The 143183-nt window shown below is 40.3% G+C and overlaps 9 protein-coding genes across 16 annotated transcripts; 5 read left to right on the top strand and 4 right to left on the bottom strand.

Moving 5' to 3' along the window:
* Positions 1-10447: 10447 nt before the first annotated feature.
* Positions 10448-38756, bottom strand: LOC119730205 (macoilin-like). Its single transcript, XM_038202994.1, has 11 exons — positions 38545-38756; positions 35851-35992; positions 28684-28810; positions 24146-24278; positions 23061-23254; positions 21438-21948; positions 21020-21178; positions 20134-20316; positions 19209-19332; positions 16994-17168; positions 10448-15819 (listed from the first exon to the last, which is right to left on the bottom strand). The coding sequence occupies exons 1-11, from the start codon at positions 38622-38624 to the stop codon at positions 15455-15457; spliced, it is 2193 nt and encodes a 730-aa protein (XP_038058922.1). The 5' UTR covers positions 38625-38756; the 3' UTR covers positions 10448-15454.
* Positions 38757-39817: 1061 nt separating this feature from the next.
* Positions 39818-46593, top strand: LOC119730741 (polycomb protein EED-like). The gene is made up of 10 exons (XM_038203763.1): positions 39818-39970; positions 40486-40818; positions 41416-41541; positions 41679-41760; positions 42234-42325; positions 42768-42901; positions 43200-43305; positions 43871-44029; positions 45103-45176; positions 46110-46593. Exons 1-10 carry the CDS (start codon positions 39872-39874, stop codon positions 46234-46236), a joined length of 1332 nt encoding a protein of 443 aa, XP_038059691.1. The 5' UTR covers positions 39818-39871; the 3' UTR covers positions 46237-46593.
* Positions 46594-50033: 3440 nt separating this feature from the next.
* On the bottom strand, positions 50034-55325 carry LOC119730464 (eukaryotic translation initiation factor 1A, Y-chromosomal-like). Its single transcript, XM_038203380.1, has 5 exons — positions 55115-55325; positions 54392-54475; positions 53787-53890; positions 52569-52775; positions 50034-51444 (listed from the first exon to the last, which is right to left on the bottom strand). The coding sequence occupies exons 1-5, from the start codon at positions 55128-55130 to the stop codon at positions 51439-51441; spliced, it is 417 nt and encodes a 138-aa protein (XP_038059308.1). The 5' UTR covers positions 55131-55325; the 3' UTR covers positions 50034-51438.
* A 3995-nt stretch (positions 55326-59320) lies between these two features.
* On the top strand, positions 59321-62667 carry LOC119730949 (monocarboxylate transporter 13-like). Its single transcript, XM_038204018.1, has 4 exons — positions 59321-59951; positions 60232-60372; positions 60807-61652; positions 62332-62667. The coding sequence occupies exons 1-4, from the start codon at positions 59693-59695 to the stop codon at positions 62529-62531; spliced, it is 1446 nt and encodes a 481-aa protein (XP_038059946.1). The 5' UTR covers positions 59321-59692; the 3' UTR covers positions 62532-62667.
* Positions 62668-70067: 7400 nt separating this feature from the next.
* Positions 70068-77305, top strand: LOC119730209 (protein AMN1 homolog). The gene is made up of 6 exons (XM_038202999.1): positions 70068-70210; positions 70966-71098; positions 74353-74497; positions 75155-75372; positions 76407-76575; positions 77227-77305. The coding sequence occupies exons 1-6, from the start codon at positions 70164-70166 to the stop codon at positions 77301-77303; spliced, it is 789 nt and encodes a 262-aa protein (XP_038058927.1). The 5' UTR covers positions 70068-70163; the 3' UTR covers positions 77304-77305.
* A 1157-nt stretch (positions 77306-78462) lies between these two features.
* On the bottom strand, positions 78463-101477 carry LOC119730208 (PIH1 domain-containing protein 1-like). The gene is made up of 7 exons (XM_038202998.1): positions 101351-101477; positions 98710-98847; positions 97754-97868; positions 96873-97016; positions 95980-96254; positions 82229-82372; positions 78463-79972 (listed from the first exon to the last, which is right to left on the bottom strand). The coding sequence occupies exons 1-7, from the start codon at positions 101456-101458 to the stop codon at positions 79931-79933; spliced, it is 966 nt and encodes a 321-aa protein (XP_038058926.1). The 5' UTR covers positions 101459-101477; the 3' UTR covers positions 78463-79930.
* On the top strand, positions 84962-95893 carry LOC119730207. Of its 3 annotated transcripts, none has more exons than XM_038202997.1 (7): positions 84962-85307; positions 85653-85760; positions 89830-90745; positions 91134-92417; positions 93040-93301; positions 94039-94224; positions 95425-95893. In XM_038202997.1, the coding sequence occupies exons 3-7, from the start codon at positions 89834-89836 to the stop codon at positions 95577-95579; spliced, it is 2799 nt and encodes a 932-aa protein (XP_038058925.1). In that variant the 5' UTR covers positions 84962-85307; positions 85653-85760; positions 89830-89833; the 3' UTR covers positions 95580-95893. The 3 variants fall into 3 exon arrangements, with proteins under 3 accessions (XP_038058925.1, XP_038058924.1, XP_038058923.1); XM_038202996.1 differs by having other exon boundaries at positions 84962-85502; XM_038202995.1 differs by having other exon boundaries at positions 84962-85760.
* Positions 101478-102313: 836 nt separating the features above from the next.
* LOC119730809 (protein rolling stone-like) lies at positions 102314-106567 on the top strand. The gene is made up of 3 exons (XM_038203840.1): positions 102314-103097; positions 104953-105181; positions 105843-106567. Exons 1-3 carry the CDS (start codon positions 102981-102983, stop codon positions 106532-106534), a joined length of 1038 nt encoding a protein of 345 aa, XP_038059768.1. The 5' UTR covers positions 102314-102980; the 3' UTR covers positions 106535-106567.
* A 1945-nt stretch (positions 106568-108512) lies between these two features.
* Positions 108513-135070, bottom strand: LOC119730198 (adhesion G-protein coupled receptor G2-like). Of its 6 annotated transcripts, XM_038202983.1 has the most exons (28): positions 134943-135070; positions 128168-128445; positions 127793-127864; positions 127144-127221; positions 126382-126462; positions 125659-125730; positions 125027-125193; positions 124765-124844; positions 124063-124252; positions 123560-123598; positions 122981-123205; positions 120495-120812; positions 118913-119123; positions 118477-118574; positions 117624-117861; positions 116811-116973; positions 116232-116405; positions 114940-115215; positions 114395-114440; positions 113780-113892; positions 112986-113110; positions 112637-112663; positions 111709-111989; positions 111121-111190; positions 110113-110501; positions 109348-109446; positions 109169-109195; positions 108513-108591 (listed from the first exon to the last, which is right to left on the bottom strand). In XM_038202983.1, the coding sequence occupies exons 1-27, from the start codon at positions 134991-134993 to the stop codon at positions 109179-109181; spliced, it is 3978 nt and encodes a 1325-aa protein (XP_038058911.1). In that variant the 5' UTR covers positions 134994-135070; the 3' UTR covers positions 108513-108591; positions 109169-109178. The 6 variants fall into 6 exon arrangements, with proteins under 6 accessions (XP_038058911.1, XP_038058912.1, XP_038058913.1 ...); XM_038202984.1 differs by lacking the exons at positions 109169-109195; positions 134943-135070 and adding an exon at positions 134272-134689 and having other exon boundaries at positions 108523-108591; positions 128168-128447; XM_038202985.1 differs by lacking the exons at positions 109169-109195; positions 134943-135070 and adding an exon at positions 134272-134689 and having other exon boundaries at positions 108523-108591; positions 128168-128444.
* Between the last annotated feature and the right edge of the window lie 8113 nt (positions 135071-143183).

Below are 143183 nucleotides of genomic sequence, written 5' to 3'. Positions count from 1 at the left end.
GAATATTAAATCATGCTCCCAAAGCATCCTTAAGCATTTCTGAGTAATTTGGAGAAAATTCATTTTTTGGCCAAAATCGGAAAAAAAGTAAGGCTAACCCCTTACATTTTTTTCAATTTTGGCCAAAAAATGAAATTTCTTGAAACTTGCTAGGAAGATACCTCAGGGTCCCTAGAACACGTTTCCACTCCTACATTGGACAGATAGGCCTTTAAAAAGGAAATATTACGTCCACAATTTGAGGTAAAATAGGTCAAATATATGAAATTTTACCCAATAATGTCACAATTTTGGCCAAAATTTAGCAAATTTTGCCGGTCTGAATATTAAATCATGCTCCCAAAGCATCCTTAAGCATTTCTGAGTAATTTGGAGAAAATTCATTTTTTGACCGAAATCGAAAAAAAAGTAAGGCTAACCCCTTACATTTTTTTCAATTTTGGCCAAAAAATGAAATTTCTTGAAACTTGCTAGGAAGATACCTAAGGGTCCCTAGAACACGTTTCCACTCCTACATCGGACAGATAGGCCTTTAAAAAGGAAATATTACGTCCACAATTTGAGGTAAAATAGGTCAAATACATGTATATTACATTTTACCCAATAATGTCACAATTTTGGCCAAAATTTAGCAAATTTTGCCGGTCTGAATATTAAATCATGCTCCCAAAGCATCCTTAAGCATTGCTGAGTAATTTGGAGAAAATTCATTTTTTGGCCAAAATCGAAAAAAAAGTAAGGCTAACCCCTTACATTTTTTTTCGATTTTGGCCAAAAAATGAAATTTCTTGAAACTTGCTAGGAAGATACCTAAGGGTCCCTAGAACACGTTTCCACTCCTACATCGGACAGATAGGCCTTTAAAAAGGAAATATTACGTCCACAATTTGAGGTAAAATAGGTCAAATACATGTATATGACATTTTACCCAATAATGTCACAATTTTGGCCAAAATTTAGCAAATTTTGCCGGTCTGAATATTAAATCATGCTCCCAAAGCATCCTTAAGCATTTCTGAGTAATTTGGAGAAAATTCATTTTTTGGCCAAAATCGGAAAAAAAGTAAGGCTAACCCCTTACATTTTTTTCAATTTTGGCCAAAAAATGAAATTTCTTGAAACTTGCTAGGAAGACACCTCAGGGTCCCTAGAACACGTTTCCACTCCTACATTGGACAGATAGGCCTTTAAAAAGGAAATATTACGTCCACAATTTGAGGTAAAATAGGTCAAATATATGAAATTTTACACAATAATGTCATAATTTTGGCCAAAATTTAGCAAATTTTGCCGGTCTGAATATTAAATCATGCTCCCAAAGCATCCTTAAGCTTTTCTGAGTAATTTGGAGAAAATTCATTTTTTGGCCAATATCGGAAAAAAAGTAAGGCTAACCCCTTACATTTTTTTCAATTTTGGCCAAAAAATGAAATTTCTTGAAACTTGCTAGGAAGATACCTCAGGGTCCTTAGAACACGTTTCCACTCCTACATTGGACAGATAGGCCTTTAAAAAGGAAATATTACGTCCACAATTTGAGGTAAAATAGGTCAAATATATGAAATTTTACCCAATAATGTCACAATTTTGGCCATAATTTAGCGAATTTTGCCGGTCTGAATATTAAATCATGCTCCCAAAGCATCCTTAAGCATTGCTGAGTAATTTGGAGAAAATTCATTTTTTGGCCGAAATCGAAAAAAAAAGTAAGGCTAACCCCTTACATTTTTTTTCGATTTTGGCCAAAAAATGAAATTTCTTGAAACTTGCTAGGAAGATACCTAAGGGTCCCTAGAACACGTTTCCACTCCTACATCGGACAGATAGGCCTTTAAAAAGGAAATATTACGTCCACAATTTGAGGTAAAATAGGTCAAATACATGTATATGACATTTTACCCAATAATGTCACAATTTTGGCCAAAATTTAGCGAATTTTGCCGGTCTGAATATTAAATCATGCTCCCAAAGCATCCTCAAGCATTTCTGAGTAATTTTGAGAAAATTCATTTTTTGGCCAAAATCGGAAAAAAAGTAAGGCTAACCCCTTACATTTTTTTCAATTTTGGCCAAAAAATGAAATTTCTTGAAACTTGCTAGGAAGACACCTCAGGGTCCCTAGAACACGTTTCCACTCCTACATTGGACAGATAGGCCTTTAAAAAGGAAATATTACGTCCACAATTTGAGGTAAAATAGGTCAAATATATGAAATTTTACACAATAATGTCATAATTTTGGCCAAAATTTAGCAAATTTTGCCGGTCTGAATATTAAATCATGCTCCCAAAGCATCCTTAAGCATTTCTGAGTAATTTGGAGAAAATTCATTTTTTGGCCAATATCGGAAAAAAAGTAAGGCTAACCCCTTACATTTTTTTCAATTTTGGCCAAAAAATGAAATTTCTTGAAACTTGCTAGGAAGATACCTCAGGGTCCTTAGAACACGTTTCCACTCCTACATTGGACAGATAGGCCTTTAAAAAGGAAATATTACGTCCACAATTTGAGGTAAAATAGGTCAAATATATGAAATTTTACCCAATAATGTCACAATTTTGGCCAAAATTTAGCAAATTTTGCCGGTCTGAATATTCAATCATGCTCCCAAAGCATCCTTAAGCATTTCTGAGTAATTTGGAGAAAATTCATTTTTTGGCCAAAATCGAAAAAAAAGTAAGGCTAACCCCTTACATTTTTTTCAATTTTGGCCAAAAAATGAAATTTCTTGAAACTTGCTAGGAAGATACCTAAGGGTCCCTAGAACACGTTTCCACTCCTACATCGGACAGATAGGCCTTTAAAAAGGAAATATTACGTCCACAATTTGAGGTAAAATAGGTCAAATACATGTATATGACATTTTACCCAATAATGTCACAATTTTGGCCAAAATTTAGCAAATTTTGCCGGTCTGAATATTAAATCATGCTCCCAAAGCATCCTTAAGCATTTCTGAGTAATTTGGAGAAAATTCATTTTTTGGCCAAAATCGGAAAAAAAGTAAGGCTAACCCCTTACATTTTTTTCAATTTTGGCCAAAAAATGAAATTTCTTGAAACTTGCTAGGAAGATACCTCAGGGTCCCTAGAACACGTTTCCACTCCTACATTGGACAGATAGGCCTTTAAAAAGGAAATATTACGTCCACAATTTGAGGTAAAATAGGTCAAATATATGAAATTTTACCCAATAATGTCACAATTTTGGCCAAAATTTAGCAAATTTTGCCGGTCTGAATATTAAATCATGCTCCCAAAGCATCCTTAAGCATTTCTGAGTAATTTGGAGAAAATTCATTTTTTGACCGAAATCGAAAAAAAAGTAAGGCTAACCCCTTACATTTTTTTCAATTTTGGCCAAAAAATGAAATTTCTTGAAACTTGCTAGGAAGATACCTAAGGGTCCCTAGAACACGTTTCCACTCCTACATCGGACAGATAGGCCTTTAAAAAGGAAATATTACGTCCACAATTTGAGGTAAAATAGGTCAAATACATGTATATTACATTTTACCCAATAATGTCACAATTTTGGCCAAAATTTAGCAAATTTTGCCGGTCTGAATATTAAATCATGCTCCCAAAGCATCCTTAAGCATTGCTGAGTAATTTGGAGAAAATTCATTTTTTGGCCAAAATCGAAAAAAAAGTAAGGCTAACCCCTTACATTTTTTTTCGATTTTGGCCAAAAAATGAAATTTCTTGAAACTTGCTAGGAAGATACCTAAGGGTCCCTAGAACACGTTTCCACTCCTACATCGGACAGATAGGCCTTTAAAAAGGAAATATTACGTCCACAATTTGAGGTAAAATAGGTCAAATACATGTATATGACATTTTACCCAATAATGTCACAATTTTGGCCAAAATTTAGCAAATTTTGCCGGTCTGAATATTAAATCATGCTCCCAAAGCATCCTTAAGCATTTCTGAGTAATTTGGAGAAAATTCATTTTTTGGCCAAAATCGGAAAAAAAGTAAGGCTAACCCCTTACATTTTTTTCAATTTTGGCCAAAAAATGAAATTTCTTGAAACTTGCTAGGAAGACACCTCAGGGTCCCTAGAACACGTTTCCACTCCTACATTGGACAGATAGGCCTTTAAAAAGGAAATATTACGTCCACAATTTGAGGTAAAATAGGTCAAATATATGAAATTTTACACAATAATGTCATAATTTTGGCCAAAATTTAGCAAATTTTGCCGGTCTGAATATTAAATCATGCTCCCAAAGCATCCTTAAGCTTTTCTGAGTAATTTGGAGAAAATTCATTTTTTGGCCAATATCGGAAAAAAAGTAAGGCTAACCCCTTACATTTTTTTCAATTTTGGCCAAAAAAATGAAATTTCTTGAAACTTGCTAGGAAGATACCTCAGGGTCCTTAGAACACGTTTCCACTCCTACATTGGACAGATAGGCCTTTAAAAAGGAAATATTACGTCCACAATTTGAGGTAAAATAGGTCAAATATATGAAATTTTACCCAATAATGTCACAATTTTGGCCATAATTTAGCGAATTTTGCCGGTCTGAATATTAAATCATGCTCCCAAAGCATCCTTAAGCATTGCTGAGTAATTTGGAGAAAATTCATTTTTTGGCCGAAATCGAAAAAAAAGTAAGGCTAACCCCTTACATTTTTTTTCGATTTTGGCCAAAAAATGAAATTTCTTGAAACTTGCTAGGAAGATACCTAAGGGTCCCTAGAACACGTTTCCACTCCTACATCGGACAGATAGGCCTTTAAAAAGGAAATATTACGTCCACAATTTGAGGTAAAATAGGTCAAATACATGTATATGACATTTTACCCAATAATGTCACAATTTTGGCCAAAATTTAGCGAATTTTGCCGGTCTGAATATTAAATCATGCTCCCAAAGCATCCTCAAGCATTTCTGAGTAATTTTGAGAAAATTCATTTTTTGGCCAAAATCGGAAAAAAAGTAAGGCTAACCCCTTACATTTTTTTCAATTTTGGCCAAAAAATGAAATTTCTTGAAACTTGCTAGGAAGACACCTCAGGGTCCCTAGAACACGTTTCCACTCCTACATTGGACAGATAGGCCTTTAAAAAGGAAATATTACGTCCACAATTTGAGGTAAAATAGGTCAAATATATGAAATTTTACACAATAATGTCATAATTTTGGCCAAAATTTAGCAAATTTTGCCGGTCTGAATATTAAATCATGCTCCCAAAGCATCCTTAAGCTTTTCTGAGTAATTTGGAGAAAATTCATTTTTTGGCCAATATCGGAAAAAAAGTAAGGCTAACCCCTTACATTTTTTTCAATTTTGGCCAAAAAATGAAATTTCTTGAAACTTGCTAGGAAGATACCTCAGGGTCCTTAGAACACGTTTCCACTCCTACATTGGACAGATAGGCCTTTAAAAAGGAAATATTACGTCCACAATTTGAGGTAAAATAGGTCAAATATATGAAATTTTACCCAATAATGTCACAATTTTGGCCATAATTTAGCGAATTTTGCCGGTCTGAATATTAAATCATGCTCCCAAAGCATCCTTAAGCATTGCTGAGTAATTTGGAGAAAATTCATTTTTTGGCCGAAATCGAAAAAAAAGTAAGGCTAACCCCTTACATTTTTTTTCGATTTTGGCCAAAAAATGAAATTTCTTGAAACTTGCTAGGAAGATACCTAAGGGTCCCTAGAACACGTTTCCACTCCTACATCGGACAGATAGGCCTTTAAAAAGGAAATATTACGTCCACAATTTGAGGTAAAATAGGTCAAATACATGTATATGACATTTTACCCAATAATGTCACAATTTTGGCCAAAATTTAGCGAATTTTGCCGGTCTGAATATTAAATCATGCTCCCAAAGCATCCTTAAGCATTTCTGAGTAATTTGGAGAAAATTCATTTTTTGGCCAAAATCGGAAAAAAAGTAAGGCTAACCCCTTACATTTTTTTCAATTTTGGCCAAAAAATGAAATTTCTTGAAACTTGCTAGGAAGATACCTCAGGGTCCCTAGAACACGTTTCCACTCCTACATTGGACAGATAGGCCTTTAAAAAGGAAATATTACGTCCACAATTTGAGGTAAAATAGGTCAAATATATGAAATTTTACACAATAATGTCATAATTTTGGCCAAAATTTAGCAAATTTTGCCGGTCTGAATATTAAATCATGCTCCCAAAGCATCCTTAAGCATTTCTGAGTAATTTGGAGAAAATTCATTTTTTGGCCAATATCGGAAAAAAAGTAAGGCTAACCCCTTACATTTTTTTCAATTTTGGCCAAAAAATGAAATTTCTTGAAACTTGCTAGGAAGATACCTCAGGGTCCTTAGAACACGTTTCCACTCCTACATTGGACAGATAGGCCTTTAAAAAGGAAATATTACGTCCACAATTTGAGGTAAAATAGGTCAAATATATGAAATTTTACCCAATAATGTCACAATTTTGGCCAAAATTTAGCAAATTTTGCCGGTCTGAATATTAAATCATGCTCCCAAAGCATCCTTAAGCATTTCTGAGTAATTTGGAGAAAATTCATTTTTTGGCCAAAATCGGAAAAAAAGTAAGGCTAACCCCTTACATTTTTTTTCAATTTTGGCCAAAAAATGAAATTTCTTGAAACTTGCTAGGAAGATACCTAAGGGTCCCTAGAACACGTTTCCACTCCTACATCGGACAGATAGGCCTTTAAAAAGGAAATATTACGTCCACAATTTGAGGTAAAATAGGTCAAATACATGTATATGACATTTTACCCAATAATGTCACAATTTTGGCCAAAATTTAGCGAATTTTGCCGGTCTGAATATTAAATCATGCTCCCAAAGCATCCTTAAGCATTTCTGAGTAATTAGGAGAAAATTCATTTTTTGGCCAAAATCGGAAAAAAAGTAAGGCTAACCCCTTACATTTTTTTCAATTTTGGCCAAAAAATGAAATTTCTTGAAACTTGCTAGGAAGATACCTCAGGCTCCCTAGAACACGTTTCCACTCCTACATTGGACAGATAGGCCTTTAAAAAGGAAATATTACGTCCACAATTTGAGGTAAAATAGGTCAAATATATGAAATTTTACCCAATAATGTCACAATTTTGGCCAAAATTTAGCAAATTTTGCCGGTCTGAATATTAAATCATGCTCTTAAAGCATCCTTAAGCATTTCTGAGTAATTTGGAGAAAATTCATTTTTTGGCCAATATCGGAAAAAAAGTAAGGCTAACCCCTTACATTTTTTTCAATTTTGGCCAAAAAATGAAATTTCTTGAAACTTGCTAGGAAGATACCTCAGGGTCCTTAGAACACGTTTCCACTCCTACATTGGACAGATAGGCCTTTAAAAAGGAAATATTACGTCCACAATTTGAGGTAAAATAGGTCAAATATATGAAATTTTACCCAATAATGTCACAATTTTGGCCAAAATTTAGCAAATTTTGCCGGTCTGAATATTAAATCATGCTCCCAAAGCATCCTTAAGCATTTCTGAGTAATTTGGAGAAAATTCATTTTTTGGCCAAAATCGGAAAAAAAGTAAGGCTAACCCCTTACATTTTTTTCAATTTTGGCCAAAAAATGAAATTTCTTGAAACTTGCTAGGAAGATACCTAAGGGTCCCTAGAACACGTTTCCACTCCTACATTGGACAGATAGGCCTTTAAAAAGGAAATATTACGTCCACAATTTGAGGTAAAATAGGTCAAATATATGAAATTTTACACAATAATGTCATAATTTTGGCCAAAATTTAGCAAATTTTGCCGGTCTGAATATTAAATCATGCTCCCAAAGCATCCTTAAGCATTGCTGAGTAATGTGGAGAAAATTCATTTTTTGGCCGAAATCGAAAAAAAAGTAAGGCTAACCCCTTACATTTTTTTTCAATTTTGGCCAAAAAATGAAATTTCTTGAAACTTGCTAGGAAGATACCTAAGGGTCCCTAGAACACGTTTCCACTCCTACATCGGACAGATAGGCCTTTAAAAAGGAAATATTACGTCCACAATTTGAGGTAAAATAGGTCAAATACATGTATATGACATTTTACCCAATAATGTCACAATTTTGGCCAAAATTTAGCGAATTTTGCCGGTCTGAATATTAAATCATGCTCCCAAAGCATCCTTAAGCATTTCTGAGTAATTAGGAGAAAATTCATTTTTTGGCCAAAATCGGAAAAAAAGTAAGGCTAACCCCTTACATTTTTTTCAATTTTGGCCAAAAAATGAAATTTCTTGAAACTTGCTAGGAAGATACCTCAGGCTCCCTAGAACACGTTTCCACTCCTACATTGGACAGATAGGCCTTTAAAAAGGAAATATTACGTCCACAATTTGAGGTAAAATAGGTCAAATATATGAAATTTTACCCAATAATGTCACAATTTTGGCCAAAATTTAGCAAATTTTGCCGGTCTGAATATTAAATCATGCTCTTAAAGCATCCTTAATCATTTCTGAGTAATTTGGAGAAAATTCATTTTTTGGCCAAAATCGAAAAAAAAGTAAGGCTAACCCCTTACATTTTTTTCAATTTTGGCCAAAAAATGAAATTTCTTGAAACTTGCTAGGAAGATACCTCAGGGTCCCTAGAACACGTTTCCACTCCTACATCGGACAGATAGGCCTTTAAAAAGGAAATATTACGTCCACAATTTGAGGTAAAATAGGTCAAATACATGTATATGACATTTTACCCAATAATGTCACAATTTTGGCCAAAATTTAGCAAATTTTGCCGGTCTGAATATTAAATCATGCTCCCAAAGCATCCTTAAGCATTTCTGAGTAATTTGGAGAAAATTCATTTTTTGGCCAATATCGGAAAAAAAGTAAGGGGAACCCCTTACATTTTTTTCAATTTTGGCCAAAAAATGAAATTTCTTGAAACTTGCTAGGAAGATACCTCAGGGTCCCTAGAACACGTTTCCACTCCTACATCGGACAGATAGTCCTTTAAAAAGGAAATATTACGTCCACAATTTGAGGTAAAATAGGTCAAATACATGTATATTACATTTTACCCAATAATGTGACAATTTTGGCCAAAATTTAGCGAATTTTGCCGGTCTGAATATTAAATCATGCTCCCAAAGCATCCTTAAGCATTTCTGAGTAATTTGGAGAAAATTCATTTTTTTGGCCAAAATCGGAAAAAAAGTAAGGCGAACCCCTTACATTTTTTTCAATTTTGGCCAAAAAATGAAATTTCTTGAAACTTGCTAGGAAGATACCTCAGGGTCCTTAGAACACGTTTCCACTCCTACATTGGACAGATAGGCCTTTAAAAAGGAAATATTACGTCCACAATTTGAGGTAAAATAGGTCAAATATATGAAATTTTACCCAATAATGTCACAATTTTGGCCAAAATTTAGCAAATTTTGCCGGTCTGAATATTAAATCATGCTCCCAAAGCATCCTTAAGCATTTCTGAGTAATTTGGAGAAAATTCATTTTTTGGCCGAAATCGAAAAAAAAGTAAGGCTAACCCCTTACATTTTTTTCAATTTTGGCCAAAAAATGAAATTTCTTGAAACTTGCTAGGAAGATACCTCAGGGTCCCTAGAACACGTTTCCACTCCTACATCGGACAGATAGGCCTTTAAAAAGGAAATATTACGTCCACAATTTGAGGTAAATTAGGTCAAATACATGTATATGACATTTTACCCAATAATGTCACAATTTTGGCCAAAATTTAGCAAATTTTGCCGGTCTGAATATTAAATCATGCTCCCAAAGCATCCTTAAGCATTTCTGAGTAATTTGGAGAAAATTCATTTTTTGGCCAAAATCGGAAAAAAAGTAAGGCTAACCCCTTACATTTTTTTCAATTTTGGCCAAAAAATGAAATTTCTTGAAACTTGCTAGGAAGATACCTAAGGGTCCTTAGAACACGTTTCCACTCCTACATTGGACAGATAGGCCTTTAAAAAGGAAATATTACGTCCACAATTTGAGGTAAAATAGGTCAAATATATGAAATTTTACCCAATTATGTCACAATTTTGGCCAAAATTTAGCAAATTTTGCCGGTCTGAATATTAAATCATGCTCCCAAAGCATCCTTAAGCATTCCTGAGTAATTTGGAGAAAATTCATTTTTTGGCCAAAATCGAAAAAAAAGTAAGGCTAACCCCTTACATTTTTTTCAATTTTGGCCAAAAAATGAAATTTCTTGAAACTTGCTGGGAAGATGCCTCAGGGTCCCTAGAACACATAACCACTCCTTCATTGGACTGATGTGCCATTCAACGGAAACATTTCATCAAAAATTTAAGGCAAAATGTGTTAGAAATATTTATTGCTTGCGCAATAATTTCAAAAGTTATTGGTAAGGCTGGATAGCAGATCAATTTCAAAAATATTGCTTGAGGTGTTCAATGAAGATGTCTGAATAGGGTCCTTTTAAATGGAAAATATAAAGGAACGACACCCACAACTTCATTTTTGTTTTTTTTGCAACACACAATTTTTTAATGTTAACTTTTTGCCACCATTTGGCAAAGACAAGCCTTGCTATTAACCAATACACAATCCACGTACAATGCGAAGGCAGAAGAGCAGAACACGATCACATGAGCCAGCTAACCACCACAAAATACTGCTTACCAATTTGATAAGCAAATAGGCGGGAACCAGTGAAAAGCAATAGCGTGACTGGAATTGGATAGATGGTAACCAGGCACAATACTGCTTTAATAGTGTAGAAAGGCCGGGAACCAGTGAGAAGCAATACTATGGCATGGTAATTTAAAGATGGAAACCAGGCACAATACTGCTTAGCAAGTCAACTCGCTTAGCAGAAACTTAGCCCGGAACCAGTGAGAAGAATACTATTGCATGGTATTCTAACGGTTACCAGGCACAATACTGCTTAGGAAGTAAACTGGCTTAGCAGAAACTTAGCCGGGAACCTGTGAGAAGTAATAATATGGCTTGGCATTTTAATGGTTACCAGGCAAAACACTGCTCAGTAAGTTAACTCACTTAGCAAAAATAATACTGGGAACCAGTAAGCTATACTTTCACATGGTATTTTACAGATGGTTACCAGCTAAAACTTGTGGGGTTAGCGGCTCCATGAAATTGGGTTCCTGCACACAGGGCTTAGCATCAAAAAGCGAAATACAATGACTCGTACGAAGGCAAAAAATGGTCAGGGGACAAAGAAAAAGTTGATGTCCAATGAAAGAGCACCAGAGGTCAAAGGTAACAATGGTATTTGCATAAAGGTCAGAGGTGAACTTTGATGGATGACCAGCAAGTACATTAGTGTAATGAAAGCGGCCCGACCGGTTTCATAAACGTGCTTAGCACATAATCACATTCTGGCTAAGCAAAAATGAGGTAGCAGCAAACCTAGCAAGGGAGGTATTTTGCTTGCAAGTTTGTTTTCAGGCTTCTTTTCAGCTGAGGTATCTGTTCACAATTCACGAAACTAAATTGCAATTACCAAAATATCTAGCATTTACTTTCTTCAATTTTCCTCTTGTAAAAGTCAAAAGTTTTGTTCTATAAAATTCTTCCTTGTCCTGTTATTTGAGAACCTTTTTAAATATTCCTCGTAGGTCAATATAAGCTGATTATGAACATAACTACACCTTTTCTTCCACCATTATAACTTCTGATCTTTATGCAAAGATGCTGACATGTTTAACCAATGAGAGCAGCTGGGTAAACTAACAATATATTGATCAATTAGGCCCCGCCCACTTATGCATATGCAAGTCACTAATCACGGCTGTGATTGGTTCAAAACAATTAATGGGCGGGGCTTACTGGATTGGCTCACATAATTAAACCAATGAGAGCAGTTGGGTAGACGTACAATATATTGATCCATAATTAGGCCCCGCCCACTTATGCATATGCGAGTACACTAATCACGGTTGTGATTGGTTCAAAACAATGAATGGGATGGGCTTACTGGATCAATATTTTGTTACAGACATTTGACACTTCAAAGTCAGAACAATATAAAGTAACAAGAAAAATTAATTAAAATCAAACCAAAATATTCAAATGACAGAAATGACTTGAAATCAAATATTTAATTCATGAAAAAAAAAGAAAAAAAATTCAAGCTTTGAGTTTTTCTGTGTCTTTTGTTGCTCACCAGAATTATTATGCAATAGGATGACATTGCTTAATCCAAAGTTAAATTGGAATATTTGCAATCGAATTGGCGCCAGTGATTCTTTTGCAAAGTACCAGGAAGGTTTTGTTTCAGTTTCTGTAGTTTCAAAAGTTTAGAAATTGTTTGAAATTTTTGCTGTTTCCTTTTTCACCTTTTGTAGTTGAAATCAACCAAAACCTCTCAATTTTATATGGGGACAAATACTACTTACTTTCACAAAGGGAAACATCTTTTTTCCCAATAATGCTTGAAAAATAGTCTGTTTTTGTATCAATTTCAACTTTTCAAGTCAAATTTGTAACATATATAAACAACTTTGTTGACATTTTCACAAATTATTCTGAACAAAATACAGGGACAATCAATCACAGTTTTTGAACAAACCTTTTCAAAACAAAATAGTATTCGTAATTTGGTAAATATATCTTTTTGTGTTTTGTCGGAATAGGGTTTCTTCATGCTCTTGTAAAGAAAATAAATTCATTTAAAAAATAAATAATTGCTGCAGTTTGACTATTTATTAAAAACTTGTATTGAAACAAATTTTCATCCACTTCTTGGCAGACCAAAGAACTTTGAAATACAATCAGTGAAAAGGAAAATTAATAGCAGACCAGAAAAATTGTTTTTTTTTCTGATAGTTTGGCGTTTCTCTTCTTCCAAATGTGAGGAAGAAAGCCTTCAATTTCACAGTCCAGACAGCTGAAACGGTTTTCAAAATACAGACTTTACATTTTTGAACTGAAAAAGTTCAAAAGTCTTTAAGGCCAGAAAAGGTGCCAAAACCAAAAGAAGTGTGTGACCTGTCTGTGAATCCTGGAAGACCCATCAGTGTCTTTGTGTGTCAATTACAAACATCAACATGGAACATGAATAGTACACATATTTTTTCAACAATGAATTCAACTAAAATAGTTTGAAGCACCCTTGTTTCGGAAACAAGAAGGAACCTTTTTCTTGGTAAGTGAATAAAAATACTGGTCAAAAACGATAAACTTTCCTTTTTTTTTAATCTCGAATCCTGAGCTAATTCTTCTAGAATTGTTTCGTTGTAAGCTGGCAAATATTAGTTGCTTTCAAGGTTATTTCAAGTCACATTTTGCCTCTGTGTTTCTTGAAGTTTTATTTACCCAATTTTTTTTTCCAGAAAGATTTACGTTCTTAACTGAAGTGGGACTTTGAAAAGTGACCGAAAAGGTTTTGAGAATTCAGTTTTAACTTCTGATCAACTCGAGAACAGTTAGAAAACTTAAAGAGAAAATTTGAAAAACAGGACATCGCAATACGGTCTTGTTGCCTGGAACAGATTTGCCTTGCATTTCGTCGTGTATTCTGAAACCTTGTTAACTCCGCTTCTACTAAAGCACATTTAACAACGACAAAGTTTTTTTTCAAGAAAAAACAAAAAAACAACAGTTAAGCAATGTAATGGCAAAAATAGCAATACTTTGTTTTTCATCGAAAACACCCCACGCATGCGTGCTGTTGGGTCGAGTTTAAGACAAAGCACATGGTAATATATATACGATAGCCGTTGATGAAATAGACATCAATCAGGCCGTGTATATAGGTTAGTTTTCTGTAGAGAGCCCATCTTAATACAGTACTACGTTACTCGACAATTAAAGAGATAGAGACTGAGAGGGGGAGAGAGCAGGGTACCGGCTAAAATGAACGGTAAACGACACATCTGGCTATTGGTTTGAAGAGATCTTTAGTTTGCATTTGGATATAGGTGGTTCATTTTTTGCACGAGTATAAGAGTGGGTACTGAACGGCTAGCGACCTAGCGAAACAGGAGTTGGGTTGGCGCAGCGGTTCTTTCCGCGCCCTCAACCATTGTGTCCCAGGTTCAATTCCTGGTAGGGCCAACATGTGGATTGGCTTTTTGGTCTAGGGCTTTCCTCCAACCTCCAAAACAAAAAATGTTCTCCATCATCTTATCCTATGGTTTCTTAAGTCGCCCTTTTAGTTGCCCTTAGGTAGACCTTGCGATAACCCAGAACGTTCGGTGCCTGACTTTTCAGGATCAAGCTGCGCCTGAGCCACGACCGTCGGGAACAATCTAGTCACCGATTTTTTTTTGTAACCCGAGTGTACCTGCGACGATATACAGATGTTCGACATCAGTCGGCGCTAAAAAAAATCAACAGTCGCAAGAGTAGAAAATTTCAACTTCTGTGACGGGTTCTCAGACAGGCGGGAATCAATTGAATCATGCAGCCAATCAGCGTAAGGCAAAAAAACGGCTGAATGAACAGGTGTGGCCGAGGAATGTCGTTTGATTGTAATCAACATGCTTTAACAGCTACTGTTAAAGAAGTCACATGAATGTCGATGCCGTGGAATCGTCGTGTCAGCATGTTTGCGATTATTTTGTGTCGAGATGCCACTTGTTCCACGAGAATTACATGATTTCTCAGCTTTGTGACCGGAGCATAACTTTTCTGCCTGATGCCGACGGTTGGGTCATGGCGCAAGTAAATCGCAGGTTGACCTGTGGGCAGCTTTAAGGGTTCGGAGCTACAGTGCCTGTTCACTTTTGAGGAATCCTTGGTTTCATTGCCAGAAAGAATTTAAGTAAATGCAAACGTTCATCTACAAAGATGAAGAAAACCAACAACCAGAGGTGTATCTTCCTCCATTGTGCTGCTGGGCAGTGTTCCCCACTGACAGATAATAGCATGACTACTTCCAACAAAACCAGTCTTATAAAGACATTTGTTAAGTTTTCAATTTTGGTCAACACTTCATAATAATTGTCCTCTGCGTTTTCTTGATTCATTTAAACTTGTCATATGAAAAAAGTCCCCATGCACTCCGAAATGATCAGTGGTTTTAGTTCATGCATTATTTTTAAGTTAGCATGACTGTAAGTAACGCCGTGAAGTTTGCCAGAAGTGTGGTGTTTTTGTTTCATTTTAAAAAATGGGTCGCATCGTAGAATTCCTTGGATATGTTTGTGTTGTAGTGCCATTTCCAAACCCGGCTCCAGCCTCAAAACTAGTGTTTTCAGGTCCGTAGAGCCAATACTAAACCTGAAGCCAGGTTTTAGAAATAGTGTAGCTGTTCGGTAATCAATCTTTGTTAAATGAAAACAGACAGTCCCCTAAAGACCAGAAAAACATGTTTCCTACGATACTTCGCTGCACCATGCATTTGAAACTTCTGAGAGAGAACTGCTAAAACTTTTGCCTAGAAGCAGCACTGCCCAGCAACTCATCAGTAACCTTACAACTCAACGACAACCTGTTCTAAATGCACCTGTTTATACTATGCTAATTCCTACTCTCTCCGCTAGATCGTTAAACCCTCTAGTTGCTCTTGGGCCTGTACACAGCCGCGTTGGGATCCAGGACCGACTTCCCGTTCCCAAGGCTCGGCACGGGGCTGACCGAGGGCGAGGGGGACTGGGAGGAGGAGGAGCCCTGGGGCGCGGAGACTGGGGTCGAGGAGGCCGAGGCCACGCCCGGGGGCGGCCCCATGCCCTGGGAGACCGGCACACCCATGGGGAGGATGGGGCCGGTCTCCTCGGAGCTGACAAAGTTGACGGAGTAGCGCGGAGTGCCGGAGATCGGGGAGCCCGAGCCGGAGTAGTTGCTCTGCGGCATGACGGCCATGTGCTCAGCGATCTTGGTCTTGAGGTCGTGGATCTCGCGCTCTTTCTTCATCAGCTCGGCTGAAAGAAAAACAAAGGATAGCAACAGAAAGATTAATATAAAAATTTTGAAAAACAAACTATTGGCCGTTTCAGAATGGCATCCCAGAGTTACAACCAACCAAATGTGATGTTATTTTCAGAATATTCTCAATTTTCCCAACGGAAATGCACGAACAGTAAACTGCCCTTATTTAACGCTTTTGAGACCCTACTGGACAGGATACACAGCGTGCGCGTACTGATCCCTGCGCATATGGCACAAAGTATACACACGACTTGTTTTATTTTGAATGTGCACAAACGTGAGCACCAGGCGTCGTCGGCAATATGTTTCAATGTCCTGCCCAGTGGTCTCCCCCAACTCTCCCTTTGTAACCGTTGAGGGGGTACCTGTGAACGGAGTCTATAGTAACATATTGAATTTAATAAGGCTGCGCTAGAAACTCTATCAAGTCAGAAAAAAACATGAAATGCATTTCCTGATGAATATTGATGATAAATTCGGGCTGGAAAAAGGATTTCAGTTGTATTGGTCTTGGACTGAGATTGCAAGGCATTGAGACTTAAAAGTCCAAGATAAGGTCAAAACCAAGACCAGCTAAACCAGGTCTCCGGATGGTCTCCAGACCAAGACCTGAGAACAGGCCCAGTGTCTCAGCACTCAGGCTTGTCTTCAGTTCAGGACATGGGGACTTCGAGACACTGAGACTTATAGGTCCTAGACGAGATCAAAACCTAGACCAGCTAAACCAGGTCTCCAAATGGTCTCTAGACCAGGACATGAGAACAGGTCCAGCTTGAGGCGAGTCTTAGTGCTCAGGCTAGTCTTCAGTTCAGGACATGGGGACTTCGAGACACTGTGACTTACAGGTCCTAGACGAGATCAAAACCTAGACCAGCTAAACCAGGTCTCCAGATGGTCTCGAGACCAGGACATGAGAACAGGTCCAGCTTGAGGCGAGTCTTAGTGCTCAGGCTAGTCTTCAGTTCAGGACAGTGGGACTTTGAGACACTGAGACTTATAGGTCCTAGACGATATCAAAACCTAGATCAGCTAAACCAGGTCTCCAGATGGTCTCCAGACCAAGACATGAGAACAGGTCTAGATTGAGGCGTGTCTCAACGCTCAGGCTAGTCTCCAGTTCAGGAAAGCGGGACGCTTAACCAATCACAAGAATAATCATATACTCACTCTGCATGATCTCCATCTGCCTGCGGGCGTCGCCCAGCGCCGAGAACAGGTCCAGCTTGAGACGTGTCTCCGCGCTCAGGCTGGTCTCCAGCTTGGCTGTCCGGTCCTGCATGGCCATCAGGGCTGACATCAACAGGTCCGTCTTGTTCTGGCTCTCCTGACGCTCGTGCATCAGCTGCAGAGAGTCAAGAAAAGTTGAGATGCGTGACTTGGAATTCTCCTTCGTTTTAAGAAGATATTTGGCTTTTCCTGAGGCTTCTTGAAAAATCCTGTCTTGTTGCTGATTCCAGAGGGCCAGCATAGTGTCTCTTTGTACCTATCTCACTGACTGACTGACTGACTCAGCGACTGTCACTTGTGAGCCGGGCAGTGCTATCATATAGGATTACCCCGTAATGCCAATGAATGGGCTAAATCCCAGATGCACGAAAAAAGACTTCCAGTGAATATCCATTCTGAATCAATTCGGGCGATTCACAATGCAGTGCGCCACCAAGAGTTTGCCACGAAGAGTTCATTTTTCCCAGTGCATTGTGGGAGATGGTCGACAAATTCACAGCGCGGGACATTTGAAATTGTTAGTTTCCGGCCAGAAAGTTCGTAAGCGTATGATTCGAGTATCTGTTTGCTTGTTTCGTTTTATCAATATGGAGTTATTTTGTAAGGCAGCAGAATGCTATGCCCAATCTATAACAAATTAGCTCAAGTTTTCTACTGACACTCGTTCAAATGGGCCATGTTTTGTCGACCGTAAACTTGAAAAATGAACTCTCCGTGGCAAACTCTTGGTGGCGCACTGCATTGTGAATCGCCCGAATTAAATAGAATTGAGTGCACTCTGGGACCAGCTTTACTAGGCTTGCCTAGTCTTGTTTTTGGTCTCGTGGCACTTGCGCAGTAGCTGCTACAATAAGAAAGAGATGTTTAACTCTTGACTCTTTCAAAGAATTTCATTTAGTTTTTTTGAGACATCCAGAACAGCTTTTGTTTTTGTGACAATTTTTTTTCTTCAATTTTTTCTTTTTCTTGTTCTATCCGAAATCCCGTACTCAGTTTTTCTTATAACAATAATAATAGTAATGTGGCACTTTATAGTGTGTTATACCAAACGTCTCATAGTGCAATTATTACCCCTGTTTATCAGGCCATGAGACCAGTTTTTTTTTCTGCAGCAGCTCAAGATCAGCGCAATCTGGTCTCTGCCTTTGCAGTTACCCATTTATACTCCTGGGTGGAGAGAGGCAATTGTAGTAGAGTGTCTTGCCTAAGAACACAAGCACCATGTTTGCCATCAGGGTTCAAAACCGAAGTACCAAGGCACAAGTCAAACACGGTAAACCATTGGACTACAGCACTCCCTGTTATCAGGTTCTGATCCCTTTTTCTCAAGAACAGCTTTTATCTTCATATGTACAACTCAACTCCTCAACTTTTGGCTATCCCTTGATGTAGCTGTAACAATAGGTAATGAAAGAGGTACTTTTAGTTTTGCTGGAGACATCCAGAACAGGCTTTGTGTTTGTACTGATTTTTGTTTCTTCAGTCTTTCAAAGAATTACTTTTAGTTTTTCTGGAGACATCCAGAACAGGCTTTGTGTTTGTACTGATTTTTGTTTCTTCAGTCTTTCAAAGAATTACTTTTAGTTTTTCTGGAGACATCCAGAACAGGCTTTGTGTTTGTACTGATTTTTGTTTCTTCAGTCTTTCAAAGAATTACTTTTAGTTTTTCTGGAGACATCCAGAACAGGCTTTGTGTTTGTACTGATTTTTGTTTCTTCAGTCTTTCAAAGAATTACTTTTAGTTTTGCTGGAGACATCCAGAACAGGCTTTGTGTTTGTACTGATTTTTGTTTCTTCAGTCTTTCAAAGAATTACTTTTAGTTTTTTCTGGAGGCATCCAGAACAGGCTTTGTGTTTGTACTGATTTTTGTTTCTTCAGTCTTTCAAAGAATTACTTTTAGTTTTTCTGGAGACATCCAGAACAGGCTTTGTGTTTGTACTGATTTTTGTTTCTTCAGTCTTTCAAAGAATTACTTTTAGTTTTGCTGGAGACATCCAGAACAGGCTTTGTGTTTGTACTGATTTTTGTTTCTTCAGTCTTTCAAAGAATTACTTTTAGTTTTTTCTGGAGGCATCCAGAACAGGCTTTGTGTTTGTACTGATTTTTGTTTCTTCAGTTTTTCTCTTTTTGTTTTTCCAGACATTCTCAGCATACCTCCGTTTTCTTCTCCATCTCTCTGAGGTGGTCGTCCTTGTCTCTGGATTCCTTGCGCAGACGGAGGATCTCCGAGTCCTGGTCTAGCATCCTCATCCGACAGGAATCACCGCACTCACCGTATCTAAGAGAAATTTAATTGAATAAACACAGTCAAGAAAGGAAACTTAAATATTGTGACTTGTAGCATATTTCACAAATTGTTACATAGATGAATAAAATCAAGTTATATATATTCTTGTATCCCCCACTTAAAGAAAGAGCCAGTCACTATTATTATTACTGACATCCGGCTGACTTGATCCACAACAAACACATTTCATGACACTGCCTTTATTGCTCATATTTCGTTGAATATTCTTTGCGTACCGAAGTAAATTTTGCGCCGCACGAAGCTGCCACTGTGGTTGTCAACAACAGGGCGCGTATACCCTGTTGCATGCCGAGTTATTCAGAAAATACGCTGGCATACAGTGAGATAAAGTGGAAAATCAAAAGGTCAAAGGAATGTTTAACCAAAGAATTATCTCTCAGAGTGCTGTGGCCTAGTGAAGTGCTGTGGCCTCGTGGTTAAGGCAATGGATTCATGGTCTGCGGGTGAAGCTGCAGGTTGTGGGTTCGAGTCCAGCCTAGGGTCATGGTGCGCGTGCCCTTGGGCAAGGCACTTTGTCACTCATTGCTTCTCTCCACCCAGAAGTAAATGGGTGCCTGTGAGGGTAGAGATGATGACTGTGATTGAATTAGCTTCCTTGTGCCTAACAGGCTGCATCGAGCTGTATACTCCCCAGGGAGCTGAGATGGTATTTGGAAGGTTTCATGGGCCCAATGACCAGGGTAATAATGATGTAGCGCCTTGAGCACCAGTCCTGGTGGATACGTGCGCTTCATAAATACCCACTATTATAATTATTTGGGGAGTACCTACCGGCCAACGGTAGCCATAGCAGCTGCTCGGGCTGCGGCTGCCTCCTTGGCTTTACGGTTCTTGCGTTCCTCTCGCATCTGAGTCTCCAAGGAGGTCCGCTGGTCCCGCTCAGCCTTGAGCTGCTGCTCCAGGCGAGAGATGTTCTGCTTGTCCTGCTGCTTCTGGGTGACGAGGTTGTGTAACCTGTAGGAAAGAGTAAAAAAGACCAAACATCGTTACGATAGACTTGTTGAAAAATCGTGGGCCATATTTTTTTTAGAGTTGTTTAAACTCCAGCTGAATCTTAACCCTAACCCTGCCAGACGCAACACAGTGCATCAGGTGGAAAAGTCTGGTGCACTTTGATGCATTCAGCTACCAACACCGATGCATAAACGGCCACTTCTGAGACAATGAGAGCTAATCTGATTGGACAATGCCACAGTTGTATCCTGCTGCGTTCGGTGACTACAGACTCTGAGGCAGTTTGGTCTTGAGACTTTTGACCTGATGGATCTTGCTACACTGGGCAGGCTTGTAACTTAGACAAGTGTTGCATGTTGCTGCGTTTGGCAGGGTTTCTAGCCAAAATACCCGGAACAGTTAGGGTTCAGCCATTATTTTAAACTTGGTTCTACTCTTAGTTTCAGCTTCAACTCTAGAATCGGTTCAGAAACCACATTGAAAAAACCTCGAACTCTGGCAAAAAGCTTGAGGATTGTTTTTTTTCCCAATTTCCCTGAGGTTTCCCGACTGGAAAAATGGAAATTGATTTTCAAGGGTTCCCTGATTTCCTTTAGTGGCTGGGAATGCCGACTGGAGCGTTCCTAATGGCAGTGGGTGTTCTGAAGGGAATACGAATACCGCATTGAGAGTGTTGGATCATAAGTGTTCTTTGCAAGCATACTTAGTCTGGAGAGACTCATAGTCCTTCTTCATCTGCTCCAGCTCCGCCTTGTCGTGCTGGTCGTCAGACAGCAGGTTGTTGACCTGCGTCTTGAGATCAGCTTGGACTTGACGGCTGGCCTGAAGGTCCGCTTTCAGTCTCTTGATGTCGGACTCCAACCTGAGAAAGAAATGGGAAAAACTAAGCATGTTAGGCTAACAAATTCCAGTTAAGCAGCGCTATGAAATTGGGTTCTAGTCCTAAGTTTTGCTTATCCGTATCTGTCAATAGATGGGAGCAAAACTTGCAACAGGCGTTCAACAGGCATGCAACTCAGAGGTACAGGGACAAAAGCAAGCAGATTTGACTGAGATTTCACAGCTATCGAATCACCCTTTGGCTAAACCACTTGACGACGCATGCATAACCGATCCATTACCTCAGCACTTTTTCGTCTTTAGCAGGAGGCGTGGGCACGGCTCCGTTGGCGATATCCGCGTTCAGGTTCGTGTCTTTCTCCTTCTCCTTATTGTCCAGCTTGGAAGCTAGCGGCTTGGGCTTCTTACTACCGGAAGTGGAACCGCTGTTGTCCTTCCCAGGCTGGTTCTTGCCCCGCTGGCCCGAGCTAACGCTACTTTGTTGCTGCTGTTTCAAGTTCTTGGCCTGCACCTGCTCGTTGGCAAGATTCTCCTTGGACCCGTCATAATCGTTCACGCTGCGCGGCGGCAGCTTAGTTTCTATCAACTCTGGGTCCGCAGGGTTTTTCGCTGTCGTTCCCCCGACGCCGGCGTTGTTGCTGGCCTGCTGTTTGCGCTGCGACGCCGGCGGCTCCCTGGACTTTTCGCTACTGCCGTCCGATGACGAACCCTTGTTTCCTTGGATGACGGGTGAACCTTTTCGGGAGACCACTCCGTTGGACGTTGGCTCCTCTGCTTTTGAAGCTATCGCTCCTGAAATGAGAAAACGTCACCGAAGTCAAAGAGGCCGATACACACAGATTCAGGCTGTTTTATGCCACTGGCATGGTGAAAGGCCACTTAAGTGTAAATAAAAGAGGGTTTGAATGCCCTTTTTATGAAAGTTACTTGATAAAACTTGGTTCTCACAACAACACAGTATACAAATTGCCTGGTATTTTTAACTTGTAGAAAATGTCTAAAAACTTTTGCAAAATGCATCCACATCAAAACAAATGCAAGTTTTGAGGCCTGACTGAAATTTAGTTGGGAGAAACCAAATTAGTAGTTTGATCAGAATTCACGTTGGCAAAGCAGCGGTTGAATATCTGAAATATCGTAGCATGTCAAATTTTATGCGACCCCGCGCAGCAGCCAATCGGAGCAGTCGTTACAGACTGTGACATCATTTCAAACAGAAATGTGGACTAAGCTGTGGAATGGTCAATTTGGATGCCATGATTTTGGAATACAACAACAGATCACGGAAGACCCGATATAGAAGACACCTGCTCAATGGTCAGAATCTCGAGGTCAAGACGCAGTCTTGTTTTGCATAATTAATCGCCGAATCTGCTAGCATATCTTAGACCCTTGCTGTGCAAGAAGATATTCCACAGACTACCAAAGTAGTGAACCTAGAAACCATCCCGAAAATGTTGTACCCTAATCCCCATCAGGTATTCTTGAGGTACACTGCTAAATACAACAATATCCAACACAACTGAAGTGAGAACCATGCTAAATGCAACAAAACTGCAACAGTGGATTCCGTTGCATTGTGCAGTGAACCCAGTGCATACCAGCCTTGGCACCAAGCAGTTACCCTGCTCAATGCAACCAAATGCAACAGTGGATTCTGTTGTATCGCCTTGGCACTATGTGCCGTTAATCAATGCAACAGTGTGCAACAACTTTTTACCATTGTTGCTTTCTGTTGCATTTAGCATGGTTAGGGTTACCATCTAAATTTGTATTCTTACGCTTTGTTTTTTTGCCTGCCACTACCTCGAGCCGATCTAGCTAAACAGACAAATGAATGTATATGCCCCACAATCAGGGGTTATAATCGCACAATGCTCTGTAACTTGGCAGGACAGCCCTACCTTTTTGTTTTTCTGCCGTCAGCGAGGCGTTGTGCAGCTGATGGTGTTGCTGCTGCTCCGGCGGCAACGCCTGCTGCAGCAGCTGTATGTAAAAATCGTTCTCTTTCTGCACTTCCTTCTGCTTCCGCAGTCGCATGCGGTAGCCCACGTAACTTTTAAAACCGAAACCAAGCGTGACTACTGGGTAACCAATGCTGTGGAGAAAAACCAAAAGTAGTATCAAGAGATTTTGAAAACACTCTTTGAAATACATTGATTACTTAACCCAGTTTGACTTTTCATTCGTTTTCTACTTTTTTATTTGATATTACAATTGTTTTTATATTTCTATTTAAAAGTGGACAGGGGATGGGACAGTGAAAGTGGGGGAAGAGGGTGGGTGTGGTAGAAGGGGTGAGGATTGGGGTGTGGCAGAAGGGGTGAGGGTTAGGGCGTGGGCGAGGTGTGGAGGGTGCTAGGGTGAGGGTGGGTGAGGGTGGGGGTGGGATGAGGGTGGGGGAGGGGGTAGGTTGAGGGTGGGGGAAGGGTGGGGTGAGGGTGGGGAGGGACGAGGTGAAGGTGGGGGAGGGGTGAGGTGAGGGTGGGGGAGGGGTGGGGTGCGAGTGAAGTGAGAGTGGGGGAGTGGGAGGGGGAGTGGGAGAGAGAGTGACCACAAATTCGTATCCTTGTGGAGACTCACACACAATAGGGAACAAAACATTGTAAAGGTCTCCACAGGGCAATTTCTATAGATGAATAGGTCTCCACAAGGTTTTCACGAAATAGATATATGGGTTTTACTCAAAAACTAGGAATTTCCAAGGTGGGTTGATTTGTCGCAAATGGAAGAGTTTTAGAAAAGGGATATTAAGTCCAAATTTCAGCCAAGGAAACTAATTCTGGTTAAAATAAGAGCATTTTGAAACTTCACTTTCAAAATTGAACACTTTACTACAAGAGAACAAAGGAATGTCTCCACAAGGATACAAATTTGAGAGTGGGTGGGGGTGAGGGGGGGGGGGTGAGGGGAGTCGGGGAGGGATAGGATGAGGAAGTGGGGGTGTTGGGTGCCAGTAGGGTGGGGGTGGGTGGGTTACTGTTTGTACCAATGTGCTGCAAATGGTCGACAGAGGTCAAGATGGAAAGGTATGGCTGATCTAAGTTCCCGCAATCGCACCGACGCCTCGATGTAAACAAACAGCAGCCATAGCGACACTGTAGGCAGACATATGCCTCGATCTGTAACAAGAAAACAAGAAACACTCTTGAAGTTTTGTGCATAATTAAAAAGGCATGTCTTCTTCTTATGAGGATTCTGCAAAGTTGGAGGATTTGGGAAGATTACTGTTAATGACCTCCAACCCCAAATTTACTTGATCCTACGCACACAAATTTTTGTAATTTTATTAACTGGGCCACAAGCAATCGATCTAGCCTATTTGTGACAGTTCAATTTTGCCTCTAAATAGGAGCAGATCTCCCAAAATATGCTTAAGTGTCTACATTCAACATTGATGCACCACACAACACTAGCCTTTTTTGAGATACTGTACAGCAGACACAACAGCAGGGTGCTACTTGGCGATTAGGTTTACATTTACATGTACCTGTACATGTGAACTGTTTTGTACATGTATGTACCCAAATAAAATAGTGTGCTACTATTGTGTCAACCACATCTCAAAAAGGCTAATGCAGTCTTGTGCAAAGCTTCTGACCAAACTTTAGGCAACAAAAGGCCTTTACATACTAGACAAATCTCGGGGTTGACATGGGGTTGACGCAGGGTTGAAAACATGCATCGTTTCACACTTGAAGAATTTCAATCCTGCGTCAACCCTGCGTCAACCCCGAGATTGATTTCGACCCAGGCTGAACTCAATCCTGCTCCAGACCAGGGTTGAGATTTTCAACCCGAGTTGAAACTCTCGCCAAAGTTCAAAACAGTAGTAACCTAGCGAAATAAGCTTGGTTGGCACGAAACAATTGTGATATGACGTGGGGTTGAACGCAGGGTTGAAAAATAAAAAACTCAACCCGGGGTGGCACTGGGTTCGCCCAGGGTTGAGTTTAACCCGGGTTGAGAGGCTCTAGTGTGAAAAGGGCTAAACACCCTAGCACTAGAAAAACTCATGTTGTGCTTAACAAAATTTCTCACTGGAAATACTTGTACATGTATGTACCTTTATGCGGAGTTTGTTTCTAAAACTGGGTTTGGAAAATACATGCAGTTGGTGCCAAAAATTAGTACTTTGTAAACTAGTCACTTTTTATTAATTGTTTGAAAGGCAAAACACCCCATGGAAAAGTATTTACTGATCAATGTTAACTATTAAAAAAAATCTCCTTTTGTTTGATCAGTCAACAATTCGGGCGATTCACAATGCAGTGCGCCACCAAGAGTTTGCCACGGAGAGTTCGTTTTTCAAGGTCACGGTCGACAAAACATGGCCCATTTGAACGAGTGTCAGTAGAAAACTGGGGCAAAGCGTTCTGCCACCTTACAAAAAACTCCATATTGATATAACGAAAAAAAAAGGGCAAACAGATACTCGAATCTTACGCTTACCAACTTTCTGGCCGGAAAAACTAATAATTTCAAATGTCCCGCGCTGCGAATTTGTCGACCATCTCCCACAATGCACTGCGAAAAATGAATTCTTAGTGGCCAACTCTTGGTGGCGCACTGCATTGTGAATCGCCCGAATTCAATCCTGTTCCCCTGCCATGCCTTTACACAGGCTAGTCACCAACAGTCAGATCATATTTCCTAGTAGGCACTGTGACAGTCAAATTCCATCAGCAGACAAAAGCAGGTGACTGGTAGGCACAGCTGGCTTATCAATCTCCTGCAGTCAAAGCATAGCTGTATCTTGCTTCATAGCAATCACAGCCAGTCAATCCTGCTTTATAAAGGCAGGGAGCACTCAACTGATCAAAAAAGTCACTTGATTTAGTTTGACTGCTGGGCTGGCCTTGTTGAAATTGCTAGCCAGAGATAGGTGACAAGGAATTACGGGCTTCTTTTTTTCACGAGACAAATATTTCCGTACTTGTACATACATGTACCAAAGCCCATGGCACTACTGATCTTGTCAAATATATTTTGTCAGATACAATAAACATGCATGGTACATCAAGGCACCGGCGGCGCGGATAAATATCAACTCGAATCCACTCATACATTTTGTCACTTAATGGCAGGATATAGGTTACAGCGACTCGCCATTATAAAGACATGTTATACAGATAGTCAGCCACCGGTAATGTTTATCGCACCGTTCTAAGCCCCGCACTTGTTGAGGGACGCGGTAAAACCCTCCAGTGTCCTTAACGATGCAACTGCAGATACCCCCGGAGATCTCTGTTAATCAGATACAGCCGGGGAAGGATACGAGGTTGCCATGGTAACCGTGCAATTCATCTCAAGGAGACGGACGGAGTAATGAGGCTTTTTTTTTTATTACTTCTTTTAAGAAAAATCAATGGGTTCTTGTGATTTGGTTGTGTGGGATGAGGTTATGCATGGCATTACACGTACACCGATGCCGTGTGAATGAGTTTTAATCATCAATTGCACAAGACAGGAATGTTGAAGTATTTAACATATAGAGACTGCATTTTTTTCAATGAAACGATACTGAATATGTTTTGAAACGTCATCTACATGTACATTTTAAAGGAGTGGTATACCGGTCGGTACATTGTACATACATAAGTATGTGTTTCTTTCACAATGATAACCTGTATGTATGTGCAAGAAGGGCATGTGCACATAGAAGAATAGAACAATGCCATTTTACTAAATCGAATACATCCATGTATATACGGTAGTATGTACGTCTGTATGCACAGGTGAACATGTACGTTGTACAATTGAAAGGGCCAATGCAATGTAATTCATTTTAACGTAATCCCTGAATATGCACCTGTGTCCCATTTGAAACCTTATTTTCAATTTTCGTTTTGCCATTTTCAAGGGTATTTTGGTGCTGTTTTGGATTTTACGCTAAAGCAAATTTCCATAATCATGAGCAAAAGTGTGATGTCATTTTAGGCAGAAACCTCAATGTTACAGCTATTTCAGCACTAAACCACACAAATGGATTACATAAAAATTTAACTTACTGGTACATGTTTTTAAAAAAAAAAATTGCAACAGGCATCGATAAAATGCTTTCAATAAAGTGCAAATCAAAACAAAAGTTGTGACGTAAACAAGCCCTTTACAGGAACATCTGGGACGAAAACAATCATAATTTGTGGTTTGAAAAGGAGAACAATGAACTGTATTTCACATGTGTACGTGTACGTGTGTACACTTTCCATGTTAGAATACAGACGGATATTTAAACGTCGACAGATATTAACTTCAAAACCCATATTTTTTTTTCAAAGCCTTTCTAGTATTACTGGCCTTGGAAAATACAAGTGTTTGATATGCTTTATATTTTTTTCTACCGAAAGTCAGTGGTTCATGACAGGTCTCCATACTCCATTGAACAAATACACTTGCATAATCATAAAGAAAATCCAGAGTATTATTTGTGTTCTTGATATTATTTGTGCATGTGTAAAAAAAATATGCTATTTCCTGGTTTGAGCTGTACATGTACATGCACACGGAACTGTACTCGAAATTTCCACAGATCTGTAGGTTATAGTTGTTGGTCGCACTTCTGAGTTCTTTTCATGTGAAACGAATGTGTTTTACATGTACATGCTGTGATCGTGCAAAGCTAAACAACAATATTCTGAGATTTGGACATATTCACCAACTGTAACTCCCTTGCCATTTTTAGCCAGGATGTGCAAAATGGAACCTTAATCCTGCAAAATCCTCCAACTGCCTCAAAGGACCACATTCAAGAAATAACGCAGGATTTTGCAGGATTGAGGCTGCATGCAATTTTTACATGGAGGCAGTTGGTAGAATTTTGCAGGACTGCAGTTGCATCCTAGTAAAAATGCCTAGGGAGTAAAGGATGATCAAGGCATAATTTATGCTTGGCTAAGCATAAACATTGTGTTCTTGAATATTCAAACCGGCAAAAAGCTTTTGAATATTCAGTTGCTGATCCGCATATTCGGTACTTTCAGAACAGCCCTATTGTATGTATTTTGTGCCATACATGCGCAAACCAGTACGTGCATGAGTTGTGTCCCTCTCGATGGTCCTGTCGAAAGGGGTCAGTAAGTTCCATCAACCATTTGTGGACTGAGTAACTCCCTATGCCTTTTTGCTAGGATGTAGCCTCAATCCTGCAAAATCCTCCAACTGGCCTCACGGAAAAATAGCATATAGCCTCAATCCTGCAAATTCCTCCGTTGTTTTTTGAATATGGTCCATGGAGGGGTGACCACTGCCTGAATTCTGCAAATCCTGTGGCAGTGACTGTCAATATGTTGAGGCTTGGCCAGTGACATCCTGGAGCAGTACGGAGGATTTCAAGAATAATCCAGGCTTATATTTATGCATGGCTGAGCAAAAACAACACAAGCTTCAGCCCAAGACTTTGACAAAGTGCATCCTACGAAATCAGTAACGCACTTTTGCCATGTAACCTCAATCCTCCAAATTCCTCCACTTTGGCAAAGAGGATTTTGAAGGATTCAGGGCGGTTAGGGTTAATTTGTTACGTACCGGTGTGCCAGACGAACTGCACCCAGACGTAGGTACTGGCGGCGAAGAAGAGCCAGTGTACCGGGATGAACAGGAGGCAGATCATGTCGGAGGTGAAGGCGATGAAAATGAAGACCACGGAGAACGCCTACAAGATAAACAGGGAAATAACGCGGTGAATTCAAACATCACATGAGACCCTATCAGTGTGCATTTACTGGTAGTACAGAAACCACGTGCCCTATTGACGTAAAACATGGGTACCCTGGTATCTGACAAAGAAACTCTAGAGGGTTCCTTAGGACTACCCTGCTAAATCCAACAAAGTCCATGTTACTTCTTGCTCAATCCAACAGAATCCAACTGTGCCTAATTTTTAGTTGTCTGCTGGATCCAACAGAGTCCAACTTGGCATTATTTATCAGTACCTATTAATCCGACTCTGAATATGTACATGTACATTTGTACAAGGGGTTTACTGCTTAATCCAACAGGCTCAAACAGGTTTATGATATAGTTGGATCCTGTTGGATTCAGCAGGTTAGGGTTAGATCCAAAATTCAAATCCCGGAAGTTGTCTCAGAGGTTTTTATACACGTGTACATGTAGCTTTTGCGAGCATCATCTGTCGCGAGTTAAAATGCACATAAACATGATAAATGTGAAATCTGTTTTGGTTCTCCATGCAGCCTGGTTTTCATTTTGAAAATTCCCTACAAACGACATTCAAAACCTTCCTTTTTCATTGTCTGAGAAGATACTCAGTATTTATCAAGTTGGTTATGAGTATCCGATCCCATAAACTGGAACCGGTTCCTGACATCAGTGGTCGGGTACTTGGGTATCCGGTTGCGATACACGGCCCTAGACCCGATCCGATACCATGAGTCACAAGTTGTCACATTTGAGTAAAAGGCAATAATGGAATTCATTGAAAAAAAGTCCGCATTTTAAAGCTATAGTCCATCATTTGCAGCCATCCGAAAAAGTAACTGGCGTATTATTGTTGAAAAACATACTTGGTTGAAAGATAGTAAGGGGACTAAACTCCCTGTTAAATTATTCTTTCTGGCAAGCTATCATTTTGAAGTAATCAACGAAAGAAGGCCTTTCCAACGGTGCGTCTTAAGACGCACCGTAGGAAAATTTAAATTAGTAGTTCGTTTTGTTATTCGGCGCAGCGCGCGCAAGCATTGGCACGACGCACAGGCACGCGCGGTTGCTATAATTCGTCGGATCAGTGCATGACATCGCGTATAGCTGCAATTCAAAACATGAGTCAGCAACTTTTGATTTGAAATTGAGATCCTAGAATGCTGTTTTTCTCGGAATATACAGCTGAAGCTGAGCTGAAACTTCATCAGGTTAGTTGTTCAGTATCCTTCATTAGATTTTGAATACTTTTGTTCAAACGAACAAAATGCAAATTACAAATGATGGACTATATCTTTAATGAATGCGTTATATTTGGAAGCCAAACTGAGTGAGATATAAAAATATAGAGCAAATAACCGGTATGCTCTTCCTAAATGCATGTGAAAAACTGCAAGTGAAGAATTGTGCTTAAGATTCGTTTCGTGGGATGCTGTCACATTTAACTCAATATGTGCAAATTGGTTCAATATGTGCTGTGAGCGCATTCAAAATTAGCAATTGAAATTTGACACCATGCATGTGCCAGCTCAAGATTGACCGTGCTACATGTACATGTACAGCAAATGTAGCTAATTTCATCAGCACAAATTTATGCATAGTGTCTGATTTCATCTGCTGAAAAATCCTCCATTCACATGAAAACCGACAACAAAGACAGTTTTCCCTCCCCATGTAGCACCATATGGAAAATATAAACTGTTATAGTTGTAAAAAAAAAAACGTCTAAAGATTTTTAAAAAAAAAGTCCACTACATGTATACATGTAGGTGAATACAGATTGAAATGCTGGGCTGATTTAAAGGTAGAGTATATAATTAATGTCATTTGTGAATCTTTTTTCGTTTGAAGCAACAAAAGTGCTCAAAATCTAAAGCAGGGTGCTTTTAGCACCCTGAAGAAGTTTCAGCTCAGTGAATGTTTTTAATCCGAGAAAACAATATTCTAGGATCTTGATTTCAATTTTGATCTCGATTTCAAAGTTGCCGAGTCGTGTTTTGAATAGCACATGAAATCAGCATCCGGGACACGTTCTCGTGCAGCACTGAATCGTCGAATTATAGCAACTGCGGGCACGTGCATCGTGTCAATGCTGGCGCGCACCCATTCACAGCTTCACCGAATTAAACACGAACTACATGTACTAGACGGAAACTTCCAAAAATTGCATCTTTAGACACATCTTTGGAAACGACCTGTTATTGTTTTCTCCAAAATGACAGCATGCCAGAAAGAATTATTTCACAGGGAGTTTAGTGCAAGTTCTATCTTTAAACCAAGTAAGTTTTTTCAACAATAATTTGGCCAGTTACTTTTGGATAGCTGCAAATATACTCTACCTTTAACCTTTGCCATGGAAACGCAAAAAAACACACACAAAAACCAAAACATTGAGATGTTTAAAGGGAGTGTACATGTACATCATTGGCTTTTGCTGTGATTTTCAGAAATGAACTACATGTACATGTATTTAAGGGGTTAATATAATAGATCAAATATTGTTTAACTGACATGTTTGAAGTTTTGTGTTCGAAAATGCTGGAAAAACCAAGAAAAACAAATAATGTTCAAGTAGTCTGGTTCCCTGTTTCCACTAAAGACGAAATGGATCCATTTATAGATGCCGGAAAATTGTAAGGTATAAGGGAACCAGTCTAGATGGCATGCACACGTCCATGTAACCAATAGCAAACAAAATTTGGACTGAAAAAAAAATGGTGAATTTGGAGCAGTAGTTGAAAAATAGTTAGGTTTTTCCAACGGTGGTCAGCCGACCACCGTTGGAAATTTATACAAAAACACCACTTTTCTCGAAAATGACTTCACACCAGGTGCCATGGCTTTACAGGATGCTTTAGACTGTCATTTACCCACATACTAGTAAGGTAGTTCGTAAAAATTTGGTAGTTTTGTTTTTTCGATGTTTGCAAATGTTGATATTCCCTTTAACGCTGCAGAGTAAACGTATGGCTCAGGCTATCCATCATGCAGGCCTGGATGACATTGCCTTTTGTTATTCCCTGCAGCTAGTAAATGATTTGGGGGGAAAAAGGAGGGGGGGGGACATTACATTACGGTGGAACCATTCTGTATGGCTCGTGCCATTTAAAGCCTGCACTCAGATGTCTTTCAGCGAGCCATTATTGCCGGCACGAAACGATGGCTTGCACAAGGGATACGTGACTTTGCAACTGAACAAAGGGCCAGCCTCGGATCTGGGTTGCCGTGAATAAACGGTGAAATATTAATAACGACAGTGGCGAAGGTAATGTATCATTATCGGCGGAAGTGGTCGACTGGGGGCCAAGTGATATGCGGCGGTCAATGGGGGTTGCTTAAGGCGGTCGGTTTCAAAGCTCACGACGGGCGTTTTTACAAATTGTAATAAAGAGTAAATGTTTGATGGAAATTTTTTTGACTTGTTAGTGGCAATTTAAATTCCGTTTAAACAATGTCTTTTTCACATTTTATAATTGTGTGCAGAAACTGTGCACTAATGTTTGTATAATTTCATATTTTGTCAGTTTCTTTTATCACTTTATAGCAAAGCTAAACAGTTTGAACAACATGAGAATTAATAAAATTGCTGCAAACTGCTTACTGACTGGACTGACATGAAATATACAGATCAACAAAATTTGAAGGCCTGACATTTTTAATAACAAAGTTTAATGGTTTATTTGAGGGAAATACATACATACATGTAGTGTGCAACTGGCTCTGATAATGATTCTGCTAGGATTGAAACGTTAGGCCATCTAATTTAATTTGATTCGTATATATTTCAGGCCAATCAAGTCAGCAAGCAGTCTGCAGCTGTTTTAGTCATTTAGTCAAAATGGAGGATTTTGCAGGATTGAATTTTAGGCTACATGTACACATGGCAAGAATATGTGTACGGCTGATTTCGGAGGATGCACCGTGTCAAAGTCTTAGGCCAGGCCTTCTGTTGTGTTGATTTTGCAGGATTGAGGCAGTGGTCACCCCTCCAAGGACCACATTCAAGAAAAAAATTGATGATTTTGGAGGATTGAGGCTATGCAATTTTTACATGGGGGCAGGTGGAGGATTACACTTACATGTATGCAGGATTGAGGTTGCATCTTCGCAAAATTGCCCAGGGATTAGGATTAAAATTGCTTTAATCAAGCTCTTTAAAAAAATTTGATATTTTTTCTCTTCATAATTTTTTAATTTGTACGTTTTATTCCAACCTCAAAACGCCTCAAATTTTTCTTGTTGGGCATCTGTAACCCTCTAAAAAAAATTTTTTTGTAAATTTTGGGCATGAACAAATCTGCCTTGTGGGCAGACTGGCTCCCGTTCCGTACAGTATCGCCACTGATTGTGGGTGGGGAACCAGTCAACCTAGTAAGCAAGGAATTTTTATCATGCCCAATTAATTTGAAATTTTGTGAGGTAGTAATTGAATACATAAACGTGGGTTGACTTTTTTTTCGGTCGATGACTCATTCAAAAGTGAATTACTTTCGTATTGCTAGAATAATAGCAAACAATAGAAAAGGATGATATTTATTTTGCGATGAAACTCGAAAATAGCACTGGCAATACAACTTTAACTCTAACCTTCCCAAATCCGTCAAAATACATTCCCCAATTTGGGGGATTTTGGTAGGCAAGCCATGAGTACCAAGTCCATCAAAATCCACCTACTGTAGTGGTGGGCTTGTAGTGGATCTCAGCGGATTTGGTCCAAAACATTATGTGAAGCAGAGTCAGTGATCGATTTTGGCGGAAATGGTCCAGTACTTAATAAAAGATACCAGGAAGTACGGTTAATGGTGAAGAAATGACTAGTTCCTTGATGTAGCAGCTGATTTTGACAACATATAAGTTTCCGTCTGCTTTGTGTCGTAAAACAGCCGAACTACATGTGAGCCATAACCTTGAAAATATTAATTTTGCATGACTGTCTCTCAAATTTTTTTTTTTTTCCGTTTAGTTCTGCTTTGTCTGAGATATGAGACAACTGTAACATAAACAGGGCATGCGGACCATGTGTTTACATGTTATTTCACATATTCTTATGGATAGGGAGACGATTTTTAATGTTACCACGGTGATTGTTACCAAGGAGACGTGTGTTAAAAAAAGGACAGCGTCAGTAGTTTTATGTTTTGCTTTCGTGAACATCAGCAGTGCTGAAGGCAGGTAATACATGTATGTAGGTGTTAACGTTTCAGGGAAACGAACACACACAAAAACAGGAAATTCTGACGTTTGGATTTTTGATGGCATAAACGGAGAGTTTAAAAAAATGAGGACATCAACAGATCTGTCGACAAGTTGAAAAGATACATAAATTTGAGTTTACGTCTATACTATGTATTTTTTACATCTTTTGGGAAGAGTTCCATACTGGGCCACCACTCACAATCCCTAATATGACCTGAAAAGTACCGAAAGTTGTTAATCTGATGAAGAAACACTATTTAAGGAGTGCAAAAATTCTTAAAATACTTCAACTTTTTCTGTCATGGCCCATAGACATAGTGCAGGAGGTTTTCAGGAGTGGTGGCCCAGTATGGAATTCTTTCCCATCTTTCATTCTCTGTTAACTATGCCGATATGTTCAACAGTCGGCCTCAGGGTGACCTGCGGTCTGCTTGCGCCAGGAAGGAACCATTGGCGTTAAGTACAAAATCACGCTCAGGTAAAAAAAACGCAGAAACAAGCGGCATCTTGACGCAGAATAATCGCAACCATGCTTACATGTAATGTACACGTACATATAAGTCACCCGCGACGCAACAACAATGCCATGACATACATGTACATGTACATGTAGACATGACCACATGACTTTTTCAAATTGGTAGTACACATGTTGACAGAACATGTCAAAATAAGATGATCTGGGTGGGGGCACGATGTCACAATTTCACACAGGATGACTGCAATTCGGGCGATTCACAAAGCAGTGCGCCACCAAGAGTTTGCCATGGAGACCCATTTTTTTCAAGTTTACGGTCGGCAAAACACGGCCCAGTAGACAACTTGAGCTAATATGTTATAGATTGGGGCATAGCGTTCTGCCGCCTTACAAAAAACACCATATTGATAACAAGAAAAGAACAAACAGATTCTTGAATCATGCGCTTACGAAACTACTGACCGGAAAAAAAACAATTTCAAATGTCCTGAGCTGCGAATTTGTCGACCATCTCCCACAATGCACTGGGAAGCATGAACTCTGCGTGGCAAACTCTTGGTGGCGCACTGTATTGTGAATCGCCCATATTGATTCCTGTTTATCTAGAATAAGCTCCGCCACAGTGCAGGCGTTTTGAATTTTCTACTTGTGTGCAGTTGCAATCAGGTCGCCAACAAAAATTGGTGACTGATAGATGTTCCTAACGGTCGTAGCTCAGGGGCAGCTTGACTCCCAACGTCAGTTGCTACCTCTTCTATGTTGTCGCAAGGCTAACACGAGGCCGGCTTTAGGAGTCACTGTTCCGTGCTACATCACTAGCACAACAATTCTGGGCCAACAGTGTGCAATTAAACAATTCTTAGATCGGGATATGTACATGTATGACCACAAGCCAAATTCCCTTACTACCTGGAACTATCCTAATCACGAAAACACACTGTGGCTAACTCAAGAGAATGTGAGTAGACCAGTGAGAAGGCAGTCCATCTCAAGTCAATCAATCTCAAGTCCATCTCAAGTCTTCGCAAGAAAATCACAGGTTTATCCCAAGTCCTCACAAGTCCTCACAAGTCAATCACAAGTCCATCACTAGTCCTCCATTCCCAAGTTAAGTCACAATCTACTCAAAATGAACACTGGCAAAGGCATTCCTTTGTTACTGTTCATTGCCTGTGACTGGACTTGTAAACTGACTTGTGATTTCTTTGTGACCAGACTTTTGATGGACTTTTGACGGACCTATGATGACTTGTGATGGACTTGTGATGGACTTGTGAAGGACTTATGATGGACTTGTGATGGACTTATGATGGACTTGTGATGGACTTGTGATGGACTAAGACCACAGCACTGCTACTTACCAGTCCTTGGTATCTATAGGAGTCGTAGATGCTTCGTAAGAGCAGCCAGAGAGGCCACAGATACTCAAAGCGAAACTCCAAGATGAAGTCCAGCAGGAGCACAAACATCCATATTGCCAGAAACTTCAGGTACAAGAACGTACTGCAAGTCAATGAAGGAAAAAAGAAATCATGATCATTAATCATATTTATTTCTGGTAATGAAACCAAGGATTCCTCAAAAGCGCCCTAGGCACTGTAGCTCGCAAGCCTGACGAAAGCTGTAGAGAGGAGACAATGAGAAGAAATTACAGTTTTAGAGGTGGGAGGAAAACCCCACAAGAATATTCTGGGGAAAACCCACGGAATCAGGTAGGGACTGAAAACCCAATCCACATGTGGACCAGGGCAGGAATCGAACCTGGGCCATAGAGGTGGAAGTCGAGGAAAGAAACTGCGCCAACTCGTCTCCTCGGATGAGTGCAAGTGAAATTTGATCAAGGGAACCAAGGTAACCATAGACCCCTTGCAAAGAGCGCCCTCATGTGAGGACAGGTCGCTATTCATCCAAATCCAAACCCAGAAATTATTTCATATTTAAAAAAAAATATGTAGCACCAAAACTAATAATGACTGGAAAGCCAATTTCATAAGCTACTTTTAGATGAAAGAAAAATTACTGAAAATTGCTCAATCAGTGCAAAAGAAAATCACCATTTAAACGCAATGACCCTAAAACCTGTTTAATAAAAAAAACACCAATTTTTTTGTGCATTCTTACTGTTTGGAACAACAAAGAAAATGACACAGAATACTTGTTTCAACAACTGTAGTACACAATATCTTTATTAACAACCCTGGTTAGGCCAACAATATGATTTATAAAATCCACTTTTTTTAAAAAGTCGGGCCTTCAAAAGGACTTTGTTGAATATTTTATACGTTTAAACCGAGGTTTTATCGCTGGTGATGTTTGAAGACAATTGTGACGACGATTTTTGAAATCGCATTTTTGAACGAAAGAGGTTTTAAGGTCATTGTGTTTAAATGGTGATATTCTTTGAACAGATTGAGCAATTTCAGTATTTTTTTCAACTAAAAGTAGCTTATGGAATTGGCATTCAAGTCATTATTATTTTTGGTGCTACATATTTTTTTAAATATGAAATATAATTTTGGGGGTTTGGGTTCCGCTTTTTTCGACTCACTCTGTAATCACTTACATGTTGTTTGTCAACACATTGTTTACCATGTCGACTGATTCTTCAAATTACACATTGCAAAAAGGAAACTTAAATAAAAATGCAACTTAATCGCTGGGTGGTATTTTATTGGTTGTCTTTGGGCTGGACTGAAGACTTTGAGTAAATGAATAAGTTTTAACAATGAAATGTTATTTATGGGATGAAAATTAACCCTCCTTCTCTGGCTGGCAATTTTAGCAAGGTCAGCCCAGCAGTCAAAATAAATCAAGTGACTGTTTTCAACAGTTGAGTGCTCCCTGCCTTCATAAAGCAGGATTGACTGGCTGTGATTGTTATGAAACCTGATATAGCTATACTTTGGCTGTGGGAGATTGATAAGCCAGCTGTGCCTACCCGTCACCTGCTTTTGTCTGCTAATGGAATTTGACTGTCACAGTGCCTACAAGAAACATGATCTGACTGTTGGTGAGTAGTCGGTGTAAAAGACATGGCAGGGAACAGGATTGAATTTATGACTGTCTGTGACTGATCAAACAAAATTTAAAGGAGGGTTAACGAAATCAATCACATTTCGCTGCGGCATTTCCCTAATTATCTTAAGATATTTGCAGGCGTGCAACTGGGAAGTCACAAAAAAAGAGGAAATTCAAATCTTTCCAAGATTTTGTACAGTGGTTTTCCATTTTTAATGGCATACATGGGAAGTAAAAAAAGGAGGAAATCAGCTGATCTGAGGAAAAGTTGCATGCCTGTATTTGTTCAAGATTTTTTGTTTTTGAATTCCATACTGTTTTTGTTCTTCACAAGCATGACTAGAAAAGCGATATAGCCCGACATCATAACAATTAAATACACATTTCATTTGTCACAACAATCAAGCTCCATAAATGTACGCAATTCACATGTTGATGTGCACAATGTGGGCCAGCAAAATGTAGGGATTCAGCAATGTTTTGAATCATTTTGGGTTGAAAATTCTCTTAAAAATCTTGACAATGCACCCATCAAAACGGGTGGCCATGATGGCTGAATTTCACTAAATTTATTTCTCTAACATTTAACAAGCAACATTCACTACCATCACCACCACAACAATAAGGGAAAATGGAATTTTGGGCCTATTGGTAAAAGTGCACCCCCCCCCCCCCCACCATGCCCACGAAAAACCCATTTATTGACATGGCATGGACAATATGGCCTTGTCAACATGGTCAGTGATGGTCATTGTTTGCATGTTTGTGACAATATTCTCGGTCAATATTATCCCAATGATCATGGGCAAATTAGGACTGATATAAACAACAATATTTAGACAACATAATGGGGAAAATTGGACGATAATCATGCACGATCATTCAAGACATTCCAGTCAGGCGTGCTGTGCTGCATTGTGATCCGTTGCACCACAGCATCGTACCGTCATGACCGTACACAACCGACGGGAGTGTTGACCAGGTCGGCCAAACAAAATTTGCACGCGTTTCCCATTTTTTTCAGCCTCAAATCTCACCTGCCGTAGATGCCTTCTGCGATCTTGTTTCGTTTCAGAGGGCGTCTTAGCTTTCCACATTCGGCATTTCGCCTCTTCATATTCCCAGGCTCGGCGAACTTATGTTAGAAAACAGGGCGAAAAAATCCACAATCGTCTTCTCCAGAAGATAAAAATGTCCGCTTCGCTTTTTCCAATTTCACTCCTGTTGCATTTTTTGTCATGCAGTTCATGCATTTCGTGTATCCACTGTGACCCAACGGCGCACGCGCAATGACCTTTAGACCCAATTTTGTATAAATCATCACACGATATTAATATTATTACAATATGTTTTGAAACCAAATCATAAATAATATCCGACGTAATCGTTACTGTAGTATATTATAATTATTGTTACATCGGTGAAAATGACCTTAAAAACTGTACATAAATAGAACAAATGAAAACGGAGTTTTGGGAGAAATTTGGTGAAGCGTGCAAGGGTCATTATCGCCAGCGCTGCGGACTGACTGGGGTGGGTGGAGCTGAGGGGTGTGGCCGGGGCAGGTACTGGGGTACTAAATACTTCCTTACATTTTTGGGGTAATTAATAGTAGCCTGTCCAAAACTGTTTATAAAACTGATTCGGATCTCTTCTTGAGATTGAAGAGCCGAAGTTGATGTTGGATAAAAAATAACTTGAAATCTGATCATGAGTACCAGTTGAATTTGCAATATCGCCAATATTGTGGGCGCTTCAGGTAAAAGTGAAGTAATTTGCGAACTTGAAAGTCGGACTTTGATTCTTAAACAAACGGTTTCCACTTAACGACTCCGAAAGGGACATTTGTGTCGCATGATTTTTGCCAGTGAATTTTTTTTTATTCGACCAAATAAAAAGTTATAGGCAGCGTAGCTATATAATTTGGACATGATCTGTGTAGAATTCATTGTCGAAAATAATTGTGATAAACAAAAAAATGGAAAATACATGAGATTTGAAAAGCATTCCTGGTGAAGAGGAATAAAACAGTAGAAATCTGAACGCCTGAAATGCCACATTATTTTTTTTCCCTTGAACTAGTGAAATTTTATTGGACAATTGAGGAAATTCACATTAGATAGATAAGGTTGAATACAATTATGTTGTTCTCTTTGTTTTAACGATAAAAAAGCGGTAGCCAGTTTCCCTATTTATAAACTGAAAATAATTCCTGGAAAGATATAAATAGCTGCATCCTTTGTAAACACGTGTTTACATGCACCGGAAGCTGAAAGAAACACAAAAATTGTCAACATTTACTTTTTTTGCCTCTAGGTGGCGCCATAACACAAAACACAAACAAAGTTTCTCCCGCGAAGCAGCATGTCGGACAAAGAAGAGATCGACACGGCACCAGTCCTGAAAAGGCCCAAATCCCTGCCTCAGAATGGCAATCAAAACACTGCTTCTGGTGACGAGAATGTAAGTTAAGTGGTTTCTGTCGTTGTTTTTCGATGTTGTTTTGGGAGGTTAATCGTACACTGGTTCGATCTGATGGGTGGGAATGGTGTTGTCCAGTTTCCGGACGCGTAGCACAATGACATCTTGCGGGAAGCGGGGGGGGGGGGGGGGGGGGGGGGGGGCGGGGGGGGGATGAAACTTGAAAGTTTTCTTGCTCAGATGTTTTATATCCGTCCAAATGAAAACATTAATGTTCCAAAGATAATTAGCTATGAGAATTCACTTGCGATCTTGGCAAATTGATTGTGGAACACACAAGATACAATATGAAATGAACCTCTGTCATGTCTGTCTGACTACCATGACTAACTCCTGAAGCTGAACTGGATTAGTCCAAAAGTGTTTTTTGGGGTTTGATTTTGATTTTGCCTTTGTGACTATTTCGGGAGGTGAACGTTACTAATAAGAAATACTAAAATGTTTGATGGTACTAAACTACCATTTTATTCATTTGTTTCACTTGATCACTTTTCCAGTCTTTAGAACTGGACGATGGGCAGAGCGAAGCCAGCACCCCGACCGTCGAGAGCAACTCCCGCTCCGACACGCCAACAGGGTCCACGACCGGCAGCTTCAACCGGAAAAGCAACCGCGGCCGCTGGCGTTCCACCAAGAACAAACTCCAGTACAAGTGCAACGGGTTCCTGAAAGAGGACCACGGACAGCCCATCTTCGGTGTGACCTTTAACCCCTTCTTCAAAGAGGGCGACGCCCTGGTGTTTGCCACGGCTGGGAGCAATCGGGTGTCGGTCTATGAGCTTGTGGACGGCGGAGGGATGAAGCTACTACAGAGTTACATTGACGCCGATGTATCCTTTTCAGATCAGATTAAACTCTCAACGCATTTCAAAAAATAGTTACAATTTCTCCAAAATCCCCCAACACTTCACGGGAAACCATTGATGATGCAAAATGTACTGTTCTCCACACAATAAATTTTATGTGACTTAACCCTAACCGCCCTGAATCCTTCAAAGTCCTCTTTGCCAAAGTGGAGGAATTTGGAGGATTGAGGTTACGTGGCAAAAGTGCATTGCTGATTTCGTGGGATGCACTTTGTCAAGGTCTTGGGCTAGACCATGTGTTGTTTTTTTGCTCAGCCATGCATAAATATAGGCCTGGATTATGCTTCAAATCCTCCGTACTGCTCCAGGATGTCACTGCCTCTGCCTCAGCCTATTGACAGTCATAGCCGGAGGATTTTGCAGGATTCAGGCAGTGGTCACCCCTCCATGGACCATATTCAAGAAATAACGGAGGAATTTGCAGGATTGAGGCTATATGCTATTTTTCCATGAGGCCAATTTGAGGATTTTGCAGGATTGAGGCTACATCCTAGCAAAAAGGCCTAGGTAGTTATGAGAAACACATGTAGTACATTTGATCCTTGACCATGTTGACTGTAGTCCGACGAGAGTTTCTACACATGTGCCTGGTCCTACGAGGAGAAGACAGGCTTGCCCTTGCTCGCTGTGGCCGGGTCGCGGGGTACCATACGCATCATCAGCCCAATCACTATGCAGTGTGTCAAGGTAAATCTAACCAATCAGCTCAAAGTTTTATCATTTGTGTTATGCTTTTAAAGTTTGTGAAGATAACATTTCATAATGTGAAAGGTTTCAACGGATATGGTTGTTGCACAACTTCTCTGTCCTGTTTTTCTTTGAAGCACTACATAGCTCATGGTAATGCCGTCAACGAACTCAAGTTTCATCCCAAGGACTGCAACCTGCTGCTGTCTGTCAGTAAAGGTAAACAGCGCCCTCTTTTGACCTTCAAGCATCAGTTATTATTTCACAATAGACTCTTCTTTTTCTCATTGAGCCAGCATACTGCTAAAATTAAATCAAAGTTCAAGGTGAACATTTTTGCTGAAACCTAAGGATGACCTCAGGTCGACCTGCGATCGGCTTGCGTCGTGACGGAACTAGCCTTGGTCAAGTCGTTCATCGACAGTGCTTCGTACAGTGCATAGCGTGCTGCTTGTGTTTCTGGTTTTAGCGGCTAGATACCATCATGGACACTATCAACAAACGCCTTGACCAAGGCTAGTTCCATCGCAGTGCAAGCAAATCACAGGTCAACCTGAGGCCGGCCTAAGACAGATTGTGCAAACAAAAGATTTTCAAAGTTTGAAACATTGACTCGATGCAGAAACACTTCAGTTACTTTCCCAGTCAACAGGTTTCAGCAATTTTTCCCCCTTTATTCTTTGTATTTTCAGATCATTCAGTGCGACTGTGGAATATTCAGACAGACACCCTAGTCATTGTCTTCGGCGGTGTGGAAGGACATAGAGATGAAGTGCTCAGTGCAGTAAATAGGCATATTTTTTTCTAATATTCCAAGTTTCAGCCAAGATTAAAAAAAAACATGGGGGAAAAACACAAGACAAAAAAAAAACAAAGAGAGTAATATGAAGAACAGTTTGGAGCAGAACAGGGACTAATAGGTTTAGACATATTGCTCTGGAAACTGACATTGGAGATTCTTTGAAAATGTAGTCCGATACAACAAAGACTATCACATGACAATTACAATCAACCCTCTCATCAGATCCACCAGGATTGACAAATGTTGAGCTCACCCACTTGTAATTTACATGGGGCTTGATTTTCCCTCAAGAGTACAGTATAAAGCATGTGTGAATGGATTATTTCACTGGGGTTGATGTGAGAGGATTAGTGGGAGAGTTTCTGCAAAATTCAAAGAGACGGTTTAATTAAAGAGATTAAAGAGACTTGTTTTTTTGTGACAGGATTTCGACATTGACGGAACAAGGATCATGTCGTGTGGCATGGACCACTCACTGAAGATGTGGCACCTATCGACTCCCATCATCCAAACAGCCATCAAAAACTCGTACGACTACAGCGCCACCAAGACAGACCGGTAGGTTAATAATGCATTATTACCCCCGCTCAGCGGGCCTATAAGTAATTTTGCTCAGAATGTAGTACCATGTGGAGTACATTTGCTAAGGTGCCAGTGCAGTGCACTTGAGCAGTGCACTTGGTAAATCTTTACAGCAAGTTGTTCTGGCCTTCTCACATGCAGTATTTACACTGTAGATGAAGATTGAGTAAATCATGATAAAATATCTTGCTCAAGAACACAAGGTTCAATATTCTTCTCACAGTAAATTTAAGTAAGTTCCGCCAATTTGTTTGATATGTTTGTGTCATGTTAGACCATTCAAGACGCTGCACGTCAACACCCCGGATTTTTCCACGAGGGACATCCATCGCAACTACGTCGACTGCGTACGTTGGCTTGGAGAATTTGTCCTGTCAAAGGTACGAACACAAAACACTCAATGAACACTACTCCCAGAATTTTCTGCAGTAGTAAGTCAAGTCTGTTACGAGCCAATGTGGCCCATTAGGCCGGCGTTTATCTCCGGTTTCAGTAGCATGAAACGACTGAGAATATTTCTATTCCCCCTGGACGGGATGCTAGTCCATCGCAGGTTACTCCCCAGCTAATGCCGGTACCCGTTTATACTCCTGGGTGGAGAGAGGCAAGTTGGGGTAAAGTGGCTTGCCCAAGAACACAACATATGACCAGCAGCTGGATTCAAACCTCTGAACTTGAGTTGAGCTAATGCTGGTACCCATTTATACTCCTGGGTGGAGAGAGGCAAGTGGGGATAAAGTGGCTTGCCCAAGAACACAACATACGACCAGTAGCTGGAGTCAAACCTCTGACCCTCTGATAATGAGTCACAAACCCTAACCACTAGGCCCCACTCCACATTTCTGCAATAGTAAGATAAGATTTTTGGTTCGAGCAAACAGAGCCACGCAATTGGGCCCACGTATGGAATTGAGCTAGTTTTTCTTTACTTTTTAATTGACACAGTCCTGCGAGAACTGCATAGCTTGTTGGAAGCCCGGTACGCTCGCCGACACCTTGGAGACGCTCAAGCCTTCTGACTCTAGGGTCACAGTACTACACAAGTTTGAGTACGCCCAGTGCGACATCTGGTTCATGCGATTCAGCATGGACTACGCACAGAAGGTTCGTGGTTTTAAAGGGAATATACAACATTTGCAAACATCGAAAAATAAAACTACCAAGTTTTTACGAAATACCTTACTAGGATGTTGGTAAATGACAGTCTCAAGCATCTTGTAAAGTTATGGCACCTGGTGTGAAGTCATTTTCAAGAAAATGGTATTTTTGTATACATTTCCAACGGTGGTCGGCCGACCAGCGTTGGAAAAACCTAACTATTTTTCAACTACTGCTCCAAATTTACAATTCTTTCAGTCCAAATTTTGTTTGCTATTGGTTACATGTTCATGAACGGGTGCAGGCCAGCTAGACTGGTTCCCTTGCCTTACAATTTTCCATCATCTATAAATTGATCCATTTTATCTTTTGTGGAGTCAGGGAACCAGACTACTTGAACATTTTTGTTTTTCTTGGTTTTTCCAACCTATTCGAACACAAAACTTCAAAATTTGATCTATTATACTAACCCCTCAAATAGTTCATTTCTGAAAATTACAGCAAAAGCCAATGATGTACATTCCCTTTAAGACAAATTTATAAGCAATGTGAGACACACTAGCAAGGAGGGGGCTTTTAGGATATGTGCGCACAGAGCAAATTCAAACAAAGACCTTTAGTTGACTAACTTACACCTATGCACTAGTAGCAACATGCGCGCCTCTAATCAAACGATGGTCAAAATGTCATCATTACTTTTTGTCATCCTGGTTCCCTGTTGTGCATTATGATATGCATGCGGCTATTGGTAACCAGTGGCGCAAATGTACCCTGCGATCCGATTCCATATAGTCGATTAGAGTAGGCCTGCGTTTGAGTGAAATTGGTTGAATTATGGTCTAACTTGGTCAATGCGTCGAAATTAAGCCACACATGTTAACAGTGTTCAGTGCACATAACCGATACCTACCACTGAACAAAACTACAGCATACGTTGTGCAGAGTTGTAAGATAATACAGAACTACCAACTTTTGATCCAGGCAATACTGCGTGCAAACACCGATGTATGAAAAATACGTCATACTTAAAACCTTAAAAAAAACCTTTTAAAACTCACTTTGTGTATTTTGTTTCTCAGATTTTGGCTCTCGGCAACCAGGTTGGCAAGCTTTACGTCTGGGACCTCGATGTAGAAGACCCCTCCAAAGCAAGGTAAATATGCAAAATCAACAGCAGAACTTCACAGAGAAATATTTTTTGACCAAATCTTTGTCGGTACTTTTTCCAGCTTTACAAAAAAAATTGACTAAGTATGGCAAAGTGCCCTCAAGAGTTTTAAAAAAATGGTATGGTCAGAGCGCCCTCAAGAGTTTGGTTGTAAGAAACTTTTTCCCGATTGCATGTGTGACAGTACAGGTTCCATTTAAAAAATGCTGCTACTGTTTAAAAAAAGTGTCGCATCTAAATTAAAGGGAGTATACAACATTTGCAAACATCGAAAAACAAAACAACCAAATTTTTACCAAATACCTTACTAGGATGTTGGTAAAGACAGTCTAAAGCATCCTGTAAAATTATGGCACCTAGTGTGAAGTCATTTTCAAGAAAAGTGGTATTTTTGTATAAATTTCCAAGGGTGGTCGGCCGACCACCGTTGGAAAAACCTAACTATTTTTCAACTACTGCTCTAAATTTACCATTTTGTTTCAGTCCAAATTTTGTTTGCTATTGGTTACATGTTCATGAACGTCTGCAGACCAGCTAGACTGGTTCCCTTACCTTACAATTTTCCGGCATCTATAAATTGATCCATTTCATCTTTAGTGGAGTCAGGGAACCAGACTACTTGAACATTTTTGGTTTGTCTTGGTTTTTCCAGCATTTTCAAACACAAAACTTCAAACATGTCAGTGTAACAATATTTGATCTATTATACTAACCCCTCAAATAGTTCATTTCTGACAATTACAGCAAAAGCCAATGATGTACATTCCCTTTAAACAACTAATCTTGGCAAAATTTAGTATGGAAAGGGATGTTACACTTGTCTCCTCATGAAAACTGCGAGGATGATTATAATACGACTTCTCATCATTAAAAGGATACTGAAAACAGCGATGCACTTTCTCCTATTCCGTGCTCTAGGTGCACCAAGTTAACTCATCCCAAGTGCCTGTCTGCCATCCGACAGACGAGCCTGTCGCGAGACGGAACGGTCATCATCGGTGTGTGCGACAACAGCTCTGTGTGGAGATGGGACCGAATTCGCTGACCCATGCAACAAGATTATCCCAGCTCAACATCGCGCCGTTCAGATTTGGAGACCGTTTCTTGCTAAACTTACGAGACGTATTCCCATATTTGGTCATTTTTCTAAATTGAGTATGTACACATGAGAAACTGTCGAGGATAAGTTATGGAGTTATTTTCAACACTTCAACTGCTTTGTTTAGTCGCAATGGTCAAAGTAGACTATATTTATCATATTAAGTAAACATTCTTGAGGGGTGCGACACTTTTGAGGTCTGGCTAGTTTGCTATGACTTGTTCTGTTTGATGATGTAACATAAGCAACAACTTTAACTTGATATTTTTGAAACTTTTTTTTAAAATAAAGATTGAAAACGATGATTTGTTTCTTCTTTCTTCTTTTTTTTGTGTATTTTTTTTCTTCTTCATTCAATAATAAAACTTTTTTGGGTAAAAAAGTTTTGAAAAGAAGAAATTTCCAAGTACACTGCAATAGCTTATTGTCGATAGTACACTTTTCAGTATAGCAAACACAAAAATGAGAAATACACAATCAGCAACTGTATAAGGCCTTAGTGATGAATATGCATGACGTAAAATATTGGCGCATACATATATGCTCAAAATGTAAAACATATTTTAGTCATCAATATTAGCATTGAGATTTCAAGGTTTGCATGGTGGAAAGATACTAGGACAAGATAAGTTTGCGGTAGCACCATGTGAATAAATCTCTTTTGTGAGTATGTGTGGTTCTGAAAAGAACCAGAGGGACTCCACGTTTCGAACAGTATGCTCTGCCCGTCGTCAGGAGAATGGCAGAGCATGGGCAGAGCATACTGTTCGAAACGCTGAGTCCCTCCGGTTCTTTTCAGAACCACACATACTCACAAAAGAGATTTATTCACATGGTGCTCCCGCAAACTTATCTTGTCCTAATATTAGCATTGCTAATAAGTAAGGGCAGTATCAACATATTGGCAATATCACAAGAGTTTTTATTTGAAAATTACGCAGTCAATTTCTGTGTTCTAAATAAGCCTCTGTACCGATGACGTCACACTTTGTTTACGTGGCGCTTTTCGATGAGGCAACCAAACTGTCGTCCCCACTAAGCTCCCTTAAGAAAGCACACGTGTAAACAAGGTGTGACGTCATCAGTACAGAGACTGATTTTGAAATATCTGCCAAGAGGAGAAAGTACATGATTAGGCCAATCCGGGCACCCTATCAATTTTATCACGAAGGCCCCCTTCAATGGCGAAAGCATTGTGCTAGCTATTGTTCAGATAATCCATCACGGGCAGTTGCTTTGTACAATAGCTAGCATAATGGTTTCTCCATTGGCGGGGGCCTCGTGTATGTACCGTGATCACGTCCCTGGATTTGTCTTAAAGATGATAAGTGAAATTTTATATTTACAAGAATTGACCATCTTCACCGATTCACAACTGAAAATGAAAAAAACAAAACCATACTTTACAAATTAATGAAAATTGTATACTATTCCAACTTTTAATTCGCAAGAGAAATTCACAATTTAAATTAAATAACTAGGCCATCAGCCTCGGTCCAAAATTTTGGCAACTGGTATCAAATGAGGGGAACAATCGTCAGCGATTTTTGGAAAGGTATACACCTCCAGAGTGGGAAAAAATGTGATAGCATTGCAGCAGTGGCAGCTTTTTAGGTGTTATCACCGGTTTTTTTTTCAAAATGTCCATCACAATGCTTGTTACCACTCTAGGGGCAGTATACCTTGCACATGCGCACTATAATCATTTATGCCCTGATTTGATACTGACCAAACCCCTGGGCTGATGGCCTAAACTGCATGAGCTCATGCACTTGTGAAAGGCCAAAAAAAGGGAACGAGTGCATATATATATTTTTTGACACTAGAAATTACATACCATAAACAAATCAAGCTTGTTTAATTCTTCTTCGAATGAAAAGTTACCCAAGTACATGGGCACCCTTAAAAAGTCTAAGTCTTCTAAACAGTTACAAATTCTAGTTCTAAGAAAATATGGCTGCCCCCACCCTTTTCTTCAAATATCAAAATATCCTCATCCAAAGTTTTTTTTGATTGATAGTTTCTCTGTTTGAGCTACATGTACATCCATAAACAAGTCAAAGCTTGAAATATATTTAAAGCATGCTATAGAACAGACAAAATATTTAACAAGCTCTGCTATCTGCCATTCAAAAAGAATGTGAAAAAAGACACGGCATCAAAAATCGGAAAACAAATTTTGCCCCCCAAAAAATGACATTTTCTCTTCACTGAAATGAGTACACTTTTTTTAAATTTTATACACAAGCACTTAATGATTTTTGAGCAGAATTATGCACATTTAGCTTTAAACATTTTCAGAGGATGGTTGAAATTATGTTCAGTGCATACAAATTTCCACAGACTATGAAAAATAACCCCCCAAAATGGTTTGGTCCTAGTCGTAGTACGTATCGTGGATAGCTTCATATGCACCTTGTCCATAGATGAGCCGTCATTTTTTGGGAGTCAAAAAGTCAAATTTTGCGTGCAACCAACGAAGCTTCACAGCTGCGTTTTGAGGCTTAGGCCAATGGTTACAATTTCAAACAAATTTATATTACAAAAAGTGGGTACGACTTTCTATTCCAGATTTTAGCAGTCTTTGTCAAAGCAACAAATTAATGCTTAACAACTTTCTACAAATACAATGCTTTCTCCTTTTTTTTAATTTTGAAAGAAAAGATACAGGCTTTATAATAATAAATGGTTTTCTGGATGTGAAAATGAATAGAATAATCTTGAAAAAAAAAATCATGATTTATTAGGAAAAGTGCAGTGCGATACAAGATTTTACAAGAAAAATCCACAAAAATTACCATGATTCTATGAACACTTATTCTGTACACCTATCTCAAACTAACTTAATATGACCCATATACAGGCACAGCTTCAATTTGTGGAAGCTCATAACTATGACCGCGAAAAAAAGAAAAAATCCATAACAAAAAAACCAAAACAAGACAATAATCACACGTAAAAAAGGATAGTTATGTGCAACAAAAATGGCTCAATCTCATGGAAATGCTTGATAGTTATTTCGCCAACCATCTGAGCCAAGTTAGTCGCAGCAATAACTTGTGCTATAAATGTTAAGCACTGCGCTACTTTAACACCAAGCATATTAATCAAATGCCCACTGTAGCAGGTGCGTTGTTTATATTTGTGCCACTGCTTGCTGCTGTTTTGAAGCTAAGCGAGTGGGCAAAGATTTAATACAAATTACGGAAAGAGTGTTGCAACCCGACACTACTTCAGCCGTTGTGTACAAAGTCTATGGAGAGTCAAGAACTTAACAAAATTGGAAATGTTTCTCAGTCCCAGATTCATGTCTTATCTTTTTTGCATTGACTGACCTTCATTGAGATGACATATGAAGAAAAAAGCAGACGGTCAGGTTGCAACATTCTTTCCCAAATAAGGATTTGAACAGTGCCCCAAAAGATCCAAGTGGCTCTCCCCTCCCCCCTAAAATTTTTCCAAGCTGTTGGTATCCAATCTTGGTTGGTCATTTTATTCCTCCATTTTGCAACCAGTCCCGCGCCGCGGCTGTGTAGGTCTGTACAACCAGATGAATCGCATCTAGCCTTGGTAATATTGGCAGTGCTACCCGGGACATTCCGAGGGTACCTCATTGCCAAGACCGAATTTGATTCAAGTTCATCTTGTTGAAAGTGACCTCGCTTGTCACGGAACAGCTGTATATAAAAGGGGAATAAAGTCCAATTCCTGTCCCCCTCCCAAATGTGATGAAGATATTTCTGCCGTTTTCAGTCCATTTTTCATTTTATCGGTCTCACAAGAAGTTTATGTACGAGCGTGTGCATAAGTCCAAAAATGTACATGTACCCACTTTGACCAAGTTACGCTTTTAGTGGGCACACTACACTTCAAATACTGCCACAGAAAAACAACCATGGGCTACAAAGGCTGTTGCTGGTTTTTTTTTTTTTCCAACTAGAATTTGTTAGTTTCTGCTCAAGGAAAATAAGAACTTCTAGCATTCACAAATACCTGGTGTGCAGAGCGAAAAGTCGGATGTTCACTTTGTGGCCTTTTCAAAAAGACATATTTCTATTGTTTTTAAGACTTTTGTTTTTGTAAGACACAGTTTTGTCAAATACAAACAAATTGCACGGAATAAAACAGCCTGGTTTTATTATTATTATTATTTTCGGAGCTTTTAATACAGCATAGCTGGAGTATACATATACATACATAAATGAGTGCACTTTGTGCATGGGAAACACACTAAGTGAATAACCAACATTAAATGTACATATTTTTTTTCATTCAGGCCTCACACATACAAACGGGACATATCAGAGATTGGAGATTTTTGAATGATCAAAAGTAAAACTGGGGAGATAATTTGCTGTTAAACTATGAGAAGTGACTCTCAAAGCGAGGTTGTTCCAAGAAGTACCAGAGATGTGAGCTTTTTTCCCCAAATTTCAAAAAGTATGCTCTGCCCGTCATAATGAGGCTCTTACACACTATTTAAATTTTCTAGTGGTGTGCATTTAAGGGTAGTATGGGCTCTAGGTCCCCTATAGAAGTAAAACACGGGTAGCCAGGTATCCGTATAAGAAACCCAACCCCAAAATTCAAATCCCGGAAGTTGTCTGAACGGCATTATAACTTTGCCATGTAAACTGCAATTTTCGCCAGCCGAGCGTCATCTGTCGCAGATTTAAAACGCACATAAATGCAACATCCGTTTTGGTTTTCCATGTAGCCTGGTTTTCATTTTGAAAATTCCCCATAAAACGACATTCAGAAGCTTTCTTTATCGTTGTCTGAGAAGTTACTTAGTAATTTGAAAAGTTGGTTGCGGGAGCCCGATCCCATAATCTGGAACCGGTTTCTGACATCCGCGGTACCCAGTTCTAATGCACACCCCTAGAAATCTCCATGTTGGGCCCACGTCGAGCAAGTATCCAACACGTCTTCTAAACGGGTCTGGCGCTTTAACCTAGGAAATTTCAGCTCTGGTTGGGACAAGGGTTTGATAGACTCCATTCTTGCAAAAAATCCAGAAATCAACAGAAAAAAAATGTGAGGGCTGGAATTCACTTAATGTGTTTTCTGGCAGAGCCGTCTTTTTTTGAGAAAATTTGTTAATTTACAAATCTTACAGCACCCATTTCATCCACGTGGTACCCCCCTTCAGACCTGTGATGATTTGGGAAAAAAGAAAAAGAAAACAAAGAGGTCAGTATTTCAAAGGTGCTATTGTCTTGAAGCAAGCAGAGTTTAAAAAATCACAGGTTGGATCACAAGTCAATCAAAAAACAAATCACAAAACAAATCACAAGTCAATCACAAGCCGTCACAAGTAAAACACAAGTCAGTCACAAGTCAATTGTACATCAAATCACAAGTTGAATCACAAGTCCATGAAAAGTCAAACATAAGTTAATCACAAGCCAATTACTTGTCAATCACAAATCAATCACAAATCAATCACATGTCAATCACAAATCAATCACAAGTCAATCACAAATCAATCACAAATCAATCACAAGTCAATCACAAATCAATCACAAGTCAATCACAAATCAATCACAAGTCATATCACAAACAATCACAAATCAATCACAAGCCAATCACAAGTCATATCAAAAGTCAATCACAAGTCAAATCACAAGTCAATCACAAGTCAATCGCAAGTCAATCACAAATCAATCACAAGTCGATCACAAGTCAATCACATGTCAATCACAAGTCAATCACAAGCCAATCACAAGTTAATCACAAGTCAATCACAAGCCAATGACAAGTCAATCACAAGTCAGTCACAAGTCAATCACAAGTCAATTGAACGTCAAATCACAAATCAATCGAAAGTCAATCACAAATCATTCACAAGTCAATCATTAGCAATCACAAGTCAATCACAAGTCAATCATAAGCAATCACAAGTTACAGGGTAGAATACCAACAAAAGAATCCTTCATCACAGTTCATTTGAATAGCTTGTGACTTGAGAGTGGACGACCAATGACTGACTCGTTGCGACTTGCGACTGACTCAATTAGTGATTCCGGGATTCAAAAAATTAATTTAGCTCAGTTGGTAGAGCGCCAGTACGGTAACCTGGAGGTCGCAAGTTCAAACCCTGCTCCAGTCAAGTTCTTTGTTCAACTTTATAACTACATGCATCATCAAGTTAGTTCCCTATTGCGGTTTATTTGATCACATTTTTAATTTGTTTTTTTTCCAAGAAATCTGTGCAACGGCAGAAAATTTCCAAACATCCAGACAACTGCTGAAGAAAATGAGAATCAGTTACTTACCCTCTCGATATCTCCAAACTGGATGTCGTCATCGTCCTCGTTCGGTCCAAACGCCGTCGTGTCGTTGATCTTGTAACTCTCTGGCAGCTCGCCAAACTCCTTCAGGTTGCGCGCCTCGTCTGGGTTGTACTTGAGGATGACGTCGGCTTTGTCGTCTTGGTAATCCCTTAGGCCGAGTAGGATGATGTCGCCTTGGTTGATCCATACCTGAAAAGAGCCAATCAGAGTATTTTTCTTTACTTCCTTGGACAACACTGGGTGTACAGCGTTTATGAAATTTTGTCGGTGAAGGGCAAAACCAGAGACCGTATTCACATCTCCCCGCCGCAATTATCATATAAAGATTGGTTGCAGTACCCACTGCTACATCGGACTCATATCAGCCAACCGACCCTGCATTTAGCAACTTCGATGTTGAGTGGTAAGACGTCTGCACTAGTAAGAAGGAGGTCGCGGGTTCCAGGCCTACCCTAGTAAGCTCGTGAAATGTTTCTCGCAAGGCCTGTGACAACGCTGAGTATACAGTGTTAATGATATTTTGTCGGTGAAGGGTAAAACACCATACTGACAGATAAAGCAAACCAAGAAATGCTACGCCCAGATGTGCAAAAACATTTCTATTCAATTTAATCACAATGGCTAATCTGTTCCTAGAAGAAGCCGTAGTGGTAACGTGATGGAGATTAAAATCAACTTTCGCCATTCTCATGAAATCTTGACTTAGTACCTTAAATTATACAGAGGATTAACCCTAACTCCCTAGGCCTTTTTGCTAGGATGTAGCCTCAATCCTGCAAAATCCTCCAACTGGCCTCATGGAAAAATAGCATATAGCCTCAATCCTGCAAATTCCTCCATTATGTCTTGAATATGGTCCGTGGCGGGGCGACCACTGCCCGAATCCTGCAAACTCCTGTGGCAGTGACTGTCTATGTGTTGAGGCTTGGCCAGTGACATCCTGGAGCAGTACGGAGGATTTCAAGCATAACCCAGGCCTATATTTATGCATGGCTGAGCAAAAACAACACAAGGTCCAGCCTGAGACCTTGACGAATCGCATCCCACAAAATCAGTTACGCACTTTTGCCATGTAACCTCAATCCTCCAAATTCCTCCACTTTGGCAAAGAGGATTTTGAAGGATTAAGGAAGCAGGGTTAAGAAGGCAATTTGGAGCAATAATCTGATCTTCTTGTCAGCGATGACGTGGTTAATGTACCTTTTTCCGTAGCTTTCCTCTGATGTGACATAATCTCTCTACTCCATCCAGGCACAGCGCCTTCAACCTTCCGTTCCCCAACATCTTCATTACTTGTGCATATTCTAGAAAGTGTGAAAACAATGACAAAATTTCACTATTTGACAGAAACACCAACCCTTTCTCTCTGGCTGGCAATTTTAACAAGGCCAGCCCAGCAGTCCAAATAAAATCAAGTGACTGTTTTCAACAGTTGAGTGCTCCCTGCCTTCATAAAGCAGGATTGACTGGCTGTGATTGTTATGAAACCTGCTATGCTTTGAAAGTAGCAGATTGATAAGCCAGCTGTGCCTACCAGTCACCTGCTTTTGTCTGTTGATGGAATTTGACTGTCACAGTGCATACAAAAAATATGATCTGACTGTTGGTGATTAGCCCATGTCAAAGGCATAGCAGGGGAACAGGTTTAATTGTTGACTGTCTTTGACTGATCAAACAAAAGGAGGGTTTGTGACTATTACAAATATGGTACAAAGGATAGGCCTGAAGTGTTTTAAGGACCAAAAACTACACAATGGCCTCTTAATTGTGGGGGTACAATGCCTTCTGCATTCCTCCGTTAATACCTTGTCCATCCTCTTTGAAGACCAGCTCTCGCTTCTCCGATTCGTTCTCGTTCTTTCCTCTCCTGCGGTTCTTACCTCCCTTTCCTGGTAAAAAAAACAAAAATTAGAATCCACTCAATGAAAATATGAAAATATCTTAATTGTGCAATACTCATTTGAATTGCATCATGAGAAATATTTAATGAACATGATGAAGAATTTCATGAACAAGTTGTTATGGTACATGATCAAAAGAAATTGAACGTCTTCTGACGAAACAGAAGAAAACATCATACATGTCAAATGAACAGGATGAAAGAACAAAAACAAAATGTGTCTTTAAACACTGTTAATGACTGTTAAAAATAACTTTTGAAGGCCTACAACAAAATAAATAAACAAAATGTAAAAAAAGACAAACATGGTCACTGTAAAATTTCTGAAAAGGTGTAGTGCCTACACACGTCTCATAAGTGGACCGTCAGTCACCGACCGTGAAATTGACACTGACAGTCAATGTTATTTTACAGCATATATTAGTAAATAGTTAAAACAAAATGACAATTTCTTTACACGATTTCCCAAAATAAAGAAATAACAATCAATCATGTCAATGCATTTGTCAACCATCCTAACCATGTTATAACACGGTTTGCATGTTTGCATGGTTTGCAAGCGCAATCAAAATAGTGAAGGAAAAAAATGGGTAGGCCTAGGCCTGATGACATTTTAAAACACCGTTACCTTTATTTTTCGGCATCTTTCAGTTAACCAAATTACTCAGTCACGTCCTCTTGAGACACGAACAGAAACTAGAAATACCTGCAACAAATAATTGTTGATATTGCGTATTATTGCGCAAAAATATCACTTAACTTCCCCACAAAGCACGCATATGCTGCAGTACGGAAATTCTCATGTGCGCGCATGTATGTCGCATGTGGTTGGTGGTCTGTGAGTATATTTACTCCAATGGTTTATTTGGATACCAGCGAAAAACCTCATGGTATCGATTCTGAGTAATCGACGCAGTGGAACGAAATACCGCCCCGTGGAAACATGCACGTACGAGGCTTTCACGGGCGGAGCCTAGAGGTTATTTAGGAGGGGGAGTTTATCAATTATTTATCTCGCATTAATTCGGTCATTAAAGAAAAGGGCTGGACTCCAATAACATTATTTGAGCAGGAATCCCGCTAGTTGTTTAGAATATCTCACTGGCATTATGATATTTACGTGAAGTGGGAAATTCCAGATGAAATTACGCCCACCAAAAATTGAAAGGAAAATAAAAGATCACATATTGATCGCCATTTCTCTGTGCAGCTTAAATACATGTGAGAGTTCTGAGTATTTTAAAAAGAATTTACAAGTATGGGCATTTAGCACTAGTGTCTATGGGAATTTTAACACAACTGTAAGGACACTCGGTATTTTCTCGTCATGGAACATTTCTTTTCTTCAAAAAGCGGGCGCGCTACACGAACATTGCTCACCGCGCACCGACGTCTGGCCATTCGAGATGTATTGTGAAAACGGGAACTCAAGATAAACACATTTTATTGCAATGCAATTTCCTGTAATATTTTGCCATGGTATTTGACACGAAACTCTGGAAAATTGACAGGAACCGCCGAAGAATGAATGTAATATAATTTAAGGAAATTGCAGTATGAAGGACACTCCGTATTTTATCCCCACGCAACAATTTCTTACAAAAGAGGGCGCGCTACACAAACACTGCTCACCGCGCTCCGACGTCTGGCCGTTCGAGATGTAAACACAGTTATTGTGAAAACGGGAACTTAAGACTAACACATTGTATTGCAATGACAAATTTCCTGTAATATTTTGCCATGGTATTTGACAAGAAACTCTAGAAAATACCAAATGTAGTACCGCGCGGTGCTATGGGCTCCGTGCACAAGTACCCCATCAATGGCCAGAAAAGGAGACTAGTTTGGGGGTGACCTAGACTGGTTCCCGCTCCATCCACTGCGTATTTCGAATGTATCCAAAGTTATTCGAGGCAGGGATTAGTCTCTGAGGCCATCGCAAGTTGAATTTGAACATATTCAGGAAGTCGTGCGTACTTCGCGAGCAAACCAGTACAGTAAACCAAGTACGGTCAATGACCATGATGCGTATGCTTGAAACGTATCACGTGAAACGACTAAAATAACATGTCGCCTGATTCGGAATAAGTTCTTATGGGCTCCGTGCGCCAACAAAGAGGGCGCCCTGTTACCTAGCAACGACGTCCCATGGGCGGGACACATACATTTCGCCACCAAGAGGTTGCAACGAAGACTCCATTTTTCGCAGTGCATTGGGGAGCTTGGGTAGACAAAAATTCACCAGTGTGGGACACTTTAAATTATCTTTTCATTTTATCAAGATGTTTTTTTGTGAGGCGGAACAATGTTATGCCCCAAACTATCAAAAGTTTCCACAAGTTGTCTACTGACATTCGTTCAATTCGCGGCAAGTCAGCTATGTTTTTGTCCACCGTAAAGTTGAAAAAAAAAGGAACTCTCCGTGCGCGTAGCAAACTCTAGGTGACGCAATGTATTGGGAATCGCCTATATTCCTGGAGGGAGTTTTACATTTCATTTTTTCACCAAAAGTTAAATTTGTTCCCTTAATTGTGTTTAATCAACTCCCGATGATCGATAAAATGAAATTCAGCATTTTTTTCTCAGTCACGTCTCTGGAGTTTTATTTTTAATTTTTATATATACATGTATGTGTACAGCCCCAGGCTCCCCCGCTCGTCTGCCGACTAACATCCCCCAACCCCCACAAACACCCTGAAATGCTGCCTGTAAGGATTTTTTTAGCATAAAAAGTGCCCATTTTTACTGCTATTAATGGTTTTTGTTGTTGATGAGCAAGACTGTACTCAAAATCAAAACAACTTGTCAGTGCAGTGCGCCCTCTATCCACACACTTTTATCATAAGCAAGAGTGGACTGATGATATATGAAAGGTGTAATATGCTTAGGCACCGTATGTCAAGCCGTATATTAACAACCTTCACATGTTATTAACGGTACTTTGAACTATTCTCTATGGCTGCTACGGAATAAGTAAGTGCCTATTGACTCTTGCCTTGATGTTACAATTATGATGTTACCGCATCTGTGGACATGGCCTTCATGCATTAATAATCGTCATCGTGCATTTTGCCTGTCGACGATTGTGCACCACGTCGTGCTTGGCATAGCATACGCGTCAGTCATGCCGACCCTGCCAAGTTCATTGTTGGATTCGCGGACGGATAGAACTAGACGGTTGTACGGGAGATATGCACGTTGTGTGGAATGCTACACTACGTGTTCATACACTCAATCCTGAACGAGGTAGGTGAACGTAGATCAGCATGTGGAACTAATTATTCATGGCTGGCTTGTTATCGCTTACACAAACTGTACATTCGCCGACTGTAGTGAGTGTGAGTCATTATGATAATGTTATATTAAGCCCATGTGCATAAATTATGAAGCATACATAAAATAACTAGCGTGACTATAGACATAAAAGGTAGGCGCGACCTGCGTATAATTATGCTGTACATGGTGATTAAAAAAAACCGAAACCCAAATGTCGGGACCATTTTTTGAGTGACGTTCTGCATGTAGCACGTTTAATATCTAGGATATAAAAGCCCATTTCATAAGCTTTCTTTTACTAGTTTTAGTGTAAAAATCATTCAAATCACTCATGCACTTTTCAAGCTACGGAATTTTAAAGACAAACACCGTTTTAAACTTCTTGGTTTTAACAATTCACATGCAGCCCTATGTGTGAATTGTTTTCGTTTTGCTGAAAGAACAGTAACCTTTTTGTGGACAAGTTTAAAACGGTGTTTGTGTTTAAAATTCCGTAGCTTGAAAATTGCATGAGTGATTTGAATGATTCTTGTACTAAAAGAAAGCATATGAATTGAGCTTTCATATCCTAGATTTTGAAAGTGCTACATGTAGAACTTCACTTAAACAATTGTCCGACAATTGGGTTTCGCTTTTTTTTAATCACCCTGTAGTGATTATTATTTATTACTGGTATAATGAGACATTGCTCAAAGCGCGCCATACTATAGGCACTGAAGAAACCTGTAGAGAGGAGACAATGAAGACATTACAGTTTTAAATGTGGGAGAAACCCCCAAAAGAATAATTTGGGAAAACACATCAGTTAGGGACTGAAAACCCAACCACGTGTGGACCATGGCAGGAATCGAACCAGGGCCATAGAAAGGCGAAGAACTATAAAGAACCACCTGCAGCATTCCAACGTACCTCACTCCCATTGACGCATACAAAATCTCAAAAACCTCGGGAATTGATCAATTGCATTTTGTAATGTATTCACAATCTGAAGCTGTATAGAAGGGAACAATTGGCAAGATATAATCATTAACATTTAATGATGAGATATACTAGGATCATAATCTTAATAACCGATATAATCGTCAAAGAGAAACCATGCGAAACTTCTTTTGGATTGACATTTTGAATTTCTTTTCATGTCAATCTGTAACAATGGATGACGTACGATAGACAAGTGATTTCATGACTTGTACTAGTACTGCTTCACGGAATTATCTGTGGATGACTTGTGAAGACTTGTGATTGACATGTGAAGATTAATGTGATTGACTTGTGACTGACTTGTGATTGCCTTGTGATTGACTTGTGATGGACTTGTGATGGACTTGTGATTGACTTGTGATTGACTTGTGATTGGACTTGTGATTGACTTGTGATTGACTTGTGATTGACTTGTGATTGACGTGTGACTGACCTGTGACTGACTTGTGATTGACTTGTGGGTGTTAATGTTCTGAGGTGGATTTTGACTTGTGAAGACTTGTGAGTGACTTGGGGTTGACTTTTGAAGACTTGTGACTGACATGTAAATGACCTCTGATGAGTTGTGATCGACTTGAGAATGGCTTGTGAAGACGCGTGATTACTTGTGATTGACTTGTGATGGACTTGAGATACTGACCCGATTGCAACTCTAGCCGCTGTCAGTGACAAATAGCGCAGCCAGTGGAAAGGATAAGACGTTTATGTACTATAGTGACTATGAGCAAGAATATAGACCCTACTTAGACTGTGAAGACTTGTGTTCACCTGTGAAGACGTCTGATTTTCTTGGGTTTTTAACTTGTGACTGACTTATGATGACCTGGTTGCAACTCTGCCCGGCCATCAGAACGGATGAGATCTTCATGTACTAGACTCGAAGCAAACACAGGTCCCACTCTTGAAGTCTCACTTTCAATGTTGAAGAGCCTCTCGAACTTCCCACAGAATGAAGCTGAGACGGGGGTGGTCACGGTACCGCAGGGCTGGCCAGGAGTCGGACCAGGATCAAGACCCACCCATCCCAGGAGTGGACCACGGCTGGGCGTGGATGGTTTGCCTGGGAGCCCACCTGGGACATGTGTTCAACCTCGGCTACTTCTCAGCGCTTGGAGTCTTCTACATCGCATGGAAGGAATACTTCGACACCTCGGCCACTGCAAGCAGCTGGCTACTCAGCCTACCCTGGTTAGCCGCTGCCCCGTTTAGTAAGTCAACCGGGCCTTAGCAATTTCATGGGGCTCCAATGAACAGATATTTGCACAGCACATATAGTGTCATGTAGTTATTACAAACTGGTTCTCAGCCAAACTGACGCTGTGTAGGATTGGCTCTCACCTAAACTGTGTTTATATAGAACACAAATTCCCCAAGAATGTACATTAATTTCACCCCAGCTAAGCAGCTCAATGCAATTCGTCCCAATTCGTCCCAGCCCAGGCAGTTTTCGTTAAATATCAAATTGAATTTGCTCCGTCGTATCCCCAGGTCCAATCATGGGTGTCCTAGCTCCGCGACTCGGCATCCGTCGTGTATCCATGGTCGGGGGCGCGCTGAACGGACTCTCGACGATTCTGGGCTCGTTGGCCAATGAGCTGTGGCAGCTCTACCTTTGTGGTATATTGTCAGGTAGGAGAGATTTCAAGAGTTGAAAGGTTTCATGGTTTTAAAACGTAATGGGCAGTTTGAATGATTGTTTCACTAAAAAAGAAAGATTATTCATTGGGCTTTCATATCCTAGATCTGGAAAGCGCTACATGCTGATATTCTTTAAAAAATAGGGGGCACCATTTGGGTTTTCCTTTTTCGACTTATGTAGTGAATTAGAAGTTCGATCGAAGACCAAGCGTCGACTTGTGGTTAACCAGTGATGTAACTTACGCCTGCGCACTAACATCGACTACTGTACATTATAGCGCACGTGCCTGTTGTAACCAGCGAGGCTATACTGACATTACTCGTCGTATGTACACATCAATATACATGACCAAGTTCTCGCTGGAACTTGCTTTCTATTATATTTAAGTCCAGAATTTTGTTTTGTTGTATCTTACCCTCGATAGGTATAGCTATGGCGATGATTGTGCCACCAGGTTTAATCATGCTGACTCGCTATTTCAAGAAACGCTACACCTTTGCTAATGGTCTGTGCATCGTTGGTGTGAGCGTGGGCCAGATGGTTTTCCCGCCGCTGATTCGACTCCTGATCGCCATCTACGGATGGAGGGGCGCCATGTTTGTCATTGGAGCCATTCAACTGAATTCAATAGCCGCTTGCGCCCTCTTCCGTCCACTGAAGACCAAGTCAGACACGGAACCAGGTCAGACTACCAGTCTCGAGATGGAGGTAATGTACAGTGGAGGAGTGGCAAGAACGGAGAACCAGGGGACAGAGAACAAAGGAACAGAAATACGGAGTGCTTTGAAGGAGGCCTTCGCATATCTGAGAAACTTCACCAACGTCTCGTTTTCACTGAGTCTCATCGTACTTTTTCTCTACTCAATGGGATGGATAATGAACTTATCCCACCTACCGTCCAGGGCCACGGAGGCCGGTTGGTCTGAGAACCAAGGTGCGGTCCTGCTCACGGTCTTCGCCGCCGTGGCGATGTCCACGCGGGTCTTGCACGGCTGGTTGGTAGTTTGCGGCCTCGTGGGTATGGGCGGCTTCAGGCTCCAGTTCGGCACGCTGGCCGGAGCCGCACTGGCGACCTTCTTGAACCCTGTCTCGGACTCGTACGGCTTCCTGGTCGGGTACGCCGTCCTGCTGGGCGCGTCCCTCGGAATCGCCTCTCCCCTCCTCGTCGCCAACATCAAGAAACTTGTTCGTGAGGCTGAGATCCCGTTGACCATGAGCTGGACCGTGGCAACACTCAGTTTTGCCCATGGAACCGGCTCAGTGGCTGCAGGTAAAATGTTACCCACTACGATTGTAGGGAAGTCTTAATAAAATTGTTGCCTACTGGTCAAAGATTCAAGAAAAATAAAAAAAGGTCAGGAACCTTCAGGAAATATACGAAATCACATTTACGAATTGAATATGGTCATGCGATGCCACCACCTATTAGCAAGTTGTTCTCCTCTACACTGACGAGATGCGACTGGTGTGAAAGACAGTGTTGACATAAACTGATTGCAAAATAGCATGAGCAAGATGCTTAAGTGTTTTTGCTGCCCGTCAGTTGCTCGTCGGTAATGGACCGATCCAGTAAGCCCCTCCCACTGCGCACGTGGGCAAATTAACACGCGCTCCTCTCCAATGCCACACTCATTGATCTCCATATCAATGGCCACACTGCATTTTCCTGCCGCGCGCATCATACGCGCGTGCACGCATGTCGGACTTTTGTGCACGCATGTCGGACATAAATCACGGCTGTGATTGGCCAGAATAACATGGGGCGGTGCTTAGTGGATCGGTTCATTGCTCGTTGGTATAAAGTAAGATGGTGCATGGCCTATAACCCGATGCCTGAAAGGGGAGGGGGAGGGGTGTGTAATCTTTGACCTAAAGATAAATGCCCTTTAATAACCGCGCACGCGAGCTGGAGATAATCATGATGTATTTCTATCTCTCTTGTGCTTCAGGTAAAATCCACGACCTGACAGGCAACTACACAGCAGCTTTCATTACAGCTGGAGGCATCTTCGTAGCAGCACTGCTTGTTCTGATACTCGTCGTCTTCTTGAACAAACGACAAAAGGACACGCCCTCTGTCGACGCAGTGCCAAATGCGACACAGCTCAGCGGGCCGCGATTTTCCCATGCACAATGTAATGCAGTGTAGTATGTGCTATCATATTTATGTTAAAAACCAAATACAAAATGCATTAGAAGGGCATGAAGGTCTGAAAACACAAGGTCTATCCGCTCCGTTCACAAGTTCCCCCTCACCGGCAAAGAAAGCACAGTTGGGGTGACCGACCAACGCCATCTTGCCTGACTGCAATTTTGCCGCGACGCGTACGCACGGCCGTACCATGTACCACTGAATGTACATACTACAAATCCCCTGGTGTACGTGCGTCACACACAAGGAACGGTGCGCGTCAACCAGCTAAATGTCCCGCCCATGGGACGTCGTTGCTAGGTAAAATGGCGCCCTCTTTATTGGCGCACGGAGCCCATATCCCACAAAAACTTCATTTTATACTAATGGTTCACAATGGAATTCAAGGGCCCCCAGGGAGAACAGTTCTTAGATAACTAATAAACTGAGGTAAATGAAAATATAAATTTAACTATAAGGTTGCAACCTTACACCCTGAAGAAAGACAAGACGTCCGAAAATTCGGATTCAAATTCTGGTGAGCACTATAGGCCTAGGCCTACTTAAATTTATATTTTCATTTACCAGTTTTTTGTGTTTGTTTATTCCAAATGGAGGTTTTAAAGCACGTGCACGGCTTAATATAAAGCAACACGTTACGATCAATAATCATAAAAAGTAAAACATGTTGCTCAACGGTAAATTAACACAAAAAAAACACATTGATTTGGAGTCCTCTAAAAACCATTTATGGCTTATGCATCGGAGGGGTATGAAGTTTTGAAGGTCTGAAAATACAAAGTCTATGCTATTTGAATTCATAATACCAGTTTTATTGTGTTTGTGTGTTTCACTAAACATGCGGGGCTTAATCAAGCGACGCATTACGATCAATAATCGTTAAAAAAAACTAACAGTTGGCAAAATTAATGGCAAATAAAGAAAAATATGGATTTGGAGTCCATTAGTGTCCATCATTTATGGCTTATGGATCCCGTGCGGGTAAAGAACTGCGAAACAAAGTCGAGAAAGTTTAACTACACTCAACCAAAAAAGAAAGTTAATTTTGGTCTTGAATGGTCACAATTACAATTTGGTCTTGAATGACCACAAGTTTTGGTTGAATTTAGCAGAAAGTCTAACCCAAACAATTGGTTATAGAACAACCCAAGTTTGGGTAGTTCCAGTTTTCACCCTTTCTTGGGTAAAATTAACCCGGGCATTTTTTTCAGTGTAGCTGTTGTTTCCTTTTCCCGCGCCATCCGTTCGATTTCCCGCCAAATTCGTTTGTCTTTCCCGCCAAGTCGCATTCTTCTCCTTTCCTTGATCAATCGCCGTCTGCAATTCTCTCTAGCACAGGTACGGTACTGAAATGAACCATATCACCCACAAAATAAAGCTACATGTGCACATTTTCAAAACACATAAATTCTAATGTGAAGTTGTAAACAAAAAAATTAATTTTTTTTATTATTATTATTATTATTTTTTTTTTGGGGGGGGCGGGGGGGGGGCATATTTTGGTATCCAATGGAAGTTCATGATTTCGGGTTGGCGCTTTGGTAATTATTTATGTTAAAAATGCCAAAAATGAAACTTTTGTTGATGGAACAAACACCAAAACGGCGATGATATGATGATATATAGAGAATATCTTTGAAAAAAATTAATGACATGAATGTTTATTTGATATCAGGAAATATTTGCTATGAAATCCGCTCGAGTTGGAATGTATTCAACTCCTGCGAATTCGTACGAAAACTTGACGTGACGAAAAATGAACATGACCGTGATGTCAAAACTTCGGACTCGCATTCACATATGACCATTAATCAGGCACCATTTGTGGCCGCCAGACAATACTCGGCTCTCGCAGGGCGGGCCTTTATTTTGTGCGCAAAAATGAAAGCCATCATGGGTTGTAGAAAACTTGTTAATGTAAAATAGGAGACCAAAACTTTTGAAGAGCACGGAGCATGCAACTTTTAAAGCCCTGGGTCAGAGTTGACCCTAAATCGGGTTCAGATTTTTCCTGACTCTCTGCGGTCTGAATGACAATATTTCCATTGTCAAAATGACACTTTCTGGGTTAAAATGGCACTATTTGTCGTGACAAAATGACGCTTTTGTGGGTCAGAATGACAATACATGTCGTGTCAACATGACGTTTTTCTGGGTCACTGAAGTGACAGTATTTGTCGTGACAAAACGAAACCTTTCTGGGTCAAAATGACACTTGCTCTTGTCAAAATGACAGTTTTCATGGTAAAAGGGCCTGGGAAAGTGACTCAGAAAGGTGAATTGCCGTTCAGGTCAAATCTGACCCATACCCGGGTCATTTGTGACTTGGGACTTTAAATGGTGTAAACGCGCCTATACCCTGGCCCTTACTTGGTACTAAGACGTAGATTCTCCAGTAGATGACAGTGTACACGCTTCCCCACGTACTGGACCAGCCCCGGAAGCGGGTCACCCAATGCATGACGCTATCCTGGGCTATGGAGAAGTCGACATTGTAATGCTCGCGCCAATATTCGCTACCCACATTCCTGGCCTCGGTCGAAAAGGTGTTGGTCAGGGACGCCTCGGTCGTCTGATTGACGATGAAGTGGGCCTTGCCGTAGGCCCAGTTATTGATCTTGCCGCTGTACATCTCTCCCTCGGCTACTACGAAATCTTGAAGGCCGGTCTGGGCTGACTTGTCCTGGATCCCCCAGCCTTCCGTTTCCAGCGCGTTCGTCATACTAGCGTCTGTTGCAATGAAGGTCTTGCTGCCGACGATCTGGTAGTGGCTACGGCCGGCCGCGGTGTCGTTCGCCACCAGAATCTTGCCGAAGCAGTAGTGCCTGCCACCGGTGGGCCCGTCCGGGTGGCAGTAGCCCCTTGCGGCGTTAAGGACATACACACCGCCGGCTGCTGGCACCTCCGTGCTGCCCCAAGTGTGGATCTTCTTCTTGAACACTATGCCGTTGACGTCGTGCACGTCCACGTAGCCACCCAGGACCTGCAGAGTTCTGCCCTGGCATCGGGGAACAACGAACACCAAGCAGGCGGTACAGGCCAGCCCAAGAACCAGTGTAGCTTGCATTCTTGTCAGCGAGTTTAAAATATCAACTTCACCTGTGAACTGGATACAGAAACGTCAACAGTGATAATAGAAAGCCTAATACTTTTTGACACCTTTTTGTAAATCGTGATTTGTGATTTTTTGCAATTTCGAAAATTGTAAATAACCAATAACGTTATTTGTGGATTTAATCGAAATGGTAAAAGACCCGCTTATTTTCTGACTGTACTGTCCATATTTATTACATTTTTTTGCGTTTTAAATTAGAAATAATCGTAATAATTTTGCAACTTATCTCTGGACCATTGGTCTTTTAATTATTACTTCAATGAAAAATTTACACTCTCCAAGTGTGTAAATAACAAATAAATAGGACTTGTAAAAGTTGAGCCGAATGTATATGAATCAAAAAGAGTATGGTGTGCTGTAATCCCATCCAAACCAAATATTTAGAAAAACGCTAAAGAGACAAGTTCAACACTGGGCTGGGAGTCACGGAAATTCCTCATAGTGATTCAAAACCTTCATGTGTACCACGTCCACAAAAATATTGTACAGGGCGAGTAAAAAAAAAGGCAAACCCAAATGGCAGGACCAATTTTGGAATGAAGTTTTTCCTGAAGCACTTTCAAAATCTAGGATATGAAAGCCCAACAATTAAGCTTTCTTTTAGTACAAGAATAATTCACTCGTGTGTTTTTCAAGTTACGGAATGTTGTGTTCTTTCAGCACAACGAAAACAATTCTCATAGGGATGCATTGTGGTGTTTTCGTTTTGCTGAAAGAGCACTTACCTTTTTGTGATCCGTGGACAGAACTTTAAAACGGTGTTTGTATTCAAAAAGCCGTAACTTGAAAAGTACATGAGTGATTTGAGTGATTCTTGTACTACAAGAAAGTTCATTGATTGGGCTTTCATATCCTATATTTTGAAAGTGCTACAGGCAATACTTCATTCAAAAATTGGTCCTGCCATTTGGGTTTCGTTTATTTTACTCACCCTGTATAGCTTTACAAAAAATAATATTGACTTTGTAAAGTTTCAACTCTCTGAACTACTTTAGTTTCCAAAAAAAAAAAAAACCTCTCAGATCCGACGTCATCACCTAACAGCGTACTTTTCCCCAGAAACATTACCAAAAAAGCCTAAGAAATCAGAAACGTTATTACTCAAGTTCGAAGAATAAGTGGACCTCACGTTAAATTAGAGGAACGAATAAACACAAACTTACCACGGGGTAGTAGGCGACACTTCAATGGCTTTGGTTTTGCGGAAGTCATCAGTCGGCAGTTTTCAGACTGAGCGTTTCTGGACAGGACTGCAATCTTTTAAAGTTCGAAAGTCTCCCTCTATCCAGCCAATGGCGACAGTGTTTGATTTTGTGCTGGTAGCTAGTGGGCGGAGCCACCGCATCAAGAATATTAATTACGAAGCAGAATAATTTGCATACGAACAAAACGGAGCTCAACTAAACTGTCTGATTCTCTACACAGAATGTTGGGCGGAGCTTGAAGTTCATTTCAACATCCGGAACTTTAACTTTGATTGGTTAATAATAGTTTGCGCGTCTCAAGCCGTAAAATACGCTACAAGCTTTCTGATTGGTTAATAGGCCCGCCGTGCATAGTACAGCGCAGCCAAATGGCCAGCTGATTTGCGGCTTATATATAGCGTGGATGTTGTCATAATGGACCGATCCAGTAAGCCCCGCCCACTGCGTACTGGGCAAATTAACACGTGCTCCTCTCCAATGCCACGCTGCATTTTCCTGCCGCGCGCATCATACGCGCGTGCACGCATGTCGGACTTTTGTGCACGCACGTCGGGGCTAAATCACGGCTGTGATTGGTCTGAACACCATGGCGCGGTGCTTACTGGATCGGTCTATTGTTAAAATTTCACCCCATCACCTGAATACTATTGAAAGTTTTCACAATTTTACGGATTTTTGAGTGGTGTACGTTCAGTGTATGATTCCGTCTAAAAGCATCTGAGTTAGTCTCGCGAAGCCTATGAAAGGAGTGTAAACAAAAACCAATTGACCGTTCATGCTCTTAATAAGGGAATAAATGTGTGCTCCGGAGGTTTTTATCACTCTGTTTAATACCACTTAGAGTCTGGGTGCTGATAATTACCCGAGCCGGAGGCGAGGGTAATTATCAGCACCCAGACTCTAAGTGGTATTAAACAGAGTGATAAATACCGACGGAGTACATATTTATTCCCATTCATAAATACCTTTTCGGCAAAAAAAAATCATATAATTCGTTCAAAACATCCCGATTTTGTTCAACAAATTCACTTTATGCTTTTTGAATCATCCCTCCTGCAAAATAATGGAGTGTTCAGCTGGCGAGTAAGATGAAAACAACCCTTTTATGGAGATTGACGCGCGCGTATCATGTTCTATGCGATGTCGCGCAGAACGCACCTGGCGCGTTGCGTTTTGAATTTAGAACTATAAAATTCTAACTCCCTGGTAGTGTTGCGCATGCCTACGTGAGGATTGTGAACGTTCAACCAATGAAACGATAAGAGGCACTGGATTTTTAGGAGTCCACATTTTATTGTGACACTGGAAAAGTGTTTAAGACCAGCTGGCCATGTCTTTATCATCCGTTTAATACCGGCCACGTGACGGGCTCTCGACCAATAAGAATGGCTAAACTGTCTGAGGTATTTATGAATGGTTGGTAAAAAGGTAGATTAATGTCATAAACCGCTCAGTGCAGGGGCGGATCTAGCTTTCAGGAAGGGGGAGGGGGGAGGGGGGAGTTGAAGGCACGCCCTGCTAGCGGGGTCCAGGGTCATCCCCTCCCCGAAATTTTGAAATAAACGATGCTTTCCCTTTATGCATTCTATAAGGCAGACATAGAGATTCCACCTATTTTTGCTCCATTTACTTGTGCTATATAGCAATAGCCAGGGGCTGAACAGCGGATATTGGGTGTTGCAACCCACCCCACCCCTCAAATCAGCTACTGCAATATACCATAAATCAAGTAATCCACTCGTACTTTACTCCATGATGCTTCCATTTTCAATATTTTCAAGTTCACTTTCTTTGTCTACATTATAAAGCTGTTCTGAGAAGAACCAAGAATTTTCTTTTTTTTTGGAAAATGCAGAGGCAATGTAGTTAATGCGAGATAATTTTACAGTGATTAAATTCCGGGGGAAAACACATTTAAAAAAAAAAAATCAATTGCTATTTCTGTACAGCGAAGTTCCTCATTTTTTAAAATGAGATATCCACGTTTTATTATGGAATAATCACTTTACAAATATTGTATTCATTTTGGACCTGATGACCAAACTATCTGTTCTAGCTGGATGGACTGGTTCTTGTTAAAGGGCCCATGCAATTTTTGTTCACGCAATCCTTGACGATTCACGTATGTGTCCCATTGAAGATTATTTTCAGTTTTCGTTTTGCCATTTTCAAGGGTATTTTGGGTGCTTTTTTAATTTTTATGCCAATGCGCATTTTAAATTCATGAGCAAATCTGTGATGTCATTCTGGGCAGAAGCCTCAATGATACAGATATTTCAACACAAAGAATGCAAACATTTTGGATATTTTGCTGATGTAACTTTTCTTTTCTTTGGTGAGTCGTTGTTGTGTAAGTACAGGGCGAGTCAAAAAACCACGAAACCCAAATGTCGGGTCTATTGTTTTAGTGAAGTTCTGCATGTAGCACTTTCAAAATCTAGGATATAAAAACCAAATTCATAAGCTTTATTTTAGTACAAAAATAATTCAAATCACTCAAGTTATTTAAAACAACTTTATTGCCGAATGCATTCCAAATACCAGTATACGGTGTTTTATTATTATTATTATCATTATTATTTACCACTAAAAGCATGTTTAAAAGACCATTTTTTTCTCGCTCAATTACAGAATCACTTATCGTAAAAAAATAGCAAATTAACAGAAGGTGGATAAGGAAGAAGCTTCAATTTCCATTGGCGGCCTAAGAGCTTTCATCAACGGAAAAAAAATCCCAGCTGCTTTTAATTTTGAAACATTTTGTACCGACGAATGTTTCAATATATCGTCATTTTACAATACATAGAAAAATAAGGACTCAAATTAAAAGTAACAAAGAACGCATGCGTCAACAATAATTGTATCAATTTATTTATTCCTAAATAACGGTTGGCTAGAGAAGTTGACGAGTGAACAGTTCGACGCAATATCCAGAAACTTTAAATTGTATTGACTGCAATAATTTGTTAGAAAGATTTTAAAAAAATTCTACTCCGAATTTTTTTTAATATAAAAATAAATATGGAATAAGATTTTGATTTTCTTTACCGAGTTTAGGCTTATCTGAACGAGGTCGTGTTAAGATATAAATCATCTATCAATAAATTAATAATAAAAAAATATTAACCTCAAACTATCACATTAATAAATAATAGAAAAAACATTTAGTTCTACAAAAAAACTTAATTTTTGCACTATAGATATGTGTCGCGCGATAAAGATTTTTCATAGCGCCCTCTCTTGTCAGGTTCAATCAGGCACGTTGCGCCATAAAATTGTGATGTAAACAAAATCGGGATGGATTGAAAGATGGCGGACGATTTGAACAGCTACGGAATTTCGTCGCTTATGACGCTGTAAGTTGCCCGTAATGCAGTATTTTGGCGTTGTTAACTGCGTCGAAACTTTTCGTTTAGGGGCGAGTGGATATATTACACAATCTATCAATTTCATCCTTGCTCTTATCGTGCGTTTGTCAACACTTTCGAAACGAAATGAGGCAACATTTTACTTTCCAGTTTCTGAGTTACATTACACACAACACAATTCATCCCCCCGACTTCCAGTTCTCTACGATCACAACACAAATATGAGGGCATAAGGCCTCAAGACTTTAAACATTTGATCTTCATCAGAATGAAATCAGTGGGCAGTTATACTAAGTTATGGTCGTGATTGAATTTTGAAAAATTAAATTTTGAAAGTAAAAACTAAAAACTACTGCCCCCTAGTTTCTGACATCATCTGTATGATGTACTACAATGTAGTAGGGCCACCTAGGGCCCTAGTCCGAGTAACTAGGACTCTACGGATCGCTATATAACATTTGAACATGGTCGGGTGATAGTCTACTATTTTTTATTTGTGTGGGCTTGCTCTAACTTAATCAATGTTGCAGTTTTTATGGAAGTTGACTGAAATGGAATATGTACTGATTTTACAGAGGCCAAGTGTCCGGAAAAAAAAAAATGTGTCTACATTTCAGCATTGATTTGCTGATGACCCCCCCCCCCCCCGTAAAAATTACTGGATCCGCCCCTGATAATTCTGACTTGGTTAATAATAACATACATTGTAAGTGACTCACATTGTCTTGTATCTTGTCCTCCAGGAGTGTCAGAAAGTTCCTCAGCGTCCTCCCACACCACCTGTCAGACGTGGAGCGTCTGCCTCCCCACATCAAGAACAATCTGCTGCACCTGATGAGCAAACGAGGCCTGGTGACAGACGTCATCATTGATAAGGTGGCTGAAAACCATTGGCAAAAGATGTCACTGTTTACTGTTACACACATTGAGTCATTCACAGGTCGCTCACAAGTCCTTAATTCACTGGTCAAAAGTCAAAAGTGACAGCGGACGATGAACAATACTTTTGTCACAGTTTATTAGAATAGATTGTGAGTTGACTTGTGACTTGACTTGTGACTGTGTAGGCCATCAGCCTGGGGGTTTGGCCAGTATCAAATCAGGGCATAAATGACTATAGTGCGTGTAGCAGGGTGAATTTTTAGTTGTTGTTTTTGTACAGGAGTGACACCCCTTGAATACTCCATCGTTATTTTTAAGAGTTCAATAGTGCCCCTATGATCTTGGCCTTGCAAATCCCTTGACATTGTATGCGAATTTGACCCGGGCAACCTAATTATTTTTCCTCAAGACCATGCCTTTTTCAAATAGCCCATCAATTTGCAGACTGGCAGTGGAGTGAGCACATCACATTTTCTTTGCTCCTTCTTTCATTCATTTTCTGCCTTGAGAGACTTGGTCTGCTGTAGACTTGGTAAGTTTAACCAAAATTGTTCTTGTTTCTCTTGGAAAGTTTGTTCATCAGTTTTAGTGTACTGTATAACTAGAAATAGATTTTAGGGTTTTTATTAGGATGTTCAATCACTTTTTTTGTATTGATGAAAGTCAAATGTATTTGTTATTTTGTTTCAAGCAGCGTTTCAAGTTTAATTTGAATGATAGAGAAATGTTTCTTTTAGTGCAAAGAAAGAGTCTAATTGATTATTTGTGCGTTGCCATAAAATCTGTTGTGTGAAGTCAAGATATGGGTTATATCATGATTGGCTGGATTTGACGGAAGAGATGAATGAATTTATGTACTTAATTATTTTTCTTTGTGTGTAAGATTTTCCAGGGTGTTTTCTTCACTTAGTTTGGGCTGTAGATTAGATGAGATTAACTGAACCTGATTATGTAGGAACTGTTTTTCTTAGAAATGATAGATTATGTTTTGTGGTCTATAGATGAAGCGAAGTTTGTTCTGATCAGAAAACCCGTGGTCTGTAGAATAAGGAACACTATCGATGTTTTCTTATTTTGTGTGTGTGTGTAAGAAGAGTTTCTTATGTTTCTCTGTATTTTGATTTAAAGAGATTTTCTTAGAATAGTTGTATAGTAGTTTACTCATTTCTAGAAATTATTCGATCAAGTGTTTAGGCCTTTACTGTTTTGTTCGCCTTGTTTTTATTATGGAGGACAGTTGTTGAGAACTCTTAGAATTTTTACAATAGCTTGTATAGGATAGCGATGTAGTTTATGTCAAATAAGTATTTCTTTTAAGAATAAGACATATGGATAAATTCACTCTGTGTTCAGGAAACTTTGAGTTCACCGTTCAGGTCAGGACAAGGTTAAGAATTAAGCTCTACTGCTCTGCGCCAACTTAACTCAGAAGGTTAAAAATTAAGATTTATAGCTTGAACTCGGTGGGTAAAACAATTTCGGCTTGTGGTTCAGTGACAATTTTGAACTCTGTGACCCGTCTACTGGTCAAATCGGGTGCAGTGTATTTTTGCAGTATATCACTCTTAGTCTCAATTACTGTAGCCAATCTCTAGTTCAGGGTTGACAGGTGTTTCACATCAACTTTATTAGTACTTGACTTTATAAGTTGTGTGTAGAACAAAACTTATTATCCGTTTATTTGACATTATCATGTTTTACTCTATTGTTACACATTTTATTGATATGATGCTTAATTGGAATATTCTTGTTTTCTTTTCTTTTATTAGGTTGTTTAAGCTTGAGTGTTTTTGATTTATGACTTTCTTTGAACACTGTTGTTGGTTTTTAGTTTTGGTGTTTTTTTTGGTTACTTTGTTTTAGATTCTTTTTCTTTTTGACATTGCTACTTATCTTTGGTCGTTGTTTTCAACTGTAAAGGTTCTGGATTTTTCAGGTCTAGGTCACAGTGGTCTGGCTTTCAAAAGTGGTGTACCTCAAATTTAACTTTTTAACTTGAACTAGGAGTTTTGATTATTAGATTATATTTTCATCTGTTTTCATGAAGGTCTTCATTATACAATTAATATTTTGATTCCTTTTGTTTCCTACATTGTTGCTTTGTAGAAATTGCCTCCTTAGATAATTCTTTCATGAAATAAATTTTTCTTTGTTTTTTTTGTTGTAGTGGAAATCTAAACACTGCCTTGGTTGTCTCTATTCTTAGGATTATCTCGCGATTCCTCCCTAAAAGATTCCTGTTTTACTTTTTCTTGTTGATCCGAAGAGAAGCGAGTCCCCATGGTTCAGATTTTTCTAGGTATTTCTTTATTTTTGATCTTGTGCCATTTTTCCGGGTTACATGCGCATGCGCAAGGTATACCGCCCCTAGAGTGGTAACAAGCATTTTGATGGACATTTTGAAAAAAAAGGGTGATAACACCCAAAAAGCTGCCACCGCTGCAATGCTATCACATATTTTCCAACTCTGGAGGTGTATACCTTGCCAAAAATTGCTATGACGATTATTCCCCTCATTTGATAACGGTGGCCAAAATTTTTGACCGAGGCTGATGGCCTAGTAGCCTAGTAGGACTTGTGAGGATTTGTTATAATATGTACTCCACTACAACATTCGATACGCATTATATCACTCCCTGCACAAGCAAAGGGTGGATCCTGAACCAAATTTCGGTCGGGGGGGGGGGGGGGTCCATGAGGCCTCAATTTTTTGTTAAAGGGGAAGGGGATTATAGTATCGTGCCCTATTTCCACATTTTAATATTAAAAACTAAAAGTATGTTTGGCTGATGGCTTGCGAGGGAGATACACAACGTTTTAACATGTTTAGTGTATTTCCTGAAAATTTAAGACCAAAAAGTGTCTTCACAAATACCCCTTTAAAGGCGACAACGAATAGGAAGATTCTTGTCTACTGTATACATACGCGGCATGTCTAACTTGTTACGATAAAATTTACGTGTACATACCTCATGCCATATATCCGCAAACCCTTAGCCTTAATGAACGTAATATCAAGAACCTTTGCAACACAAATGAACACATTATACCATAAATTGTATTGAGGTCGTGGGTAAATATCGACGAAATTGCAATGCTGTCATTGGGGAAACTATGTATTGGGAGAGCATATTTGTAGTGTAAGAATTTACACTCTTCAAAAGTTCTCATCTATAAAAGGTAAATGCGATCATTCAGTCGTTTGTGTATGAAGATAAATTTGAGTCAAATCCATTTTTTTCATCAAGGTAATTAACAGTAGCACTAAGATTCTCGACCTGGGAGAGTGTGACATCACAGATGAGGGTCTCCACAAACTGACCGTTTGCAAGAACCTCCGGAAGCTGGATTTGAATTCTGCCAAGGAGAGCAGAACGATGGTTACTTCAAGAGGTGAAGAAAAGTTCTTGGATTTTTTCAGCTCTTGTTGGAAAGTAGGATTTGCTTCCTTGTATCTTTTGAAATGTACACAGTGTTAGGAATATGGGTTCTATTCCACTGTATAGAAATTGACCTTATATTGTTATAAGGGATGGAGAAGTGGGATTAATTTGCCTTTGGCGAGTCCAGCGTATAGATCCAGAAAATGTAGAATTTTCTCAACAGCTGCGCGAGTTGGCTTACTGTAAAATTAGGCACTGTCCCTTTTGTAAGCATCCACTTTTTTTTGTAAAGTTGTCTGATTCATCTGTTGAAATAAAGTTGTCTTGAAAATTTTAATTTATTTTTGAGATGGAATGGGATGCCAATATCAGTTGTTCAAATATATGAGAGTCAAATTTGAAGTCCGTTGAACTGGTACTGTTACCCATTTTTGTTGACAAAGGATTTGTGAAAATCACCTCAACTCTCGGAAATTCTTGGAATCAGATGAGTTTTGCTATCCTCTGAGCAACCCTGTTGGTATCACTGAAAACTTGAGTGGTCTTGGAATCAGATGAGTTTTGCTATCCTTTGAGCAACCCTGTTGATATCACTGAAAACTTGAGTGGTAGAAAACAAAATCAGCAACACTGTTTTGAACAGATTGTTTTGTTTTCCCCCCAACAGGCCTTCAGGTTGTGGCCCAGTCTTGCCCCCTGCTGCAGGTGGCGTACCTCCGACGCTGTCTCAACGTCACAGATGCTGGCATAATTGCACTTGCCCAGAACTGTCGGCAGCTGATGGAGCTCAACATCGGCGGCTGCCGTCAGATCACGGATGCCTCACTCGTTGCCGTTGGGCTAAGCTGCCGCATGCTCAAAAGCTTCAACTTCTCCAAATCGCAGGTGAGACATTCAGTAACTATTAGTCACAGTCAAGAGTTTGTTCCACTTCCCTGCCGTGCATTTGTGTACAGATTAGTAAAAAAAACAGTCGGGTCACATTCGTGTAAGCACTGTGACTAGTCAAATTCCATCAACAGACAAAAGAGGTAACTGGTAGGTACAGCTGGCATATCAATCACCTCCAGTCAAAGCATGGCTATATCAAATTATCAAGGGAATTGTTAACTGTTAAAAACAGTCTTGATTGACTGATTTTGACTGCTGTGATTGCATAGCTGAATTTGTCAGCCAGAGAGGGAGGTACAGCGTGTGTCAATAAAAACGCAGGATTAGAAACAAAAATATTAAGAATATAAACCACCCCTATTCATCATAATGTTAACCCTCTTTTCAAAGTACCTTTCCTTCTCTTCACTATGCTTTTTATCCCATCTCATTTGGACAATCCTGTCCAGAGATAGAGTACATTGAAGAAGGGTTATAAATTCCAAGCTGGTCTGATTTGTGAAATCACACATACCTAATGAAAGGTTTGAATTCAGTACAGGTGAAAGTATTTGTGGATCACAAAGAAGGACATGTGTGGCAGGATTAGGCTTACATAATCCTTTAGTCCACAATCAATGTTATTTGATATGTCAGAGACGACATTCATGATGCTTTGAAACAATGATAGTCCAGTTATTAAATTTAAGTGATACTTATCATCAGTTGTTTCAAAGAAAGTTTTGTTCTGGTTTAATTGTCTTCAATGCATACCTGCATTGTACATAACTGGTCATTGTGTTAAGGTCATTGAATCAGACCAACCCGCTTCAGAAGGGCTTCACAAAACTTGTCATAACTTTTGAACCAAAAGTCCAAATTCCACCAAACAAAAATCTTGTCAAAGATGAAATTATGGACAATCAAATCCTTATCAAATTAGGCACACCAGTAGCATAATTTTCTCAGAAAAAAAATCTGCCGCACTTGTTTGAGATTTCAAAATCTCAAGTTGATTTGAACTTTGACCTTGACACCCGTGATCCCAGGTGACAGACGAGGGAGTGATCGCCCTGGCTATGGGAGTCTGCAAGCAGTCTCTCATGGAGGTCCACATGGATCACTGCATCCACCTGACGGATGAGGCCGTCGAGGCCGTGGTACAGTTCTGCCCGCGCATTGCCATCTTGCTGTTCCATGGATGCCCCTGCATCACAGGTCAGTTTGCCAGATGGCTATGGTCTCTGCGCTTGAACTTAAGATTGAACTCAGGGGAGTCAGGTTGGCATGGCGGTACTTTCCTCGCCTTCCACCCCAGTTTGCTAGATGGTTATGGTCTCTGCACTAGAACTTAAGATTGAACTAAAAGGAGTCAGGTTGGCGTAGCGGTACTTTCCTCGCCTTCCACCCCTGTGAGTCGGGTTTGATTCCTGCCTGGGGGCCATTATGTTGATTGGGTTTTCAGTCCCTATTCCGTTGGTTTCCCCAAGAATATTCTTCTAGGGTTTTTCTCCAAAGTCTAAAACTGTGATTTGTGCACATTGTCTTCTCTTTACTGGGCCCTATGGGATACCAGTGGATTCCACTGAATGCACTACCTAGTAGAAATAAGAATTAAATACATGTAAAATAAACCTATGCGGCATGCACTGGAGAGCCAATGAATGTACATGTACATGTAGTATTGCCAAGTAATGTAACTGAATGTGCACGAACATATTATGTTTTCAAAGACACTTGTGTGTTGGTGCACAGCGTCAATCGGGCTCACAGGTCTTTCAATGAAGGGGTGGGGATCCTGTTTTGGTGGACTGTTTCTTAGTAATGGGCTTTCATTTCCTCTTTGATTCCCCCTGTCTGTAAATGCAGATCGTTCCAGACAAGCCCTAGAGGAGATCCAAGGCCAACAGTCGCACATCAGGCAAGTAACATGGACCATCTACTAAAATAAACAACAAAAACAGCGTAACTTGCTGCTTTGCCTTGTTGGGAAAGCATATCTTAACACAAACATGAACCTTTGGAGGGGACCGACAGCCTGGCCTCTTAGGAGAGGGAGGGATAGCATCTGTGTAGCGGCCGGGCCTCATAAAATTGGCTACCTGGGACAGTGTGGACGTGTCCAAAGCTCTTGTCTAGAGCCTTGTTCTAGATCTTTGACAATTACAGCTACTTGGGAACAAACTGACGATAGACAGCCATAGCTTTCGACTCCCGTTTAAGACATGGCCTTGGAATAATTGGTGGGATGACACACTTGGAAGGTGTTAGAAACCAGTGAAGAGGCCTCACATTGATACCCTTAAGGAAGAGGGAACTCTTGGAGGAGTGATAAGAAGATGGGAATGACATTCTTATTGGGGCTTTCACACTTGGATTGGGTGGGTAGCCTTGAATGAGGGCCATTCCAATTACCGTGGCAGGTTGAAGGGGGAGGGGGGAAGGGGAGGGGTAAGACCAATGGAAACAGCTGCCGTCCTGAAAGCAATTGAACCATTGAGACAATCTCATGGGCCAAGGCTCACAACCTTGGGGTACTCTCAAGACACTTGGAGGAAAGTGATGTCCTCCATGCGTTGCAAAGGAAACTTGAACCCCACTGTATTGTGAGGGTTACCTCTTGTCTCCCAATTTGAAAAAAATATGGAAAATTCCAATGGAAAATGTGTCATCATTCAAAGTGCTTCCAAAGAGTACCTTTTTACACAAGTTCTGAGTGCACTGATGAGGATATGCAAGGGGGAAAGAACAGGGTTTCTTATGCAGCTCAAAATACATTGTAGTCTGGTTTAAAATCATTGGGAACCATATCATTGGTGAATGGTTAAGTGTTTGTGCAACACAACACAACCAAAAATGAATGCTTTGAAAGGGTGCTGTGTGACATTTCGCGAAACAAAACTTTGTCATTTAGTCAGGGAATATCTCTCTTTGCCTGTTTCCGGGTTAAAATTCAAAACAACTATCGATGGAAAGTCTAAAAAGAATGCATTTTGTCTTAATAGGTTGCATTTATTTGCATAATGTATATCTGTACATTAAAAAATAAGTCTGTATGAATCTGATTTCAACATGAAAATGTGTTTAAACAAATAGAAAACAACATAACGTGGAACTGAAATATAAAATTTATGTATTTCTGAACATCAAATAAGTCTGTATGAATCTGAATTACAACACAAAAAATTGTTTAAATAAAAAGGAAATAACATTGTAACTTGGAACTGAAAATAAAATGGACGTTTATCTGTACATCAAATAAGTCTGTATGAATCTGATTAAGAACATACAAATTTGTTTGAACAAAAGGAAAATAACATAAGAAACTGAAAATGATGAAGTCCAATGTGGACTCTGGGCAACTAGGGCCCTGTGTAAGAGCATGTGCTCTTGTTGGTTCTTGGGCAATGCTTGCCATGTAAGTGATTTATGTAGACATTGTACCAAAAATAACTAAAAGGAAACTTTACAAAATAATATCGCCAAAGCGTGTCCATTTCAGACTCCATGCATTGACAAACGAGGGCGCTGTGTAACCCCAACAAGTAACAGCAAGAATTGAAGGGTAATAGGTCTTGTTCAAATGACGTCATTTCCAACAGACCATTCACATGCATCGGCATTTTGAGCGTCAACTTGCATAATACGCATCAGCTGCGTTGTATTTCGAACACATTTCGAGCAACAAGCGAGCGTGTTTGGAACATTTTCAACACTGCGCAATGCGTGCTTGATTGCGTAAAATACGTAGTTGCAGTTCTCCTACAGAGATGGCCGTCATTGAACGAGCCCTATATGCTGGTCCCGTCCCGCACACATCAGCGTGTCGCACACATCAGCGTGCGCAATGTAAGATGGTGTCCAATCGTCCTCTAATATTGGTGCCTCTTCGCAGTTTCACTGTTGATGGTGTAATTTATGCGCTGAATCTAGCCAAAACGATCTTAAAAGTCCACCATGAAATAACAGTTCTCAAAATTATCCACACTGAGAAACAGTGCAACTAGGAAATGGTTTATTTGCTTGAAATGTAAAAAAAAATCTTGATCAGCGTTTCCCAATTTTCTCACTTGACTAACCAGTCATAAATACCTGAGACAGTTGAGTTTACCCATTCCTATTGGTCGAAAGCCTGTCACGTGGGTGGTCTGAGCAAACATACACTCTGTGCCAAGTAGTCCTTTCCGTCAAAATCAAACAAGTGACTGTTTTTCAACAGTTATGAATTCCCAACCTACATAAAGCAGAATTAACTGGCTTCGACTGTTTAAGTGAGGTGATGCAGCTATGCTTTGACTCCCGGTGAGTGATAAAACAGCTGTGGCCACAACTTGCCTGCTTTGTCTGTTGACCATTTGACAAGTCACAGTGCTTGCTCGACATATGACCTGACTGCTTGTGAGTAGCTCGTGTTAAAAGTATAGCAGGGGAAGTGGAAGTGAATTTTGACTGTCTGTGGCTGTTTAAATAGCAGGAGGGTTTGGTCAGCGATGTTAAAGATTGGTGTTTAAAGCTGCATTCCCCTTATTTAAATGTACCATTCATTATCCTAACTAACCTGGAGCTAGCGCTTTCACACTGACAAAGGTAGCACAGGAAGGGTGAGAGTCAGGACCTGTGTGAACAAGAAAACAATGTTTTACTCTGCAATATGAGTTCCCGTCCATGTTCATTTGTGTAAGGCCAAAAAAAAAAAAGTCTCCGGTTTCTGGTATGGAGCTTGCCCAAAAAGTGGTGCGGCGACGCGGCTTTTTTTTTTTTACCTGATTTTTTTGCTTCAAATGTCGGCTGATGACTGCAAATGGTGCCCGACTAAACTTAGTGCAAATATATGGGAGTCCAGAGAGGCCACATAAAGCTTATTCTCGACCATAACCCCATCTAAAAACACGTTAAAATTGTGCAGCAGCAGGATTCCAGTCAAACTAGTGCGTTTGGCGGTTTTGAGACATCATCTTTCATTGAAAAAAAAACTTTTTCATTTTGCCAATGCGCATGGCTACGGCGACGCGCGTGCATACCAGAAACCAGAGACCTTTTTTTTTTTGGCCTAATGAATACTTTTTAAAAAGTTATTCTCCTATGTGTACATACCACGTGTAAAAAAGTCCTACTTTTGATCCTAAATAACTCTGTTGTTTACCAATGAAATATAACCAAAATTTCAGATCATGTAAACAAGGCATGACAAATTTTATGGAGCGAGTTTCATCAGCTTTGTGCGAGAGGGTGAGATTTGATCGCCAAAGGAACAAAATGTTCCCTTTCATAATCTGCCACTTTCGAATGGGCGTCCTTCATACAGCGATACAGTGCTGGAGACGGTGGCGGAAGGCGCGTGCTGATCAGACGTCCCTTTGCAAATCTTGATTTGTTGTGCCAACCGATCGAGGTGTGCAATGACATCAGGGGTGATCCTGCATTCCTTCAGAAGCTTTCAGCCGCAGCAAGCGCCTTCCGCCACCGTCTCAAGCATTGTATCGACATTGGAGGACGCCCAGTCAAAAGTGGCAGATTCTGAAAGCGAGTATTTTTTCGTATGGCGTTTAAATCTCACCCTCTTGCACAAAGCTGATGAAACTTGCTCCATAAAATGTGTCATGCCTTGATAATGATATGACATTCTGGTTTAATTCCACTGATAGAGAAAAGAATTATTTAAGGTCAAAAGTAGGACACATAGTAGTTGAGCAATGGATGCCAAGCAAAGCCAGTAGAGTACTTATATTATTATTTGCTAATTGGTATAATTGGTTTATTTATTGCAGTGGATGTTGTGTTTTGGTAAACAGTTTTTTCTTGCTGTCGTTTCAAGTGATGTCAGTAGAGTACCTATATTATTATTTGTTAATTGTTATAATATAATTTGTATATTTATTGCAGTGGATGTTGTGCTTTTTAAAAAAAGGTTATGTTTTGCTGTCTTTTCAAGAGATGTCAGAATCTAATAAATCCTGGGGATTTAAATAAAAGTGTATATACTGATAAAAAGGTTAAATACCTTATTCAAGAATTAAGGGATCTAAATGAAATGTGTAAATAGTTTTCTGCATTGTGGTTTGTAGGGTTAGACTTGTTTGGTTAAGCATGTAAGATGTTAAGCCAAGAAAAGAGGAAACCATATATAGATGAACACAAATTATATCCATGTAGAGTGATTAATACATTGTGAATTTATGAAAAACTATATTTGTATTGTGTTGAGTGTTTTTATATCAATAAAGTTTGATGTATAGAAACTCTGACATAATGTGTTGAAGATTTTGTTTTTGGCTTCAACGAAGTGAAAAAGATTTTCCGATTGATGACGCATTCGAAAGTGAAAACTATTGTATTGCTAGAAAAATAGTAATTTGAAACAATACTTTATTTTTCGGAATGAAACTCGAAAATGGCTATGGGGATACATCTTTGACACTACGCTTTAAAGGGAAGATACAACATTTGCAAACGTCAAAAAACAAAATGATCAAATTATCACAAAATATCTTACTGGATTGTTAGAGAATGACAGTCTAAAGCATCCTGTAAAATCGTGGCTCCTGGAGTGCTGACATTTTGAAGAAAACTTGTATTTTTCCAAGAGAAAACTGGCTTTTAAAAAAAACTGCTCCTAATTGTTCACATTTAGTTATTCCGCATTTTCTTTGCAATTGATTACACAACTGTGAAGGGGTACATGCCTGCTAGACTGATTCTCTGACCTGACAATTCCTCAAAGTCTATAAATTGCTCCGTTTCATCTTAAGTGTTGTCGGGGAACAACATACCAAACATACTAATCCTCCAAATCCATTTATTTCTGAAAATTGCAGCAAAAGCAAATGTTGTACATTCCCTTTAAAGGGTGTAATTTATACACTCAACTCACCTTGTTGTCTTTGTTGAACTGTGCCCCGCTCTCGTCCGTGTCCACGTCGAAGGGCAGGTAGATGTCTAGGTGATACCGGTTGGGGTGGGCATGTAGCAGCACCCGGTCTTCACCTAGGTCTAAGCTTAATGTCTTGGTCGTTCTCTGAAAAAAAGGAGAGGACAAGTTCTCATATGTCATTATCCTCCTATATTAAAAGATCCTACGCTTTCTGTTCGTCTGCTTAGACTGCTTGTCACATTAAAGGAGTGTGCGGAAGCGCAAACTGCAAGGGTTAATGGAGAGGTCTCCAGTGTATGCAGGTCCTATGCTCCGAATTCACTGTCCTCTGAAGTCACGGTCGGCACGTGAACAAACTGATTTATTTGTTTCGTTTTTACATTTTGAGGTTGCTTTTGAAAACAGTCCTGCACGGGCGGACTTTTGGGGGGGGGGGTGTTAGCTGTCAAGGGGGGGGGGGGGGAGTTGCAAGCTTGAGGTGGTCGAACTTGGCATAAATGCCCTCGCCAACTGAAAGTTTGCGAAATGTTATTGTAAAGGGACTGGAACATTAACCAAATTTTGAAAGACGTTCAATCCTTCATTATCGTCTGAAACGGCAAGAAAAATAGCGGCCCGTTGAAAGCTGGCCAACATTTTCTGTTATCTTCCTTTTTCTGTTCGTTAAGCAGGGGATGAAAATTAAGAGAGTTGCTAAAACGAAAAAGAAAAAACCCAAAACGGAAAAAAAAACTATAAAAAATATACCGGTACATCAATTTGTATGTTAAGTAAGATTTGAGGCTTTGCATGGTGGAGATACTAAATAATGAAGGTTTGCGGAAACACCATGTGCGAAAAATTTCTCAACTAAGAGAATGGTTCTGAAAAAAAAAATTGTATGTTGTTTTGTCAGTGTATGTTGTTTTGTACGAATTGTGAGTGTTTGATAAGTTGAAAAACAAGATGCAAATATAAGTTGTTAAGTGCCTGATTCCTCATGGGAACAAAATACCGAACGGCTACTGACACACCCCCCCCCTTTTTCACAGCGACTTTAACATCATCCATGCACCCAGTCGTCGACATGCACTGAAATACAACAATAATGCTACTATATGTATAGCGGAATCTCATTTGTTTGCGTGTAAAAAATACATCAGTCGTCTCAGCTGTCTCTGGGAGGTTTTAGTTAATGAACGAACAGAAGAGAATGGGTTTAGCGGACCGGCCTTTTTTTACCACAATGCATCCACTCAATATCTCTCACTCTTTCAGTCTAATTTCGTTTTGGTTTATCAAAAACTTTGATCGTTTTCGTAACGGGAAACTTTACTCATTTTTGTTTATCGTACAAACAAATTAAAATTACCATAACCCCCGCTGCACCATCTTAACAAACATAAACCAAACTAGATATGTACAAAAACGAGAGCAAACATGAGTGGACCTTCCCGGAGAATTGCAAGGGGCCGGGGAGGGGTTCTAGAGGGACGTTCGCAGAGTTTCATCAAAAGGCAAAGTAATTCTCTTTCTCCAAATTATATGGGTACAGGCCTGTAAGTAAGTCTGAAATTGCCTTCGCCGGCCAAATCACGATTTGTATGCGCTCCTTTTTTCCCCGCTATTAGAAGCAGTTTGTGGGCCATAAACTTGATGGTTTGTAAAAAAAAAAAAAAAAAAGGGTGAAAGCCGTGAACAGGACTGCAAGCTCGTGCTTCTGTAAAGTTCGGATGATATGGGGCCCTAAAAATAAAATCGCGCTATTTTGCAATTGAGCGCGGGAATGATTTTTCAAAAATCGCGACGGGATTTCAGGACTACTTTTAGGGGTGATCATCTTTGGATGGAATTTTCTCCTGAACGTCATTAACCCGCCAAAAAAAATGAACAGAAAATGAAAGATGATACTATAAGCTATATTTTGAAGTGTGTCTCAAACACTTTGGAGAGTTGTGAGTATTTTTCCTATTTTTTGGAAATGGGCGTAATTATCACTTGAGTCTATGGCATCATGCAGGTCTGCACCCTATCAGAAGGGGGGGGGGGGCAACAATGTTCCTTTAGCGGGGCCTGAGGGCCGGCCCCGTTTCCCTTATCAGTTCATAATCAACGAATACCCGACCCTATATGGACGGATCAGGGATGGTCATTGAATAAAGGATTAAAGAAGCGTCCTTTCTCTATATTGTCACAAAAGGATTTTGGATGTGGGAGTTTGGATCTGCTTGCTCTGATTAGAAAAAGAAAAGCCCCCAAAAAAAACAAGTTCAGAAACTTTACGAACCTGTTCGGTGCCTGCAGATAGTTCACAACTTGTTTAAAATTCCTTTTTTTTTCAATTCATTTTTTTTTCATTCCCAAACACAATACCTTACCGATTAATGATTATGGCTCATCAATCAAACCTTTCTAGAAGTTTCCGACAAAGAAATCCCCAGCATTAAAAAAAGAAAGAAAAAAAGCTAAAAGTAAAACATACAAATCTTCACTGAAGCACGAAACAAATTCACCCCAAAAAGCCAAGCTCAGTCTTAACTAGCAGAAAAATATAATATGATTGCATTCTCGTTACGAAACATGCAACATACAGAATTTTGTCCTTCTAGTAACGGACTGAAGTTTGCCTAAATGAAAAGCATGGGTGATAAATACCAAGCCTAAAAAAACACGGTTCCTATGGTGTTTATAGTTCCGGTTTCCCGGCATCCTTTAATCCGTACTAAGGATACGAGAACTCGGACGAGCCCATGGTATACATGTACATCGATGACACCCAATACCCATTGGAAAAACACTGGTTTTCCGGCCATATTCCAACCCGTCTTTTTCTCCATCTAAAGAATGCTAACCACGGTCTACGTGTTCTGGGAAGCCGGTGTTAGATTACAATAAAACCGTCCCACACTCAGCGTGCAGCGTCCCCGTATTATACCACGCACTGCACATGGTATATTCATTCCAGCTTGGGTGGCGAGAGCACGTCTACAAAACAACGCCATTTCCTTCCTTGTTTAGAACAGACGCGTTTCAATACACACGACCGGTTATCTTTTGGTCTAGTAATTTTTGGTTGCGGTGAAGTGTTGGTTTTTTTCTGGTAACACAACCGTTCAGACACATATTCACTACATGTCACAGTGCGTGTGTTTTCTTATCTGGTTCGGGAATTCTTATGCAAGTTTGAATCCAGCAACTAGTGCACCGTACATGCCGTACCGGGCGAGTTTTATCAGCAACTCCGTATTGATAGTGTCTTGAAAAAAGCACGGGTCCTGAAAAGACCGTGGTACCGGTATGGTATAACCGTCTATTATTACCGTGGGTGGAGGTGACACGCAGAGACTTACAGACGGCTGCCTGGGGCCGGCTTGTGTGCATATCAACGGGATACAGCACACTGGAACGGCCTTGATCTTTGTACTGTTTTTTTTTTAATAACCAGCTGCAGTACGCCACGTTTGCAACGGTTTCGCCGCGGTGGAAACGTTTTGGCGGCTCGGCGCCATCGTTCCTGGATATATCGATTGTTGGCTGCTCATTTCTAGTTGAGGTACGTGTGTTTTTGTTATTCTAGTTGGCCTATTTGATTCAGAGGTGTGTGTTAGTGTGGGGGATAAATAAGACAGGAAAGATGGTTTATTCATGGTCCTTCCTCCGATCCGTGGTTTATTACAAGAACCGGTTGGTTGTGTGGAAGTTTTGTTCTCGTATGGAATTCATGGTGAATGTTAGACGCAAAATTAACAACACGTGGAGTGAGGACGGGCATGCTGACTCGAGGAAGCATTGGTCGATGGCGGAAATAAAGCACCCTAGCTGGACCATAAAGCATAATTTCCATTTGTCTCCAGTGTAAGAAAAGACCTGTCAAACAATACTGTTTATATACCCAGTTAGTTCTTAACAGTGATGTGTTGCATGCCTTGCATACTATTTTCTTCCTCCAAGATATGACGTAAGTGAAAATATTCCAACTACGAGCATTTGTGTATTCCTTCATGGTTTGTCCATAGTTTGTCTCATTTTTTTTTTAATTCAAAGTGAATGTGTTCACATTCTTTCCATCAATAGAACAAAGAGTATTGGAAATCGACCCGGAAGTTGCTAGTGATAGTTTCAATTCGAAAACACTCCCCGGACCAAAGTCAAAGTCGTTAATGCTCGGATGTAACATGGTGCAGCCTGAGATTTCGATTCCATGAAAAACGGACCTTTGGCCAGATTGCGCATGTTCATAAATCAGTGACTGGCCACATGCGTGGGCGTGTTTTAACGGTCACAACCAAAACATGTTAGTAGACTTTTTATTATTATTATTTTAGGCCCTTGTTGGGCCGGTTTCACGACTTTGGTTAAGCTTCACTAATTCATGCACCGTATGGTGCCAAAAACAAAACCAACGTTTGTTTCCACGTTTGCGGAAATAAAAGCAGTCAAACTTATTTTGCTTCCTATAAGTTAAGGTAAATAACATGAAGGAAGTGTCAGGTTTTTTTTGGGTTGTTTTGACCACAAACGTCAATGACCCGGCCAAGTACGTTGCAAGTTCGCCAGAGTTCTGGGGTGACTGGTCATGATAAGGAAAAACGCCAACAATCGTGACATATAACGGGTTTTTCGGTTCGGTATTTTCGTGCGACTGTTAACATTATGTTTCTGGTCACTCTAATTTCGGTTATGTTCGTGAAAACACCCCTCGTTCAAAAGCAAGAGTTTGTTTTTATAAAATGAGAGATCCAGTTTTCACTGAGGTCCGAATTTTACAGAACACTGATTCCCACGGCTTAACTTCTTGATGCATGGTCGGCTGAGCATGAATGAGGAATGACCCCAAGCCAACTGGAATTTCTCACATTACGTAACAAAGTGCAACCTTATCAGTTCACTGCGCGGGGCGAACCGCATAAATAAAGGCATCTGGCCAAGGGCGTCGTGAGGGGGGGGGGGGGGCGAACGAAAAAAAAGGGAAAAGGAAGAAGAAGGAAAAAAAAAACAGGAAAAAGAGGTGCGAAGCCATATGGCTGTTAACTTGATGGGGGTAGGGCAAATGCTCCCCAGCTCACGCTCTGAAAAATGATACATTGAGAATATAATGAAAAAGTTTTTGGGGAAAATTTGCTTTGCCCCCCTCTGGAAAAAAATCCTGGCCTCTGGAAAAATCCTGGCGACGCCCATGCATCTGACCGTGCCTGCTAAAATTGAAACAGACTAGCTAATTAAAACAAAATCTGATGTTAAGTAAAAAAAAAAATGTTAAGAGAGTACATTTACAATATGGCCCAATTTAAGAAGCATCACTAACATAATGGAATTTAAGTAAGATTTGAGGCTTTGCATGGTGAAGATACTAAATAATGAAAGGTTTGCGGAAACACCATGTGCGAATAATTTCTCAACTAAGAGAATGGTTCTGAAAAGAACCAGAGGTATAAACTCGACGTTCCGGTCAGTATGCTCTGACCGTCTTCAGGAGAGGGCTCTCCTGAAGACGGTCAGAGCATACTGACCGGAACGTCGAGTTTATACCTCTGGTTCTTTTCAGAACCATTCTCTTAGTTGAGAAATTATTCGCACATGGTGTTTCCGCAAACCTTTCATTATATAATGGAATTTATAATCTTACATTAAACTAACCCGAATGTCTCTTTCAATTCATACATGTGTTTCTACTGGTAGTATTAAATTGCAGGTCATTTGATATTTGTAAAATTCTTTTGAAAATAACTACAAAAGCAAGCTGTATTAATTACATGTATTTGCAACACTTCCAACGATCTCTCGCCGGAAACTCTATCTTACTGAACACCCGTTTCCTGTTTTTGTTAGGTCTGGCACGGAACGTATGTTTATAGTAGCACGCATGTTCCTTGGAAAATAAACGGAAGTGTTTGTAAAATAGAAACCGTTCGCAAGGGTGTGAATTGAGATTTCAGAGATAAGCAGCGGTGACGTGACTGGAAGTTGGAACTATCAAATGAACCGACACTGACCAAACATAACGTTTATTTAAAGGGCACATGCAATGTAAATTTCTTTAATGTAATCCTTGAAAATGCACCCTTGTGTCCCATTTAGCCTTATTTGCAATTTTCGTTTAGCCATTTTTCAAGGGTATTGTTGAACATTTTTGGTTGTTATGCCCATGCAATTTTCCATATTCATGAGCAAAAGTGTGATGTCATTTCAGGCAGAAACCTCAATGTTACAGCTATTTCAGCACCAAAAGTTGCCAGAATTTTTGATATTTTGCTGTCGTGAATTTTCTTTGTCTTTGATGATTCGTTGTTGTGTCACGGCAGTACGCCAATGAGCAAACTTTTTTCCACAAATGTTTTCAATGAGCAAAGTTTTGGGTTCACAATTTGAACAGGGAACCCCTAAAATGAAAAGTGTCTTCCTGAAATGACATCACAGCAGCAGCGCCCTCAGTTGTCCGGAAAAACTTGAAAAATTGTAAATATTTTAAGAAGTGCACTTCAATAAAATTAACTAAAAAAGGGATGTTAATAAGTTTCCTTACATTTAAGAAGAGTAGAAAGTTGCACAAAATATGTTCCCAAGTTAATTTCACCTCACGGTCCAAATGTCTTCCGTTGACAATTACATGCACATGTATTAAAGAAGAAAGCCTGTCAATTCAAAGCATTCGAGTTTTTACTTTAATTTTAAGCCTAGACGATGATTGCTGTCTGAGCTCAAATTGTTTAATGTGGTACCTTCCAAAAGTTGGAACAATTACAATGTACAAAGTTAAATTCAATGTGTTTTTCAGTAAATTTCACAGTTTTTTTTAATGCTGGATCTGGACTCGGGACTTCGCTTTATAAATGGACACCAGTGAAGTGTACGATTTCTATTTCTTTACTTTTGTACGGTACATGTACTACAAATGTAGTACAATGTAATTAAGCACACAATTCTTTGTAAACCCTCTTTTTTTAACTTTCTTTTTGACTCGCACTGTATTTTGGGACATAAACCTTTCATGGCCATGAAAAACCCATGCCAGGCCCCTCCGAATTTGAAGTCAAACAGTTTAGTTTAAAAAAAAATTGGAAGTACTTGGATAATGCCCTCAGAGTACATTTGTACATGTATCAACCAACATGACCAAAATAATTCAGTAATCATCAACATTGTAGTGTTGTTTTGAAGACTTTCTCAATGTTCTTTAGTATTAGGGTGACAACGGAGAGAACAAATGAGTGCCTTGCTTTTAATAATTTAACATAGTCCTAACACTAAACGAAAGTTGGATAAAACACTGTTGGGCAATATTAAACGTTGGTATGAAGTTACATGATACATCATTGTTGGTTAATTTGGGAAAAAATTGACCAACGTTTGAGAAGAATTAGGCAAAGACTGTACTTGGTATGATGACAAACACTGGGCACAATATACACTTAGGACTTTCATAATGTGAAATTAGTAATTGCATATTGTGAAACACAATGTTCACGTAAATTCAAAGGTGCTTCAGTATGAGCAGAGAAGGAAATTGCTTCCCTCTCCGTGGATACGAAATAGTCGGGCAATGCATTTAACAAGTGGTTGAAAAGAGATGAAAGAGATGGAAAGTAAGCCTGAGTGATATTTTTTTTTCTTTTTCATTTCAGAAACATGGATAGGCAAATGCATGTCAGCATTGCGGAGCAGGGATGCAAGAAAACACCGACCTCAGCCAAGCCACGCCGGACGAGCTACTACAAGAAGAAGGGCCGTCAGGGCCGGCGGACCAAGCTGACTGGCTCATTGCTGGGGGCCATCACCAAGATCATTAACGAGACGGAGATCATGAGCATCTCCCACCTGAGCCAGGAGCTGTTCGCCCGGGGCCACAGCCTGTCCCGCTCCACAGTCTTCCGGGCCATGGAGGTTCTGGGACTGCAGATGGACCGAGATAGGAAGGTCTGGTGCGCCGGGCCGGCTCGGACGCAGGCTGGACGCGATCCTGCTCGAGGTACAAAACACGACGCCAACATGAGCATTGATGAAGGCTACACCAAGTTACATACCAACTCCACTTCTGCTAACACAGGTTCATTTTCTGGTACATCAGAAGACACTCTAACTCTAACAGCGAGCAATTACAATTATCCACAGCAAAGGGGGTACTCTTCTTCAAATTTTCAATACACTAACGATCATGTGAGCTTATTCGATACTGAAATCTCTGAGAATGGTGGTCTTTATATAGAGACACAAAGTCAAAACAGACAGACAAAGCGAGGAATGGATGACAGTCTCAACCTAGTATTGCAGGACTTCGACTTGGATCAGTGCACTGGGAGGCAGGGATCCGCGCTCCTTGCAGACGAGTGGACAGACGCAGCCAAGGACCAAGATGGACTGAGACCGGTCAACGTGACGTCATCGACCTTCTTGCAGAGGAGGGGAAGAAAACGGAAATCAGATTGTCCAGCTAAATTTGGTGCGTTCCACAACAGGAAGGAGACTTGTGTGGATACAACCTGCTGGCCATCAACAGCACCAGCAGCGGCAAGCAACGGACATGCAGACGGAAAGCTAAAGGTACTTATACAGGCTACTGGGCATTTAACCGAAAATGGGCATTTTTTTTAAGGGTTAAGCCGCCAAATTAAATACACACAAAGACACCAATTTTAATACAAAAGGGCTAAACAGGTGTGAAAAAAAATTCCATTTTTAGGAATTGTCTAAACAAGTGGTTTAATGACTAGATATTCATGTGGTTGTCAGTAAGCCTCAATGGTAACAGACGGTTCAGTAACACTGGTTCAGTAAGCCTAAAATGGTTCAATAACACTCCGAAATCAAACACAAAATGGAATATGAACAATAAAAATGATAAAAATTTTCACAATTCTGAATTAAACAGTCCATCACGACAAAATGAAAATTCCATTTTTTTTCATAAAACCTTATGTTTTTCTTCCAGGGTTCCAGCAGTGCAGAATCACAAGCACCACGGACACTGCCAATTAGTGTCAACCTACCTGCAGACAACCCGTGGATACATGTACCTCCCAAAACCTCGGTCAAAGCCAAGGAATCATCTACTCCTTCCCCTGGAGTCTACGACTATGGGATTAAAGACCAGGAGCGGCCACAAAGATTACACCAGCAGGAGAAGCAGGCAGGAAAGATGAGAACAGAAAAGCTTCCCACAGGCTTCAAAAGTAGAGCCGAATCACCAGTTCTTCCAAGAACACTGACGCAGTCTTCTTTAAGGGATAGTCTGATCTCGGAGCCAGAAGCTTGTGATAATGGAACCTCAGTCTCAGGCAAAATTGAACGTAGGAACAAAAGTAATGGTGCTGCACCGAAGTTCAGGAGAGTTGCACTTGATCATGAGGTGGCTGGCTTTGTTGAGTGGGACGACTCTAAATTTGTGCTGCGAGATAGAAGGCTCATTGGTACCACTTTGAAAGATGACCATGTGCCAGTCACCAGTTTTAATTTGCAAGGCAGAGGTACAGATCCCCCGCTTCGGAAATCTACTCCGCAAAGTCAGCGACGCCAGCAGTCTATTTCTCCACAGTTATCTCCTGATGCCCAGAAGGAAGTGATGCATAAAGATGCGGGACATCAACTTCAACTACAAAGTTCTGCAGCAAATGGCGGGTTGAACCTGAGCTCCAAAAGTCAGCAAGCGAAGGCTGGTGCTAGCAAGTGGTCTGAGCAGCACTTGGGTAGGCAATCACGCAAAGCAGGTCAATTACTTGCAGGTGATGAGAACAAGCCAATGGTCAACTCTACCATGCCGGGTCTCCGAAGGATTTCCCCAGACAAAAGCATGCGCCGAGAAACTGACCCTCAAACGGCGAGGCTACATGCACTGACTTCAAGTCTGGCTGCCAAGACGTCAAGGATCTCAGAGGCTTCGTCACAAGATCTTGAAATCAACCGGAGGAGAGCAACTGATGGGAAATACTCAGACAAACTCTCACCTGATCTGTATTCCAACAACGCGAATCATGAGTTGAGTGTGGACAGGAATCACACGATCGGCTCTCGTGCAGATAATGAACCACGGGTGACACAAACAAGGCAGAAAGCTTTCTCAAAATCATCTCTACCATCAGCAAACAAGCATGGTGCATCGGCTTGTCCACAACATGAGAGCATCCAATCGAGCCAAAATGCTTGTGGTACAGTAAATGCACCAGCCTCATCTGATATGAACTGCTTCTCCATGTTTCTGCCAGAGCTTAAATCCTGGGTAAGTTTTTTGATTTGATACAATTCTTATAGCTCATCAGGCCAGCATTTATCTCTGGTTCCTAGGCATGAAACGACCGAGGATATTTCTATCCCCCTGGATGGGATGCCATCCATCGCAGGTTACTCCCCAGTTAATGCCGGTACCCATTTATACTCCTGGGTTGAAAGAAGCAAGTGGGAGTGAAGTGGCTTGCCCTAGGACACACATATGGCCAGGAGCTGGATTCGAACCCCTGACCCTCTGATCACGAGTCAAAAACCCTAACCACTAGGCCACCCTCCCCCTTCTTCCATGAGTAACATGAGATAATCCAAAGGCTTTAACCAAAGTTGTAGAAGCACCCCCTGAAAAGAAGCCTACCCACTGAAGTTTTCAACTCATGTGGTAAATTGTATTCAGTGGTCTTGTTTTTGAGAACCACTTTCCTTAGACTTCAGTGAAAACATTCAATTCAAGTCCATTCTCGGGAGATCTCATAATGGCCCATCTTGGGGTGGCACTTCCATTTCGAAGCTGCTTCTGACGATCCAGCTGCTATATGCTTGGTTATAGAAATCCTGTGTAAGGTTTGTCATCTACAAAATACACTGATTTATTTCTTATTTAACCCATTTCTCAGATGCAAGATGTCTCCAACAGGCTCAACTCAATGGAAAACCAGCTGCAGTACCTCACACAGATCATCACTCAACCTAGCGGGGCAACAGAAGAGGCGGACGAGAAACTCTCAGATGAAGAGGAAACTGGGGATAGGGAAGCAGAAGAGACGGATGAAGAGGATGCAGGAAAAGCTGAGGATGAGGAAGGGGTGGAAGAGGAGGAAGAGGGGAGCCAGACTTGGGACACATCCCTGCCTCCTATTAACACTCCAGACAGCAATGGTATTGAACTACATGTATCATGGTAGAATTGCGTTAGAATCGCAATAACGCAGCTAGTGAAATATTGTCCAATTACATGATATACAAACGGACGCAGAACGCGCAACATCTGAGACAAACAAAACTTTGCGTACAAAAATTCCATAAGGTTGTCTAAGGGGCGTGGCTACGGTAACTCGCAAACGGTGATAGGACATTTAGCAGCTATTCTATTTCTAAGAGATTGACAAGAAATGCCGCATTAGGATGTAAGATGCCACACTTTGATTACCTACTTTGACTGTGGGAACAAGGTGAGGACATATGTGTACATGAGGAGAATGCTGGATGTCCATGTCTACAGTTTGGCTCCTACAAGGAAACTGAGATCCCATTGGAAAATCAGATTTCTGCTTACTGTCATTTCCGTGAAAACACTGACAAACCATAGTCCTTCTTGCCACGGACGTGCAAACTGCAATGCAAACTTTTGAGTCTGTCATGAGCACAATAAATCTCAACAATTCAGCGAAGTTCTCTTCTGCTGCCCCATTTCTGTGTAATCAATACATGTGACATCATTGTGTCTCAAGATTATCCCAGATTAAATCTGCACAATTGACCATCAACAAATGTGAAGATCTCAGACTAAAGGTCCACCTTCTCCCTAGTCAGCTTCCGTACATTTCCATACTATTAAATACTTGTACGTGATTGCCATGTTAATGAAATGCATATTCTGCTTTTTTCATATGCAGACATGATCAACAAGTTGCTGAGTGATGAACGCTGGAATAGCTTTAGCCCCTATGTTGGTGGAACCAGGCTGGCAATCAGGCTTGCCAGAGACTGCATCTTCGGCTCAAAGATCTTGTCCAAGTCCACAGTAACTGGACGCAATGGAATGAAACCTCTACAACGGGACGGCGTCAAAAAGATCAAAGGTTTGAATTCAATATTTTACGAGTATCTGGATCACAATTCTCTGACAGGAACATTCTGTATCTTGATTTTGTATTTCGATTCACACAGTATAGTAGGCCCATCTTAAATTATTAACTATTGCGTATTTAATGAGTAAATGTGTACCATTTTTATTATGCACTGATTCTGGTCATTCAGTGGCCAAATCAGTAGCCCAGGCCTCTCAGGGAAACCTTTAAATCCTATCAATCCTTTATTTTTTAAAATTCTTGCATTCATTTTAAAATTACATGTATGTATTTTAAAGAAAATTTGAAGAATCAATTGACCGACAGTTTAGTTATGATAATTCAAAAATAACCATGTTGTCAATATACGGTAGGCCAGCCTCTGAGATTTTATTTTTTACAAGTGTTTCATGATTTGGCAGTTTGCATGAAATTGGCAACTGTCTAGTGTGGTGAACTTGAAGTAAGCAATTTGCTATATTGCTGCTACCTTATGCTGAAAAATTGCACAGTTTTGCATCCTAAAAAACCTATAGATGCCTATAGATATTTTGGCGCTTGGGAAACCTTTAAAAATCTCAATTTAGATTTTCAAAACCCATATTGATAATGAGGGGCACTGTGAGGCCTGGTAAACCCTGTTTATTTATTGATTTATTTCTTATTTTAACTGGGTAGCCCATTCAGTGGAATCCACTGATCTCCCATGGGTCCCAGTAAAGAGAAGACAATGTGAAGAAATTACAGTTTTAGATGTGGGAGGAAAAGCCCAGAAGAGTATTCTGAGGAAAACCGACGGAATTAGGCAGGGACTGAAAACCCAATCCACATATTGGCCCAGGCGGGAATCGAACCCGGGTCACAGCGGTGGAAGGCAAGGAAAGTACCGCTACACCAACCTGACTCCCCCGTTTAAATCCCGATTCATGTTGTGTCCAAAAACAGTGGCTGAGGTTAGTCAATCACAAGTCCTGTCACATGTAACCACAAGTCAATTCACAAGTCCCGTTACAAGGAACAAAGGATGAACAGCAACAGAGTTCAATCGTTAGAGTTTGTTTATATAACTTGTGACTTGGGATGGGATGACGACCGACGGACTTGTTAGGCCTTGCGATATACCCAACCACAAACACTTGTCTAAATGTATCAAGCTTATTCCTCTAGCAGCCTGATTACTCTGTATCTCTCTTCACTCTGTACCCTTCCCAGATTGCCTGATGCAGATTTACGGCCCAAAGTGCAGTGAGGTGGAATGCGAGATACTCTGGAAGATGGCACGTGAGAGTCTGTCCCAACTGTGCAAGCGAACCCGCCGCCAGTTTGCGATAGAGGCAAACGACAATGAGATGGATGAACAAGCTTAGGTGTTGAGGGAACTTTTGCAAAATGTGGTCTACTACAAGCAACTAAGGGTATTGCAAAGGCAACCTGGTTAACGCATGTGAAAATGAACCCTGTCATATGAACCCTATAGCTTTGTGTGTGTACGCAAGTTTGGAACAATTAAACCAAGCATTGGCGCGTGAAAACTACCATACCAATAAACATTTTGTGGAGCCAACCAGGTTCGTTATGGTGATACACTACTGTACTGGTTCGCTCGTAAGCCTTTCTGAGATGTGCTGGACACAATACGAGGGCGCTGTTTGGTTTGGGTATTTACGTGAACTCTTTTATATTTACCCAATGTTACCCAAACCGGACAGTACCCTCCAATCGTGTCCACGGTGTCTCAAGATGAGGAACTTGGAAATAGCTACTCACCACTCCGGGAAGCTTGATCTCAACCACCAGGAACTCAGGATGTCCCTCCACAGGCTCCCGCATTATAGTGTAGGCCGGCTCTGGGGCGGTGCTGCCTGCCTCCTGTGGGCTCTCAACCTCCGTGATCAAGGATGCCTTGGGCTTCTCTTGAGCACTTATTCCAAGACTATCTCCACTGGCTGACTCCATCTCCAGGATCCTGGGTTTGGACTTGGCCCGGATGTTGTGCTCGGCAAGGGTGCCTAGGCTCTTCCTGTTCTTAAGCTGTACCCAGTCTGTTTTAATACAAAAAGAGCACAATGTGACCGTTTCTTTTGCCTTTAGATTTTTTGATATATTTTAACTTTAGCACAAACATGAGGTAATTAGAATAGAATTTATGTAAAAGGGAAGCTCCTTTTAACAGGTGAACCAGGAATAACTAGCTGTTTTGCTTAAATTGAAAGGCACGGGGACTGAAAGAGACGAATAAACTTAAACTCTGCATTTATTTTGTATAAATGGTGCAACATTTCACTTGGAACTTGGCAATATTTGGAAGTGTAAAGGATTTCAAAGTATGGAACATTATTTCAGGAGAGGCTTATCCAACTCGCCTGCTGCGGTGAAAATTAACGAATTCAATGTCAGTACCGTAAAAATTAGTTTTGGATAATCAAAACTAAGATCCATTTGGTTGTTTTTTATGTTTTGTAGAACAGCATGAGGCTTTGAACCAAATAATTTCAGATATTCTCTTAATAAACTGATGATGCACCGTATTTTTTTAAACATAATTTTGCACTTTATAATGATTTTCCATTGTATTTACACTAGCACTTTTTATATTCAAACGTAGCCAAATAAACACAGTTGAAGACCAAAGTAATACATGCACTGGTTATGAGACTTACTTCTCTCCAGCAGAATTTGGTATTTGCTTTCCAACCCTTCCAAGATGACGGAGATCAAGAATCCTTTGAAGAGGTTGCTCTTCTGAACTTTCTCGTAGAAGCTGGTGTTGATGAGAACATCATAAGCAGAACAACCTTTTCCATCTGCAAGTGAAGACGGAAATAGGTTGAGGAATTGAATGGGAAGTTTGCAGTAACACCATGTGAATGAAAGATATCTCTCAGTGAGCTGTGTGGTTCTGAGAAGAACCAGTTGGTTTAACTCGACGTTTCGAACAGTGTGCTCTGTTCATCATTCGGTTCAGAAATTGTTTAAATTGAAACAATTATGATGGAAAGCTCTGTTCCAAATCAATATACATTTGCTGCGTCAAAGGCCAAGGCCCATCACAATTTTTGTTGGTTTCTATGGGCCAGTTTACACTTATTCTACACAGTACAGGGCGAGTAAAAAAAAAAAAAATGAAACCCAAATGTCGGGACCATTGTTTAAGTGAAGTTCTGCATGTAGCACTTTTAAAATCTAGGATATGAAAGCCCAATTCATAAGCGTTCTTTTAGTACAAGAATCATTCAAATCACCCATGTCATTTTCAAGTTACAGAATTTTAAACGCAACCACCGTTTTAAAGTTCTGTCCACGGATCACAAAAAGGTAAGAGTTCTTTCAGCAAAACAATATAAATCACATAGAGATGTGCGTGAATTATTTTGGTTTTGCTTAAAAAAATGCACAATTCTACACGGTACAATAAGAAACTACTGTGCATGAAAGCCTGAGCAATTTTCCATAATTCTGAGTTTTTAAACAGTACCCCCATAAAAAAAAGATCCAAATGAAACCAGATTATGATTTTTTTTGCTTCAGTTTTGATACTTACGCTTGTCCATTTCTGCATGTCCTTCACCAATGCTCAGTGGCACCCTATAATTTGGCTCATCCGAATCGAGGATCTTTACCAATTCCTCCTCTGTGATGTCTAGAGGTGCTGGAAGCTATAAAGGGAAGGAGAGAGAGAAACTATAAATTAATTTTAAGCACTTCAATCTGTAGGCCTACATTTTTAAAAATATTACAACTGGTACAAAGCCAAAGTTTCAGTAAGGAAAAAACATGACCTAGACCATACAGCGACATCGACATCGTGCACGAGCTGCCTGGCTGGTCATTAGTCTGCTCCCTTACATATTGCGCAATTTAAAAAGTGTTTACAGGTTCCAGATACACGACCATCGTTCCCTCAGTCTGGCTTTCAGACGCAGAATTACAAAATTACAACACCGTCTGCAAATGGTACCCGACTAAATTTAGTGCAAAATATATGGGAGCCCAGACAGGCCACATAAGGCCTATACTCAGTTGTAACCCCATCTAAAAACACGTTAAAATTGTGCATCAGCAGGATTCCAGTCAAACCAGTGAGTTTGGCGGTTTTGAGACATCATCTTATAATCAGGGGTGTAAAAAAAAAAAAAAAAAAGTGTAAAAAAGCTGAACTTCGGAAATCTCCTATACTTTTGTACACAGCAAGTGAAGGAAAAAGCTGAAAAAAGCTGAAATCCAAAACAAAAAAAGAGCTGAAATCAGCTTTAAAGTTGAGATTTCACACCCCTGTATAATATTGAAAAAAAAAACCTTTTTAATTTTGCCGACACGCATGGCTACGGCGACGCGTGCGCATACCAGAAACCGGCAGAGAGACTTTTTTTTCGGCCTTATAACTGTTTACAACTTGGATGTTGTGGTCACGTGATGCGGACATTAAGCAAACTGTTCTCTTCTGCACTGCACTGTATATCTTAAAATGCGATTGGTGTAAAAGATGACGTCTTTTACCTCACTTGACGTGCACACATTGATGAAAACCTTCTCTTTCTTGTCGTTCTTGGTTTTGATGCAGAAGCCTGGCACTGGCTTGACCTTGTGGTATGTTGGTGCAGGACCGTTTGGGTCCAGCCCTTGCATCTCAGATGCCTACAAACAAAGAAGATGGGGGAATGGAAAGCTAAAATGAGGACAATGCAGTAGGCCCCTTAATAATTGGCATTTAAGAATGCTCTTATAGTTATTAGTAAACTAAATCACAGCGCTTACAGTATTATTATTACCCCGGATCATTAGGCCAATTAAACATTCCAAATACCATCTCAGCTCCCTGGGGAGTATACAGCTGGATGCTGCCTGTTAGTGTTAGGCGCAAGCAAGCTTATTCAATCACAAAAACCATCTCTGCCCTCACAGGTACCCATTTACTCCTGGGTGGAGAGAAGCAATGAGTGACAAAGTGCCTTGCTCAAGGGCACACGCACCATGACCCCAGCTGGACTCGAACCCACAACCCGCAGCTTTACCCACAGACCACTAATCCAGCGCCCTTAACCACGAGGCCACAGCACTCCACACAATGCCCTATGCGGAAATAATTCCATATGCAGACACCCATTTTCTCAATAAATTTTTAAGCACCAACAAGTTACATCCTATATATATCTCATCCTCTCCTTTCCTCTAATTTATCAGCTACTTACTTCACAAACATCCATGGGAATTAAACCTGGGAGGGGAGTAAAACTGTCACTTATTAATCACACTAGCCTTACCCGCTCGCCTACGAGTGCTTGTTGACGTTGAGGGTAGGATATTTGATGTATTTAACTTAAGGTATGATCTATTTAAGTAAGATTAATGGTGAATATTCAATAAATTAAATATTCATGAGAAATTCAATATTTATGAGGAGGTAATGCATTGTTATTGGGTGAATATTGGCTAGTGCGTTGTCATGCGCACCGCAGACTTACAGACTCTTCATGGCTGCCTACACGATCAGCTGTCTGAATGATGTGTGCACCAAAAACATGACAATGAGCTCAAAAACACCCTTTTCCTGAGATGTCCGTAGGCTATGGGACTCTTCCCAAACATTGCCAAAAGAAGCCATGATAATTGATAAAGCCAAAAGTAACGTAATAGTTGGTCAAACCGAGTAGGGAACCAATCTTGTGATCAGTGTCACTTGGGAAAAAATGTTGCAGCCTGACGCCACTTCCGCGATTGTGTACAAAGTCTATGGAGAGTATAGCAAATGTAAAGTAACGTTAGGCCCTATTTCCAAACAAAATTGGAAAAGTTTCTCAGTCCCATATTCATGTCTTATTGTCATTTTTGCAATGATTGACCTTTATTGAGAATGAGATGATAATATTGATATACGATTGAAGAAAAAAAGTGGCATCAGATTGCAACATTCTTTCCATAACTTGTGGACAGTTTAACCCATAAACATTGATGCCACATTTAGGAATATAACGTTAGTTGACAGATAGACAGTTAAACAGGTGACGCGGTGAGTGTGCTGCGTACCGTGTACGACGACGACTCGAGTCGAGTTGACCTGTTTCTCCATCCAGCATTTTGCCCTAGCCCAGGTTGGACGAAGTCTTCATTGCAATACGACTAACGTCCAGGACAAGACTTTTCTACATGAAACCATCCCAACATTTTTACCAGAGTTTTGTTATGTTTTACCTCGTTATAGAAGCTTATTTCACGCCTACATACTCTATGTATCCTTATCTATTGGCCACTGGGTTCAGGAATTCCATATGCGATGCTGACTGACGTTAATCAGGAAAATAAACTCAAAAGCAACGTTAAACTTGTACGTGTTTGTAGTCTCTTTTCATCAGTTTATTCCCAGAGTCGTACGTCATGCATCATGTACAATGTACATGTACAAAATGTACGTGCGTACGATCCGAAAGCGCGCACGCACGCTAGCGCCCTCATTTGTTTAGTTTTGGTTGGAACCGTGACGTCACTCCAGCCAACCGATGTCACGAAAACGCTCAACCAATGACCAAAGCCGAAACGTGTTTCTGGTAACTAGCGCGAAAACACGCTCGGTCATTGGAGCCTTCAAGTAAGTGCGCGTGCGTATGAGGGTGGTTACTAAGCAAATCGCGCGTGCGCACTGCATATTCATGCGGCATAGTCTGTCCCTCGGACCAGATGTGATATGAGCGTCGAGAATAATTGTCCGGTCTAGGGAACCAGACTACACGCTGAACAGACGTTCATGGTATGATGTACGACTAGAATAGACTCGGCGGTGAGAAACTGATGAAAAGAGACTAAACACGTACAAGTTTAACGATGCTTTCGAGTTTATTTTCCTGATTGACGTCAGTCAGCATCGCATATGGAATTCCTGAACCCAGCGTGCTAACAGATAAGGACACATAGAATACTACGACGTAAAATTAGCTTCTCCAACAAGGTAAAAATATTGAAATTATTGGTAAGAAATGTTTTCGTTCGGTTGTGAGCACATGTGTACTCAGGACTCCCTCCGTAACGTAGGGAGGAAAGGGAGTCCACCAGGGCTACATTTTGCCCATGAGTAGCAAAGGCGTATTTAGAGTGGGTCAAACAAAACGCGTCCCCCCCCCCTTGAAACTGCTCCCCTGTTTCTCACCTGCATAAGCAACTTTCTGTACATGATTTCTTCATCCATAGCTTCTTCATTTTCGCCGAATTCCTTTTGGAGATTCAGCAGACTTGAATCTGTCATGGGCGCCGCCATTTTTACAGTCCTTGACAACGCGCCCTCTGGCGGCAGGGTAATTTTTCAACCTTCCCAACCAGACAAATTAATATTTTGCACAAAAAATAACTTATGATATAATTTTATAGGCCATTATTTTTTTTCCGTCATAAGTCCAAACATTTGCTCAATGCCGTGTGCTGTCGACATGAGTTTGTAAAGCACTTGTAAAACTAATTAAGAACTACTGTTACAAATCTAGGCTTTTTTTATGGGGGGGGGGAGTGAAGGGGGCGGAGCCCAGCCCCGGCGCGGGCCAGGGAGCTTGAAAGATCGCCCCGCCCCCCCCCCCAAATTTTTTTTAGCCAATCCTGGGGTTTTCACTCAAGAAGATTTTCGGGAAAATAGGCCTGCTGGCAGATTCGAGAGGGGAAAGGAAGAAGGGGAGACAGGGGCCACCCCCTCTCTCGATCGAGAAAACAAATTATAGGCTTTTATATAAAGCGAAACCAAGTTGCTGCTTGCAGGTATATATTGACCCATGGTAGACCTAAGCACTGAAAGGTCATTATTAAGGTTTACTATTCGCGGCTCATTAATTTCTTACCATTACCTTTTTTTGCGCTCAGTGGAAAATGGAACAACATACAATGATACAATAAAACGACACAGGCCAAGGCTGGTCTGTCCAATTTCAATGCATTGGCAGTTGTTATTGTCCCCGGAATGAACTCGGCCTCAAAAACTTTGCGCTGCGGCGCGGGTAAAGGTTGAAATTCCAGCCTGTGGCTATATGCTAATTTACGTGTACCCACCGAGTCTGGTATGTTGGAGGAATTTGCCCTTGTTCTTAACATGGAGCCATGCACATTCCAAACCAGGACCTTTTGGAAAGGGGTTCAGACGAGGTTGCCCAATCTAGATCTGCGCCGCACTAGTGCTGCACGTAGCGTCCGTACCGGCAATATCATTGACTGTATGCCTATTGGGTCCCCCTTTTCCGTTACCGTTTGGCGTTATCGGGATCACCAACTCATTTGTCAGTATAGTTATTGATTATGCCAGGGATTGGAACTTTGGTTACAAACTTGCTACACGGAAACACAATCCGGATCTAAACCGGAAAGTGTTGACATTGCACAGTGACTACACCGTGCTTGTGAAATGACTGTGACAACCATGACTGGGCCCATCGCCAGCTGTTACTAGGAATCTGTCATGCGTAAAAGCACGGATGGCTGCTACAAAACAGTACTAGACAAAATGTACGAACAGCATATGGGCAATATTCACTCTATTTATTGTTTCACGTGTAGTTCTGCGCCACTACGTGCACAAACAATTCATCATGATGAAATTACGCTGACTACACGACCTACGTGCTAAAGTTTACTTCCTGCTATGAGGTCCGGACACGAAAAGAGACTGCACGTCATGTCTTCCGTCTATACATGACAGTTAGAATGTTGTCTCATCGACTGAGTTCAGCTTATGTCTTCTGTCGCCAACTCTACCGCCTAGCTGTTGTATAGGCCTACCGTCGGATTGTCGTCCAAGAAACATGTGTGGGTCGCCGTGTAGCCCTCGCCGTGCCTGGTCATGGTTCGTGGTCCATTTCCCGCCTCATCTCACGGACTTCGGCCTGAGAGAAGATGCTACACTCTTCATGCAGTCCCAGGTAATCATTTGTTGGGCTGGGGTGAGCTATATAGGATGGTGTCTGCGGGAAGGGGATGTTAACACAACTTTCTCGAAACTTGTCATTATACATGCCGCCAGAAATTTCACTATGATGGGATCGTAATGAGTACGTGCATGTGATTATTAGATAGACCTAGACAAAATGCTAGACATGCAACATTTAGACCATTGTTTTACTGAAAGAGAAATACGTTGTAAATCTTGTATATGTATAAAGATCCTACGTTCAGTCTTGGAGATTACTTTGCTTACACAAGAGTTCAGTTTGCCAGAAAGCTGGATGGGTGATCATTAAGTTGTTTTAAACTGCTTTGAATGTAAGGCCGGTTATTTACCCCAAAAAAGAGAACATGACGGTGACTTGCTTTCATTGAAAATACTGCCTGGACGTCCTCATGTTTACTTGTCAACAATTGGTTAATTGATTCAAGATATAAAAGTGCGGACCATGAATTGCCCTATCTGCAATTATTGTAACGGTATTTCTGTAGTCTGTACAGTGCTGTAGCAACAACACCTTCTCGTTTGAGGAGGTACGGTTTGTGGCCCCTTCGTTCTTCAATCACAATACATTTTGTACGGGCCGCTTTTATGAATGTGCAAACACCCGACAATTGCCTGACCGAGTCTATAGTTGCCGACCGTTATGTCTATTGATTGTGACACTAAATATTGTTGGAGTGTCCAGCACAGTAGCCGCGTCAGAGTTTGGGCTGAGAGACTTGTTTATTTCGTAACTGGACAGTAACTGGGACAAAACTGGGGTCCAATTTGAAGGGGAGGTACGGGGAAACGGGGGTCTGGGCCTGCGTATTTCGTGGCTTAGTATCTGGAGTTACGGGTGCACTTTTTACAATTTTCCGAGGTTTTGCAACTGTCATGTTGCATACATGTATTTCCCGGAAGCAAACAAACCCCAAAACAATTAAACACGAGACCATCCGCACATGATAATGCACCTGTGCGAGATAACCACTTAGGAGGTGTTTGCGTAGTAACCACCAGAACCAGGATGCTTCACTAAAAACTGTTGACGCCCAAGTCTGACGTCAGCATTGTTCTCAGATTCTGTGGACGTCGAGGAAAAGCTTACTCTACGTGTAATCAAGAGGAACCCTTAATAAAATTGTCAATGCCACGCGGCCAATCTTAATTCCCAGTACAGTGCGGTGACTCTTAATTTGAATGCCCCAGTTTTCCCGACACGTCACCTCCTGTAATTTTTTTTCTAATGAGATGTTTGTCTGAAATATTGCTGGTATGGCATAACGCTGCTTATAAATTGTGCTTGTGTCATATATCTGAAAGGTGTTATGAGGGCAAATTTATATCACAAGGTAATTAAAATGAACGTGGAGCAGATTATAAACTGAGGCTTTGAGGCTCTATAAACGGAAGTCTTTGACAAAAGACGGGGCCTATTCCTCCTACGATAAAAAGAGACCCTAACGGGTCTCGAAAATTGTTGTGTCGACTGTGGATGGGAGATCAAGCTGGGACTTTGCGTGCAGTAGCCGGATGCGGGGATAATTAGTGGTGGGAATCGGCCTGACGTCCATCGGCCAGCCTGCCAACGAACCAACCAACCAACGAACCAACCAACCAACCAGTCAGCTATAGCTAGCATGAACGCAAGCCAGCCGACCACCCAGCCAGCATGGGGAGCCAGCCATGCGGGGGGGGGGGGGGGGGGGAGCCAGCCAGCCAGCCTATCAGCTAGCCAACAAGATAGCCGAACCAACCATCACCTTTATAGTCAAGCACTACCAGTATCTTTCATCTTTCCACTTAATATAATTATCATTCATCATTTTGATTATCTCCCCCAACAGTGGCCCATACGCCAATCCATTTTCCTCGCCTACCGAGCCTTCCTGGCCTGCTACACCTTAGCCTGGCTCATCATGTCTATCGTCAACGCCGGTCAGACTACAGGGCTGGGCGGGTTCTTTGTCTTCCTGACCAACTGGACCTACATCATGCTCAGCTTGTACCTCGTCTGTGCATTTATATCCACGGCATATGCCTCGTACAGGCTGAGGTCAAGGCGCCCTCCGGATGGTAAGTAGATATCTTGGATCTAAGGATAGCGAGAGTGCAATATTTGTTAAACTTTTGTATAGTATCAATTCAAGTAGCAGTAGATTTCCAGTGTATAGGACCTGTCCGCTCTTAAGTCTCGACCCAAACGTGCAAAGGCTTATTGTATTAAAATTTAGACATTGAAAAACTAGTTATTATAGTCTTTTTTTTTTCTTCTTTTTTTTCTATTGACTAGTCAGTTTGTTGAATTCTAAAAAGCACCCACTTGTGGATCTTTAAGTAAAGTCTGTCACAAGCCAATGTGGCCCATCAGGCCGGCCTTTATCTCCGGTTTCAGTAGCATGAAAAGACTGAGAATATTATTCTCAATGGATGGGATGCTAGTCCATCGACTCCCAAGCTAATGCCGGTACCCATTTGTACTCCTGGGTGGAGAGAGGCAAGTGGGGGTGAAGAGACCTGCCCAAAGACACAACATAATGTCGTAGCAGCTGGATTCGAACCAGTCACGAACCCTAACCACTATGCCACACTTCCACGGATCTTTGCCGAGAGGTTTAACTTCAGTATGATTTGGAATGCGAGTCGAATGTTGTGCGTCATATTAGTTCAGTTTAGGTAACTAACTTTTCCAACTGCGGATACTCCATAACATATGATAAACAAATTTACCTTGCAGTTAATCGCAACAAAGCTGGGCCTACTACTCTTCATGAACCAGAAAGCAACGCTAACTACAAAGCATCAACTTCAGCAGATCCAGATCCTGAGGCGCCCGGACCGAGCGGCGAAGCCGGGCCTCAGATTAGTATCCCACGCTCCCCGTTCTACTTCAAGATCACCTGGATCCTCTTCAACATCTGCTTAGCCTTCGGTCCAATCATCAGCATTATCTACTGGGCCTTCATCTTCGATCCAGCCTTCGTCTATGCCAATCAGGGTGGCTCTTATGGCGTTGCGCTGACCGTCCACCGCCACGCTTTCAACACGGTCTTCGCGTACCTGGACCTTTCCGTTTCGGCCATACCGATCCGATTTTGGCATTTCGCGTACCCCTGTGGGTACGGCATACTGTACGTGTTCTTCTCCTTGATCTACTACTGGGCGGGAGGGACGAACCCTTACCTTGACAGCCCGGCCATCTACCCGACCCTCTTAGACTGGACAAACCCGGGGAAGACGGTCCTTGTGGTCATGGGCTTCGTGCTCGTTCTCATCGTCTTCCAGTCGGTCGCCTTCGGTTGCTGCAAGCTGCGCGTGTACGTGGCGGGAAGGTTCCACGTGCTGACTCGAGTGCAGCCGCACGCGCAGACTCTGAGTAATGAGCACCACGACACGGACGAGGAAAACCAGGAAACGGATGTTGTGTGAACAGTATAATGACTACTTTCAATGTTGGGTTATACCCTTTGCCTACAATTTTTCTTATAGCGCTGTATAATCAATGCTATCAGATCGAGGGAAAGAGAGCTAAACACGAGCTTGCTGGGGGCGGGGGAGACTCAAATTGCGATCGCTTGCTAACTAGTGCAGATAAGTTGATGTCATTACTCGACAAAAACAGATGGTGCTGTACAAGAATAACAAGCCGCACATACAGGGCGAGTAAAAAAACCCCGAAACCCGAATGGCAGGATGAATATTTGAATAAAGTTGTGCCTGTAGCACTTTCAAAATCTAGGATATGAATGTCCAATCAATGAGCTTTGTTTTAGTACAAGAATCATTCAAATCACTCATGTACTTTTCAAGTTACGGAATTTCAAACACAACCACCGTTTTCAAGTTCAGTCCACGGATCACAAAAGAAGGTACATGTAGGCCTAAGTGGTTCTTTCAGCAAAACGAAAACAATTCACATGCATCCCTATGAGAATTGTTTTAGTTTTGTTGAAACACTTACCGTACCTTTTTTGTGATCCCTTGACAAAACTTAAAACGGTGGTTGTGTTCAAAATTCCGTAATTTGAAAAGTACATGGGTTATTTGAATGATTCTTGTACTAAAATAAAGCTTATTAATTGGGCTTTCATAGCCTAGATTTTGAAAGTGCTACATGGGGAACTTCACTAAAAAAATGGTCCCGACAAGTGGGTTTTTCGTGTGTGTTTTTTTACTCACCCTTGACAAGAATTACAAGCCGTACATATAGAACTACAGGAGGGCTATTTGTGTGTTATCGGTGCTCCTTTTTTGAAATGTGAAATTTACTAAGCCAGAATATGGTGCTGTAAGGAATGACTTCAAAAAATATTGCCTGCAACTTGCTACATAATTATTGTAACTCTACAAAAGCTGTACATTATTTCGAGATCTTGTTATGTATATATTGCAGTTGAAGTGCCTTGGAAGATGAAAGTAACACTGTAGGCCCATTTGGTCACGCTAATGAAGTTACTTTGTTTTCAAAGCTTACGATATACCAAAAAGTGCCACAATCTGAGCTACTCGGTCTTAACATTAGTAAAGCAGCCTATTGCTATTTAAATAATAATGTTTAAAGATTTGACGAGGGCAACTTAACCGATTTGTTTACCTTTCCGACCATATTAAACTGAAAATAACACAAATTAAGGCATAAATAAAAATAACATCATCTTTACAAATAAAAACTAACATCTGTTTGCCAATTTGTGTGGGTTGCTTCAAAGCCTGAATGTACACCCTCTAGGCCTAAATCAGGTTAAAAACGAAAACAAATTATCTTATCTCAACTAAGCATTTAAATTTGCTTATCATATTAGTCAGGGTATTTATCCTCAAAAAGATGGTTACCAACTGCGGCATCAGGCCTACTTTTCACAAATAAAAGAACATAACACGGAAATAAAAATTGAATGTAACTCGCCAACATTTGACACCGTTCAATAATCAAAACCTGGCCGACCCCCCCCCCCCCCCCCCCGTCTAAGTATTGAAGTGGTGTTATTTTAAAACTTATTAAGTGTTCAATCTCCAGACATGTATAGCTTAAAATGTTATGGTGATTGTTTTGAAAACCAACTAAAACACTATGACAAACTTGACAAATATTTAGATACTAAAATATTCACAGTTCTTCACCTAAATACCTTTTTGGTGTACATGTGAAATGTAAAATGTACACGACATTAAAGTGCATATGTAATATTAAAAACTGCATTTAGTTATTTTCAATAAAATGATTGTGCTAAGGAAAAATATCACATTTGAAGTTCAGTTTGAAAATTTATTTATACAATGACTATAAATATTACTATATACTATAAAAAAGCAAGATATTTAGGATTAGGCCTACGGTTTAATTATTACAAATATTTAAAAATGCAATGATGTCCTTCAGAGGCGCGGAAGACCAATTTTGATTGTATTTTATTTGTTTTTTTTTCTCCTGCTTTTGCATCCGATCTAGCCTCAGCGTTGACTTACACCCTCATAGGCTGGATTGTCTGCAGTGGAGAAAGGGAAGCAAGGTTATTGCTTTAATCCATCGAACAGAAGTTCAAGATAACAGAAAAAAAGGGATAGTAAAATCAAATACGATTACAAACAGAAGCCAATTCGTTGTTTCGTGCACTATTTGATGTTAATATCATGACAATTCATCAACAGTTATTGTTAGAAAATGGCCATGGATTAAAATGGTACATGTATGAAACAATGGCGTATAAATAAAACACTTGCAGGATTTTTAATTAATCATGTATGTAAAAGTGACTTTCGGAAACAAACGGGGTCATCACTTCAGCTGAAGTAAACAAGCTCCCCCCAAAAAGTCGTCATGAATTCCTGCCAAGTTACATAATTCGAACATGTTTCAAGCTTCATAAACATGATTTGCTATAGTGAATGAGGTAAATATGATCCAAGAATCGGCACATTGATAAATATCAAATAGTCCTGCGCATGCATGCATGCACTCATCATCAATGCACTATTAGACATGCAAAACAGACACAGCCATGCAAACCAAACTGTCTTTAAGGATGCACTTTGGTCACCTATTATTCGTCTTCTGTTATTTACCTGTTTGTATTCAGTGCACTTTCAAAGCTGCACAAAGTACAAGAACGAAAAACAGATGAGAAAAAGTTTATTGAAACTAGCTTTGCTTAGGATGTGATATCTAATTCGTTTGAGGTAAGGGTGAACAACATACAAAGCATGATAGAAAAGTTTTTAAACAAAACGCTTATTGTTCTCACCTATACAAGAGGTCCCTGCTGTTGTTGTGTTTGTGGTTCCTTTACTCCAGTTATTATTGGGCGTCCTGGTGGTCTGGTTGCGAGATGTGGAGTACACACCTGTTGTATAGAAAACAAACAGAGATACATGTACATGATAATAGCGTCGGATTGTAAAACTAGTAAGGTTTACTGATTCTTAATATCCACCTCAAAGTGCCGGTGAATGACTTCGTAGGAGGACATGACAACCGTATGGTCCCTTTTTAATTTTTTTTTGTTTTTTTTTACCAATGTTCCTTTTTTAACGTTTACCCCCAATCAAAATAACCTTGCTATACAGGGTACCCCCCCAAGGAACGGCATACTTCCACTACCCTGAGACTCAAACCACATATACCAATGCATAGATAATCTTTTTAGAAGAAAAATGAAACCAAGATCGTCCGATTTGGTCCAGTAGTTTTTGTTCTAGAGCCTATTTTGTGAAGCAAGGTGGGGTCATTTTTTTCACGATGAATTATTAAACCGCGCCCGGGAATTTGACTTGCATTGTAATTGATAGGGGGATGTTATGTACCTACACGAAAGAAGTGTACTTCACAAAAAAGGCTCTGCAGCAAAAACTGCTGGACCAAATTGGGATATTTTTGTATCAATTCTTCTAAAAGGATTCGCCATCAATTGGTAAAGGTGGTTTGAGTCTCAAGGTAGTGGAAGTATGCGGTTCCGGTTTTTTTTTTAACCACCCTGTATATGCGCCTTTATTCCAATCGTCCAACTCACCTGACTTAGTGTCACCAGTCTCGGGAGCGCAGTTCGGGCAACAGGCCTGCACCCAACGCTGACGCATCTCCCGCTGCAGCAAGCACTGGAAGACGAACACCGCGAAGCCTTGCAGGGAGTTGAAGGCAGCGAAGAGGTAGCTGAACGTCAGGCTAGCCGCTCCGATGGCAAAGAAGCCCAGTATCCAGGTCAGGCCGAGCAGGATGGTCACACTGACGGTCGCGCGGAGCTGGGCCGCGACGTTAAAACGGTCCGAGGTGCTGATCTTGCTCCTGCGCAGACGGCAGAGCTTCCACGTGACCGCGACGAAGACGACGATGTTGAAGACGAGAACGAGGCAGACTGGCAGGAGGAAGGAGATGTAGAAGGAGAGGCCACTCAACCAACACCTGAAGATGAAAGTAAAGAATGTAGATTGAAATGTCTTCTTTTATGATAGGCCTATCCCTATACATCCAGCTGTGGCAATATGTTTTTGTCACGATTCGTTTGAAAAACTTGTCATGTGACTTAAAACGGACTTGGGTTGTTGGTTCTGATGTGACTTATGATTGACTTGTGATCAACTGGTGACTGGCTTATGATTGCCTTGCAACCTTACTTGATTGACTTGTGATTGACTTGTGATTAACTGGTGACTGGCTTATGATTGCCTTGCAACCTTACTTGATTGACTTGTGATTGACTTGTGATTAACTGGTGACTGGCTTATGATTGCCTTGCAACCTTACTTGATTGACTTGTGATTGACTTGTGATTAACTGATGACTGGCTTATGATTGCCTTGCAACCTTATTTGATTGACTTGTGATTAACTTGTGATTAACTGGTGACTGGCTTATGATTGCCTTGCAACCTTACTTGATTGACTTGTGATTGGCATGCAATACACTTGTGATTGACTTTCTTATACAACTCCGGTCAATACCAGCATATGACATCTTTGCTTCATTATACATTACATTAACATCAAAATAATCCTTGACAAATATATAAAAACCAACTCACAGCCCGCTGCTGCTGCCATAGTTTTGGAGGTCTACCCCAATCGTCGTTCCAACAATTGCAAGTGGAATACCTGACGGAAAGAGAACATCAAGATTAATGAAGGACTGAACCAGAAGTATAATAATTTTGTTTGCATTTTTTCTGCTAAAGCACCAAGGGTACCTGAAAAAGTGTATATCCATTGAAACAAAGAAGCAGTATAGAGAAGTCAGCAAATAATTTTGCTTTCTCTACACCTTTTCCGGCTCTTAAGCAAACTGCAGGCTTTGAAAGCTCTTGAACGGTCGACAAAATATGTGATTTGACATTTTTTTTCTCCACAGTTTCCTGGGAAGTGGTTAAAGTCTTTTAGTTATTTGAGGAATTATAGTACATGTTTTTAAAGTTTGGTTAGCGGACGGGAATCTAGAATAACTCTCGTTATTGATAGCCAGTCAATGATCAAACGTCCTGCACAGTGCTTAAGGCAAATTGTAAGCTCATGATTTTGTCCAATAACTGTTGAGCAAAATGAATATTTCAAAGAAAAGCAATATACATTTATATTTCCCTGTACAAATTATTTCACAGGGCCTTTAAATAACCCACCCCATCCAATGATCATCATCTTCAGTAAGAAGTGAGAGTAGTAGGTCGCGAAGACTTTGACCAACGCCATGTACATGTTGAAGGCCTGAATGACCATCCACGCCATGGCAACCAGAAGGGAAAAATGCAAACAGATCGCCACGGCCGCGCACAGCTCGTCCGGCACGGACTCCTGGTACTCGGCCATCAGGGATCCCGCGATAAAGAAGACGTTGACGAGAATCAGCGAGATGACAAAGTTGACCAGGACCTTGGCCCGCTTGTCCCCAGTGAACTTTTTGCTGTTTGGAGAAAATAAAAGGCAACTTAAATGCGGTACGAACGTAAATCATAAATACAAAGTTGGTTTGCCATATAAAAAGTTCACTGGTGTTTCCTAACTTGGTACTCTGAATCTCTACAATTTGGAACGTGAACAAAATAGAGATGTAACAAGAATTAAACTAACCAAAACATAACACACACACCCTTTGTTTTACATATTCTATGTGGACATTCCATTGTTTTCGTGTAGTTAAGAAAACTTGGTTCAAAAAATAACTTTACTTAAATTGTGAAAACTCTTTCTACCCCAAATTTCTTTTTTGATTTCCTTGAATATTTCTCATCATTCTGCGACAAATAACCATAACCCGAAAATGCCTCTAAACCTGTTTTCCAGAGAGGGCGAAACGTTATGTGGACAAGGCTTAGTCCACAAAACGTCAACACAACCTGCATTATGTGCACATCTTTTGTTCACATGTCCACATAGTGACTGTAAGACAAACTAACACAGGAGTTTGAGCATTGGTTTTGGATCGTGTATAAATGAACATAAAAACATCTGTTTTCAATTGATGAGTGGTATTACTTCACTTTGAAAACATCTTGCAAACAAATCATTGGGTCAGAAAGTGTGTTCGTAGAACAAGGGAAAATTACTTACTCGTTCACCTTTGCTCTTGACTTGGAGCTGTGAGTGATTTGGTATTAAGAAAGAAAAAGTAAGCCAGATTAAGAAGGCAAAACAATTAAACAAAATACGTGCTACGTATTACATGTATAAGGAAACTCTATTTTGTTACAGGCACTTACAGCATAACTTAATGCAACAACTTAAAAAGAAAAAGAAAATCTTCCATGATATTTCGAAACAAATAAAACAATTTATATGCTTGTATTCCCAGCTTGCTGGTAGATTTACAGATCCTTTAAACAGACTCTGAAAGTACTTGGGAAAGTCTATAAAAAATCTGAAACCTGAAAGTGATTATCTAGCCATATTATTATCTTACCCACAACAGGTGTATGTAATTAGAGTTAACGTCAGTCCTATGAGGGATAGAGTGCATCCAATATATGATATGATGGACAGAGCAAGCTGGTGGCCTGGCGGGATAGGAGGACCGTCATATATGTCCTGAAATCAAAGAAAAAGAAGACATACAGAATCATGAAATACCAGTAAATACATAAAACAAATATCTATTTTCAACAATGATAATGCAAACTGTTGCAAAAGGAAGCAAAACGTACTCAACAGCACTTGTTGAAAAAGTCATTTTGATGCTTTCCCCATTTTTAAAAAATCTGGATTGTTAATTTGAAAGTATTAGTTTTCTTTGTTCGCTCAATCTTTCTTTTTAATTTGTTGTGAATTGTTAAACACTAATTTAGTGCACAAAACAAACCTCACTCACAACTGTGTATTTGCCTGCAATCGGGAACCCCCTATTGTCCCTCTTTTGTTTGTATTTTTTTTTAGGAAGACCTCCCATATGTTTTGTACACGATCGTCAATTGTGGACCTTCGGGAATTGTGGACCCTATTGTCCTCTTTTGTTCAACGTCCTCTACTGAATGCAGAAGCAAACTCACTTGAACACTTTATTAAACACATTGTATACATTAATTGCATACATGTCACTTTCATGATCGTCTGCCATCCACACCGAAGCTGGCCAAAGTTTGTAAGTGGCATGGCATACTGTACTCCCCACAGTAAAGAGGACTGGATTCAGCTTGTTCAAATGGCTTCAATTTAAATGTCAATTTTTAATTTCAATCGCAGTCTTCCAAAGTGACGTACCATCAGCATGGCAAAGTTGGTGAGATGGTTGCACTTGCAGACAACGTTGCTGTCATCAATGTCGTTACCACTATCCAGGCTGCAACCTTCAGTGGACCAGCCACCCCAACCATCTAGAAATGAAAAATGTCAAGTGTTAAATTGTAAAACGGGATTTTTATGATATTATTATCATCATGGTTTGGTTATATTTGGTTTGCAATGGTTTGTATTTTCATGCAGTTGTTTCTACCGAGTTGCTATAATTGAGGTTTTTGATATTGTTAACTTTTAAAAATTTGACCTGTAAAAGGCTTTCAAATGTTTTGCCTAAAGTTCTTTTACTTGTAAAATATGAAACAATGTAGTGCATTTTTAGATAATTAAAAATATGAATAAGAATTGACACTTGCCGTGTTTGTGTTTAACTTAAGCCAAAAGCAAAATTGCAGAATTGCTGAAAAATGGCTATACAGCAGAAGAAAAACAGACCATTTTCATTTGCTTTAACAGTGTGATTTTAATGAGATAATATATAATATATAGTAGAAGTTCTCTTTTTTTACCTATTATACAGTGCCTTGGGACAGAAAATTTACTTTCAGTCTAATTATTTGACACAGGGTTGACACTCACCATTATTTGTCTCGTCCCAAAAGACACATCGGGGGTTGTCCGCGTCCTGCATGAAAAATGTCAAACAAGTATTCACATGACACTTAAATCTCTATTGTTATTTGGATAAAATTAACCGAATTACATCTTTGGTATTATGTCAAAACGGTTTTTTTTTAACTAAGAATTCTGCCTACAAAATTTGGCCTTGATTTTAATATTTAACTTTTTAGAGCTTAAAACGGTAAATAATTGGTTAAAAAATATTGTTTTGACCTTTATTAGCAAAAACAAATTAAATATTTTAATGTAAAATGGAACATGCATATGTTTTCCCTGAATTGTTGGAAAATTGTCATAAATTTATCAGTAAAAAACTTGGCAGCCATTGGTCAACCTTTTGAGTTTTCACTCTTTTTTCAGCTAATTCTTCGTCAAAACTGGTCAAAATTTGCTTGAATTAGTGAACAACTGAAGTAATGTTGTAGCAATTTTCTAGCAGAATCATATCGCCCATTTGTTTCAACCTTTTCAGTGTTAGGGCAGGTGGGGAGTTACGATCTTACCATTCTTGCTTTACGGAAGGTAATTGTCGCAGGTTCGTCCAAGTTAGTAATGTTCAGGTCTCCAACGGCAGCTGATATGATAACACTGTTAATAATGGTCTTGTAATCCTCACGACACGAAACGGCGATGCAGTCGGCGGGTGGGGCCGTACTGCCAATGGTCGAGTTTGCCATTGCGCTGGCTGTCGTTCTCACACTGTCCGTGGTTGGGATGGTGTTGGCCTCGTTCTCATGTTTGTTGGACAGGGTTCTGTTTCGGCTAGCAGCTTGGATTACCTGGGGGAAAATATGTGATGATTGAAGTTGTAATCACAAGACAGTCACCATTCATAAACTATTCAAATTAAATTTGACACAAACTTTTCTTTTTGTCATTGTTCTTCCCATGTTGCTGACGACCGCTCTGTGATATGACATGCGAAGGATTCGGTTACAACCCAACATTTAGAAAAAGACTTCAATCACTTGGAAACACTTGTAAGTTTAGAGTTTAAGCAAATTTTGAAGAATCAAGGGTCATTTGATGCAGTAAAAACAGAATTTAGGTGTATACACAGTTAACATGTAATCAAAGTTAAATTTACTCCGAAATCAAAACTCTGCTGTTTAGCAAAGTTAATTTATTTGATGAGAAACTTGCCAATGTTTTTGTCATAGCCGTCAATGTAGCTTATAATTCATGGTAATACTAGCATAAATATTGGAGAACAAACATTCCTTGGGCGTCGCAATGGGGGCGTGGGCAGAGGGGCATGGGGGTCAAAAGAAAAAACAAAAAGAGAAAATAAGAGGGGATATGTCAAAAATATATTAATTTAATTAGCACCTTTAACTGCTACATGCTAGTCTGTCTAGCGATGCCAATGGTCATGATGGTGGTAAATATAGAATGCAATTCATGAGATCAAATTAAATGGCCCATGCACTGCAATGCTTTTAAATCAATCCTTGAAAAATGCACCTTCGTGTCCCATTTAACCTGATTTTCAATTTTTGTTTTGCAATTTTCAAGGGTATTTTGGTGCCTTTTTGGTTTTTATGCTACATGCAAATTTCCACATTCATGAACAAAAGTGTGATTCATTTCAGGCAGAAACCTCAATGTTAGAGGTATTTTAGCACCAAAAGATGCCAGAATTTTGGATATTTTGCTAAAAAGGGATGTCAAATAGTTTTGTACATTTAAGATGAGTGGAAAATTGCATAAAATGTGTTCCTAAGAAAAATTCATTTCGAATGGACCCTTTAAATAAATTGTGGTATTGGAAGGGTAAGAGAGCACGAAAACCTACGTCGAAAAATGTAGTTTCTTCATACATGACGAACTGAACACGTGAGAGACGATTGCCGACGGATGTCAGGAGTGAGTTTGGCAGGAAGATGGATCCCTTTACAATCTCGTCCGTTGAGCTGTTGTTAGCTACGACCGTATCTGCATTGCCGGTTGAGTCCGATGTCACTTTGGGCTTTTGGGAAAGAAACAAAAGTCATCAAAATACAGGCAGTGTAAAAAAAAAACAAGAGACCCGAATGTCAGAACTATTGTTTTATTGAAGTTCTACATGCAGCACTTTTAAAATCTAGGACATGAAAGCCCAATTCATTAGCTTTCTTTTAGTGTAAGAATCTTTCAAATCACTCATGAACTTTTCAAGTTACGGAATTTTAAACACGACCACCGTTTCTGTTCACGGATCACAAAGAAGGGTTTGCGTTCTTTTAGCAAAACGAAAACAATTCACACACATCCCTATGTGATTTGTTTTCGTTTTGCTGAAAGAATACCGAACTTTTTTTGTGATCCGTGGACAGAACCTTTGCCAGAAAGCATTAACAGTCGGTAATAATTAGTGTTTTATTTTTTCACTTACTTGGGCATTGCCAAGGTCTTTCCCTGATCCGTAGAACAGCAGTCCGTTGTCCATCGGGTCAGTGATGTCTACCAGCACAACGTCAACTGAGGGCGTGTCTTCCTCAAGTACATTTGACGGGAACTGGACGCCGAGGTTGAACGCATCGATGGAGCGCAGCAGCCTGCATGAGATAACACAAGACGTTGAAGTTGTTTTTCCAAAATCTTGTTCTCATCTCTGCTTTGGATCAAATCTAAATTCATCTTTGGTTTGAGAATCATTTGGAAGCCTTGAATGTCGAAACCAAATGATCATACTGATTTTATTTTGGCCTCATGTCACGGGACTTGATGTTCCTTAAGCAACAAATGGATCAACCAAAAGACAGGGCCTCATAGCCGAAGTTGGAAGTTGAGGTTTCAAAAACCAGTTTAGATATATAACAAAACACTCTTTAAGAAACTGAAAGGTTTTGATTTTCCTTGCAAAAGAATGAAGCCTGTTCTGCATTCCAGCTGCATATTTGCACACAAGATTTGCTAATTTTCACGTCACTTCCAAAAATAAAAATCCGCGAGATGGAAATATAGTTTTCACAAAAGATGGAGAGCACAAAATACTGTTTTAATATGATGCAGTCGAATGTTTCCAGAAATACTTGAGAACACAAACTTTAACTCTTCAATTTTACTGGCACTATAGGCCTATCCATGATTTCGCATGCATCTGACAGATTGCTTATCCCGAAATGAGAACAATCAAATGGGCATATCTTGAATACCAAACTTGCTTATATATCACCAAACTGAGCACAATAAAAGTTTCTATTACCTTGATGAAGAGTCGTCATTCAGTTGACTTTCCACCAACTGATTATCAGGCACTCCGGTGAGTTGGTCCACGGTATCCACGATGTTTCCAAAAACGTCCGGACTATCTTCGCCGTAACTATTGATGGCATCTGCTAAATTCTCAAAAGTGTTGACAGCGTTGGCAACATCGTTTGGTCTCAGGACATCCGGGACTGAGGTAACGTCGGTCAACGTGAATGAGACCTCCAAGGCATTCTCTGTTTTTAGGTAGACAATGATGTGTAATTGTTCATATACGTTTCCATCAAATATATGACAAATGACTAAAACATTTGAAACTGGTTTATTGAGTAATAAGTTTGTCAAGGAAAACATCTTCTGTCAATATATCAATATATCAATATCAATATTACATATACAAATCAATAATACATTTGGTTGCTGATCAATTTATCTATTATGATCTCCTGTTGGTAAACTGATCCATTCATCAATCATCAAGTTGACGGTGATAATCAATGATCAACTGTTTAAGCTATCTTTGATTAATCAATACTTTATATATCTGACAGTCAAGTGATGTATTGGCTTTTGATTGATTTAGCGATTTTCAATTGATTAACTGAATATTGATTGAGTTTTGAATATTGATTGATTTATTGAATATTGATTGATTACTGACTATTGGTTGAGTATCACCTGATTTATTGACAATCGACTAATTTATTTAACCAAGATTGATTTAAAAAAAAAATTACAATTAATTTTTCGTATTGACTCTCAATCGATTTCACTGTCATTTTATTGCAACCATTGATCAATTATTTGACTATCTATTGATCTCTTGACTATTAAATTGAGGATGAAATTACCTCTCATAATGGTGACGTTGGACAGTGCCTTCAGGATAGCTGACGCAGTCGGGCACTCGCTGGTATTCGGATCATTCCAACTACTCGAGCTATCTCCACTTTTGAACAAAACAGGCAAAATAGTCAAACACCTTATATACGCCACAGTTCTTTAAGTGGATCGAGTCCATGTGATACTCCTTTAGTAGTGGTTCTAATATATGAAGAGAAAATCTCTTAACCTTCTGGGCATGTTGGACTGTAGGCTATTTGGTGCTTTCTTTGTGGTAGAATAGTATTGCACTTGGCCTGAATTTATATTAATTTTGTTTTTGAAAAACAAATTGGGTAGGGATGTGACCTGCATATTTAAAGCATTTAAACTGCAATATTTAAAGTAGAAAGTTAATTCAAGTATCATTTACTAGAGAGAATAGATTTAATACTCAATAGATACCATTGTCTAGTGGCACTTTCCACCTTGAGGTCGTAGGCACACGGCAAAATGGCAATATCTCCCGCAAGCGTCTCCGGCCACTCAAACGTGCCCGTCTCACCTCGCGTCTCCTCCGCCGGGCATCGCGACAGAACAGGCCGGTTGGTTCTCACGACTGGGGTGGATTTGGTAGATGCTGCCATGGTGGTTCGTCTGATGGGTGGCCTGGTTGCTACAGTGTGAAAAAAAGTCCATGGACAATACTTCCCCAAGAGCTAATACATGTGCTTGGTAGTGATAACGTTAAGGTGGTGCATGCATGCATGTATACGCTGTTGCTCACTTTAGTTTGTGAAACTATACTCCTCAAGGCAAATCATCGAGTAGTGGCATCCTTCGGGATCTTTTCAGTAACAGATAACTGACACTAGTTTCTTCACATTAAGGGTTTATGGTCTCCATTGTGTTGACCTTTTGCAAAGCAGCCATCTTGTTAACAGGGGCCAATTTCACGGCGCTGCTAAGCACAAAAAATAGCTTACCACAAAAAAAGTCTGGCTTATAAAAGCAGGTTACCAGCCAAAACTCCGTGTGAAGTATATTGCTCGTGATTAGTATTCATTGTTTGCTTAGCATAAAAATCACATGGAGTTTTGGCTGGTAACATGCTTTTATAAGCCAGACTTTTGTTGCGGTAAGCAAATTTTTGTGCTTAGCAGCACCGTGAAATGGGGCCCTGAGCTTTTCTTTGGATAAGCAGGAGTATAACTTTAGGTCAGTTGTTGTTACCCGAGATATGGCTGCCAAGCTTAAGGTCTGCTGTTTCACAACTTTACACACTTCTACCAGTGCCGTTAAGAACCTGGCGAGTTGTGCCGTGCTGAGTGCACCTTTACATCTGATGTGTGTACTACTTTTATCCATGTGATCTACAAACGTGCAATTGGTAATGGATGCTTATTGGCTACCAATGGTCGGTATCAGTGAGTGGTATTATACGTGCAGCGGCCAGCAACGGAAGCTGTTGCACAAAAGTAGCAGTAGCTTTGTGATAAATTATTCAACAGCAGATGCCACTGAATTGAAAGTGTTAATGGACCACAGAAACTATCTGAAGTATTGGTTGGGATAAAAGTTAAGCCAAAGAAGTTTGAAAGTGGGGCAGGAAATAAGTTTGTCAGAAGAGGGAATTAAGGTTGAAGGGTGGATGTGGGCAGTGGATAGGGTAGTCCTCCTATGAAAATGAAAGTACCCCATCTTTGATAAATATGATCTGAAAAACCACATGACTTGCTGTGAACGTAAAAAGCCAGAAAAGAAGACATACGTCAGTGCAGGACTACTTCCATGCAAGGTGTTCATGGTCGACAATCTTGTGTCTTTGTTACCCCGATGAGTGGAGAAGACATGCTTCCATTTATTTCCCAAAACTTGTGTGGTGCATAAACATTGTGGAGAAGTCAACAAATTAAAGAAGAGTATTTGGACTCTATTAACATTTTTTTCCCCGAAGATATTTTGATTAACTCGATTATCGTTAGTGTAGTTCTCCATTTTCTCATTGTGGAGTATGCATGCAGTGCTTCCAAATGATGGAACTGACCTTCACCGATGCAGGAATAGCGTACAACCAGATATTTAGCAACATTAGGGCATGGGTCACCCCCAACTTGACTGTTGCTGACAGGGAATCCACACCGTTCCTCCCCCTGACAAAACTCCTGGATTACGGCGAGAGAGGTGGCTGGGTCACCGCACGGCCGTGCTCGGTACGTTCGACAGACCTGGCTCTGGTCTTCTCGGCCGTACAGTGCCCATTGCACATCGATGGTGCTGCCACTTGAGCAAGAGATGAAGAAATCATCACCCTCGCAGGTGACCTCCTCCCGCAAAGGTGCTGGATGCAATGCAATTGGAGGTGCTGGATTGAATGATGATTGAATGATAAGTGGAGGGGTTGGTTGATGGATGGATGGCTCATTGATTGATGTTGTGGATGGCTAGTTAGGTTGGTTGGTTGTTGATTTGTTGATTAGTACTGTTGATGGTTTGTTGATCAAATAAGGACTATGGTTGATAGAGGAATGACTGGTTGGCTGGTAGCTGTGGATGGTAGGTTGGCGATGACTGAATGATCAATGAAAAGAATGGATTGGTTGATGCATGGACTCATTGGTTGATGCTGTGGATAGGTAATTGCTTGATGGTTGCTTGGTTGATGGGCGGATGATGGGTTGATGGTTAGTTGTGTTCATCAAAGGAATGGATCTATTTTATGTTGTGGATGGGTAGGTTGGTGGATAGTTGATTAGTTGATGGGTTGACGGTTGGTTATGTTGATCAAAGGAATGGATGTTGATCAGTGGGACAGATGGCATGTTGTTGATCGTTGTGGATTTGGAAAAAGGGGATGAGTTGATGGTTACTGGTGTTGATAAACGGAATTGGTTACGTTCCAGTATGTGCATGCAGTGTTTTATAGACTTGTTTTTGGATGGGTGGGTTGGTGGATGGATTGCTTAATGGATTGACTAAAAACATATGGTTGTGTTGTTCAAGGGCTACTACTGATGATTGCAAGCAATCGCCTCCTACAAAGGCTACAAGTGCTCGATGACACCTAGGGGTTGACAGAGATAAGTGGATGGGTTCAGTTATGGAAAAGTCATGGATGGGTAGGTTGGTAGATGGTTGCTGAGAGGATGTGCTGACATTTGGTTGAATGGATCATATGGACGGATGGGTCATGCTGAAAGAGATAAAGGGCAGGCATTCGAGACTCCTGTGGAATACTGGTCGGGTTGTTCAAATGAATGTTGAGATCCGTCACTTGGTATATAGTTGCTTTGGGTTGGTCATTATGTGTGTATAAAAAAAGATGTATTTATATGAGGAATAGACGGATTTAAAATCTAAAACGTAAAATAGGCAGCATATTCATCTACTGAAGGTTTAGTGCATCCCACATGCAGGAATGTGATCAGGGTTTGAAAACCATGCACTACTTACTGACTGGAGAAACAGAGAATGTTGACAATGGATTTGCAGATTGCTGCTGGGTGATGGTGGAGGGTGGTAGTTTGAAAGTTGATGGGGATTTGGTGGATGATGATGGTGGTTGGCCGTTGGTTTGTGGAAAAAACTTAGTTGATGGGTACTGGGAAGTGGTATGCAACGGTTGGAAATGTGTTGAAGTGCTTGGCGGCAGTTGACTAAGAGTTAGGTGATTAGTTGATCGGTATTGGGCAGTGGTATGCAACGATGGGGAGGTTGCTGTAGTGCTTGGTGGCAGTTGACTAGGAGTTAGTTGATCAGTTGATAAGGATTGGGGAGTGGTTTGCAAAGGTGGGAAAATTGCTGGAGTGCTTGGTGGCAGTTGACTAGGAGTTAGTTGATCAGTTGATAAGGATTGGGGAGTGGTTTGCGAAGGCTGGTGGATAGTTGATGGAGGTTGATCGGGGGTTAGCGGTGGTTGGGTAGGGATTAGTGGCAGTTTAGTATTTGGTGGAAGGGTTGACTCTTGTTGACAATGTTTAGGAATTGGGCGATCAGAATTGGGTGGATATTGATCGCAGTTGTTCAGCGGCTGACCAGGAATAGTGCGTGTCTGCCTGGGGTGCCAGGTGGGAGTTGCGCTGGCAGTAGGCAGTTGATTGGGAGTTGATAACTGATTAGTTGATCGGGGTTTGAGAGTAAATTGCCACGGTCGGCTGGTGGTTGGAGCTTGTTGATCAGTGGTTGGCTTGAGCCAGGTAGAGTCTGGGGGCGGATCATCAGATGGAGGATCACGCTTGTTACGTGAAGGGTGTGCAGCTTGGCGGGTTAGTGATAGCGGAGGTTTAATCGCGAGAGGCTGCAAAGTGGTATGAGCTAAAAGCAAAAGAAATTAGCAGGGAAAAACAGACACAGCAGTGAGATTTTTTTGTGCAAATTTGGATCCATGAGAAGCTCAAGGATGAGGGAATGTTAAAATAACATTAGCACTATTTGCTTTTTGATGAGCTCTGTTGAAACTAAGTGGTTGTGCAGCTAGGCCTACCACTACTTGTTCATATTGCCATGCGACAAAGCCAAAGCAGGCCTACTTACTATATTCAAGGGTCGGCGGCAGTTGGGCACTTGTTGGGATTTGGTCAGTAGGGGTTACAGCTTGGGTAGTAGTTGAGGGAGTTTGGGTAGTAGTTGATGGGGTTTGGGTAGTAGTTGATTGAATTTGGGTAGTAGTTGGTGGCGCTTGGGTAGTAGTTGATGGCGTTTGGGTAGTAGTGGATGGGGTTTGAGTAGTAGTTGAAAGGTCCAGTGTAGTCGATTGGGCTAAAGCAAAGCAAAGCATGTAGTACAAAATCGTAGTGTTAATAATGGCAGTTAGCAGGTTTAGCAAGTAGCAGTGACATTACAGGGAATCACTCTCACATATGGTTAATTATTTTTTAAAGAAAGTTTTTGAAACGACAAACAATTTTAGAGAGAGATTTAGAGGAAGATTTTTAGAGAGATTTTTTATCGACAATTTTTTTAGAGAGATTCCAGAGAGAAAATTGTGTCTTTTCTAAAAGCCACATTTATCATCCTACTGTTCAGCTTGATGTCTCCCTGAATTTAAGAAAGAAAACTTGAAGATATTCTTGAAAATTTGTTAGTAAAGAGATTATCTGAAAGATGACATACCTGTTGGTGACGTGTTTGGGAATGGGAACTGATATCCGCCTAAAAAGAAAAAGACGAAAACCCCCAGAATCTGATATCAGTGCAAGGACACAACATATGTGACCAGCAGCTGGACGTGAACCCCTGACCCTCCGATCGTGAGTCACAAACCCTAACTACTAGGCCACAATGCCCACATATAAGTACGAAAAATCAATTCTTTTTTAAAGCTTAGCTTTCGTGCTTTTTTTCCAGAACAGTAAGGAAGGGGAATGACAGGGGTAACGTTTTGTTGTTAAAAACACAGAGTAGACTTTTGAAGAGAGACTTCTTCTTCTTCTTTGTTCATTCACTTTCATGATTACTTGATGAGTTGGGCCCAACCGTCCCTGTCAAGCAAAGTTTTGGAAAGAGATGGACCGCTAGCTCAGACTATTTTTTAACTCGATGGATGTTTTCAGAGTCATGTTGGGACAACCTCTACGACAAAAGGCATCAAGATTCAAGAGAAGATCTCGACTTACTTAAAATGGCGGATTCTGGGGCATTGCATCGGTCCCCCTGGCAACAATAGCGGCACACAGAGTTCTCCGTTCCGGCGTTGCAATCGTTCTGGTTCTGTTCAGCATTGACCAGGCAGGCATCCAGTGCCTGGCAGGCCTTGCCGATCAGGTACATGCCATTGACGATTCGGACCTCGTTCCGGCAGGCCGGCTGCATACAAGTGTACAGGAAAGCAAAGTTTAATACAAATCAAGGTGGGCTCTGGCTTATGAGCCTTTCCAGCTAGGACAAAACATTGGCCCAATATTGGTTCAATGTTGGCACACACTGGCAAACATTGGGCCAATTTTCAAATGTCACTGTAAAAATGATGATAAAATTAGTAAAGAATAAAGAACAAATAAGGAATAAAGACTCAGCATTGCTAAATTCACTATCAACTTTCCTTCATATCCCATACGCTTATTGTCCTGCAGTGCACCTGTTTTTCATTGTATTACATTTGAAGAATCAATAAAATCGTAGAGTGCTTGGGCAGTTTGCTACAGTGCAGTGTGCAATAGTCAGATCTGCAGTTTCAGGCACTACTGTGAAAAGGGCTATTTAATCGTCAGGACAGGAAAAGCAATGGATGAGCTCTGCATGCATGGAATAAAACCTTCAACCACAAACTCATATCAAATTGCAGTTATGGAGAAAAGAGCTAAAGGTATGGAACTCACGTTTGTTCCAGAGCACTGCTGTTGGGCAAAATTACAGGCGGCATTGGTGGAGGCCGAGTTACAAAAGTAGCAGCGCTGAACTGTGAAGGACGGAAAATAATTAAAAGTAAACAGTAAGATCACTCTCTCTCTTTAAATTGACGGCAGGTTTTGATTATTTTCAGTCAACATTTGAATGTGTAACGGTCACATCTATGATGCTTTTTAGCCCACTTTAGTTGTTATTACATTTTTTTCTAATTTGATTTAGACGAAAACCTACCCGGTATGCAGAACCTAGCATTTTCCACTGTTTCCCGTCTCACTGACTCTGGGGTGAAACACTGGACCCCCAAGGCACTAAAGTCAGGCTGAGTACCCTTATTGAGTAACCAGTTCTTGAACCAGATGAGGTTACAGTCACACACCAACGGGTTTCCCACCATGAACCTGAGTGGAGTAAACAAAACGAAAAAAAAAAACTCAGTTGTGCTGGACTTGTTTCAAATTTAATATTTGCACTCAGTGGCGCACCCAGTGGCGCACCCAAGGGGGGGGGGGGGGGGCTCTGGAAGCTTGAGCCCTCCGAGAGGTTGTCAATTTTTTTGTGGTAATTTTTTTGGCTCACGATTTGACCTTGGTGATATGTATGTGGCCTTTTTTCGAGTACTGTAATAGGGGTGTAAGTAGCGCCATCAACGTCAAAATAGTGCCCCCCCCCCAAAAAAAAACCCCAATTTTTTTTGAAAAAACAAACAAACAATAGTGAGACCCCCCCCCCCCAGTCCCCCAAAAAAGGCAATCCTGGGTGCGCCACTGCTCGTACAGAGCAAGAGGTTTCTGAGGTATTTATTACTTGGCCTTATAAATAATGCACCTTTCTTAGTCTTTTTTCTATGTCTTAAGCATACTTACAGATTTCGCAGTCTGTCCAGTACTGTGACAAACGATCTGTCGATTGTTGCAATATTGTTGTATCCTAAATCGCTGAAAAGATAAAAAGTTTGGGATATAGTGGTAAATTCTCCCACCATCAGGGATAATGAAGGGAAATGAAACATCCACAAAATAATCGGCAGGCCGGGCTTGAGGGTCATGCAGGGCCTAAAAACAATGTAGGATCGATGGGAGGTTCTTATTCGCCTAAGGGGCAACCCCAAAATACCAATTTCAAATTTATTTTGGTATTAGACTTTTGAAAGGTAAAAATACCTTTACCGCAAAATCTCACGAAATCCAGACTTCAGGAATCCCTGGAATTGTTTAATCAGGAAAGAACCTGACAAAAAAATCCTAAGATCAGGAAACAAATCCTGACAAATGTCATGTTTAGAGGCAACAGTGGCGTGGGTTTCGAGCCTGCCGGGTTGACACTTGTGCCCTTGAACAAGGCACTTAACCATTATTGCTTCGCCCTTCAGATGGGACGTAAAGCCGTAGGTCCCGTGTGTTGTGTAAATGCAATGCACGTAAAAGAACCCAGTGACACATCGCTAAGAGAAGGGGTTTGCCCCAGTGTTTCTGGTTTCCTGTATACACTCCCAGGCGGAGAATTTAGGAGATGAACCAACCAAGAATAACCAAGAAAAATGATGGGTATGATTTAAGTTTTGGAACAACGGATAGGCCAGTACTTACAGATGTCTCAATCGCACTAAGGGCAGAAAGGGCTGCACGTTACTTTCATCCTGTAATTGAAGTCGGTTTCCGGTCAAATCTCTGGCCAAAATAAAAATAACAGCACGATAATCATAAACCTGCTTTCGTCATGTGGCCTACCAGAAGGGGGGGGGGGGCAGAGGGGGCACCTTGCCCCCTGGTGGATTTTTGTGAAAGATTCTTTTAGTCAGTGTTTTCATATACATGTAATGGTCAGTTTTGAAGATCGCCCCCATTTGGAAGATAGGTACCAGCCCCCCCCCCCGCCTTTTTTCAGTAAGCATTTCCACAATAGTGGTCAGTTTTGAAGAGCGCCCCTATTTGGAAGATAGGTACCCCCCCCCCGCTTTTTGATTTGTCCAAAATGTTTGTCCAAATGATAAACTGATCAGCTGCACTATCACTTTTGACCCATCCTTTGTGTGTTTCTCTAACTTCGCTTATTCACTTTCAAGGAGAGAAGCCCAAGAAGATTTTCAACCCTTGAGCAGGATGAAGCATTGCGATTGTTCCAATGCATCGATTTGAATGAAATGAAGTTTGTATGGTAGATGGGTTATCCGTCTTTAAGAGGTAATTTGAAAATATTCCAAAACTCACATGCAATATACCTTTATTATTTGGTTTTCGACTGTTAGGTTCTTTGTGAGACAAGCTGTAATCGACTAGTTTCTACTCAAATAAATTAAGACGTGTTATAAAATTCTCAATTACTCTACATGTAGGCTACATTTCTCTTACAGCAACCGAAGCCTTGTAAGTCCGAAGAATGCGCCTGCGTCAAGAAGGTCGTTACGTATGGAGTTCTGCACGAGATACCTGAAGGAAAAACAAAGAACAGAACAATGTGACTTACAAGAGCAATGAAACCGAAAGTTTCCCACCCAAATAGGTTGTTTTCAGGTCCCTGTAAAGTCTTGACAACATTTGAAAGATGGATGACTAAAACTATACTGCTCCATCTCCGCCATAAATTAATTATTAGGAGAAATTAACTACGTGGACCTGAACTAAATGTGTTCTATGAAGCGTTTGCGATGTTGCTAACTTTACTATTTCACGGTCCTGTAAAGTTAGTCATTTTTCATAATATAGCGCGCGACAAATATTCCTAAACTGATTCCTCAAAAGCGCCCTAGGCACTGTAGCTCGCAAGCCGGAAGAAAAGACAATGAAAAGAAATGAGAGTTTTAGAGGTGGGAGGAAAACTCAGAAGAATATTCTAGGGAAAACCCACGGAATCAGGTAGGGACTGAAAACCCAATCCACATGTTGGCCCAGGCGGGATTCGAACCCAGGTCACAGCGGTGGAAGGCGAGGAAAGTACCGCTAGGCCAACCTGACTCCCCATGTTGAAAATTAATACAATGTTAATCTTCTAAATACTTACAGTTCGCGAAGGTCAACCAAATTGGCGAAAACTCTGCTGGCTAGTCCCTCGATCAAGTTATCACTGAGGTTTCTGGAAAGGAAAAACGCACCAATGTGTTACAAATTTACGTTAAAAAGAAAAATCGAAATTCGTAACTACGAATTGGATTGGTTTATTATTGGTTGTCGTCTTTCTGCGCGTCTGTTATGCAATTTGTTGAGTTTCATCCCGAAATAATGTTAAATTTTTAACTATTTTTATTATCAATACAGAATTTATTCACTTATGAATGAGCTATCGAACGAAAAAAGGCCAGCCCTTATTGGGAGAAATACTCCAAAACTTTTGAATTATTTGCGGCTCTTAAATAATTGATGTATTTTTTTAACTTACAGAATGTTAGTATCGTCGGGTATGCTTCCGGGAACGTTCATCAGGCCCAACTCGGAGCAGTCCACCGTCTTGGTGCCGTCTGAGACGGTACAGCGGCACAGTGGCGCTACGCTGCCCGCTGAGTCAGCGCACACCGTCTGCTGCTGGCCTACCACTTGAGTTGCTCTCCCCGCTATCATCAAGATGAGGTGAAGCAAGAGGGACGCTGATGCGGCTGAGATGCAAGGCGAGGATGGAAGCAGTGATGGTGGTCGTTTTCTTGAAGGCACCATTTTTTTCTCTGTCGTTGGGAAAGCAATGCCAGTCATGCTTTTAAAAAAGTGGTCAGAATGATTTTAAATAGCTAAAGTCACTGAAATAACCAAAAACAAAATGTCTGGGAATGGTGCGATACATAGTTCCAAAAGGTGTGCTACGTGGAGATATAAGCGTGAATGAAATCCATTGGTCGATTGTAGGAACTTAAAAAATGAATTGAAAGTGTGTCTGCATTTCAAGCCGATTTTCATGACTATGGATGGAGTATGCAGTGTGCAGTGGCTGCCTGTTTTGCGACGTGACTTTATACAAAATATAATAATAACTTAATAATTGAGTTCGTGTTCTTTTTTGGGCGGGGGGGGGGGGGGGGGGGGGGGGGGGGGTGGGGGGGGGGGGGGGGCGTGGGCCCCTTTCCGCCGGATCCGTCGTTGCAATTGCACAGGCACATACGGCCATTTCATAAATTTGGGGTGCAATGTTTTCATGTCCCTGTTACCCCTGATACAATATTTTGTAAGTTGAGGACATATTCTAGAGGGCCTTCTATCTCATATCCAAGAGTGATTATGTAAGGCAAAGTACCTAATCCCCCAATAGTATGACGATCAATTTTAACGATATTTAGATGGCAAATTACGCAGACCAGGTGTAACAGGGACTGTAAAAATTGTCCACACGTTTGGACATCACATTCACAGAATGCTCCATATATAGGCAAAGTTAATTCTGGTCACATCCAACAGCGCCCCCAGCGTTAAACCGCGCACACAGGAAGTCCAGGGTTCAACCGAACCCTGATACCCTTCAGTCTGTTCAGACAAAATAAGGACAGATGTTAGAGTAAAATAAATATCAACATCCGATGTGTGGTGCTTGGTCCATCAATAAAATACTCTCATTTACAACAGGAATTCGCACGCGATGACTTGCAATACACGTATGGGGAATCATTTAGTATTCAGTTAGGTAGTATGGTGAATAAAAAGTACATAACAAAAACATGTTGTCCTTTTGTTGGATATACGTCTAGTGTAGTGTTATTTTTATAGAAATTTATTGATATATCTTTTGGATAGTTCGCTGTCGTAAACTTTCTTTTCTTTAGTGATTCGTTGTTGTGTCAGTGCAAGGCAGTAAGCCAATAAGCAAACTTTCCGCACAAAATGTTTTCAATGACGCAAATGTTTGGGTTCACAATGTGAACAGAAAACACCTAAAATGAACACAGTCTTCCTGAATTGACATGACAGCAACAGCACCCTCACTTGTCCGGAAAAGCAAGGGAGTTACAAATGTTTAAAAAAGAGCACTTTTCAATACAATTAACCAAAAGGTAGGTCAAATAGTGTTAACACATAAAGAGATTAGAAAGTTGCACAAAATATGTTCCTAAGAAATATCACTTCATGGGGCCTTAAAATTAAATTAAGAAAACAATGTTCTGCTATGTTCACGTTCTTGCCAGCTCTCTCAAATCAGAAAACAAAAAGCTAGAATGAAAGAACTTACAAAGACCTTTAGGTTGTGGTTAAACACGTCTATGTATCTTATGAAAGCTCCATGTTATGCCTACAAAAAGAGACATAGTTTACTTGGCACATAAACGATCGTGTACAGTACATGGCTGTTATGCGAGCCTGCAGATTTGCTTCCTAGGTAACGACCACGCGTGAGAAATATGAAGATGCGCGTCATTTGAACAGGCGTGTTAGACGCATTGACGTAACTATCGCACGTTTGCGAGGAAGTGATAGAAAAACAAGTCAATACGACATGGCTCGGCGAGATTTCTTTACTTCTTTAACTCTGAACTGTGGCTTGCTATTGCCGTCCTTCGAAAAAGATATCAAAAGGATTAGGCCTACCTGTTGTTTCGTAACCAAAGGAATTTTATATAACATATGGTCGCTAGAAGTGAAGCTCTGGCGAACAAACATTCGAGAGCTATTTCCAACACTTTAGGCAAGGTTACTTCTTTTGACCATACGGACCATTGCTGCAAATAATTATGGTTTGTCATTGTTTTTTTGTTTTATTGAAATCATTTCCTTTCGTGAAACAAAACAAAAGGCGCAGAGCATCTTATGTAACTAGATATTAACGATAGGCAGCAAAAACCTGAGACTGTAAAATATCTAGTAAGCACTGAAGGCCGTCGAATCGATTAGTCTGTACATTATAAAAGCGGCTTAAATTCAGGTTTTCATTTAAGAAGTTAACTGTTCAATCTTGCAACGATTTAGTTGCGTTTCTCATTACAGTATACTTCTATTTCACATTGTCAAGGATCCAATTTCATCAGTTACTGACAGAGCTTAAGATGTCACGTATTTAGATAAACAAATAAAGATGGTCAACAACTTTACTGCAAAGACGCGAGGTACATTGGACGGAGTGGGGAATTTCGAACCTCGCATATTCTATTCATAAGATGGAATTTGCTACTGGGTGATGTAAATTCAATATAAGATTTTGCCCTTCACCGACGTATAAACACTGTATATTCAGTGTGTTACATCCCTTTTCGGTAAAACGTTTTACAAAGTGCAGTTTTTAAAAAGCCTTTAAAATATTTCATGCTTTTCCTGACAACTGAGGGCGCTGTTGCTGTGATGTCACTTTAGGTACACATTCTTATTTTGGACTTTTCTCTTTGAAGATTTCCCATTGTCTCATTGTACTGAAACAACACACTGAAAGCATGACAATAACCTCAGCAAACCCATATAAATCTGGTGACTTTTTTTATGCTGAAGCAGATGTGAAACTGACGTTATTGCCTTGCACGACATCACAGTTTTGCTCATGAATATGAAAATTTGCTTTTAGCATAAAAACCAAAAAAAGTATCAAAACGCTCTTAAAATTACAGTATGAGAATTAATAATAAAGCTAATTGGAACGCAAAGGCACATTTCAAAGATTAAATAAAAAAAAATTCATTACATGGGCCCTGTAAATTGTTCTCTTTAGAAATAATTAACAATGATGGTCACTGTCCTGTATCGCGAGTTTTCCTCAAAACCCACGGGTGGTGGACCGTCTCACCACTTTCACTTTTTCGTATTAACAATGGACGCTTTGACGTCACCAGACAACTTTTCAGGTCTCTCTTTTATCACAAATCACAGCAATAGTTTACCAAGGCCTTCGATAGCGTCAGCTAAAGCTGCTTGTCAAAAAAACTTAGTTGAACTGTCTTCTTTTCCTTTATCGATTAGCAGCCATACACAATGAAAGGTGAATACAGCGATCGGTAATCGGCTCTGGTATGTTAATTCTTTTCACGGAAAAACCATAAACCATTAAAAGAATAACAAGTAACAGTAACTTTTACATCAGCAACTGGAACAATTCTGATGTAAGTGTTGGGCCATCTGGCTTTGCGGAAATAACAATCCTTACCCTTAATGATCACCCAAAGCACAAAAAGTCTTCTTAGAATTATGTTCAACTGATTTATCCAATTATCCATCGAACTGACCACGACTTAAAAAAACCCACACACACACACAAAGATCGGTGGGAAATAAGCTTGCATTAAGTTTGTATTGTCCGTTTCGACTGGACCCCGAAAAGTAAAGTTTCAATTTGGGTTGCTAAAACGTATTGCATTGTAGTACGCCATACGGGTGACGGGATTGTTTATTTGATGATTAAAACATGGAACTGTGGCACACAGTCAGAGTATGTCATGGGAAAGATATTCGGAAATAGGGACACTGCAGAGTTGTCCTTTGAAAAAATAAAGGCAGAATAACAGGAAACGGCAGCAATTTTGAAAAAAATTGAAAATTGCTTTTTATTCTACCTATATCGTTTTTCAGAGGACAAATCTGCGTTGGCCCTATAGCCAAATATCTTTCTTAAGACATCGACGGTGTGCCAAATGCCATGCTTGTATCATCAAAGTAAACACCCTTCCCCCTAAAAAAAATTGCCCTATCTGCCCCACTATTTGCTAAGACATCAGACAAAAGAAATACAGATTGACACCCTAGTTATATGCTCGATTGATCACATTTTACTCTCAACGACGTCACAAGTTTCAGTCGGACGTATTTCCCACACTTATCTGAAAATTGAACCCTTGACGAACCAAACACCCGTCTGTCAATAATTGGTCATATATATACATGTAGAAGGTAAATAGTGCGACTAATTAATGGTGGTTCTCTCATGCACTGACTGATTAATGTTTATTGTTAAGTGGAGCAGTTAATCGCCTTCAAGGCGTTCATCAATTTGACAATCAACCAGTAATCAGCGACCCATAGAACTCACCGCTGCGCGGTTGTTATGCCTTCAACGGACGACTGGTGGTAGCCCACGCTAGTGAAAGTATGGTGAGTGTATAACAAGTGCGAGTGCGCAGTAAGCTCTGGCTTTCTGGCATAATGATCCCTGCCTGGAGCTTAAAATGCGATGCCCAAAATGCGACGCCGATGGCACATATGGAACACCATACTTTACATTTATACCTAGATAATGGTTTGCGACAAATACCACTTGACTATAACATTACTGCACATACTTTGCCTCCATTTACAAACTTTTCATAAACATCTTTCCGAATTCTGGCAAACAATTTGTTCAGAATGTAATCTATTTTGTGTGCTATTTTTGAAAATTAAAATTTGGTAGTTATATTTTATGGGAAACTTATGGGGCTGATTTTAGTCAAATTTCCGGGGACAGACAGACCGACCGCCAAGAGACATGTAGAAGCCCCTGTCAGCTACCAGTATATACCGTGTGGCATTGGTAAAACGGAGCTGCAACTCGGGTACCATGCAAATGAATGATAATGCGACGACCGAACACGCCTGAAAAACTCCATTCACAGTCATACCGGGTAATTAGCATTGACATTTTGCAGCCCCACTGGTATTCGGTTTGACCGTGAACAAAAGGCTTGTTTTTCCACAAATGCAATAACCTCGTGCTTTTCGTACAGTCACAACAGAATGCAATTTTCACTTGACTGATTTTCCGGTGAAAAAACAACTTGCACTTTTTTGTTCGTAGTTGAAGGGAATTCTCTTTTATCGCTTCGCCTTCAGACTAATTCCGTAGTTTTTGTTATGAGTTTGTGTACAGTCCTTGCTCTATGATAGTACTACCAGGCACAATTGTTGCCAATTTTATGATGCTGTTGTCCTCAAAATCGTCTGCCATAAGGTTATCGAATATAATTTTTAGGAAATTATTTTCTTTCAAAGTATGGAATAGGCATATAAGTACGGTGGGGGACAGCAATGTAGAAAATTTAACTTTCTTTTCCAAGAAGCATATATACCACTTTCTCACCAAACCTTACTATTTTCATCTGCATAATTATTGTCCAGACTTAAATGACATTACTTTTGACAGAGGAAAACTGCCGGTATAGTTGTCAATCTGGGAAGAATTCCATACACGGATATCACTATTTTTCCCTGCAGTGACTTATCAGCCATCAGAAAGTGTTGACATGTCCTAAAAAGTCAAATTTACCAGGGAAAATATTGACGCATTTACTGAGAAAACAGTCAAACACTTGGATTTTTTTTCAGACCCGTCTCGTAGGGTTTGTGCACAGGGTGTCAAGTGATGTCCAGGTATGTAACACTTTCCGCACGTCCCATTTGGAACGCTTGAACTCGTTGCAGTGACCCACTTTACAAAAAAAAAAGATATGAAATTGTCGAACTTTTCGAAAAGGAATAGAATCATTGTGCATGAAATCAGAACAGTTTAAAATATGGCAGGACGTGATCTGGTTTCTGAAAAACCCTGTGACTTTCACTCTTATACACAAAAATGAATTACTTCACACGAAAATACTATACAGAACAACCTACCGTTTGTGGTCGCTGTTAACGATGACGGTATGTTCCTTACACTACAGCTCTAGGCAGCTATTATGTCAACTTGAAGGTGCTTGTTCGTTGCAGCCGTTCTGAAATACACATTCGCGAAGTCCAACTCAATGGGATCTGCACACCCTACGTTCACACATGACTGAACCTTCAATGGAACGTGTTTTGTGTCCAACTCGTGGTGCCAGCAAATAGTGCTACCTCGGGATGAACTGTAACGCTGCACGTATTATCAGCTCTCATGTGAAACATATGCTGAAGATGAAGATGATTATACCAACACACCAGGAAATGAGAACGCCAGAAATTGCGACCTGCTTTGGGCAGTACTCCAGTGAATCATGCTGACAGTGTCACAGTAGGGGATTATCCCTATACGAATGTCCTTACTGGTATGAATACACTTCCGCGCACCAAACAAGTAGAGTTACGTAACTCGGCTTTGTTGCTAAATAACGGGACATCTCTGGGTCGAAGATGAATACAAAGGGTGACAGGATATTATCCAACCATAAGGAACACGGAAGTTGACGCGTTTGTTATTGTCATATTCCTATCATGTAACGGGAACGATGCGTAAGCATAATTAGTGGTGCAGAAAAAATAAAAAGAGGTCTAATGAAAAGAAGAATAGTTTGGAAAGTATTACTCACCGTACTCCAAGTGATGAGTCTGGAGTTATGAATGGGACAATGTCGCCTCATTACGTCAATTGTCGGAACAAATTATCCTCCAGATTATTCTCTTGACTGCCCTCGGACAAAAAACGCTCAAAATAAGGCCGCCCTAAAAAAGAAAAGGAAAAAAAAAAACCTGAGAGATAGACTATGTTACATTTGTTTTATAATATCTCGAAATAAGGTAGTTTTAAATTGTTGACATCAATTGTTTCATGCGAGCAAAATAACATACAAAAGATACTTCAGTGTTAGGGTTGCTTGTCCGACTGCCTATCAGCATGAAGTCACAAGTCTATAGGTTGCGGAATATTAAATCAACTCAAAAATTTCTCAAAATATATACAATAAAGAAATAAAAAAGCTGACGTGAAAAACAACATATTTCTTTTATTGTTGTTGGACCGTACATCTAGCATCGTTTGGAATTATGTTTTTTTTTTACTTTATAATCGTGAACTTTGCCAACTTTGCCAGAACCTGGAGAAATAAAACGCCATGCAGTCCCTTATTTGATTAAGCCGGGAGATCTCTGCTTAAACTGCCGTAGGGGGCGCTGTCACGCCTAACTAAAAGCAAACTTCATTCACAAAGATGCACCCACCCATGAGGTTCGAGCTAACTTCAGCCGTTTCGGTTATCATTTTTCAAAAGAATAGGTTATATATGCCTTAAATTCAGAATGCGCCCAGTTCGACGGAACGTCTAGGACAAATCCACATTATTTCGAGGTCAACTCGAGGTCATTGAGCTCGCACATCGACAGGCTGACGATGATGGCGCCCTTTGATTAGCTCTTCAGAAAAACTGACTGGAGTGGACAGGTCCAAAAGGTTACTGGACTGTCGATGCCAAGCCTGTCCTCTTGAGGTGTCATTTATTAGGAGCGTTGGTTTCGAGTGGGCAATCACAGACCAACAGGCCAACCTGGAGTGGAAGTTGTTTGGTCAAAGGCTCTTTGGTCAAATCGTGCGATTCATTATACAATCCACTGGTCAAGCAATTCATTTCTGACGTTGACCTGCGCACTTTTAGAGCAGCGTGTATATTTTTAATTCAAGGACAATTGTATTGAGAGTGTAGTGCTGGTGATAGAAAATATATCACTGAAGGTACAGTGAACTCCTCATAAAATCGTCTTTAAAGGGAAATCAATTTTGTCACAATATGCAGCCATACTCTCTATGGCTACGGGAGAGGTTGTGCACTACACTAACCACAACCGAACCTAAATTAATTCAATCCGTTTTGCTTGTAGTATCCAAAGGAAAACTAGTGAACAACATATATTTTAGTGACCTTACCTAGTCAGGTTTAGGATTCAAGCTGAGACACGTCATCAACTACCTCTCATTTAAGTATGATGTATTCATGGGCTTCGCGGGGGGGGGGGGGCAAGGGGAAAAAGAAAAGAAAAAGAAAAGAAAAGAAAAGAAAAGAAGAAGACGATGTACGAAGTCATATTGCTGTTAATTTAATTCTCATTTAACAACATGGAGGTCCTAGCAGGGGTGTCAATGGGGATGGGGCGGGCAAATGTCACCCCCGCCAACCCTCAACAAAAATGATAAATTGAGAAAGTACAAGGATTTGGGGGAAATAATGTGCTTTGCCTCCCTCTAAAAGAAATCCTGGCAAAGCCCATGGATGCATTAAATCTTTTCTTTACTCCTGATATTTCCCCCATACTTAGGTTTTCTTTGATGTGTCACGTCTGTGGGAAAATACTGACAAAACTCCGGCAATAACTAACTTTATGGATCGAGTATAAGTTCGTGAGATCTTCAAATTTTAACGAGGAACAGATAAAGCGTCCTAGGAAATTTCACTAGGTTTCTGAATGATAATTTTACTTTCCAAATATATTTAGCGTAATGTAATAAAAAAGAGTTCTTGTGTTGATTTTCGACAATTGTTTCTGAGCACATTCAGACAGTGTCAACAGCCCAGAGCGACGCGTGGCAAACGTTCCCGACCCCGGGCAAATTTAGACACTCCACAGATTCAATTTTCTTGATTAATATGTCCAGTTAAACGAGCTGTAAATTCAACGAGGCGCGGGTTTCGGCTCGAGACGTTCTCTCGTGAAAATGTTTTATTTACTCGCGGTCTGTGTGAAGTCGAGCCGAATTGTTCTTTGCAGCGACTGATCCCAGCCGCAGGTGTACAAACTGCATCAGCAGTTATGGCATTTTATGATTTGAAGTGCCGGCATTGAGCTACAAAGGAGGTTTTGTCATATGAAATGCATGCTGCAGTAAACCCAAATATCACTGACTACCGTCTGTTCAGTACTCCTTCTCCATTAAAATGTATACAAAAAGAACCACGGAGGAATGCCCTCCATGGCCATGCAAGAACAAACAGTCGTCATTCTTAGATTTTCAAATAGCCCTTTTTCCACAGTTTGTTTCTGCGCCTGTCCGCCAGTGCACAATTGCCATACCTTGGCGATCCCCTACCTGTTAGTAATTAAAAAAAAAATCTGCTTTAGTTTTAACATGTTATGAAGTAAAACAATTTTCAATTCATATAAGGCCTGGCCGTTTTAAAGTTTCATTTGCTTTTTTAGAGCTGGCCTCCTATTTTTGGGGGAGTGTGACCAAGTAGTTGGGGTTAGGGACTCTTGACCAGAGGGTCAGGGGTTCGAATCCAGCTGCTGGTCATATGTTGTGTCCTTGGGCAAACCACTTTACCCCATTTGCCTCTCTCCACCCACGATTATAAATGGGTTCTGCTGGGGAGTAACTTGCGATGGACTCTCATATCTAGGGGAACAGAAAAATTCTCTCTTGTTTCATACCAAAGAAACCGGAGACAGACAACGGCCGGATGTGATTGGCTCGTGAAAGAGTTTACTTTAACCACCTAACACTTGCATAATTATCCAACCTAGTTGTTGTTGTCACTACCCACAATTCAATTTTTGCCGACATGAATGTTCTTAAACTGAAAGGATATCGGTAGTGACTCGTCACCTTATCCTAGACATCCTGATATTTTGCACCACTTTGCGCAATGTTTCGGAAATATTATCGTCACTAAATACTTCTGTGAACCTACGCTACTTATAGTCACCGCTGACCTCCAAGTGTCACTCAAAGTTCTCCCTGGTTTAGTTTTACCTGCCACCAGCCGACCTCTGAGCCGCTAAGAATCGAAACCCAGAAACCGTTGATAGAAATCTCGCATTAACACGTTGACAATTATGGTATTTGATATAATAGTGGTTGCGATCCATGCACGCGATATTGCACGCTTTCATACCGTAGGCCTATAGCATGTCCTCCACTTGCAGAATGCAATTGTGTAATTCATTTTATGTAGGCCCTAATCTTCAGCTAAAACGAATTCTGGGTTTTCAATCCAAGCTCACGATTTGAAACTATTAAACCATAACCACCCGCAGATTTGATTACCAATCATAACATGACCTCGTTGAGTTGATATAGGTGTGAACTGCGCATGCATGGCCACGTAAGTGGTTGCTAGGTTCGGATGTGATTTCGCAGGCGAAAAGACCGCACGCTTTTGCAGTCAGGTTTTGGCCTCAGACTTCGTCTGCCTGGGACGACATCGCGCTGCGTGAGTCGAGTTTGGAGACCGTCGTTAGCTACGGGACGAGTCGAGATTAAGATACCGATAGAGGTAGGTAGTAAAGTAATGTACCAAATTAATGAAGTGAAGTAATGTTGAAATCTTTGGCTCATTATCAGCGTTTGTACCTCAGCAAGAAGTGTTTCTCCTCCCTTAGATGGGATGCCAGTCCATTTTAGGTTACTCCAAGTTGTTGTCAGCTACACATTAAGTAGGGAGAAGAAACTTCATTGGTAAAATTGGCTTTTTACCGTCCATGCCAAGCAGCTGGATTCGAGCCCCCGACCTTCTAATTACCTGTCACAAACCTTAACCAACAGGCCATTACACTCCTCTAACGTAAGTAGATGATATAAAAACGTAAAACACTTCGATCTATTACCACGACTTCTATTTTATTCATCGTCCACAAATGTACCAATTCTTCATGAAATCACAGATGTTTCGGAACACCACAATAATCTATTTTTGGTATTGGCAAAACCCTTTTGTTGCTAAGTGTGAAATCGGAAAAGTTGCGCAAAACAACCGACGGTTCACCGTTGCCATGGTCTTTCTTGCGCAGCCCAAAATCTTACTGGTTGACAGTGTCTATTTTTAACTTCAGCGGTAGGCCTAGGGCACGACTATTGCAACAAAAGTACAAATGTCGTGACCCAGATCAATTGTCTGCAAAACATTGTCTAATAATTGCCTTGCAAACATTTGCCGAATTCCTTATCATCTCGTGAACCAAATTCCACCGCAATAATTACACAGAATGTCAACAGAGGGCCAAAGACCAAGTAAGATTTCATTGTCAAGTTGCAAATTCAATGGGTGACGGTTTGCAATGCCGCGTTGAAAATCACTTCGTTGTACAGTCGTGCCGATTGAATATGGATTGTTACAGTCTTTCCAAGTATGAAATGTATCAGAAGAGACCATGCATGGTTTAAGAAGAACATTTTTGTGTCGTCGATATTTTACTGTCTGAAAACATCGTGTAAGGATTGCAGACATGACATTAGAGATATGAAACTTCCAGAAATCGGTTATCAATGTGAACATTTTTCGAGATTGATGACGGGGTGGTGACTGCATGTCTGCATCAAAGTCCATGTTTCGTTTGTGCTGGAACATTTTTGTGATAATAACTTCAAACATTTGCTGCTGAATTTCACATCAACTGCAGACATTTCGAAGAGGTAAGTTGACAAAGCTGTTGAAATACTGTGGAAGATATTTGAATTCCAATTGTTTTGGAGTTTATATAATTCTGCCTACAGTTTCAGGTATTGTACTGTATTTTCTAAAGTGTGAAAAAATATTATTAACATCGTTATTCAACAACGGAAACAACTTGGTAATTACCACAATCCTATTGTCTAATTCTCGAGAACTGACTGTGGGTACAGAATTATTATTTTAGGTGGATAATTTACTGTAGAATTTCCAGCAATTACCCTGACATTGAAGTGACGTCATGATGACGTCATCACGTGTCTCGTGACGAAACAATCAAGGTGCATATTTTAAAGGTTTACATCTTCAGGACTAAAGGTCCGTTTTGGGTTGAAAGTTGATGTGCTCCTAGACTGGGAAGTGTTATAGAAAATTGAAGTGACGCCATCATGACGTCATGACGTGTCATCACGTGACGTCATATTAAAGTGCATTTTCTATGGCCTATATCTGGAGAACTGTAGGTCCGATTTGGCTGTATCTTGGTATGAACCTAAGCAGGGATTTGTTATAGATGAAAACTGAAGTGATGTCATGATAACGTCATCGCATGAAATGTGACGTCACATTAAAGATGCATTTTTATAAGCCTATATCTACGATACTATTGGCACTGATCACTATGCAACTTTGTACTGATACCATCAGTCTATAACATGACATAAAATACAACAACAAATTGCCGAAACAGCCATGTGTTTGTCCCGAAACATAGATGTAGTTTTCACTGATTTTCGGTTGAATCCATTTGACCGTGGAATAGTGTAACTATTTTCGAGTAATATCGAAAATGTTGTTTTGAAAGTAAAAAAAAATGTAAAGACAGTTCCAGAAAAAACGTCCTGTCTAAAATTAACTATCAACAACCTTGGAAAGGCACTGCATGCACTGACGAAATGTTACACTCGATTTGAAATGCAGTTTCCGAGTTTGTTGGTTCAAAATCCTTCACAGCTGTCCCAAAAAAGTGTTCGTCTGACTGTTTTTTTAATTAACTACAAAAACCATTGCTCATTTATGTTGAGAAAAAAAAACTGCCTGTGGTTTTGGATTGGAATCATTTGCCCTTGAGCATTAAACTTATGTCTTGCCATGATGACTGATAGCTAGGAAAATGATTCCAATCCCAACGGCAGCCCTTTTCACAACATGCAGGATTTTACACAGCCTAAACACAGCACTGAAATTGAACAAGGCAAGGAACTTGGTCACAGTGTCCAAAAATGTTGTTGTCATCAAGTGACAGTTGTGTAGTGATGCGTGACTGAAATTAAATTAAAATTCATAGGGGTTGAGGCCAATGCTTAGGAGTGTCTGCACAACCAAACATTTTCAAAATTGACCTCATGGTTTTGTAGTTATTTTAAAAACAGTCAGACGGACACTTTTTGGGGGACATACTGTATTTGAGGAGAAAAGAGAAAACAATGGACGGAAAACAATCCAACACTGTAATAGACTTTTAAACATATGCCCTATGTGAATGTCTCATATCATATTTCTCAAATAAACTTCGAAAAATATTAAAGATGGAAAGAGCTGGTATATATATGCAAAGATAAATTTGTTTATAATTTTAATATAACGAAATTTGATATATGTTTGTCTATACTCTATCCTCAACTGAGAAACTCAAATAATCAATTAAATTAAATGAGCTAAATTTGGATCCGTCATCGTCCACTCGTCTTTGGCAAATATATACAGAGATGGCTTGGTAAACATAAAAACACGAGGCACGCAGGGAGTGTCAAAAATTAATCGGCTCGATGGGGCAAATTAAAAACAATCAACCGTGAGCAATAAAATATACAAGCTGTCAGGTGATAGGCGCTCTCATCAAGTACTCACTGAGTTTAGTTTGTGCTGAAATTGTTCACGTGATGGATTTGTATTGAGAAATCTGGGCATGCGCTGAGGACAGACTAGTACACTATCTGCATGAAATGCAGACTGTTACCCAGAATTCATTGGTAAGGGCATGCGCAGTCGCAATTTTTTTTTTAAATCCAGGACGAGTAATTGTTACTACAGGTTGCGTCGAAAGAAAGTGACCTGGATTAATGATTTTGTTTCTTAATAAACAATCTAATTTGATACACAAATGAAATGTATCTTAAAAGAGCATGTTCTTCCACTCATCTGAAAAAAAAATACTGAAATTGATCCATGCTATCGGAAGTTATGCATGTTTTACTAAAGAATTTTTTTTTATATTTTTTTTTTTAAAGCTGTCCACGGAATGTCACTGGAAGCTATTGAGCTGAGTGAAAATTACAGATTACACAAAAACTTTCAACTACAAATGACATTTTAATCATTGGAATCAAGAATGAAACATTATTTTTACAATCAGATTTTGTGTTTTGAATAATCAGGAACAAGTCAACTATCTTTCCCCGAAAAGATGGATGAGATATTTGTCTGTTTTTCTTTTAAAAGTTTCGTTAATTCATGGAGGTGAACAAATTTCCATGTTTCATTGTATTTAATGAGTATTCATCAGTTCGTAAAACGGTAAATGATGTGGTGGACAGCTGAATTTTGTGATCGTTTCATTTAAATAGCGATTACTGGGAATAAAGTATGCAAGTAACGTGGAATTTTCACAGTTACTATAATAGTCAATAATTTGAAAGTGTACTTTTTTCCTATTTTTTTTATGAAATGTGGCGAGCCACATATTTTTTAAACATATTTTTCTAATTCGTCACTTTTTTTTACTCACCCTGTACTGCGGTTAAAATAATATTTCTTTGTCTTTCTTTTCCACTATATCGGACCCTAATGTTCCAATTATTACGTCAAGCGAAATGTGACTACGGAAAATATATTTATTTATTTATTTAATTATCTATTATATTTATTTACCCAGGGTATGCCCAAACAGTTTTAAAATTGTTTCCATTGGGGCCCTGCATACAATAAATAATGACTACAAACATGTATATACAAATACAATACATTACAAATACAATACAATTCAATACAACGGGATAAAACATTACTCTTAAAGAATGTCCGGAAAATTTAAGGACGCAGCCCTTTGCCGGGATTTCAAATTTGTCACGCGGACAAATAAGTCACGCGAAAGCGCCCTGCAATCTGGAAGCTGGTCGTTTATTGCCGATTGCACGCCAAACGCTGGTGTAATATTTCAAATAGCTCTGTGACAGATTACTCTACACAAATGGAAAATTAATATCGTAATTGCTACTTTTCAGAGAGAACGTCAATGTATAGGCATAAAAAATTGCCCATGATTTATAGAAAAGTGCGGCACAATCTCGAGGTTGAATCGCAGAGCAATTTAGTCAAAACATTTCGATATGATATACGGCCCATCTCATCACACCTGTCTTCAGTTCTTCTCTTCGAAGACAATGAATCAAAAAG

This window comes from Patiria miniata, unplaced genomic scaffold, assembly GCF_015706575.1.
Source record: "Patiria miniata isolate m_02_andy unplaced genomic scaffold, ASM1570657v1 HiC_scaffold_22, whole genome shotgun sequence".
Classification (NCBI taxonomy): domain Eukaryota; kingdom Metazoa; phylum Echinodermata; class Asteroidea; order Valvatida; family Asterinidae; genus Patiria; species Patiria miniata.
Note: the sequence above shows the minus strand (reverse complement) of the source record. Positions and strands in the feature narration are given on the sequence as shown.

Excerpts from the sequence above, each read along its gene's own strand:
- LOC119730205 (XM_038202994.1), bottom strand. The coding sequence starts at position 38,624 with ATGAAGAGGCGAAATGCCGAATGTGGAAAGCTAAGACGCCCTCTGAAA. Across the intron at positions 35,993-38,544 it reads GCAGAAGGCATCTACGGCAG|TACGTTCTTGTACCTGAAGT; the intron begins GTGAGATTTGAG and ends ATTGACTTGCAG. Across the intron at positions 23,255-24,145 it reads CGACCATTTGCAGCACATTG|CATTGGTTACCCAGTAGTCA; the intron begins GTACAAACAGTA and ends TTTTCTCCACAG.
- LOC119730741 (XM_038203763.1), top strand. The coding sequence starts at position 39,872 with ATGTCGGACAAAGAAGAGATCGACACGGCACCAGTCCTGAAAAGGCCC. Across the intron at positions 41,542-41,678 it reads TCACTATGCAGTGTGTCAAG|CACTACATAGCTCATGGTAA; the intron begins GTAAATCTAACC and ends TTTTCTTTGAAG. Across the intron at positions 42,902-43,199 it reads AGCGCCACCAAGACAGACCG|ACCATTCAAGACGCTGCACG; the intron begins GTAGGTTAATAA and ends GTGTCATGTTAG.
- LOC119730464 (XM_038203380.1), bottom strand. Across the intron at positions 53,891-54,391 it reads CTTCAAAGAGGATGGACAAG|AATATGCACAAGTAATGAAG; the intron begins GTATTAACGGAG and ends CACACTTTCTAG. Across the intron at positions 52,776-53,786 it reads GAGGAAAGCTACGGAAAAAG|GTATGGATCAACCAAGGCGA; the intron begins GTACATTAACCA and ends GGCTCTTTTCAG.
- LOC119730949 (XM_038204018.1), top strand. The coding sequence starts at position 59,693 with ATGAAGCTGAGACGGGGGTGGTCACGGTACCGCAGGGCTGGCCAGGAG. Across the intron at positions 60,373-60,806 it reads CCTTTGTGGTATATTGTCAG|GTATAGCTATGGCGATGATT; the intron begins GTAGGAGAGATT and ends TACCCTCGATAG. Across the intron at positions 61,653-62,331 it reads AACCGGCTCAGTGGCTGCAG|GTAAAATCCACGACCTGACA; the intron begins GTAAAATGTTAC and ends CTTGTGCTTCAG.
- LOC119730209 (XM_038202999.1), top strand. The coding sequence starts at position 70,164 with ATGGCGGACGATTTGAACAGCTACGGAATTTCGTCGCTTATGACGCT. Across the intron at positions 70,211-70,965 it reads ATTTCGTCGCTTATGACGCT|GAGTGTCAGAAAGTTCCTCA; the intron begins GTAAGTTGCCCG and ends CTTGTCCTCCAG. Across the intron at positions 76,576-77,226 it reads TGGATGCCCCTGCATCACAG|ATCGTTCCAGACAAGCCCTA; the intron begins GTCAGTTTGCCA and ends CTGTAAATGCAG.
- LOC119730207 (XM_038202997.1), top strand. The coding sequence starts at position 89,834 with ATGGATAGGCAAATGCATGTCAGCATTGCGGAGCAGGGATGCAAGAAA. Across the intron at positions 90,746-91,133 it reads ATGCAGACGGAAAGCTAAAG|GGTTCCAGCAGTGCAGAATC; the intron begins GTACTTATACAG and ends TTTTTCTTCCAG. Across the intron at positions 94,225-95,424 it reads CGGCGTCAAAAAGATCAAAG|ATTGCCTGATGCAGATTTAC; the intron begins GTTTGAATTCAA and ends TACCCTTCCCAG.
- LOC119730208 (XM_038202998.1), bottom strand. The coding sequence starts at position 101,458 with ATGGCGGCGCCCATGACAGATTCAAGTCTGCTGAATCTCCAAAAGGAA. Across the intron at positions 96,255-96,872 it reads CCAAATTCTGCTGGAGAGAA|ACTGGGTACAGCTTAAGAAC; the intron begins GTAAGTCTCATA and ends GTATTAAAACAG. Across the intron at positions 82,373-95,979 it reads AGATCAAGCTTCCCGGAGTG|AGAACGACCAAGACATTAAG; the intron begins GTGAGTAGCTAT and ends CCTTTTTTTCAG.
- LOC119730809 (XM_038203840.1), top strand. The coding sequence starts at position 102,981 with ATGTGTGGGTCGCCGTGTAGCCCTCGCCGTGCCTGGTCATGGTTCGTG. Across the intron at positions 103,098-104,952 it reads CACTCTTCATGCAGTCCCAG|TGGCCCATACGCCAATCCAT; the intron begins GTAATCATTTGT and ends CTCCCCCAACAG. Across the intron at positions 105,182-105,842 it reads GTCAAGGCGCCCTCCGGATG|TTAATCGCAACAAAGCTGGG; the intron begins GTAAGTAGATAT and ends TTTACCTTGCAG.
- LOC119730198 (XM_038202983.1), bottom strand. The coding sequence starts at position 134,993 with ATGAGGCGACATTGTCCCATTCATAACTCCAGACTCATCACTTGGAGT. Across the intron at positions 118,575-118,912 it reads GAAAGTGCCACTAGACAATG|TGGAGATAGCTCGAGTAGTT; the intron begins GTATCTATTGAG and ends TTTGTTCAAAAG. Across the intron at positions 116,406-116,810 it reads AAGACCTTGGCAATGCCCAA|CCCAAAGTGACATCGGACTC; the intron begins GTAAGTGAAAAA and ends CTTTCCCAAAAG.